Genomic DNA, 143,066 nt, shown 5'->3' with positions numbered 1-143,066 from the left:
GAAGCCATGCATTGCTAATTATTACATTAAAAATAACTTTATGAAAAAAAATCTGATTTATACAAATAATATTTTTTAAGGAATAAAATAACATTATTTGTATAGATTAATTTTTCTAATTGGTTTGAATAATAGAAGTGCCGTTATTATTATTATTTTCTCTAATTATGTGTGTGTGTGTGTGTGTGTGTGTGTGTGTGTGAGATGTTTGTTTTTCTTTGCCAACATCATGAGTTAGCAAATAACCATATGTTAATTTTTATTAATTAATTAATATTGATTAATTATTAGGACTATATAATTTTACTATAAAAATTTTTATTTTAATTAGATTTAAAGGTTTATGCATGTTTTGCTTGCTAAGCATAGGACTAATATAAAGTTGCTTATAAAACTAAGTGGTTAATAAAAAATTATCATAGGCCCTAAACTTTGTTGACTAAAACTAAGTCATAATAAATGAAATGATCATGAAAACAAAGAATATTACTTAAATATAAGATTATACAAGAACATTTATTTGCAAGAAAACCGTAAAAAAATGTCTACTTCAAATTAGATAATTGCGAGTGAAATAAAAATAAAAATAAAAAAATAGCCGAAAAATTCTACCAATCAAATGTAATCATAAATCAAATTACCTGAACTGGAACCTTATATTCTATAGCAAAATACTAAATATAAGATATTAGTTACTTTTTATTAATTAAATAAACTATCTTCAATATCATAATTTTGTTCTATACATGTATATCTCTACCGCATTATTTAGGGATGTATTTAGATTTTAAATTTAAAGACGTCCTATAGTACTGGTTATATGATACAAATCTAACAGTCACTATTCATTTATACACAATATCAAATAATACCTAACACATAATATTTAATAGTAACTTAATTTGCATATCACCATTATAAATAGCAATCGTTAAATCATGATCTAAAAGTTGCTATCAAACATCTTTAGATTTTCAATGTTAAAGACATCTTTAAGAAAAATATATGACTCATACACACAAACACCTCCAGGCACTTACACTCCCATTGATCAAAACTAGATCATCATCAATGCAAGGATCGGCAAAATACAAAACTAATAATATCACTCATTATATAAAACATCCTAAATTATAAAAATTTTAAACAGAAACAAATCATATAGAAATAAATATTCTGATATATCCTCCCAACCTAGCATGAGCATAAGTAAAAATACCCCTTGATTAATTAAACCCATTTTATATTCTATACCACTATACTAAAATTTCAATTATAATCCTTTATTAACTAAATAAATTATCTCTAATCTCATATTATAAGATCATTCAAGAACACACATATATAAGTGATCACAAATGAAATGAAATAAAATGATATGGAAAGCAAAGAAAAGGGAAAAAAATAGAAAGAAAAAAAAAAAAGAGTAAGTGGTGGACCCAAACTTTGGAGTCAGTGGTCTGGTCTGGTGTGCTTTTCCAAGTTGGCAGTGGAATCCAAACAAAAGTTCACAAGCAGAACAAGAAAAGTCCTATCATCACTTAATTGCAACCAAAACTTTTGGAATTGCATGCAAAGTCCTTACACCTTTGCTTTCATGAAAATGAACCCCTTCCAATCTTTTCCCCACTTTCTTCTTTCCACACACACACACACAAACATAGAGATGTGCATATATATATATATATATATATATATATATATATATATAATCCCTTCACACATGAAAAAAAAAACAGATTCAAGTTAAAAGTTCAATATGTGTGTATATATATATTTCATATTATTCCTTCCCATTAAAAAAAATATCAAGTTCAAAGTTATATATATTTATATACTACTTTTATAATATAGTAGTTAGTATTTCATTCGCTTTCTACTTAAAAGTTCAGGATTCAAATTTTACTGGTACCTTATTCATAATTCTTTTAATATATATATATATATATATTGATAGCTTGTTCAAATTCTCTTATATAAGTATGTATGTTTACATACATGTGTGTATATATTGAATTCTACGCGCGCGTATATATATATACGATTGATCATGCATGGACGTCCCATAGATACAAGAAATGCATGGATCGTCGATTATCACTTTCGTCAGATCTCATCCAATGTACGCGTCGCCTGACAGCAGGAATCTCTTATAGCATGTACCTGACAAGATATTCTCGCTCATCAAACGCTGACCCTCGTCAGACTGGACAACGATCATTCGGTCGATAATCCACGTCCATGGAGCATACTCATACACGCGTCTATATCGTAGATGATAAATTATATTTATATATATATATATATATATATATATAATAATTCCTTCACATTATGAAAAGGGTTCAAGTTCAAAGTGGCAAGAGACTAGGGTTGTTGTCTTTTTGCTTCTTTTATACTTTATTATAGGGGCTCAAGGAGTAAATATATTTATGAGGTTCTGTTTTATTTTATTTATTTATTTTAAAAAATAATCATATTGTCCTTAGTGATCATTGTAAAAAATAATAATAAAAAAAAAAATAAAGCTATGCTTGAGTATGTAAAAAGTTTCAATTATTAGTTTTGGAATATATCTAAGACTTTTTGATATTTTTATTCTATTATTTATTTATTAAGAAATATGAAATATTCTCTTTAACTTAAATATTTCTTAAACTTTCCCTTACATTTAAAAAGATCTCTTAATAATCATCATAAATTTTGACATGAATTAAGCAAAAATCTTATTACTTTAATAATTTAAATTTAAAAATCAATAAAATAATTACTTAAATTATGACCAATTGTTACTAAGAGATTGATTCAAATGGTAAAAATCAGGTTCATTTAAATAAATATTTTTTATTTTAAATTTTTATATATAAAAACACATACTGAAAGATGTTTATTGCCTGTAAACTCCCCACTACATCTCCTAAAAACTGATCAAATTATATATATATATATAAAAACTATATTATTTATTGTTATTTTTTTTAAAGATGCATCATCCATACAAGATAAACACCAATATGATATATATATATATATATATATTTAAATATGGACCAATAGGGGTATCCTAGACTCTACAGAAGCTAGCCTTTTAATCACTTTGTATAGTGCATGGCATGAGCTAGCCTAAAAAGATGAGAAAAAAGTTCTAGTACTATTTCAACAAAGAACCATTGCTTTGTTTGTAGATCCAAAAGACACATACATGCAAGTCCCAATCATATGAATATATATCATAAATATAGAGAGTACCTTGAAAAAGCCTTTTGGGTGCTGAAAACTTTAGGAAAAGAGTTCCCTTTTAAGCTTTAATTTTTGTGCTAAGACTTTGATCTCTTTTTCATAGTTCACATTTATTGTAACAGTGTCAATAAGGATGTTGTTGAGGATATGCATGCAATTATCTCAAAGGAGACAAGCTTGCCGATGATTATACAAGACCTAAAAGAAAAAGTACAAGATGGGACTCAACAAGGGTAAGAGTTTGATTAGCTCAATTGACATAAGTTAAAAATTCGATATCAATTGATTTTTTTGTCAATGAATCATTTATATCTATTTGTATCAAGATTCTCATTGACGTGATTGTGAAAATAGAACTAAAAACTATTGATATATTATTTTAATATTACGTGATATCTATCAAAGGATTTTTTGACATGTTGCGTTGTATATATATATATATATATATATAACCCATCATCTAGGGACGTCCCTAGATTTCTAGGGATGTCCATAGTAGCCATTGGATGAAAATCTGACGGCTCTTATTATTATGAACAGTAGAAACCGCGTTCTACAGTGTTATACAGTGATCATAAACAGTAAAAAGGTGTACAATATTTATATAATCAATCAACCATCGGATGATGATCCAACGGTTTAGATTTAAAAACATCCCTAGATTTGAAATCTAGGGACGTCCCTAGATGATGTTTTCCCATATATATATATATATATATGAGAATTTTTATTCAACGAAACTAAAAATTATTAATATATTATTTCAATACTATGTGATATATATCAAAAAGTTTTTGATGCTTTAGACCTTGTAATACATGAAAAAATTTGTGTATGGGGGACCAACACTCCCACCAAAAAAATATTGGAATCAGCTTAATTAAATTGAAACTTTACTACAACAAAGTGAATAATATGTTTGTTAGATCTAATAATAGAGTCTGACTTTTGGTTATTTAAGTTTATTATATAATGATGCTCATAATTATCAAAGTTGAAAGATGTTAGTTAGGATTTGAACTCAACTAAGTTTGGAAGTGATTATTATTGAGAAACATTTCGAATTAGTGAGCCGTAGCTTAAGTTGAAACTCCTTTGATCAATTTAGGTAGAAGGGACAACATAGTGAAAATCAATCTTTTTTTATTTTTTTTCAATCTATGTAACTTTTTTTTTAAAAAAAATTCATTGATTGAGTTTGATAGGTTTATATATATATATATATATATATATATATATATATATATATATTAATTTTTTTAGTGTTTTATAAATGAGTTTATCTTGGATTTGATTATTGCACGTTTTCATGTGAAAGTTAAAAATTATTTATACAATTTCTATTTTAAGAATGAAAAACATTATCTTAATCAGTTAAGTACTTATATCCGTATCTACTGCATTAAATAATTTATTTTTAATTTTATTTAAATTATGAATCGATTTATAAACTATTATTACAATAACAATTGGGAAAACAATTCCCTTCTCAAAGAAATGTGGAATCTCGACATAAAATCAATTAATAGTCTAGTAAGTAGCACCTCTCAACAGAAACATGCTATTATATATTTCAAATCTTAGAATATCTTTAGATGAGAATAGGCAGCACAAGCTATATATGAAAGTATAAGTAATTGAGTTCTAATATAAGTGTTTGTATTTTATTATGCATGAAGCTCAATTGATAGTACAAAATTTTTTGTGATATTCTTTATTTGATTTTTACATATACAATGAATAAAAAATTACAAAAATTACTATAATATCTTTTAACCATTTTATATTTGCTTTGCAATACAGAAACTCATAAGACAGTATTTTATGAGTTATTAACTTATAATTATATTTTTTAAAATTTTAAATTATATTAATTAAGAACTAATTACTAAAAATATTAAAAATAAAAATTATATTTTTATAAATAATTCTTCTCATTTGTTTATTCATCACCTAAAACAACAAATATTAGTTTTTAATTAATTAAATAATAAGCTTATTAGTCAAACCACATACAGAAGAATTGTGGGAAACTTTTAACCCTCTACTAGAGACATTATTATAAATTTCATTTTAATTAAAGTATTATATCTTTTGGTTGCATTGTACCTTAATAAAAATTTTTGTATTATGGTTTCAGAGGTATAAAAAATTTCTGAAACTGTCCTAGATTTAATGGCTACTTTGTGCTACACACTTACCATATTTGCAAATCAATCTAATAAAAAGGGTTGCGCTTTATTGGCCCGGGCCAGGCTGACCCGGCCTAGAAAATTAAAGTTTTGACTTAGCCGAAGCCCAGATCTAATGGGCCTCATGAATAGTTTGGGTCTAATTAGGACGGCTCAAGTTGAAAATATGAAACCCATGATCTGGCTTATGAGCTTGGCTCTTTTGATCAATCATTGATCGAGCTACGATTGGTCCGTTGGACTTTGCTCGAATCGATTCGTTATTATTTTCTTTTTAAACTTTACTTTATTAACATTTGTAATGGTTTAAAAATAAAAACAAATAATTTTATTAATTAATTAGTATTATTATATTTTTATGTGAGAAAAACATTGCATCACTACAATATAAGTACATCCAAACTATATTACTAGCACCTACTCATTTGTCAATTATATGCACTTGGTTGGCATGATATGACTCATGAGCTTGGCCCATGACATTTAGCCACTTAGATAGTTAGCTCCTTGTATGATAGGCTTATTTCAATCCATCAATCATTTATAATATTTTTAAATTTTTATTATTAATATTTAGTAATAAATACAATGGGTCAGATCATGTATCACCTTGTTGGACCAGTCCAAAAAAAGTCCAAAAGGGCGAGCTTGTGGGTTGGGTTATCACTTAAAAATGATATCATATCCAATCCAATGTTTGCTTAGATCAGGCTTGGATTGACATGTCAAACATTAACTTTGGATCTAGTTTGGATTAAGTTTGGCCCAAGCTTAGGCCGGTCTATAGGCCTTGAAGCAAATGATGAGAGTGAGTTGCACTGCATGAGGGCATCTCCAACCATGATCCCAAATCTCAAATTTCGGGTCATGGTTAGCTCCAATCCATCCCTAAATATTACCCCAAATTTGGGGTTTGGAGATGGATGCCCACAAATTTGGGGTTAATTATTTATGACCTCAAATTTGAGGTCTCACACATTTATTAATTTATTAATTTATATTTTTTATTTTTATTATTGTAATTAAAATTATAAAATTATTAATTCATGAATATAATTATAAGTTGTTAATTTATACTTACAATATTAATTTTGTGTACAATTAATTAATTATTAATTAAATTAATTTATGATAAATTTATTAAATTAATTATTATTATAAATAATTAATTACAATTAATTTTTAAATAGTAATAATAATAATATAAAAATAGGATGTGTAAAGAATATTTTGAAAAATAGTTTCTTTGTGTAAAATTTGTGATTTGTGATTGGAGTATATTTAGTATAGGAGAACTAAATTTAGGGTTTGGGATAAAATTTTTGGGTTGTGAGTTGGAGGTGACATTATATTTCAAATTTCATATATCAAACCGATCGACCTTCTAACATTATTAAAGATAATGGTCATTATTTATTTATGTTGATTTGTTACTGTGAAGAATATATTTTTTTTTTAAGTAATTGGACCAAACTTAAGGGCATTTGATTCACATGGGCTTTGAAGGATTCCTTGGAATTTGTAAACAATTTGTTACGTTTCCACGTTTGGTTCATGTAAAACAGTAAACTGAAGTGGAAAATAATGGGCCCATGGGTGTTGAATTCTGATAAACTATAGTTAAGAAATGCAAGACTACCATTATCTGAAGAAATTTACACAAAACTATTTCTGTACTTACTCTTGTGTAATTATAGCTTGTATTATGATCAAAAACGAAATCAAGAATAATACTTATTAAGAAGGAATTAAAAAATGTTAAAATTAAAAAAATATATAAGAAGGTTAGGGTACTTTGATAATGTAGTATTGAATTTTTTTATTTTTTATTTTGACAAATATATAAGACTATCTTATTTAAAAAAAATCTAAACATGCATAAATATAGAGTAAGTTTAAAAAACATATGTGCCCCTCATTTTGTATAGACTTTGAAGTTCAATTTTGGGTTTTTTTTTTAAAAAAACATCTTGCACAAAAGACACAGTGATAATAAGCCAAGCGGTAGTTAGCATATATCCAAAATTTTAAATTTTATTTTGGTTTAAAGTGTATATATGATTATTATCAACATTGTTTATTTATAGTATTTATAATATATTTTTTATATAATACTTAAAAATCATAATTTTATCATATATATATATATATATATATATATATAAAAGATGCATCGTCTGCCCACGTTCACAGATTCGTAATCTGTGAACATTGATATGGGTCGTTGGATTTCAATCCAACGGCTGCACACCGTTTTATAAACAGTAACACTGCACACTATTTATAAGCACAATAAAAAGTGGGATACACAGTATTTTAATCTGAACTATCCAATCAATCGCAGTCGTCCAAATCTATTAAAATGACTCTACATCTGCGGACGTTCTACGAACGTCCGCAGATGATGTTTGGCCATATATATATAGGGAAAACATCATCTAGGGACGTCCCTAGATTTCAAATCTAGGGATGTTTTTAAATCTAAGCCGTTGGATCATCATCCGATGGTTGATTGATTATATAAACATCTGTATACCTTTTTCATTGTTCATGATCATCGTATAACACCGTAGAACGCGGTTTCTACTCGTTTCATAATGATAAAGAGCCGTCGATTTTCATCCGATGGCTACTATGGACATCCCTAGATTTGAAATCTAGGGACATCCCTAGATGATGGGTTCTCATATATATATATATATATATATATATATATATATATATATATATATATATATATATATATATAATTGCCATAAATAAAAACTATATCTCAATTTTTAATTTTATTTAATTGGACAAAATGTTAGCATAGTTTATCAAAGTTTGTGATCTATTCAAATTAATTTTCCATCAATTTTGTTGTTTAATTATATTACTTATTATTAAAAAAGAATTCACATACTCTACCTATAAAATAGATAAATTACATATATAGACTTATAAAGTTTTCTATAAAATTATTAGGTGTTGTAGACCATAGTAAAAAAAAAATATATTATTAACTTAGAGATATCTAAATTGAATAATATAAAAAAATTTAAATACAAAATAATAACATCAAAGTTATTTTGATAATTTAATCTCCCAAGTGTGTGTGTGTATATATATTCATAAAAAAAAAATTATTTAACCATAAATAACAATGCTTCATTCTTTGTAATTTTTATACATAAACAAGACATATCATTTCAAGTCTTTTTTTAGTAAACATATCATTGGTCATCTTAAACATTTGCTTGCCAAGTTCCACAACAAGACTAGACCCAAATCACGGGTTAATTAGTAACACTTTTATTAGTACTAGTGATAGATTTGAACTCTTTTCTTTTAATCAAATTAATTAAAATTAGAGTGTTTCTAAGTTGGTACATATATTTATTGATATCAATATAGATTATGACATCTTTCTATCTTTATCAATAAATAAATAAAAAAAAAGAACATAAATATATGGTATCAAAATCTTTGGACTCATTATAATTTCATCTTGTAACTGTTAGGGCCTTGATTAATTTTGGCATGAGTTCTAAAGGTTGAGAGTCTTGAGACCAATTGGGTCTTAGCAGATACTTAAAAGTCCAAGTGATCAAATGGAACAAGTAAGATCAATAATTTTATTTAGTTAGAGGTAAATACTCAAGGATCGACGTGCAAATAGTTTGGCTATTTGATTCTTTGTGCCAAGCTGAAATTTTCCAGTTTTCTTACTTAATTTCAAAAATTTTCGGTTAAATTATTAATTTAACATTTTATATTCCAAAATTTACATATTATAGTATGAAAATAATTTCTAACATGTGCGATTTTGAAGGTAAATTATTAAATGGCTTTTTTTTTTTTTAAAAAAAAAGAAAATGTTCTCAACCTCACTTCGAAGTTAAGTAAATATTTGTAAAATAGAGAAATATTAGAATAGTGGGTTATTCTAAATAAACAATAAAGTATATGAGATTTGACTCAAATAGTAGGAACCCCATATTCATGTATTAGCAATTTGTAGAGAGCAACTTAGACCATCATAGCGTCTAATATGTACAGGGTTGAATATTATCAAAATAATTATCGATCACTATTAAATCATATTCTAGATATACAATATTAGCTCCATTCAATTAGATTACCAATAACATTAGTTAACTTAGACGATCATAATGTTCAATATGTATAAAGTTGAATATTATCAAAATAATTATCGATTACTTTTGTATCATATTCTATATTTACAAAATTAGCCTCATTCAATCAGATTATCAATAAAGTCTTTTCTAATAAAAAGATCGGTAGGCAATTTATAATCACCTATATATATCCATAACGATGTAGATAGCGAAAGATAAAGTCTAAATAAATGCATTAAATGCAAACAACCTGGCCATTATAGAAGTGGATGCAAGCAAAATGTGATAAAATAAATTTTATAAATCATAATTTTAGGACAAGTAATTTTCACTGGCTTTAAATATATCACAATTAATAGTGTATTTTGAGAATAAATTTCCTTAGATGATCATTATTCATTCACTTAAAACTTAGATTAGCTAGATTAGCTTATTTTTTAAAATTAAAGTCATATAAAAATAGTTTATATTAGTTAAAGTTTTGTTTATATGCATTGCGTTGTTTTAGAGTGAAAATATTTGATACAAATGTGATTATATTTTTCAATAATATTAAGTTAATTTCTTTTTATTTAAGGTTTTGATGATCAAATTTTGAAACTTCATATGAAAATTTTAAAAATCAAAATATTTTGAATTTTAAGTCATTGTTAAATCTCATTGGAATTTATAAAAATCTATATTAGATTTAGGTTTATAGTACATGCTTTAATTAAATATAGAAAAAAATTAAAATAATTAACATTTGTGAATGTAATGAAAAGTGAGTATAAGACATAAAGATAAAAATAACATTATTAAAAATGATTTTAAACACAAATATAGAAAAGAAAATTGGAATCACATAGGTCCGTTAATGTACACTAAATAAAAATAACTAATGAATAATATGGAAATCATGATTATATATATATATATATATATATATATATATATATATATATTTTTTTGAAAAGGTGGATAAACCACATATATTAGAACCCGAATAAAAGATACATAGAGATCCACAAGAAGTGGTACAAAAGGCAAAGAACAAACTGAAACAAAACAAAAGCAGTGAGGGCCGAAATGCCCTCACAGACCAACATAGCTAGTAATAGCCTACTACTCCGTCAGAAGATCAACTCCCACTCCCGAAGACGTAGCATCACCAACCTCGTCAACACCGGGTCCTAACCCACCCAAACTCTGGCGGATCACAGCAATGGAATCTTCCAGCTTTGCCTGCACACCCTCAGAAGCTGAAGAGAACCAGGACAGTAACAACCGATCAATATTCAATATGAGGACATGCACAGGCAAGAATTTGGCATTAAAAATGCAATCGTTCCTAGCCAACCAAATATTCCAAATAATAGCTTTCACTACTAAGGCCCCAACATCCCTACAGGACGATCGCACAGCTGATCGCCAGCTACTCCAAAGATCCTATAAGGACGAAGGCGGAAGAGCAAGATGAAGAAGTCGCACGAAGTACTCCCACACCTGCTTCGCATATGCGCACGTCAAAAAAAGATGGTCAACAGATTCGATCGCACTATGACATAAGACACAGGTACTAGTTGGAAGCCGGTTACAACCACGGCTAGCGAGTCTATCAAGAGTGAGAATCCTATCCTTCCAAACTAGCCAATTGAGCAAATTCACTTTCTTTGGACACGGTTTTCGCCAGAAGAATCTCGCAATTGGGCAGCGCAGACCCCCATCATTAAGGAAATTACAGAAGGACTTAACCGAGAAAGCACCCTTTCCGGTAAGCTTCCACCTTTTGTTATCAAGTCGCACGTCCACCAACATTTGAAGCCGTTCCCCGAGGGTCCGGCACTCCCTATCCTCTGAGAATGGATGCTGATGAAGAAGGGCCAGGAAATCACGAATAGTACCATTGGGATTAGGGGTTGTTAGAAATTCCTCCGGCCAAATGTACATTGGCGCACTCCCAGCTAACCAACGATCTTTCCAGAACAACGTTTCCGTTCCAGAGTTAACTTCATGCTGAACGCACCCTCTAAATGCCGGAAGGCAGCTAAGAACCCCTTTCCAAAAGAAGGAAATCCTACCCGATTGCCTAGGAAACATATTCCACCGTGAGATTCCATAATTAAATAAAATGATATCAACCCCACACCAGGATGGGTCCATCATAAATTTCCACCACCACTTGCCCAGTAGGGCTTGATTGAAGTTAGCCAGCGCTAGAATACCCCACCCACCTTGGTCACGTGCACGACATAAGTTATTCCAACCAACCAGTCTCCAACTTGGATGATCAATATCAGGACCAGACCACAGAAAATCTCTTCTAACACGGTCAGTCGCTTTGATGACCCAACAAGGTAATTTGAACAGTGACATCCAGTAAGTTGGTATAGCAGATAAGACCGAGTTCACCAACGTAAGTCTCCCACCTAACGATAAATGTTTCACTTTCCAGGATGACAACCGCCTATGAATTTTAGTGATGAGACCTTCCCAATCTTGTTTTCTTGGTCTTCTACCCGAAATAGGAATCCCCAGGTAAATGACAGGAAGTAAACCTCTCTCGCAGCTTAACGTCTCAGCTGCATCTCTGTCTGGGAGCACACCTAGGGAGGTAGAATATAAGCATGTTTTTGAGAAATTCGCAGCTAATCCCGACATCCCTTCGAAGATATAAAGGATAAGCTTAACAATTCTCAAATCTTCAAGTCCCCCCGTGGTCAAAATCAACAAGTCATCTGCATAATGCAGGTTACATCTGCTGCCCAAGTCCCCAAGAGGCACACCAATCAAAATCCTAGATCGTAATGCATGAGAAAACATCGTGCTTAAAACATCGGTAACTAGCACGAACAGCAAAGGGGATAACGGGTCCCCTTGTCGAAGACCGCTATGGTAGTGCACATACCCGTTGGGAGAGCCGTTAACTAGAATAGATGCCTTAGAGGAACAAAGAATGCAGTTAATCCATCCAATCCAGCGGTCTCCAAAGCCCCTAGCTTTCAACAGATCTAAGAGGAAATCCCAATCCACCCGATCAAACGCTTTGGCAAAATCAACTTTCAGAATGTGGCCCGGGATCCGCCGCTTGTGGATACTAAAGATAAGTTCCTCCGCGGTTGCAATATTATCCATGATGCAACGGCCTTTTAGGAACGCAGACTGTTCGTTATCCACCAGGGAATTAATGACTTGGCTCAAATGTGACGCCAACAGCTTGGAAATAATTTTCAAGGATGAATTAATCAAGCTAATCGGTCTATAATCACCCGGCAGCTCCGGCGTGTCCTTTTTAGGAATAAGAAGAATGTTGGCCCAGTTGATCTTTTCTAAGTTGGCCCTATTCCAGTAAAAGTCCTTGCATAGTTTGAAGATATCAAACTGAATAGTGTCCCAGAACTGTTTAAAAAAATGCAAAGGGAATCCATCCGGCCTCGGGGCTTTATCTGCCCCCAAATCAAAACAGCTTTTTTAATTTCCTCCCTCGAAAATGGTCTTTCCAACATAGCTAGATCAACTTGGGTCTTGGCTTGGAACAGTTTCTGGAAATCAATCTTAAAATTGGTGGCGCGTCTGTTGCCAAACAGCTGATTAAAATGGTCAGTGAAAGCTTTGCCGATGTCACGGGCCTCCCTAATCATGGATCCCTCCAGGTTAAGGCATGGGATGAAATTTCGGTTCTTGCGACCATTAGCTACCGCATGAAAAAATCTCGTATTTTCATCCCCCTCTTGAAGCCACTGCAACCTAGATCTTTGTTTCCAGTATATCTCTTCTTGTTTCTGAATGTCTTTAAGCTTAGTAAGTAACTCTTGCTCCTCCCGAGCCTCACCGGCCGATAGAATTCGCGATTCTTTCACTATGTCCAAGTTCTCCACCTCCTGAAGCAGGGCTAGTTTCTTCAGTTTGATAGACCCGAAGCTAAACTTAGCCCACCTACGTAAGTGTGCACGCACCCCAGCAAGCTTTTTGGAGAGAATAAAAGCACCACATCCCTCATGTGAAGTATTTATCCACCACTGGTGGACAAGCTCATGAAACCCCTCAGCAGAGTGCCAAACTAACTCGTAACGGAAAGGTCTAGGGTTCGAAAAATGTCTTCCAACTTCCAACCTAATCGGGACGTGGTCAGATCCGAGCCTTGGGAGACTGGTCTGCATTACTCTAGGAAAGTGTTCAAACCAAACAGCATTGACAAGGAAGCGATCCAGCTTGACCCAGATCGGATTCTCCTGCCCATTAGTCCAAGTAAATTTCCTACCAACTGAGGGTGGCTCCTGTACACCCAAACTCCTCATCACAGCATTGGCACAGCGAATGTCCTCCAAATTAGGGTTACCAGATGATTTATTACTAACATCAAAGATCGCATTAAAGTCCCCACAAATTACCCAAGGCCCCTCATTAACCCCCTTGCTATTTAACAATTCTTCCCAGAAAGCCTGCTTACGAGCACGCACATTGGGCCCATACACCACAGTACATCGCCATCTAAGGTTGTCACGCTTAGAGGTAAAATCAATCGATAAACTGAAATATCCCTCCTGTGCTACCGTCCGATGAAGCAACAAACTATTCCACCCTACCGCGATCCCACTGCCGAGCCCTTCGCGCCACAAAGGCAAAGTGATCCAAACGAGTTCCTCCATTTCCCTCCAAAGTGACGCGAAATCTCTTCAAGCTTCGTTTCTTGAAGGCGACACATCGACAAAAATGAATGTTCAAGAAATCTTTAACTAAAAACCTCTTAGTCGGCCTACCTAGACCCCGCACATTCCAATTGATAATATTCATAAACAACAGTTTAGTTCCTACGGTCCTCAGAGGAGGACTCCTCCTGCACTAGATGTGTGCCCGATCTATCTAATTCCATGTATCGGATATGATTAATACAATCATGCATAGAGTCAGTAAAAGAAATGCCACATGCATCACAATAACTAGCAATTTGCTTAGTAGTCCAATCAGAAATCAACAGAGGTTTAGAGCTCGTACCTCTAACACCCCTCGACCCGGCTCCTTTCTTTTTGGTTAACTTGGGCGGTTCCGCAGAGCACCCTGTATCCTCATTGAAGCGCAAGGGTGGCTTCTTCTGTCGTTCACTTTTTACCGTACCACAGGTGCCTGCCTGCGGCACTCGAGCTACGAGCTTCCGGTAGATCCGTAGCAGTTCTCTAAGATTCCTTTCAAATTCTGACACCGAATCATCCGAATCCTTGTCTACCTCAGGAGATACCACATTTGCATTTCCGGTCTCAGATCCTTCTTTCTCTGATAAAACAGCTGAGTCGTTGTAGATGGCAACCTCAGTATGAGCAATGACTGGTGCAAGGACCCAACCTCTTTCTAAAAATTGCCACCGAAAAACCCTCGGGGGTGCCACTCCCGGCGCAGCATCACGATTCCGAAAGTTCAAACCAACCAAGCTGGTAAAAGAAGGAAAAGAATCTCTCTAAACGGCCCACGGATCGACTAGGATCAGAGTCCGTAAGAGCAGAATTCAACAATGCCAAAGAGCCATCCCGGCCCGGTCCCCGACATCTCCGACAAGCATGCAGGTCCACCTGCATTCAACTCCTCTCGGCCCACTTGCGCCCACGTCACACATTAGAAGTGGGTCCCCCAAATTCAAATCAACACGGTATTGATCCAGTCCCAGGTTAAGGTTTAGACCAGCCTCCCGGGCTATTGGATCCTCCAAATCAAGATCCAGTGCACAGTTCGGAGCCTCCCCCTTGGCCATAACGTGCACCAGCGGCACAAGAGGACAACCCTCAGCAACGTCCTTCGAATCCCTTGCCTCGGAAACATCAGAAACCTTAACGTGATCCTGCGTAACCTTAAGCTTCACCGCACAAACCTCGGACGCCCCCTGCAAGCCACCTGTCCCTTCCTTATCCTGAACCAGCGGCTTCGGGGATTTCGCACGCCAACGTTCGACACGTCGAACGTTCGTACTCTGCATCTCTACTCTCCCTGCACGGTCAGACCCTCTTCGCTCGGGAGACCGAGCCAAGCCCCTACCCTCTGGTCGTCCCCAAGCTCCATGAGAACCAACGGTCCGCCCAACAAGAACCGGATTCGGGATTGCCCTCCGACGACCTCACCGTGGGAGCTACGCTCGACCACCATCTTTGGCCACACATCCGAGCGTTCTCGAGTGCCTAGACCCCCTTGGTGTCCGCTAATATGTCTAGAGCCGGCGTGGGAGCTACGCTCCACCATAGCCATCCCTTTGGACCCCGAAGCCACGTCTGGTCCATGCACCGGCATCGTTTGCTCAAGCTGCACCCCCGTCCCCGGGCCTGCATCGACGACATCCTCCTTCCTAAAAGTAACAAAGCGACCCAAGTCCCTACGATACACTGGAAGATCCCCTCGTTCCCCTATGATTAATACTTGGTACCTTCGCATTCCCAGGTTGAAATCAATCTCCACCGGTAGCTTGACTCCGCCACGCCGCCTGACCAGAACAGTGATGAATTGTTTATGTGGCAACTTCGCCTGTGACAGAGCGACAAGCTCACCCACCGGCCGAATGACTTCCAAAATAGTGGACCAGCACCAAGCGTGCAATGGAAGGTTCCATATGTGCACCCACGTACCCTCCCCTGAAGCGCGACCCATCGCTCCGAGTTCCGTCGACTAGGCCAAAATACGCAACTTGCACGGGGCAACCTTAGTATTGGCTGTGAAGGCTCCCAACTTACATATCTCCTTAACCTCTTCCCTGCAGCTCATTGGTAAGAGAAAGTTGCAGTCGTTCAGAGGAGTTATTGGCCCAGCAAGATCTATGTTGATGATTGAGGGAATGACGACAAGCAGATCAACATCATTGATATATCCATCTTCCAGAGATAAGACGGCCACATTAGCGAGCTCCTCGCGAAGTTTCTCCGATTCCGGGGAAAGCGATAATGACAGCGAGAATTTGTTAGTCTTAGATTCCACAACAATCGGATGATCTGCACCAATCTCCTTAGGAACCGAGGTCTCTGGCGATCTCGAAAAGGATTTCTCATGACCAGGCCCAGCCTCTTTCCCGTGTTTGGAGCGAACGTGCAACATGCGTCGACGGGGACTTCGCCTCGCAGCAACCGGACATCGAGAAGCCATATGGCCGACACAGGCGCAGCGCAAACAAACGATTTGATGTCTACAATCAGCCGTTTTGTGAGTGGTTCTGAAGCAACGCCCACAGGAGTTATCCTTCGGGGATCGCGACCTCTTAGCACCCGTGAGCTGAGTAAGTCTCGGAGAAACCTGATCACCAATGCCACTTCTTCTGGCCACCGTCTTCGACTGAAGTGCCTCGCCAGAGGAGGAAGAACTAGCCGCCTGGGCATAGGTAATCACCATCTTCTTCTTTTGTGTCGTGTCCTCAGTTGCAGCAGACCCTGAGTGATGAGAGGAGGACCCTTTGCTGCCACCGCCTCCAACATCGCCGGGATCCTCCCACAGGCTGCGCAAGAGACTCATCCTCTGATCTACACCTTTTCCATCGTCTTCTTTTCTTCTTTCCAAATTTAATCATGATTATATTGGTTATTGGAGTAGTGGTATAACATCAGTTTAATAAATATATTTTTGGATGATCATTATTTTAATGATAATTTATTTTCAGTAATGTTACTTTTCAAATTTCTCTATCTAATATATTAATATATTGAAAGAGCCAAATAAAAATAAACAAAATTATATAATTTTTAAAATTCATGCAGTTCTATTGACAGTAATTTTACTTAATTTATGTTATTGAAAAACAAATAAAATTTAGATTATTTTAATTATATAACCGAATTACTCAATTGAAGAAACATTATTTCCAATCAGATGACCATTATCAAGTTATCTATCCAATAAATTAAATTATGATGGGGTAATTTACATAAACGTTCTTAAAAACAGTACATATTATTTCTTATCATTATGAAAATCATATGTACTTATATTCCTCTTAAAAGTATATTTGGATAAATGTTTTAGGAGAATATTTGTATACATTACCAATGGTTACTTGACATATTGGTATCGGGTTCCTTGCATAAGATTCTTATTTCGGAGGGGTTTTGAAATCGAAACTTGCGCAAGGTGAGGGCAAACTGTTGTTGAGCTTGCAAGTACCCTCCACATCTGTACCCGACCCTGACTTAAACCTTAAATGAAGGTGTTTGTCGTCTTATATCAATATATAAATATAAATATATATATATATATATATATATATTTGCATACATTTTATTTCACCGGGACTCATAAGACAATATGTACTTGATATATGTGTAAGCATGCCTTTGTTTAAATTAAAAAAATATTGTATTAATTATTAAATACTTGAATTATTTAATTTTTAAAATAATATTATCTAGTATAATGGTTTTTCAATCGTATCAATAATTACATAAAAGTAGTAAATAACCAAATTTATTGTAAAGCTCAATTAATTTGAATTTAAAATAGGATTATAATTTAAATATAATTATTTGTAATTTGAGTATGATTATTTAATCCGATTGTAATTATATATATTGTGACTATAAATTATGAGCGTAACAATTTGGAGGTGTGATTGTGTGTTTCATAACCTATTTGGGAAGTTTTTTTCAACTATGTGTTTATTTTTTTAATATATTACTGTGTTTTTTTTAATAAAATTATGAATATATATATATTTTTAATAAGTGGTATCAGAGCCTAGCCTACATGCCATAAGTTTTTTGTTTCCTAACAATAAATGACTATAACGTTAATTGGTTATTTAAAATAAAAAAAGCCATCATTCTTGTAGGTCAAAGTGAAAAGTTCTATGAGCAAACGTGCTTGCATTACAGAATTTTACATTTGTGAAATCTCTGTTAGCGCATACAATGCATAATCTTTTTCACTCGACCTCAATCCGCCTCTTGGATTTTTCACCTTTTTGTACATCCTATTTGATACATCCTTGCACATTCTATATCATTTGACACATGTACCTCAATTGTTGGTTTGAATATCGTTAACTATTGCGTGCTCATCTTGTATCATTGGTTGAATCATGTCATTATTGGATATAACCTATGAGTTAAGCATAAAATTGTTTGAAAATGATGAAACTCTTTAGCTTGGGATTAGGCGTTCAAAACTTAGTTAGCCTCTTTCATGCATGTTCAACGGCTTCACTCCAAATGCTAGGGTACATTAACCCAAGAAAGATGACTCCTTGCTTAGAACGTTAGGCAAAAAGTTGCATTGAAGTATCCCCTAAGAAAAAAAGGAAGTGAAGATGTGAAGATGAATGGATGTTGAACTAGAATTTTTCTTTAGGAAGAAGGTTGAACGACTATATCTTTAGCTCCAACAACCATTAGTTGTAGATTGATGCACTATGTCATTTGAATTATAGGAAGCCTAAAACCTTCAACTATCCACCTATTTATAGACTACACAATATTAGCTATCAAATAGCTATACCGTGTTACCTCAAAATAAGCTATTGCCTAAAGATGAGGAAGGTTGTGTTTGATCCAAATTAAAAGCAGCTTCCTAGGATATCTCTTCAATTTATAATATCTAAGCTTCAAACTCGATAACTTGAGAGCATGAGCTGCCTTTGAAAAGAGGTTGACGAGAATATTATTGCTTAACTCTTTGTAGAAACTATCACTAAGATGGTGCATAGAAAAAACATAAAAGGTTGTTGGGAAGTTGAAATCTACTCATTTCACAATAAATTTTTTTGTGTCGAACAATATAGCCAGTCTTTGCATATTTTGTGTTAGCCTCAGATAACTCATTTTACCCAAGAACCATATCCAATTCTCGTCATTTTGATTCTTTATAGGGTTGTTTGGTTATCAGTAAGTAAAATTACATGTAAATAAAGTTAACAATGTAAATGAAAATATTTTATTTCAATTTATTTCACTATTGTTTGGTTTGTTGTAATTGTAAATGTTGCATTTAATTTTTTGTTTGTTTGGTTCACATATAAGTTGGATAATGAGATTACCTCCGTTATCTATTATTATTATTATTATTATTATTATTATTATTATTATTATTATTTAATACTTCTCATAAAAATTAATTTAACTAAAATTAATTAATTAATTACAAAAATTAATATTTATTAAATTTTATTACTTCACAAATATTTTTGTAATTTAATTTAAATATACTATAATATTTTTAACTATAAAAATATTTAATCATATAAATATTAAATTATAAAATATATTTAATATTTTTTAATTTTATTACTTAAAAATATTTTTATAATAAAATTTTTAAAAAGATTTTATTAAATATTTTTATAATTAAATATGGGATAAACATGGTGGTGAGTGGATAACACTTCACTATATTACAATTTATAGCCAACTTCTAATGTAAGTTGAATTGTTGTAAATGTGAGTGTCCACTTATATATAAGTTGAGTTTTTATATTACAGTTATTTATAATTGTTTACAATTACTCATAGATAACCAAACATACTTTACGAAAAACACCAAATGCCAAAGTAAATAATGCTCAGTCTTAATTAATCCTATAGCAAAATGCAATGTTCCAAGGTTTTTTGCTTTTCAATAGTGTTTTGCCAAGCCTAATGAGCGGATAATATGCATTCACTAAACTATAAGTTGAAGCATAGAATGAGATGAACACAAGTTCATTGGGCTACACTACTTAGTAAGATGAGATGAACACATGCTCATGTTATATAGTTTTAAAAAAAAATAATTTGAGTTAAGATAAAATTATAATTTAAGTACAGCTATTTGTTTTAAATTTGATAAAGATTAGTTTATTTGAATTTTAATTTGATGATCTGTGACTCTAAAATATCATGAATGTATTAAGTGATTAGATCTAATGCATCTTGGGTGCGGTGATGTGTTCACTAATCTACCAGGGTGTGGAAAGTTTGTCTATTGAATGTTTATTCTTTTTTTATTATATAGTGTGCGATTAATAAAATTATCGTTTCTCTCTTATTTTTTTTTCTCTAAATAGTATCAGAGTTGATAAGTATCAATCATACCAACAGCCTTTGTGTCAATTGGTATCGGGTCCTTTGCGTAGGGCGTTCATTTCGGGGAGGACCCGGGATCGAACCTCATGTCCTACACAAGGTGAGGGCATGTGGGTCAGCGTTGAGTCTTGCTCCCCACACGTGCATGCCCCTGGATTCTGGTGTTTGTCTCCTTTCTCAAAAAAAAAAAAAGTATCAATCATGTTCACTTTGTAGTATCAGAGATGATAAGTACCAATCATGTGCCACTTTTCTTAATAACAATAATGAATATCAAATAAAAATTAAATTAATTAATAGCTATCACTTACAATAAGCTGAAGAGATATGATTATTTATAATAGTAGCTTGTGTGTGATTATTAAAAAAATAAAATAATCATATATATGGCCAATAATTTTGTTTAATCAAAATATTATTTTAGATATAATGTTATTAGATTAAAAGATATAATGTATATGATAGTAAAACAATTCATGAGAAAATTTATTTTAGAATGATTAATTTTTCTGATGAAATATGACAAAATCCGGTTTTTAGTTTCATTCCACTTACATAAAATTCGTTATAGGAATAATTACTTTGCTAGTTTGCTTTGTTCCCATTTATCCCTACTTGAAATGCCCCATTTAAGTTTGAGTACATACAGAGATTAAGAATCAAAATAAGCAAAAATAAACAATGAACAAAAATTTAAAAAATTTACCTAAAAAAGCCATCTCTCTGTTGTTGGTTTTTTTTAATAATAACAAAATGATATTTCTCATATAATTATTTTTCACTGTTCATTTTTAAAACTTTAAATTACAAAAGTTTGTTTTTTTTTTTTTTAAAAAATAAAAATATCTTTTTGAAACCCTATTTTTAGTCAAATTAAAAAGTTATTTTAGATCAGCAAATTTGTCTCACATGTGAAGATGGGATAAAAATTGCTTTAATTTTGTCTAATCAGACATGACAGAATGCTAAGTTTAGTTCTTTTTGTTTTGTTTGTATCTATCCCTGTTTCAAATGTAGCTTTAAAGTTTATGTCATTATTTTTTTACCTCAAAAATTTTAAAAAATAAATTTTCACAATCGTTATTATGTTGTATAAATAGATCAAAATGCCAAAGGCTATTATAATAATAGCATTAGTTTTGCTGAAAAAAATGTGTTGTAGAATATTTAAATATCTTAAGTTGAAGTTTTATTTAATACATAAAAATAATAAATTTTTAATATAGATATAAATTTATAGCCTAAAACTTATGTTATTAGGTAATGAGTGAGAACATATGAATTTGATGATTAATTCCCAGTTTATGTGTGCGGTCACGCCCCACCTAACTTACTATGTTTATCGTATATATTAAAAAAAAAATCAAAATAAACATATTTGCATAATATATTAATATAGCTGTAGAAGTGAATAAATTTATGTAATTCAAAAGAATTACAAAAGGACAAAAAATAGACAATTAACAATATGTAAAAGTTTAATATACATGAAGCAAACTTCCAAATGTTGGTTTCATTATCTTTTTTAAATAAAATGATAATTTTCACGTAATTATCTTTTTACTGTTTATTTTTAAATTTTAAATAATGAAAGTTTTCAAAATATCTTCTGGAATCACGCAACTAAAATTAATAAAATATTACTTGTTTTTAAATAATATTATCCAATTGTCGTCTTAATCAGCTCAACATTTGAATAAAATAAAAGGAATGAATATCTAATACATATTAAATTCATAGCCATTAGCTGCTATAAAAAAAAAATATGATTATCTATGATTAAAAAAAAATCACATTGCTAACATATTAGTTTAAATCATAATATTATTTTTGATATAATGCTATTAAATTAAAAATAAATAGTATATATTGGGTAAAAAACTCATTAAAAAGTTTCTAAACTGTCAAACTTATTTTAAAAGTGAGATATAAATAGCTTTTAATTTTGTCTTATTATTTTGTTTTGACCATAAAAATAAAATAAAAGACTAAATATCAAATAATAAAAGTGTTTAATCGGGTCAATTTGATTCACATGTGGTACAACACAAAAAAATGATAACTGAATGAAGTAAATTACAAATGCTTATATTGTTTCATATTTGATGTTCAATAAACAACATAAGGTAGGCAGTGATCGAACAAACGATAATAATAGTTGAATGATATTAGTAGGTGACCTATAGTGATTGATGATGGATATTGATTCGTCGGCCAAAGTGGTTAAACAACACTGGTAGCTGATTGATAATTAGTGGCTTATCGATTGCAATTACTGGTGGCCAATTGACAGCTATAAATAGTGTTTAACCATCCTTAGACACCACATTTTGTAAAAAGAAGTCAAAAAAACAAATAAATTTGCATAAAATAGCGCTAAAACAATATTTAAAAATTTAAAATATGAAGCAATCATCAATTTTTTAATAAAAAAATATTTTTTATATATTTGTTTTATCCTTATTTTTTAAAATATTAAAATATTAATAAGCTACCATCACTCACACATTCAAATATTCAATAAATAATCAATTGATTTTTTTTAAAAATAAATCCACTATTATTATGTGCATTTTATGAGAAATAAACTCACTATTTTGGCTCGGGATATAATTTTTTTTTAATAAGAGTCATCCTATTAAAAAATACTGGAAATTGCTAAAACCACCCTCAAAATTTGCAATATGCACAGATTCTCTCCTTAAATTTGGCTATCCATAGAAACCCCTTCCTTTTGAATACAATGATTTTTTAAACCCCCCAAACATCTAACAGTGATTGATAGAGTTAATTTGGAATTTTTTGGACGAAATTGTTCCTCGCGTGGGAAGTTGTGGCAAGTGTGACAGGGTTTGACTATAATGCCCTTGGGTGCAATGAGTTTCTATTTAAAAGTGAGGCTTTTATTTAAAATATGAGGTATGAGGTTCTGTTTAAAAAATGAGTTTCCTGTTTAAAAAATGAGTTTTCTATTTAAAAAAAATGAGTTTTTTGTTTAAAAAAAAATGAGTTTTCTGTTTAAGAAATGAGTTTTTTGTTAAAAAAATGAGTTTTCTATTTAAGAAATGAGGTTTCTGTTTAAAAAAAATAAGGTCTCTGTTTAAGAAATGAGTTTTCTGCTTAAGAAATGAGGTTTTTGTTTAAAAAAATGAAGTCTCTGTTTAAGAAATGAGTTTTTTGGGGTGTATTTATCACCCCCAAAATCTCTTTATTGCAGTTGGGCTGGGCCAGTGAGACAAAGCATGCGGCTCATAATCACAGTCACGTTGCATGAAAAATGGGATTTCGAACCCTAGAATTTTGATCTCCACCTCGATCTAGATCTTGATCTTGCAGAGAAAAAGGTGCAACCTTTCGATGCCTTCGCTCGACGACGAGGAGCGTGCGGTCTTCCCTGAGGTCGACGACGAAGAAGATGAAAGAGATGAGGTCGACGACAGGGAAGATGATGAAGACGAAGACGAAGACGGCGAGATCGAACTCTCATCGGCGTCGCTTCTTCCCTTCGTTCCCTTCACCGACTTAGGCACCATGGATCCAAACCCCGGAATGATCCATGTTGCGGTCTCCGCAGTCGAGAATGGTTCCGTTCAAGTTCAGCCCGTCTTATCCGACGTCGCCACCGAAGACCTCACCACTCCGACCGCCGAGGAACGTCGCCAACCGGATCGCCAACGCCGACAAAGATTTCTCTTTTAAGACCCCACACGAGCAGACCACCTTTGAGATCGCTCGCCAGATCTGGAGCTAAGCACTCAAGCGTTCGCGCGAGATCAACGACGATGAGATACTCAATGTCCATACTCAATGAGGTTTCTGTTTAAAAAAATGAGGTCTCTGTTTAAAAAATAAGCTCTCTGTTTAAGAAATGAGTTCTCTGTTTATATGCTTGTTTGTCTTTGTTTAACTATCGATGTTTCTGTTTAATATATTGCGTTTACGTTTAAAAAAGTGATTAAATATCGTTGTTTCTATTTAAATATGTACGAGTGGCCAAGATTAATTGGTTTTTATATCCAAGATTAATTTATCACGTAAATATTTGTTTTTCTGTTTAAATATTAATGTTTTTGTTTAAAAAATGAGTTTTATGTTTTAAAAAAATGAGGTTTCTGTTTAAGAAATGAGTTTTTTGTGTAAGAAATGAGGTTTATGTTTAAAGAAATGAGCTCTCTGTTTAAGAAATGAACTCTCTGTTTAAGAAATGAGTTCTCTGTTTAAAAAATGAGATCTCTGTTTAAGAAATGAGTACATGCAAAAAGGAATGCAAAAAAGAATAAAAAAAATGTATGCAAAAAGGTTTAAGGGCAATGATGGAATTTCATAATGCAGGGGGTAAAAAAGAAGTGAAACAATAAAGGAAGGGCTGTCTGAGGTATGCAAAACTCATAGGGGCTGTTTGGGAAGTTTTGAAATTATCGAGGGGTAAACAGTAATTTTGCCTAAAAAATATATATATATATTTTAAATATCTTGTGAAATTAAGGAATAAAATTGAAAAAAAAAATTAATAAAATAAAAAAATCTCTTATCGTACACGTGTCCAACAGTCCAGAAGCACCGTCACGTGCATTCTCATCTCCCCGGAAAATATTGAATACTCCCTCGCCTTCTTCTCTTCAATGCGCGCTCTTTTTCCGATGTCTCTTCCAAAGATCACCAAGAAAAACCATCTCCATTGAGCTCCATTGATCTCCTTCATGGATTCCCTTCGTCTCCGATTCCCACGCCTCTTCAGTCCCCCTTCAGTGCCTCGCTTAAACTCTCCTCTAACTGCACCCGCTCCATTGAGCTCCTCCATCCGGTCAGCGTTTATTCACTTCAGTTCTTCTTTGTTGTTCTTGAGATCTTGCAGTTTGATCTTCACGTCATCTTGATGGATTTTTGTTATGCTTCTTGAAGATGGAGTTGTTGTTGAGATCTTGGAATTGAATGTTCTTGAATTGAGTGTTGTGTTTATTGAATTTGTTATTGTTTTTGGAAGCTGGAGTTGTTTGTATCTTCTTTGTTGTTCTTGAGATCTTGGAATTGTTCTTGAATGTCCTTGAGTTGGTTCTGGTGTTTATTGAATTTTTTATGATTTATTTTTTTCAAGCTGAAGTTAATTGGGTTCTCTTTAGTGTTTTTGATATTTTGGAGTTGTGGTCGACTGTTCTTGAATTGAGTGTTGTGTTTCTTGAATTTTTCATGCTTTTGATGGTGGAGTTGTTTGGGTTTTCTTTATTGTTCTTGAATTTGTTATGTTTGGGGTTCTCTTATTGTTTTTGAGATCTTGGATTTGTTTGTTAGTTAAATTTTGTTTCTTGGATTTGCCATGCATTTCTCTACAATTTTTCCTTCTGTGTTTATGTTAATGTTTGGTTTTCACAGATATGAACTGGAAAATTACTTTATATATTGTGGTTTACTTAATTTGACTAAATATGCAGACTAAGATTAAGTAAGATTGAGGTTGCTTCCAGGCTTCAAAGATTTTTCAGTAAGGCAAGTGCTTAATTTAGGAAATAGTCCATGCTCTATACCAGTTGGCTTTTGTTTCTTTGCTCTCTGATTGTTGGGGAAAATGGAACTTTTTGGCGTAGGTCAGGCGCAATCATCTTTTTATTAGAGGTGGAATACCAAATGTTCACAACCAAAGTGCTGAGCATACTGTACTGGAGGTATATTGAATTTATATGGTTATATGCAGAAGTTTATCTCTTCTTGTTGTTCTTTTGAAATCTTTTATATTGTCTTTGTGGCCTTACAATTACTTGAATTGCATCATGTAATTGAAATAGATTTAAAATATGAGGACTTGGGTACTCTATATGAACTTTCATGAGTCAATTCCACAATCCATCACCACACCAAAATGTTATCCTTGATTAGTCTTGTGATTAGTAAAATTAAAATGGATAAATAAGATTACTAGAAGTTAGCTTTCTTGACCTCAATGGTCAATTGTCAAATGTTAATTAAGGAATTTCTTCATCTGTTTGCCTCTCCTAATGCACCATGCCCGGATGCAATTATGGATTTTTTTTTTTTTTTGCCTTCCATAGACATGTAAGTCTCTTTACTTTTTCAGGCTGATAAATTTTTAAAGATGGAGTCCCTTGTTGTAAGACTCATATGTGCCATTTATCAAATTCAAACCTTGAAGACATGTTTGGTTGGATGGAATCCAAATAATCATCACCTCAGATGGAAACTTTGTCATGCTTCTACACTAAGGTTATGCCATCCATAATAAAGCTGATTTTTAGCTATTGGAATAGAAATCATATCTTTTTTGTTTTTGTTTTTACTATGTTGGTTAAGAATATTATGCAAGAAGAAACTCCACCATGCTCGGGGGCTTATGGTTAATATAGCTTTGGTACTCAATTATCTGAATGAATTAATGAAAAAAAGTTAACCTTTTATTAACTTGTCTGAAAGTCACTGATGTGTTATGGTAATTGGGAGCTGTTTCACAAGAATTCTAGACTAGATGGCAAATCTGGAACTTGCATCTCAATTTATATAAAGAAGGATGTATACGGCAACAGCATCCAATATGAGATGAAACCAAACCCTCCTGTATGTCGCTGATTTATTGCTGTCCTCCAGCCTCATGGCATGTGCGGATCATTCTCTTATTCTATAATAAATTACAAATTGACTGAAGCAGAAGAGAATTCTAAAATATAGTTTAGAATTAGTTTTCTTACTTCTGAAAATGATTGTTGCTCTTGTTTGATGTTTGTCTTTGCCACCAATGCGAATTATGTTCAATAGTTTTGGAAGATGATGTCTACTAGTTTGCCCCTGTGTGTAGCTAAAGCATTCAAAATTGTATTGGATTAAAGACTATCTCTGATTATATTCTTAAGGTTTACTAATTTTTAACTTATATTAAATGAGTGGAAAGCCATGGTGAAGACTATGGAAAATCAACTTTTATTAAGTGTTCAGAGTTTGAACATTCTGAGTAGTACATATGAAAGTGGTGAGGGGAATGTGTAAGTATGATATTTTGAGCATGGTACATTATAATATAAGTACTTTTGGTTAGTGTTTAGAGTTTGAGTTCAGGTATCCATCGCTCTTCTATCATAAGAACTTATATTTGTCTACAATATTTAATTTTAAGATTCACACTTTTAGTTTTAAAAAACTTGCGTATGCCATTTAAGGGTCTTGATGATATCGTTCCCTGTTGTTGTGTCATCTTAGGAAAACATTGCTCCGATGCTTGAGATTGATCCTCCATTCAAGAGTTCTCCTGGTAAAGCTTTTCCTCTTGGAGCATCTGTTGTTGAACATGGCGTTAATTTTGCTATATTTTCTCAACATGCTACTTCAGTGACACTTTGCTTGTCAGTTCATGGGAGGTAATCCTTATACAAGTTATGTATGTTTTCTGGTTATGATTTTTGTATGGAAGTTAGAAATTGATGCAGATAAGTTTTAATAATTACTAAAGGATGAGATTAAATTTGATTATGTGCAACAAAGGTAGCATTAAGTGTGTTAGATGGGTTGATTTTGCAATATTTTCTCAAAATGCTACTTTAGTGACAGTTTGCTTGTTATTCTCTGAGAGTCTATCCTTATATGTGTTACAATAGCATTTTGTTTATAATTTTGATGTGCAAGTTAAAAATTGATGCAAATAAGTTCAGATAATTGCAAAAGGAAGAAATTATAATTGATTATATGCAACATAGGTAGTATTAGATGCATTACAAGAAGAAATGAAGAACAAATTCAGTTTGCTACACATGATGGTTAATGTCAATGCAATTTTGTGCTTATAACACACATATCACTAGGGTGGCCTTGGCCATTTGATTTAGGTAGAACCTTCAATCCTTGAGGTGAAAAAGTCATGAAAGAAGTTCTAATCAATTGTAGATATACACTAGATTAGAATATTAAGCCGAAGATTTGTGAACAATGGGTCAGTTAGGCGATTGTGTCGTAGAATGTTTAGGTGACACTCAAAGAGGCTTAGAAAGAAGTTTAAATTAAGATTGTGCATATACTTAAGGAAGTCATCTTTGTCGAGTTTCTTTGTGAAAAACCACAACTGCATGAAAGGGATTCATCATGTGAGTACTTGGGCCCTATTCTGCTAAAGAACAAAAGAAAGTCTACAAATGCATTGCTCTGAAAAAGCTTCAATGGGAGTTTATTTCATACCCCTTTCTTGATTTTGCTGTTGTTAAAGTGCTGTTGTATCAAAGATGCTCAAATATTAGTCTTGAGATGAAAATGTGCTTTTATCATCATGTGTATAAGCAAAGCTTTATGTGGTTCCAATCATGAGAGTTTATGCTACTCAACTTACTGTATCATTGGATGACTCATTGGCATGATGATGGGTTATGTGCAAGGAATTTGGTAGAGTGCTTCAAATGAGTAAATTAAAACTAACAATAAACTAATAAAAATATTGAATTATTATGCATTGATATTTGAGTCATCAACATAAACATATGCCCGTCATTTTTTTGGCTTTATGAAATATGATAGATGGATAGTTGGTCTTTATGATTAATTACTGTTGGAGTGAGTGCGATTTGGGCACTGCAACTAGTGTTGCAAAAATATAATTTGCGCAATCAACTATGGCATGTAAATAATGAGTAAATTTGCTTATAGAGAGCAAGCCTCAATGAGATGTGCTAAGCACTGCCTTGAGACTGATTTTTGCAATGCTTTTTTAGCTGTAGGGTACAACAAAGCCAACTATGTTCCTCCAATTTGCGGCACTATCACTTGGAGTGAGACCTCAAAGGAATGCCCATAAAAACCAGTGAAAACCATAGAGGAACAGCCAAAATTATAGGCCATTCAACTTAGCAGAGGATGAGCTACTTAGGTGCCCCATTCTCATATATATATAGGGAGAAAGGAAGTAGAGGACCCATGGGTATGCCAATGATCATAATCATGACTGCAAGGGTTTGTTGTATTGAAAAACAAAATAAATAATCAAAATTCATTTAATAATGAGTGTGCTTCCAACAAACTCCCATTATGTTTAGTCATTGAATGCTTGCATGAAAATGAATTAAAACAACGCAAGACAACCTTGGATACTGATATCTTATTATAGCAAAGGTGTCTGTAAGACTTGAACCTTAACTTTACACTGTTGTATTTCTTTGATGAAGTCATAGTAAATCAAGTCCTCAACTATGTAGGTAAAAGCAGACTCAGAACTTCTTACGACCTGAATGCCTTCATCAGAAGGTATTTTTAGATATAGCACCATCATAGTTACTACAGAGTTTTTCTGACAGTTCAATTTTGTTATCGTGTACTATTATAATGTAAGCAAATTTTTATCCACTTGGTATTGATAAATTTGCTATATTTCTATTTCTGTTTTATATATTAAATTGGTTATTAGATTTTGTTCATTCTATGATGATTATTGTTTCTTTTGAAGTACTAGTGAGATGCAAAATACTGGATCGTTACATGACTTTAGCAGCTATTAATTGTTTGCATTCATTTTGTGTGCCCATTGCCTGTGGATGTATGATGCCTCACACTTTCTGATTCTTGGTACCTGTGAAAATTGTTTTCCAGGGTACATAATGAAGAAGTACATAATGGCATGATTGAGGTCAAATTGGATGCTCAAGTGAACAAGACAGGGGATATTTGGCATATTTGTGTTGAGGTTGTGTCGCCTATTTTTTCCAATCTTTGTTCATATGAATTATTTATATGTGTTTACTTTTCCTGCTAATGGACCAATTTATTCTCTTTTTAAGTATAGGTTTCACAGATTCAATATAATGAATTTAGTCTGTGACTTTTCCTGCCAATGGACCAATTTATTCTCTTTTTAAGTATAGGTTTCACAGATTCAATATAATGAATTTAGTCCGTGACGTTTCAAAAGTGTTGCTGTTCGTTTAGTCTAACATCTTAAGAGCATTTTCCATGAGTAATGAATTTGTAGCCACAGATGTTGGTTGCATCATGGTCTGATGGGACACTGTGATCTTTCTTTAGTTCATTTGGCATGATGTGCTAGTATGTGGACAATACTAAATGTATTTAGTTTGGCTATTGTGGCTCTAAGCTCATATATGTTATTTGGATGGTTCTGTTGTGGATAAATGGATTTTACTAAAATTTGTTTCAACTGTAGGAAAATTACATCTTGAAATGTTGCAAATAGAAGCATAGATTTCTGATTTTAAACAGTCGTGATATCTTTTCTTCCAATTTGTTATATTAAAAATTGGGAATGTGTTGTTTTAACTTTTTTTTTACATGCACATTAAATATATGTACTTTTGGCTGTCTTCTTTTTCTTCTGAACTTGTCACCTTTTGCCTGATAACTTCATTTTCCCTTTTGAGTTTAGGGTTTACCTGATTCTGGTGTTCTTTATGGTTACCGTGTTGATGGTCCACGAGAATGGGATAAAGGACATCGATTTGACAGCAGTGTTGTCCTTCTTGATCCTTATGCAAAGCTAGTTGTTGGTCGGAAATTTTTTGGGGATGCCACAGACAAGGTGTCTCAATTCTTGGGGACTTTTGACTTTTGTAATTTGCCTTTTGACTGGGGGCCTGACTACAAACTTCCAAATATTCCTGAGGTATATTTTGCTAGTTATGCAGTGTTTTTAACTTGAAAAAATATGTACCTTTTTTTTCCCCTAAAAAAAATGAGATTTATGCTGATTATGCAGACAGATCTTGTCATATATGAAATGAGTCTCCGCTCATTCACAGCTGATGAATCAAGTGGATTGGACTCGAGCATTCGTGGTAGCTATCTTGGTGTTATTGAAAAGGTGTGAGAGCCTTGTTTCTTGCATGCCAGTCATTATTATCTTTACCACTTCATGTTTGGATTTATTGTGCTGCATACAGCTGATTTAGATAATAATACAAGCTCATGCGTGCATGCAAAGTTTTGATCCTTGATAATAAGTCAAATTATCTTGGACATTATTTTTGGGCTTTTTACTTTTTAAGTATGAGATTTGTAAAACAAAAAATCAACCCTTAAGGATGCATGAGGTTTCTGGAAGTAGTGCTCTTGAGTATGATGTGTGATATTATTTATGCAATTTGTTCATGTCTGCCCGCTTTCTTTTTCACACATTTAGTCTAAAATTGGCAGCATTTTTTTGAAAATACCAGAAACTACACTGGCATGCATTGCACATTCTATGAAACGCTAAATGCTTGTTTTCACAGAAACAGCTGCATTTGGTACCTATGGAGGCCAAGTGACCAAGGTCATGCATGGGTTTAATGTAATTCTCTTTATAGTAATTAATATGCTGAACATGATGAGGTATAATGATGGTTCTTTCAGATCCCACATCTAGTGGAACTTGGGATTAATGCCGTGGAGCTCTTGCCAGTTTTTGAGTTTGATGAGTTGGAATTCAAGAGGTTTCCAAATCCTAGAGATCACATGGTATGTTTTACTTCCACCATTTTGGAATGCTTTGGTTCTGAGAAGTCATATTGGATAATATTGTCATACATGTGTGCGTTTAAGTGCTGAAATATGTTCCCATGTTTGAGTGGATTTTCTTTTTATCATGATTTTTCAATGGCTTGTGGATATTTTTTATGGTCTTGTAACTTTCTGGCCATGTTACCTGCTAGATTAACACATGGGGATATTCCACAATGAATTTTTTTGCGCCTATGAGTCGGTATGCTAGTGCTGGTAGTGGAGCTCTGGGTGCTTCTCAGGAGTTCAAGCAGATGGTGAAAGCTTTGCATAATGCTGGAATTGAGGTCTTAATTTTCTGGAATGAGAATGGGACAAAAATTTATCTGATTTTTCTTGTTTTACTCAAGTTTGAGCTAAATACAGGTAATTTTGGATGTTGTTTATAACCATACAAATGAAGCTGATGATGAGCACCCCTATACCACTTCTTTTCGTGGCATTGACAATAAGGTAACAAATTTATTTTCATATTTCTCTCTGAAACTTAATGATCCAATGCTATCTCATTCATCTTCTTTACTAAAAGTTCTTTCTTTGAGAGTTAAAGAGTTTTCCCTTCTTTTTCATTTTTGCACTTTAAGATACTTTTGTAACAATAGTCTCAATCTTCCTTTGGTTCATTAGCATAAATTTGTGTCCTTTTCTTTTTATACGACATTGATGGGTATTGGGTATGCGTAATTCTTCATAGTACAAAATTGGTATGGTCACTTAAAATAATAGGAGTGTTTTATAGCCTAACATTTATGCATGGCACTTTCTGATTAGTGAACCACATGCCATAGTAGATTTGTTTCAGAAGAGAAAACTGGCTGCAAAGAACCATCACTTGGTATAAATATGTTTTTTGGTCAAGGAAGAGTTTTCTGGCAATATGATACCAAATACACCCATCACATGATTGTTTTGGGAATAATTCAATACTTGGGGTTAATTTATACTTTTTTTACTTTTTCCATTTATTTTATTGGAAATCTGTTATGCAAACCACTGCCATTGCAGTTTAATTGGGTTTGTGCATGAAAAACAATAAATGTATATTCTCTATTGAGATTGAAGATTCATATGGCCTGTATTAAGAGTTTGATCCTGACATTAGTAGCTGCATCTTGCAAACATAGGCTGAAATATTTTGTATCCAATATGATCACAAGGCCTTGTCTGTCTGTAATTGTCCTAGCCATATATTGACATTTTATACTGTGCCTTAGCTGTCTTTAAAGAGGGCCATGGCTGTTGGACCAATACTCTTAGTTTGCTCTTCATGGTTCCTCCCTCCCTTCTGGTTCTCTTTCCTTATGTACAACTATTCTTGCCTGCGCGTTTCTTTTCCTTAAACATGTTTTGTTTTAAAAGTAGTTTATGTTCAGCTGTTTAGATATGTTATTTTGGTTTACCCTGATTCCTCTTATTGTTTCTACAGGTTTACTACATGATGAATTTTGATAACAAAGCGGAATTGCTTAATTTTGCTGGCTGTGGTAATTCCATGTTGCTTGCGAACTTTGACTCCCTTCACTGTAGTTGCTTAGACATACTTCCAACATAGACCTGCTCTACCTAGTGGCTATGTTTTGAACATCAAATACTTTTTTCTTTTTAATTTTTGTTAATCCCATGAATTATTATTCCATGCATATCAGCAGGTGATTTAATATGAAACCTAATATTCATTTTAATAGATAAACGTACTTCCCATTGATTAACTAAACATGTATAAATCATAGTATGAGCAGGAAGCATGGTATGGTCACGTTTTGGCTTCCTAAATAGTTTATTTTAGCAGTTAACTAACCATTCTTTTAATTTTAGCTTCCTTTCTTTCATGTGGTTTTCGAGCCATTATTATGAATTTTTGTTGATTTTAATGCTTTCATTTGGTGGTTATGCAGGGAACACATTAAACTGCAACCATCCCGTTGTCATGGAACTTGTACTTGACAGTTTGCGGCATTGGTATTATCTTATCCTATAAGATTATTTTTGTTTCAAGTTCATGACATATGCTTTCCCAAGTGTTATCTTAAGTGAAATTTATCTTTTTTCTATTGTTTATGGTTTCCTCTGTTTTGATGTCTTATTTTCTTGTTATGGTATGATTTTTATTTTGTTGCCTATTTAAGGGTTAAGGAATACCATGTGGATGGTTTCCGCTTTGATCTTGCCAGTGTTCTTTGTCGAGGAACTGATGGGACACCGCTAAATGCGCCCCCACTTATTAAGGTATCTTCTACTAGCGTTACATGCTGCAATTGTGTTACGTCATCATCTGTTTGAGTGAAAATCACTTCAATTATTTATCTGGTCTAACTGTTTTGATCAGTTGATTTTATGTTTTTCCCCAATTTTTTTAGAAATTGAAGTTGCAATGAACTAGTTTTCATTCTGAAAAAATGGAATATATACGTATATTTTTATTTGATAAACAGGCAATTGCTAAGGATCCTGCATTGTCAAGATGTAAAATAATTGCTGAACCATGGGATTGTGCTGGACTTTATCTAGTGGGAAGTTTTCCAAATTGGGACAGGTATGCCCTGCAGAAGTTGATTTGTCTTATGAGGCATAGAAGTTTAGCAGGTTTAGCAGGTTTTCTTTCCATCTCAAGCTTTAGTGCTTACTACTTTCTCCTTATGCATGATGCGTTTGTGTTGTTCAGATTGGATCTTGTAAACATGGGAATGAAATCCATCAATCTTTCTGTTGATTATCATCTACATAACATTTTTCTTTTTCTTTTCCCACTTTGAGATATGTTTGAAAGCGTGGAGGAATCTTTCATACTAGTTTTCTAGATTACCTCTTCAAACTTCTTCTGGCTGTTCAACTGTTTATATTCTACCTATTGAGCTTCCTTTAAATCTTCCATGGTGACCTTGAACTTGGGAAAATTTGGTCATAATGTAACCTTTTATCTCTATTATTCTTGGTTCAAAGCATGGACACTCGGGGGAGCTTGGCGTACCCGTGCCGGACACATGGATACCCAGACACACCGTGGATACCGCCAGACACTTATATGCTTTGTAAATGATTTTTTTAAATTACTCATGTATATTTCCTAATTACTTCCCAATACATAAGATCACCAAATTAATCTATAAGTAAATATATGGCATATATTACATGAAAACTATATAGATTTATATTTATAATAAATATTTTATATAAATATATAATATTTTATGTCCTTAACTTTTAGAAGTTACCATGTCGCCATGTCCGTGTTGTGTCATATCGTGTCACCGTGTCCGTGTCCATGCTTCTAGTATATTGATATTATTCGTCTGTTCCATAAATGAATCAGAAAGATTAATTGTAGCGCTTTTCACAGGTTCATCGATGAAGACAGTTGGACCACATAAACATAACTAAACTTACTTTTAGGCTTAACTCAAACCTAAACAAATTTCAACTTCCAGGCTTCTAGCAGATAACTTTGACTTGATTTGCCACCTAGTGTATGCGTGAGGGTTTAATTGATGAAAATTTCTCTCAACTATAGCAAAGCTTTTGTTGATGATTTAGATAATGTAGTCCTTTATGTTATATCGAGACTTTAAAAGTCCTTTGTTGAAGGGTAATATTTGGCTCACCTTTCTCGTTGCTTTTCATTCTGCAGAAGATGTAGGGTGGCTATTTTTGCTTGAACCTTTTGCTATATTTCAGGTGGGCTGAATGGAATGGAAAATATCGTGATGATATCCGTCGGTTTATAAAGGTGGTTCTTTCCGTTTGTTTGGTTGCTCTTCCTTCTCATTCTAGAAAACCTGTCTTCTTATTTGGTTTGTATATGTCATGTGATCAGAAACCTTTTTGACATTTGTTTGGTTATTCTGTTTAACATTATCAGTTTGTTCTAAATATTGGCTGTTGTAAATTAAAATGTTGGTATTTACAAGCTTTCTAGCTGATTTCATTTTTACAGTATAAACGGAATTCTAAATGGTTTTTATATTTGTAGGGTGACCCTGGTATGAAAGGCACCTTTGCCACTAGGACCTCTGGATCAGCTGATCTGTATCAGGTAAGAATGATCACATGATTGGATATTCGTTTTTGTAGTATTTTTGTTTCTTCTGCTACCATTGTACAATATAAATTTTAAGACAAGTTGCCCATGATGTAAAAGATTTTCAATCGCTTGGATTGTTCAATTCATTTGATCAAGAGCATGTTTTGGAGCCTAAGTAGCTAAAAATATTTATCTTGCCTATCTATTATAAATGATAGTTTCAACCATGTTAATATTTATGCACTTGCATTTTGAATCATTCAATTCATTTGATCAAGAGCATGTTTTGAGCCTAAGTAGCTAAAAATATTTATCTTGCCTATCTATTATAAATGATAGTTTCAACCATGTTAATATTTGTTAGAATTAGGCTATATGGAATATAGAGAGAATGAAGAGAGGAAGAATGAGATGAAGAATGATATGAAGAGTTCTTTTCATGTAGTGATGTATACAAGTATATATAGAGAAAATGGGCTATATAGTAATGGGCTCTTTAACACCCCCCTTCAAACTCAAGGTGGATTAGGATGATCTGAGACACAGAGTTTGAGAAGATGGAATCGATGTTGTTCTCGAGTTTGGGCCTTGGTGAAGAAATCAGCAACTTGAGACTCAGACGGCACATACTGAAGAGCAATGGTCGATTGCTGACAATGTGAACGTGTGAAAAATGCATCAACACCAATATGTTTGGTTAATTCATGCTTCACGGGGTCATTGGCAATCTGTATAGCACCAGTGTTGTCACAAAGAAGAGGAGTGGGAGTATTACATGAGACACCAAATTCAGCCAGCAACCAACGAAGCCATACAATTTCAGATGTGGTAGTAGCAAGTGCCCGAAGTTCTGCCTCAGTACTAGAACGTGACACTGCAGTCTGTTTCTTGGACTTCCATGCAAGAAGAGAAGTGCCAAGAAATATGCAATAACCAGTGATGGACCGACGATCAACAGGGTCACTCGCCCAAGTGGAATCCGAGTAAGCGTGAAGCTGAAGCGGGCTAGAATGAGCATAAAACAGACGTCGTGATGCTGTCCCCCTTAGATAACGCAACACGCGAAGTAAATGACCATAGTGGACGGAAGTAGGAGTACTAACGAACTGGCTCAGCACATGAACAACATGAGCAATATCCGGCCTGGTAACGGTAAGATAGACAAGGCTGCCCACAATATGACGATAACGAGAAGGATCCTCTAGTGGTGTGCCATCCGTAGGTCGAAGCTGAACATGAAGCTCCATAGGTGTGGCGGTCAACCGTGAATCGATGAAGGCCGGAGCGTATAATGAGGTCCTGAATATATCGATGTTGAGAAAGATAGTAACCATCATCTGTAGAAGTCACCTCAATCCCCAGAAAATAGCTGAGAGGTCCTAAATCAGACATCATAAACTCGTTGGTCGAGACGTTGCTTTCACAAAAACAATATACTCCATATCATCACCAAGAATCAACATATCATCAACATAAAGCAAAAAGCAAAGTGCGACCACGACCGAGAGGTATGGATGAATAATGCAGGGATCATGATCATCGGGCAAGAAACCAACTGCACGCACTCACGTAACTAAATCGCTCAAACCAAGCACGTGGAGCTTGCTCGAGACCATAGAGAGCTCGACGAAGGCGACAAACATAACCTTTAGATGTCTCAATGCCAGGGGGTGGGTGCATGTATACCTCCTCGTGAAATCACCGTGAAGAAAAAGCATTCTTCACATCCATCCGAGAGATAGTCCAAGAGCGAACAAAGCAGCCCACAAGAATCGTGAGGCGAATCGTAGTCGGATGAGCCACGGGAGCAAAAAGTCTCATCATAATCACGACCATGTGCTCGCCGAAAACCACGAGCCACGAGGCGAGCCTTTATAGCTGCTCCATCGAACCATCGGACTTTTGTCTCGACCTTAGACACCCACTTGCATGTAATTGGAGTGGGCGTGAGCGGTAGAGGAACAAGATCCCAAGCGCCCGGTCTTTTTCCGAAAGTCGAAAGCTCCTCAGACATAGCCAACTGCCACTCATGGATACTAGCTGCCTCCTGATAAGTGTTGGGCTCATATACCGCACCAGCAATAGGAAAACCATATCTGTCAGGTGAAGAAATAGTACTACGATCACGAAGGTCATACCGAGACGTGAGGCGGTAAAAAGACCATCGACGACTGCATCAGATGGGTACTCGGCCGGAGTATCGGAAGGAATAGGAATAGGGGAGTCGAGGATCTTGGGGGAACTTTAGGCCCTACGACGATAGTGAAAAAGGAAAGGTGTCGGGAGTCGAGGATGACGGTATAGCGGAAGATGGATCCGAGCTGGAACAAGAGATGAAGAAGGAACAACAGGGAGACTCTATAGTAGGAACTAAGTCCAAAGGAGAAAGTCGAAGAAACGAAATAGTCTCGGGAAAGGAGAGGAAAAGGGAGGTCGAGTAGCTAAAAGAGTAGAAATAAGGACGACTCGTCAGAAAGCTGACATCACGAGATATGCGAATCGCGACGAGCGTAAGGGTCATAGCAACGATAACCCTTATGTTCAAGACTATACCCAAGAAAGACACACTCAATCGATTGAGATCGTTAACTTAGTACGCTCACGAGGTGCAAGTAAGACATAACAAACACAACCAAAGACCAAGATGATTATAACGAGGAGGAGAGCTAAACAAGATTTCTCCGAGACATTTACCCCAAGAGAAGATGATGGTTGCATGTTAATGAGATAAACCGATGTGGAAACCGCCTCACCTTTAAAACGAAAGCGAGGAACAAAAGACGAAATTAGGGAGAGTCCGGGCAGGGTCTCAATCATGCTGACGATGTTTTACGCTCGATGAATCCCATTCTCGCGATGAGCACCGTGACAAGAAAGTTGAGGAAGAAAGTACTCGGATGAGAGAAATCGACGAAAAACAGAGACGGATACTCTCCCCGTAATCGAACGAAAAATACGAATGGCGAGAAAACGAGTGTGAACCATGCTAGCAAATGATCGATAGATGGATAACAATTGAGATCGATGTTTCATGAAGTAGACCCGTGTATATCTAGAGTAATCATCAATGAAAATGACATAATACTTGTGACCACCTTTGGAAGTAAAAGGCGCAGGACCCCAAACATCAGAATGAACTAAATCAAAAAGACGACTAGACTTAGAGATGCTTGCAGAATATGGCGGGATGTACTTGCTCGCCAAGCTTACAACCCGAACAATGAAAACCAACATCAATAGACACAGGACCTAGGACACCTTGATGAACTAAGGAGGACAAACGTGAGCCACATAGATGACCTAGGCGATGATGCCACTGTGGAAAGGTAGCGAGCGGGAAAAGCGGATCCCCGAACATGGATCGTAGAAGCGTGATCCGCATGGTAGAAGGAAGAGGAAGAGAAAGACGATCTAGAACGTGAGTCCGCGAGAACCACTACGGGCGACTGGCCGAGACTCAATCATGCCTTTTGGTCCGACGGTCCCTGCACATAGCAAGAAGAATCATCAAACCCAACAAAACAGATGAAGGTCGGTAGTCGACCAATGACATAAGATTCATAGGCATACCGAGGAACGAGGGACACATCGAGAAGCAAGAAATCGAGAAGTAGAAAGAATCCCTCGATGTGAAAATGTAACAAGAAGTTCCATCGTCGATCCGAATATACGCTACCATCGTGAGCGAGTTTTGCAGGATGAAAGCAGAGAATCATCGGAGGTCATGTGAAAAGAAGCCCCTGAGTCTAAAACCCAAGAGGAAGTAGTAGTACCGAGGTCGACATCGAGGCGCGATGATCCAGATGCATCGGACGGGAGGATCGAAGAAGCCCCGTGAGCAACTCCGCGACGAGATCCGGAGGAGCGCTCGATCCAGAACTTCGCAAGTCGCTCGAGATGCAACTTGAAGCGATCACGAGCACGACGACCGCCTTCTTGCAATGGGTGCGCAGTGATAGAGTCAGCGTAAGGACCCTTAATCACCGCAGCCGATGAGAAGTCGCCAAAACATGCATGTGAGATCACTCGGAGTAGTAGCAAGAGCACGAAGACGTGTCTCCTCAAAGAATCAAGTGCAAGTGCTTCGAAAGGCTCGAAGAGGATTACGTCCCAAGAAGTCGAACGCGACTGGGCTCAAACTCAGAGCGGAGGCACATCACAAACTGAAACATGAGGTTCTGTTGCTCATGTTTTTCTTTTTCGAAAGACAATTCTGCAACCGGAGCATCCCTTCGCACCATAGCATCCAATCGACCGGATACACGAGTGAATACCGTGTAGAATTCCTCCACTGATAAATCCTGTTGTTGAAGACTATGCAGGTTTTGTAGTAGGGAGAACCGGAGTGCCTCACTGGTGTGTAGATAACGTTGTTGAAGATAGTCCCAAATTTCTTTTGCTGATAAATGATCAATAAAGCTCATCCTGATGGAAACGCCGAGACTCATGCACAAGATAGCCATGACACGATCATCGGCAACCCGCCAAGCTCGACACTCACCGCAGTAGTCGCCGCCTCATCGGGAGGATCGCTCAAGTAGATGAGAGGCTAGACCAATCGATCGCAAGAGCATGCGCATCGAAAATGCCCACTCACGATAATTTTGACCGTTAAGTCTAATGTCGATGTGAGGGAAGAGCACCACCGCCAATAATCGGGTCGAGGACCGAACCGGATCGACATTTTAAACACCGCGCACCATTATCGCTTTATGTTATCGCGCGCCGTCATCGGTGTTTGCATCGGCATATCATCGCGCGTTGTCACCGTGTGTTTGCAGATCGCGGCATCATCATCGTGAATCGCCATCGTGTGCTTTGCATCGCGCATATCATCGCGAGTCGTCATCAGGTGTCGGGTATCGCGACATCATCATCGCGCGCAATCATCGTAGGTCTGCGATCGTGCATATCATCGCGCGCAGCCATCGTGTGTCGGTGCTGACGAGGGTAAGAGGACCGCGGCGCAACTCGAGGAAGGAGAAGACCGCGGCGACTTGAGCAAGAAGGTCGGGCGCCTCGAGGGAGGCCGACAACTTTAGGGATGGGAAAGTACCGACGACTTGACGGAGGCCGCGGAGACGACCGGAGAAGATGACGATGATGACCGGTGAGAAAGAGAAAGGTCGGCGTCTTGAGGGAGGCCAACAACTTGACGGAGGACGGCGGAGATGACCGGAGAAGATGACGATGATGACCGGTGAGAAAGAGAAGGGTCGGCTTCTTGAGGGAGGCCAACAAGTTGACGGAGGAGGCCGGCGGAGATGACCGGAGAAGATGACGATGATGACCGGCGAAGATGACCGGAGTTAAATTTCTAAACCCTCTCTGATACCATGTTAGAATTAGGCTATATGGAATATAGAGAGAATGAAGAGAGGAAGAATGAGATGAAGAATGATATGAAGAGTTCTTTTCATGTAGTGATGTATACAAGTATATATAGAGAAAATGGGCTATATAGTAATGGGCTCTTTAACAATATTTATGCACATGCATTTTGAATCGTTAAATCTGAGAAGGAATATAAAACTTTAATAAGCAATCTAGATTTTGTTGTTGTATCCAGGATAACAATTTCCCTGCCAAAACAAATTTAAGTTTCAAAATCACGCACAAATGCACATTAGTAGGTCTATGGATGGTGAATAAATAAATTCTTTTCTTTTTAATGAACTTAGATATGATGACATTACCATCTATCTTTCATTCAACTGTTTTGATAAATTAAGTAGTTTCTAGACCTATCTTTGTTCTTTTCAAAAAATAGTTTTCATTCCTATTACTTAGGTTCATGGAGATGAAAAAGAATTTCCTTTTTACTTGCTAAACAACTGTTATCCTTTATTCAACTTTTTTATGTTAAATGCAAACCAAACATGTTACTTGGACTCTTGATTCATCCCAAAAGGTTAAGCTGATTGGATGAGAGATTTGGGCTTATATATTCGAATCCATATTTAAATTAACTAATATGAGACTATTAGTTAATTTGATATGCCCTCTTTATATGCTCTAGTTTATTTTAACTGGCCATGTTGCAAACAACCAAATTAACTAAGCTATGATACAGTGTTAAATGTACACCAAACTCAATTCAACTCAAAAGCTTTAGGCTGATAGGATGAAAGACCTAGACTCAAGCTGTTAGGCAGGGGTAGTGCGGTTGTTGTCTAATTATGCCACATCCTTGTTCTAGGGTTTTTATTTTTGTTTCAATTTCCTACAAGAATCCTTTAAAATATCTGGAAAAAAATCCTCAAAATTTCGTCAAAGCCAGATTAAATCCTTCATTTTTTTGTATCTTTTTTTTTCGTAGATTTATCTAGTTTTGGTTCCTGAACTATGATTTTTGGGTTTATTCTAAGAAAAAGAAAGAAAAAAAATTAAGGATGTTGGAGATTGAGGTGATGACCCAAGTGTAGGTTCCACAGTTGCAGGCTACGTTGGCAGTGGGTGTTGAAGTGGTGGTGAACTAGTTTCGGACAATGTCATATTTTAGGTATGTGAAGGGGAACGTGATGGCCGCACAACTATTTGATATGTTTAGTCAAGCAGGGCATGTAGTGTTCAACTGCATTTGTTGTGATATTAGCATTAGGAGGTCATTGGGCTATGCTAATGTCAAATATGACAATCCAATTCATGCAACCAGGGTCTTGGAAGGAACTTTACTCTTTTCATGATGAGAAAGTTAATTAGGAGATTATGATCTGTGAAAGGAAAGAAGAAAATTACGTTAGATATACCTAATATTTACGGTACGCCACGCCTCATACAACACTTAATCTCTAAATTATATAGACTTGTATGTTACTAAATATGGAATATTACTTTAATAAGAATATTTTATCTTTAAAATGTCATAAATAATAATAATAATAATATTAAGAAAGCATTTTGATTATAAAATAGACTTTCTTAGTATGTATGAAGGTGCCAATTATATTTTGATGGTATTCCTTCAACTCATGGTGAATGGAAGATAAATCATGATTTTGATGGGTTTTCAAGAGTGGCTGTAAAAATGGATGATGCCAATATGGGCAACAGATTATCGTGACTGATAAAAAGACAAAAAAGAAACTCACATGGCAACAAATTGAAATTGGCATAAATAAATCATCTCATTTTTTTAAAGGAGGACGAGGAGAACCTAATAGAACGTTGTGCTGGAGTAGTTGGATGTTGCTATGTGAATATTTACAAAGTTGATGAGTCTTGATTTTGATGCAGCCAAAAGTAAAATAATATCTTAATCATAACAGGATCAAACCCGACCCAATACCATGTTGAGAAATAAAGGAGATCACATGGTTCATTAGATGATGGAGCCGTGAGTTGGAGACAATGAGATAAAAAAGAGAGGGCAATATATTAGATAAGTCCAATTATTCTAGCACCACATCATTGTACAACACTTGGACTCTTGATTATATAGACTTGTTCGTTAATAATAATATTAATAATAACAGGCTTTCCTAATATATCAATATATCAAATACTGCGGAGATTTATTGTATGTTTATATATTTTCAGTTTTTTCAGGGGCCTATAGGCAAATAGGTGATTATGAAATAGTCCAGGGTTGTTTTTTATAAGAGTGAGGTGTAAGGCTCTATATAAGCTTAAAAAATTTATCAATGAGAATGAACAAAATTAAAAACAATATGGTATCAGAGAGAAATCTAGCAAAACCCTAACGAAGTTCCGCAGCTGCTACAGTACCACCGCCTCTACAGTGCCGCCGCCCATCTCTTTTCTACTCGGCCACCATTTTTCTCCTTTTCCGTCAATTGAAGTTTGCCTAGGTGGGGGGGCCGATACTCCACCGATCCCGAAGAAGGGGTTGAGATGGGTTTGATCTAGATCTTGATGACTTGAAGGACCAAGATTGTGTCAAGAAACGAAAGAAAGGTTGAATGAAGGGATCTTGATCTTGTGTGTAAAGAAGATCGAGACTGGGTCAAGTTAAGAAGAGGAAGTCACGTGAGATCTGTGCGATCTAGACTTTGATACTTGAGACTGATCGATGGAGGATATTATGAAAAAACTGAATGAAACAGAGCTTAAAACCTTGCTTTTGGTGTTTGGTCGGCAAGGGGAGGGATCGACACCGGTATATCCACAGCCTATGAGGCTAGATCTCCCTCATGTAGATTTGAAGCTTGATGAACCAGCCACGTATCTGAGTTGGTCGCATCGGATTGAGGCTGCTCTAGTGGGAAAGAGGCTAGATGGATACCTGACAGGAGTCAAGGCTGAGCCAACAAGTGGAAGCGCCGAGGAGGATGAGTGGAGGACCACACACGCCTTGCTTTACATTTGGCTATTGAACTCAATGGTTCCAAAGATTGCTTCAACAGTGGATGGTATTCGAAAGGTAGATGATATTTGGGTGAAGCTGAATAGGACTTATGTTGGGGTTGAGAACCACATGAGGGTGTTCCAGATCCAGCGCGACATAGAGGCGGTGGTGCAGTGTGATAGATCTATTCAGGAGTACTCCATGGAGCTGGAACAACTGTGGCAAGATCTTGATCATTTTTCATCTAAATCGAGCTGCAGTGATTTAGGGTGCAAGAGCAAAGAGTTCAATGCACAGATGAGGATTATGTAGTTCTTGGCTCATCTAAACCTGCCTTTTGATCAAAGGAGATCAGTCCTTCTAGCCCAAACAAAGATCCCTTCATTGGATGAGGCTGTCTCTGCTATGATACAGGAGCAGAGTCGTATGAGGCTACACTCTGAGTCGAGTGGACTTCCAGGTGTTCGATCAGCTTTGGCTATCTTGAGCTCATGTATGACAGGTACGCAGGGGGAGACCCGCAAGTGCTACAACTGTGGAGAAGGGGCCACTTGAGTAAAGCTTGTCCAAAGCCACCTAAGGAAAGAGAGACAGGTAGGCGAGAACAATCTGGAGGTCGTGGTCGTGGACGTAGGGGCCATAAAGGAGGCATAGGTGGAGGTTACCAAGCACATCAGATGATAGATCCACAAGTAGAGGAGAAGTCGGTTCTTACTGAGGAGGAGAATGAGCTCTTTGAGATGCTAAAGAGGAAGCAAGGAATGATAGGACATGGGGGAAAGAAGAGCATGACAGATGAGATATCCACATCTGACTCCAAGGGTAATCTTTCTACTTTTGCTCATTTTGCCACAGGTACTGCACATGCTTTTGCCTCTATACCTCTCACTAGACCACTATAATGGATCATAGATTCTGGTGCATCTCGACATGTGATAGGGGTGTCTAGTGAGATCACTTCTTTCACTCACTTGACCCCTCCAGAAAGCATCCAAACAGCGGATGGCACATCCCAGCCTATGGTTGGTAAGGGTATGGTTAAATGTACCGATTTAGTGACATTGTCCAATATATTGTATGCTCCCTCATTTCCAGTAAATCTATTGTCTATCAGTGCTATTATCTGCCAACTAAATTGTGGTGTTTCTTTTGATATTCCCAAGGTGAACTTTACAGAGAAGGGGACAAGTCGGAGACTTGGGACTGGCACGTGGCATAGAGGATTGTGGTACATGGACAGAGAAGGGATGGATTTAGCATTGACATCTTTGGTAGAGGGGGCAGGAGTAGGAATGTCTGGGATGACTGTAGAGGAGGTGTTTCTACTGCATCATCGGCGTATGGGACACATTTCATTGCCTGTTTTGAGTCGGTTGAACCCTTCATTGTATGAAAGGGCAAATAAAGAAAAGTTAGTTTGTCATGCTTGTGAGTTAGGAAAACATACCAGAAGCTCTTATCATAGCTCTGGGAATAAGAGTTCTGGGGTTTTTGATCTTATTCACTCTGATGTGTGGGGGCCTTATCTGGCAAATACAATCAATGGTTTTAAATATTTCGTGACTTTTATTGTTGTTTTTCTCGTGTTACTTGGTTGTATTTGATGAAAAATAAGAATGATGTACTTGCTTGTTTCAAAGATTTTCACAAGGCAATATAAACTCAATATGGCACCGTGGTTAAGGCATTGAGATCCGATAATGAGACAGAGTACACTAACAAGGCATTTGGGGAGTACTTGTCTACACAAGCGATACATCATCAGACTACTTGCCCATATACACCGGCATAGAATGGGGTAGCAGAACGGAAGAACAGACACCTTCTAGAGGTAGCCGGGTGTATGATGATATTGATGAATGTCCCAAATTATCTATAGGGGCAAGCGGTCTTGACAGCTGCTCAGCTGATCAACAGGATGCCCTCGAGAATATTGGATTGGAAGTCTCCCTGTGAGATGCTGAAGGGTGATAATGGAGGAGTTCTTCCCTTGAAAGTGTTTGGATGTGTGTGCTTTGTGAGAGACAACAGACCAACAGTGGGGAAGCTAGATCCTAGAGCAATCAAATGTGTTTTCGTAGGCTACTCAGCCACTCAGAAAGGGTATGTGTGTTGGAGCCCAAGAGAAAGGCGATTGTTTGTAAGTATAGATGTGACTTTTCGCAAGTCTGAGCCATACTACCTCTTGAGAGTAACCTCACCCTTTGGTGACTCGCCAAATAGTGGAGAAATAAGCGAGAGGGGGAGAAAAGTGAGGAAGAAAAGGTGATTCAGTTAGAGATGGGATTGAGTCCTGTTTTGAGGGAAGATTCGACTGAGGTTGAGCTGGAAGAAGAGGCTGAAATAGAGGTGGCAGGAGAAGAAAGAAGAGAAAAACAGGCTCATGTGGAGATGAGAGTGTACCAAAGTAGGGAAAAGGTGAATGTACCTATGCCTACAGTACCACTAGTGCCAAGTTCCTTGTCTCGGCCTTCTCCAACTCCTGAGACACCTACATCATCCACGACAAACCTAGGTGATATGATTCCTCTCTCTTCTTCTCCCGTGACATTAAGGAGGACTTCTCGCAGCAATGCGGGAAATCCTCTTGATCGTTTTGGGTTTCCATATGATATTGACTAGTTTATTCAATACTCTAATATATCATCCACATATGGAGCATTCATTGCATCTTTGGATATTGTCTCTATACCCAAGTGTTGGCAAGTAGCAAAGGAGGACCCAAAGTGGAAGGCAGTCATGCAGGAAGAACTAAAGGCTCTTGAAGAAAATCGCACATAGGAGTTAGTATCACTACCATCTGGGAAAATGGCAGTTGGATGCAAGTGGGTCTTTACTGTGAAGCAGAATCCAGACGGGCAGGTTGAGCGCTACAAAGCACGCTTGGTAGTAAAAGGGTACAACCAGACCTATGGCATCGATTATGATGAAACCTTTGCACCTGTAGCGAAGATGAACACCGTCCGGACGTTGGTCTCGTTAGCAGTGAATGGTGGGTGAAAGCTACACCAGCTAGATGTGAAGAATGCATTTCTTCATGGGGATTTAGTGGAGGAGGTGTACATGGATATACCACGAGGATTTGGCACAGACCAAACAATGGGCAAGGTTTGCAGATTGAAGAAATCTTTTTATGGGCTAAAGCAATCCCCTCGAGCTTGGTTTGATAGGTTCAGGAGAGCTATGATAGGTATGAGATACCAACAGATCAACGCTGACCACAGTGTGTTTTTTCGACGAAATGGGGGTTGCGTTACTATACTTGCAGTATATGTGGATGACATGATCATCACAGGGGATGATGAGAAGGAGATTGCCCAACTCAAGGTGAGACTAGGCAAAGAATTTGAGATGAAGGATTTTGGTTTGCTTTGATATTTCCTTGGGATTGAGATAGCTCGAGGAGCGGAGGGAATGATTCTCTCTCAAAGAAAGTATGCAATTGATCTTCTCACGGAGACAGGTATGTTGAGGTGTAAACCTGCAGTTACACCGATCGACCAAGGATTCAAGATGAGCGCAGAGGCCGGAGAACCAGTTGATCGCGAGAGATAGCAGAGATTGGTAGGCAAGTTGATCTATCTGAGTCACACGCGTCCTGATATCTCTTTTGCAGTGAGCGTGGTGAGTCGCTACATGCATGACCTGAGGAAGGGTCATATGGATGCAGTGTACCAGATCCTGAGGTATTTGAAAAATGCGCCTAGAAAAGGACTGATATTCAGGAAGAATGGTCATGTGAGCATTAAGGGGTACTGTGACTCTGATTGGGCTAGCTGTTCCGATGATAGGAGATCCACCTCGGGTTACTGCATTTTTGTAGGAGGTAACTTGGTCTTTTGGAAGAGTAAGAAGCAGTCTTTGGTGGCAAGATCGACAGCGGAAACAGAGTACAGAGCTATAGCTTTGGGAGTTGTAGAGTTATGGCTAAAATGTATGTTGGTGGAGTTGAAGCTAGATCAAGGAGTTAGAATGAAGTTATGGTGTGACAACAAGTCAGCCATAAGCATTGCCAACAACCTAGTGCAACATGATAGGACCAAGCATATCGAGATCGATAGGTTTTTCATCAAAGAGAAGTTGAATAGTGGACAACTGGAGCTAGGCCATGTTTCAACCAAAGACTAGGCAGCAGATTGTCTAACGAAAGGGCTCAATTCGTCAGACTTAGCTAGAGGATGTGATAAGATGGGCTTAGTGGATATCTTTCGCCCATCTTGAGGGGGAGTGTGGAGATTTATTGTATGTTTATATATTTTCAGGTTTTTTAGGGGCCTATGGGCAAATAGGTAACTATGAAATAGTCCGGGGTTGTTTTTTATAAGAGTGAGGTGTAAGGTTCTATATAAGCCTAAAAAATTTATCAATGAGAATGAACAAAATTAAAAACAATAAATACATTTCAACATTTTATAGCTTAGAGGAATTTTTTAGATCATGAAAGTAATGATCAATTTCTTTGTTATGTATGATCATTGTGAATATTCTTCATGGTTTATATTCTTATTGTTATTTGGCTTTTCTTGTTTATATGTTGCGATGGAATAATGATGGCATAAACTTTACTCCTGGTATTGAATGATTTCATCATCATAGGTTTTTCTTTGAAGTTAATTGACTCGAACTAAAACCCAATATGGCAAAAACTTTGTGAATTCTTACGAAAGTATTGACATGTATTTCCATTGTCTTACTTGGTGTTGGAAGTTGTATCTTGGATTCTTTGTGGGGAGCAAGCTATAATGTGGATCTAATTAGTGTCTCAAACCCATACAAGGTTAGCACCTCAAATTGGAACTCAATATAGAGATTGAACACATGTCAAAAATGTTGGCTAAGCAAAATTGTTTCAATGTAATTTTTCTTTTTCTTTTTTTGAACTTTGACCCACAAGTCCTTTAGGCACCGTCAGTTTTAAACCATTTTAGGGTGAGGTACTAAGTTCCTTATAAGCTGGTATCTCTCCCATTGGGTGCTTTTTGCATATATAAAAATTCAAACTCGAAACCACTTGCTTAAGCTATCTAAGCTTGTACCGCTTGGACCAACCAATGTAATTTTCCTTCATGAATAGGTGAATAATAGATATCTATTAGAGTTTGACAAGATAATGTAGAGCAAATCAATAATGTTAAAGGATTCGTTCCCTCTTGTGACTCAAAGAACTTCCTTACCTTGAAGATGTTGGATTATGATGCATGTCAACTGCAACGAGAACACTAGGGCTTTTTTTCTTGATCCTTGTTATATAATTTCCATGTAATAATATGTAATCCTGGTGTGATTGTCACAAATATTGTTGCTTCAGTGAGTTGACTAGTGTTTCTTTGTGTTGCCTGCCTACTTGGGGTGAAGCTGGAATTGTTTCATGGTCAGTAACAATTGTAGAGATGATTAGTATGTTAGTATTGTTGTGTTATGAAAACAACTTTTAGCTTTGTACAGTAAGGTGAGAGCCATCTCACATTTGAGATCATAAACTATACTTTGAAGAACATAAGTGAGTTAAGAATGACAACTTCTAGCTTAAGGGTCCTTGAAAGAGACATAACCTAGATGCATGCAGAGGCTATGATTGGTTGAGATCCCATTGGAGTTGGCTAGGGGGCCGGTAGGACTTCTTCTACACTGCATTAGTAAAGGCAAAGAGCTCAAATTTGATAGAGGCCTGTGATTTCCAGCTCCTCATATTTTTGTTGTCCTACTACGATAAAACAATATATTTGGTATCTTCATTTTGTACCAAGTGATATGCCATTGAGGTTATTTCTTTTACTAGCATATGATAATTGCATTGTGGCTGTAATTAAATATCTTTGCTGCATGTCCATGGTTATTTCTTGACATTAGAAATTATTCAACAGGTGAATAAGAGGAAGCCTTATCATAGTGTCAACTTTGTCATTGCACATGATGGTTTTTCCTTGTTTGACCTTGTTTCCTACAATAACAAGGTACCTAAACCATATGAAGTTCATGCTCATCTAAGTACTTGATAACTAAATGAGATAATCTCTTTGTGGTTTGTCATTCAGCATAATGAGGCAAATGGAGAGAAAGGCAGGGATGGATGCAATGACAATTTTAGCTGGAATTGTGGTTTTGAAGGTAATTCTTCTATTTGGGTCTTATCTAGTTTTTTCACCGCCAAACTCTCTCATGACAGAGCAAATTGCATAGGATTCCATTTCTTCCTTCAGATTGAGACCAAGTTCTTCTTTAAAGTGCAGATTCAACTTTTCTGAAAATTAATCTGATTATGGTGGAGGGGCAAGTAATTGGATCGTGAAAATTTTTATAATAATACTTGAATAATGTATGTATATGTGTAACCTCTCTATAGCCATTTGATATGGTATTCAGTATCATTGATTTTGTCCAATATTTTTTTCCCCTGTTACCATTAGGTGTAACACATTCCCATCTAGATGATTTTAGATGCCAATAAGATTTTAGTTTTATTTTTGTTTGACTATTGAAGTCTTGCAAGTGAAATTTTCTTGATTTCAACTAGGATAGCGTCTGAATGTCAATATGCTTTTGCATGTTTCACCCGTAGATGAGTAGAGATAGAAATGCTAGATGATTTTATTGTTTTGACAAATTCATCTGTAATAATTCAATTTTTGTTCCAGATATTAGACAATTTAAGCAAATCATGATTCAAAAAAATGAAACTTGGAAGAATTGTCTTTCTTGATTAGAATAGAGATGGAGGCTCTCTAATATAAGAGAAGGATTAGTCCGCAAGACATTATCATTCAAGTGATGTAAAATAGAGTAAAATCCAAATAGGTAACATGACATAAATATCCTAGATTGATTAACATATAATGCTACTCTACCACTGAAAACCTCTGAACCTTGTGTGTATTTTTTTCTTAAGTTTTATAATTTTGATTTTTGCCTATTCGAAAATGTGTAGAAAAGCTTGTAGCTTATGTGCATGCTATGTAGTTTAAATGTTGTGGAAGTGCTTGAAACATTATTAGTCCTAACCCTGCTCTTGTAAAGGCCCAACCCTTAACTATGCTTTTGGTTATGAAGAGTTATCAATAGATGGTATTTTCTTTCTGGTTTTCACGTACCTAATCTATCTTCATATGCTATGAAATCTCAAGTTTCCTATCTTTTCTTATATGCAGGAGAGATAGATGATGTTAATATCAACTCATTACGCGCACGACAAATGAAGAACTTTCACATGGCACTAATGATTTCGCAGGTAGCTCAATTCCTATATTGTTACAAGTGATTATGCCTTATTTTTTGTTCTATTTATATTTTTTAGTGAAATTGGGTCCTCGGAAGTGATCTAGTCATAAATATGAGCTATCTTAACCTAAATTGATGTTTTTGTTATAGAATTGTTTTTTAAGAATTAACTCCAGTTCTGTGTCATATATAGGCATATACAAATTATGATTTTTGAGGGGCAAATCATCTTACTGGCATGTAAGAGGCAGTAGTTGTTTTTTAGTCTCTAATTAGATTTATTTATTTCAGGAAACCTAAAGGGAAAAATTGGAAATCATCAATTAGGAATAAGTTGAGGGTTAGAGGGGGCCACGGGCTGACTTTTGTCTTGGCCCGCCCAAACCCGTCGGTTCAGCTGAACTGGCGGGCCGGGCTGGTAACCCGTAACTGGCCTGCATTGTAGCGGGCCCGGTTACAGGCCAAAGCATTCTAAACCTGTGACCCTGCAACTTGTCGGGTCCATCGGGTCAGTCAACCCCCGGGCTGACCCTGTCAACTCAGCTGGTTGACTTAGTTTTTAAAATTTCAAAACTTTTTATTTGAAAATGGCTGTTGCTCCATGGGATTTGAACCCATGACCTCATGTTGGAGGTGCAAAAACACTAACTTGAGCTATAATTCAACTTGGTACAGTGTTAGGCAAAAGTATACGTACATATATATTTATGTACACACACATAGTTGTAGACTGTCGATTTTATTTTCACACTTCCTTCCAATTGTTTGAGAACATCAATATAGACATCAATTTCAATGTTTTTAATAGTAGCTAAGTAATAAAACTCACACTATATTATTTTGATTAATAATAAAAAATATTATGGTGTTTAATGTTGGAAAGGCTTGAAGCTAATAATTTCTTATTTGATGACAACATTGTTAGATTTAATATTTTGGTACTAGTGGGCCCTATATGGGCTCTATATCTATACCTATATATAAACCCATTACACTTTTATCACACAACCGATGTGGCTTGTTGCACTACTCGCTCATTAAACCTTATAGAAACTCAAGTTTGATGTTTAAGGGACTAGTTTAGTTGCTCTTTGTTTTTAGTTTCTTCGAAAATAAAAGTTGAATGAATGAAAAAAAAAAAAGAAAAAAGAATAGTTATGTTTGTTTGTTCATTGGGGTGGAAAGAGCTACCACCCATCAAGTATGAAGCTACTCTCATAAGTCGGATACTAGTTATGCCCTAATGAGCCGTGTGTGCTCCACAACCCATTGGAACTTAACACTCAATGAATATAGCTCCATCAAACGTACCATTAGGAGTTCAGGGAAGTATTGTTTCAATTGCCCACTTTCACATATGTTTTTGATTGTGCTTGCATGCGTACATTGAGTGCAATGTACATCTTATGTGTGGGGAGGGGGGAAGTTCACTTTACACATGTTCTATACGTATTCTTTTATGGTATATACTTATGTACTACCCTCCTTCAAGTTCAACTCGGTTGAACTTGCTCAGACTTGTACACCAGAGGTATGTTTATCAGGACTTGTACACTACTTTGTGTCTCAGAGGTTCTACACACATGGACTTGTACGCTACTTGTGTCTCAGAGGTCTTACTCACATGGACTTGTAGACCACTTGCCTCGGAGTCCTCTTTTTTTTTTTAATATATATATTGGGCTCCACTATATTTCTCTGATACCATGTTAGATTTTATATTTTGGTATTAATGGGCCCTATATGGGCTCTATATGGGCTTAGGGGTCTTGCACCAAAAAGTCTCAAGACTTAGTGGCTCAACCCCTATACCTATTTATAAACCCATTACAATTCTATCACACAACCGATGTGGTACTATATTTCCAACAAACATGATGAGTACAATGATAACAAACCTTAAAGTTCGAAACTAAATTTAAGGGTAGGAGTCCATCTCGATTGTAACGAATATATAAGTAGATAACAACTTTGATTTAAATAAAGAGAACTATATGAGTTTTAATTTATCTCTCACTTAGGAATGTATATTAATAACTTAATACGACAGGTAAAATAATTAAATGTAGGTCTTTCACTTTTTTTAAAATTATTTTGACTGTGGCTATATAAATTGCTCTTTCATTATGTATGACCAAGTTTTTCTAAAAATAATTGTAGCCACACTAGCTCCTTGGTAGCTTCAGTAACTGCCACATACTTAACTTTTGTGGTAGAAGGAGCTACCAGCTTCGGAGGCATACTCTGTTGTACCTAATTTTGTCAAGGGCACAAGACACATCTTAGGCGGCAAGACCCTTATATTGCTTAAGGCACTATGCACAAAAAAAGCCACTCGTTTAAGCAAAGTAAGGCGCGCACACACACACAATATGTATTTGATAGAGTTCTCCAAAAAAAGAATAATAGTATGTTTTGATTAACCATGTATACATGTATATATAAAGGACAAATATAATATATATATATGTATCCATATATAGCTTACATAGGAATACTAATATGTATATTCATATAACACCACCACCACCACCCTCCCCTTCCCCCCAAAACTCAAGTCGGATTATAGGTTTTGAGTTTGGATAACATAAACAAATGCTGAACCTCTTTAGGAGTGCAGTGAAGTGACACTGTCTGGACATGCACATAACATCGGGTGAAGTGAGCATCCACACCAATGTGTTTGGTCAGCTCATGCTTGACAGGATCTGCAACAATTTGAAGAGCTCCAGTACTATAACAATGAAGAGGAGTGGAAGACGGAAGTGGTACACCAAAATCCTGTAGAAGTGAACGAAGCCAGAGTACCTCCTGGACGATGGAAGCCAAGGCACAAACCTCAGCCTCTGCACTAACTTGGCAACGGTGGTTTGTTTCTTGGTCTTCCAAACAACAAGAGAAGATCAAAAAAAGATATAATAACCAATTACAGAGATTTGATCATCAGGAGAATTGGCCCAGGTAGCATTTGAATAGGCCTGCAACTGAAGAGTGGATTGGCAAGGGTAGAATAGACCACGAGATGCAGTGCCACAAAAATAGTGCAGAACTCAGAGAAGATGGCCATAATGAATAGAAGTGGAAGTCGCAACGAACTGACTAAGAATGTGGACGGCATGAGAAATGCCAGGACGTGTGACAGCCAAGTAAGCCAGACTACCTACAAGGTGTTGATAGCGCGAGGGATTAGATAAAGGAATCCCATTAGAAGCATGAAGCTGCAAATGTAGCTCAATCGGTGTAGTAGCAGTACGCGTATTTGTCAAACCAAAACGATCAAGTAGATCAAGAGTGAGCGCTGTTGGGAGAGGCGATAGCCTGTTGGTAGTGATTGAAGATAGTTGAATGGCAGAGGATGAAGTGAAGAAGCAGGGAGATTGATGCAGTAAGTGTCCTGGTGGAAATAGATTTTGATCAAAGGGTAAGAGTGATATTTCAAGTGTTTCAATGTTGGTTATTTCCGTTGAAGTTTGAGAGGGGAAGAACGAACGACAGAGATTAACTTCATCAAGATGATTGGGTTAAGTTCGAGGCAGCCTCAAGATTGGTTTTCCAGTGAACGACCAAGATTCAATCATTAAAGGGGTGCGTGTTATTTCGAGGCAAGAGAGTTAGTCGGTTTGGTTAACCAGGTTGCACCACATTGTAGATGACTTAGCACACCGGTTTCATTTTATTCACTGAAGTTTTTGTAAAGTTATAAGAGCATAGTTCTCTTTGTTAACTTAGTCTGATTTTTCTGTTTTGGTTTTTGAAGATCTTGTTTTGCCTGAATTATCCTATTTTGTAGAAATGTTTTCAGAGATTGAGTTCAATACAAAAGTTCTTCCTCATGATCTCTAGTATCTATGTAGTTATTATCAGTGGTATCAGAGCTACACGGTGAGTTTTTAGGGCTATAGTTGGTGATTTGTTGTTTTTTGCTCTTGTGTAAGGTGTTGGAGTGGTTTGTGATCAACAAGGAGGTGTTTATGACTGAGTTTTGTTTGATTTAAAGCCTTGTTCTTGTGGGGTTTCTTTTGAGGCTGAGGTGTTTTTGAGAAAAGTGGTCTGGGATTTGTGTATGATTGTGTATGAGTAAGGAGGAGTTGAAATTTACCAAAGAAATGGCTTCAAGTTCATATTCTGCACCGACACCAGATATTTCACATTCCCTGTTACCTGTTTTCAAAGGAGATGGTTATGAACACTGAAGTTACAAAATGAGAACTTTCTTTAGGTCTTAGTGTGGAAAATAGTTGAAGAAGGTATTAGTAAAGATGCACCAACTGACAAGGAGATTGAAGATGATGCAAAGGCTTTGTTTTTGTTACAGCAGGCTGTGGATGAGACAATCTTTCACAGAATTGTCAGATTTGATTCAGCAAAACAAGCCTGGGATCATTTGAAGAATGAGAACCAAGGCACATCTCGTATGGTTTCAGTGAGGCAACAGACACTAAGAAAAAGGTTTGATTTACTTCAGATGAGAGAAGAAGATACTATACAACAATATATTACAAGGGTCTTAGTTGTGGTAAATCAGATCAAAGGTATGGGAAGTGAAATAAAGGATGCTGATGTGGTTTTGAAGGTGATGAGGAGTTTGTCATCTAGATCTGTGCATGCTGTGACATTAATTGAAGAGGCTAGGGACATGTCCAAAGTGTCTCTCGATTAGTTAAGTGGGTTTTTACAAGCTCTTGAGGCCAGGTTTAATGCAAGGAGATTCAAGAGGTGGAATAATGAGAGGAAGGGGAAGGAATTTCAGTGGTAGAGGAAGGTTAGGAGATAATCCTGAAGGTGATGAGCAAAGACAAGAGCAAAGGCAGCAGTGTATGAATGAAATAATCAGAGGTGGTCCAAGACCTTTTGGGAGATTTAGTAGAGGTTAAAGGCAATCTGGGTAGCAATATGATAGAGGACGTTTGCAAAATGTATAGTGTTTTAAATGTAAAAAATTTGGGCCTCTCAAAGCAGGAATTCAGATGAGGGTTCTAGTTCAACTTCTACTCTTAAGTGTTAGTTATTATGGAAGCTTTTTTATGGTACACAATGGAGAGGAAATTCATGGCTCTTCTGTTTGGTTGTTGGACAGTGGGACTTCTTGTTGCATAACTGGTAGAAGAGAATTGTTTCATAGCTTGGATGAAACAATGAGGTAAAAAGTCAGGTTGGGAGATGATAAAGAGGTTGATGTGCTTGGCAATGGTTCTGTTGCAATTCATGTTTGCGGAGGAGGAATTAAGTTGATTGATGGAGTTCAATGTGTGCCTTCTTTAGCACATAATTTACTCAGTGTTAGCCAGCTTATTGAAGGGGGATATGATGTGATTTTTGGAAAGGATGGTTGTGTAATTCAAGCCTCAGACACCGGAAGGATTTTATTGAAAGTTCAGAAAAATTGTAATAATCTGTATCCAATTGAGTTCTCAAGTGAAGTGTAGAGGAATTTAGCTAGGAAGGAGGATTTGGCAGTTCTGTGACATAAGAGGTATGCACATCTGAATTTTCAAGGCTTGGAAGTACTAGCACAACAGAATATGGTAGTAGGCTTACCGGAGGTTGAGAAAATAAATTATTGTGAAGAGTGTGTATTTGGCAAGCTTACAAGGTTTCTATTTAATTCTGGGAGGTCTTGGAGATCAAGACAGAAGCTCCAATTGGTGCATGCTGATGTGTGTGGCCCTATGCAGACTGATTTACTTGGAGGTGGTAGGTATTTTTTGTTATTTATAGATGACTGCTTGAGGATGTGCTGGATATATATACTGAGGTTTAGGCATCAAGTTTTCAGTTGTTTTCAAAATTTGTATCACTGGTGGAGAGGCAATCAGGAAATCAATTGAAAATTATCAGGACTAATAGGGGTGGAGAGTTTCTGTCTAAAGATTTTCAGGATTTTTGTGTAAGAAAAAGGATGAAGCATGAACTAACTGTTTCTTATACTCAGCAGAATGGAGTTGCAGAGAGGAAAATTAGGACACTAGTAAAGAAGGCCAGGAATATGCTTATGTCTTGTGAGCTGCCAAAGAATTTTTGGGCATATGCAATTGTAACAGCTGCTTATGTGTCCAATATGTCTCTAACTTATGCAGTTTGGAAGAAGACACCTCATGAAGTTTGGTTTGGAGTGAAGCCTAAAGTTACTGATTTAAGGGTGTTTGGTTGTGTCGCCTTGGTGCATATACCTGTACAGAAATTGCAAAAATTAGATGATAGAACTGTGAAGAGAATTTTCATTGGCTATTGTGCAGATGCAAATGCATAAAGGGTGTATTTACTTGATTCTGGAAAAGTTCTAATCAGTAGGGATGTGATTTTTGTAGAATCAAAGAATTGGCAGTGGACATTGGTGGATGATCATGCATCTAAAACAGTTGTACTGCAAGAAAGAAAAGCAGATTCAAGTGTTGAAAATCAGGGAATTGAATAAGTGAGTGGATTAGGCTCAGGAGCTGGCAGTAGTAATGGAAGTACCTCCCTTATGGCTTAGGAGAATTCAGGAATTGGTTCTAGCATTGATGAGTCACCAATACTAAAGGTCAGGACTCTAAAGGATTTATATGAGAGTTGCTCCTTTGCTCTAAATGTGACTGATCCATGCTGTTATGAAGGCATTGGAGGCAAGCAATGGTAGATGAAATTGAAGCAATTCAGAAGAACAATACTTGGAGATCATGTGAATTGCCAGCATGAAAAAAAGAAATAGGATTCAATTGGGTGTATAAAACCAAATTGAAGCCAAATGGTGAAGTTGAGAGGTATAAGACTAGACTTGTTGCAAAAGGCTATTCTCAAGAATATGGGATTGATTATGAAGAGGTCTTTACTCTTGTGGCAAGAATGGATGCAATAAGGATGGTGTTAGCTCTTGGAGCTCAAAAGAATTGGCCCAAGGATGGTGTTAGATGTAAAATCTGCATTTTTGAATAAAATCCTTGAAGATGAAGTGTATGTTTCTCAGCCAAGAGGATTTGAATTACAAGGGAAAGAAGATCATGTGTACAATTGTATGGATTAAAACAAGCTCCAAGGACATAGTATGCTAGATTGGATGCTTGGTTTAACTCACAGGGGTTTTGGAGAAGTGAGACAGAATATACTTCATACAAAAAGACAAGCAATTAGGCTGATGTGTTGCTAGTGTGTGTATGTTGATGATCTAATTTGTTTAGGATCATCAATGATGCTTGTGAATGAATTTGAAGAAGCTATGAAGAAGGAATATGCAATGACAGATCTGGGATTTATTAAATATTTTTTGTGCCTGGAAATACATCAAAGCAAATATGGAGTGCATGTATCTCAGGAAAGGTATGCAAAGGATCTGTTAAAGCAATTTAACATGCAAAGTTGCAATGCAGTGAATGTTTTAATGAGTCAAAGTACTAAATTGCAGCTAACTCAAGAAGTAGAGGAGGCTGATGCAACCTTTTATAGGAAACTAGTGGGTAAATTGTTGTATTTGACTCACATCAGACCTGATCTTATGTATGCAGTAAATTAGTTGTCTAGATACATGCATCATCCCACCAAAATTCATTCAGGAGCTGCTAAGCAAGTGCTGAGGATAGAAGGAGTACTTCAGGTTTTGTGTTCAATCTAGGCTCAAGTGCTATCTGTTGGGCATCTAAGAAACAGGATATAGTGGCCTTATCTTCTACTGAGGTTGAGTACATTTCTCTGAGTTTTGCTTGTTGTCAAAGCATGTGGATGGAGAGAATTTTAGTTGATTGTGGCATTGATTGTGAAACAGCAGTCCAGATTTGGTGTGATAATAAATCCTGTATTGTCATTGCCAAGAACCCTGCTCTTCATGGCAGAATCAAGCATATGGATGTCAAATTTCATCACATTAGAGAGCTAGTGGCAAAAAAGTTGGTTTAATTAAATTTTTGTACTATTGATATGTAGGTTACTGATATTTTCACTAACAGTTTAAGTGTTCAGAAGCACAAGTAATTCAGAGGTGAGATGGGAGTCTGTCAACTTCAATCAAAAGGGGGATTTTGTTGGTAGTGATTGAAGATAGTTGGATGGTAGAGAGGATAGAGTAAGGAAGCAGGGAGATTGATGCAATAAGTGTCCTGGTGGGTAAGAGTGCCATTTCAAGTGTTTGAATGCTGGTTATTTCCGTTGAGGTTTGAGAGGGGAAGAATGAACGGCAGAGATTAACTTTACCAAGATGATTGGTTTAAGTTCGAGGCAGCCTCAAGATTGGTTTTCCAGTGAACGTTCAAGATTCGATCATCAAAGGGGTGCGTGGTAGTTCAAGGCAATAGAGTTAGTCAGTTTGGTTAACCAGGTTGCACCACGTTGCAGATGACTCAACACATTGGTTTCATTTTAGTTACTGAAGTTTCTGTAAAGTTATAAGAGCATAGTTCTTTTTGTTAACTTAGTCTGATTTTTCTGTTTTGGTTTTTGAAGATCTTCTTTTGCTTGAATTATCCTGTCTTGTAGAAATGGTTTTTGAGATTGAATTCAATACAAAAGTTCTTCATGATCTTTAGTATCTATGTAATGATTATAATAGCCGTCATGATTGGAAGTGATCTCAATACCGAGGAAGTAATGAAGTGGACCCAGATTAGACATCAAGGTCTCACACAGTTTCTGCTTTACAAAGGTAATGTTAACAGAGTCATCCCCAGTAAGAATCTTGGCATCCATATACAAAAGAAATAGTGTAGCCTCGAGAGGAGGAATGAACAAATACTATCGAATCATGTATGCTCGGAGTGAAACCAGCCGTCTCAACAACTGTGTTGAATCTCTTAAACCAGGCCAGTGGAGCCTGTTTGAGACCATAAAGAGCACTACGGAGATGACAAACAATCCCTGGAGGCACCCGAAGACTATTTGGAGTCATGTAGACCTCCTCCTTCAAGTTCACATAAACTGATGAAGGGTCCACTCACGAGCAGCCGTAATTGTAATCAATGTGTGCATAGTATGCATGTGGGCCACTGGGGCAAAGGTCTCCTTATAGTCATGACCATACTCCTGTTGGAAACTGTAGTTTTTGAGAAAAGGATTATGCCCTTCTTGATTTCATTGATAGACCAAATAGGTCTTATATAGGAGAAAAAGATTACATACAAAAAATCAGATCCTACAAAATAGGATCTGATTACTAATAATTAGATCCTAGAAAATAGGATCTGATTGCTAAAAATAAGGAAACTAATTCCTAATTACAGCTATACAATCGTGACTAATTATTTACATATCTTTGACTTTTCTACACTTCCCCTCAAGTTGGTGCATATATATCATACATGCCCAACTTGCTTACAAGCAAGTCAAATGAGGACTTGAACAACCCCTTGGTTAGAATGTCTGCAGTTTGGTCTTCAGATGCAACAAAGGGAATACAAATAACTCCTGCTTCCAAGTTTTCTTTCACGAAATGCCGATCTATTTCAATGTGTTTTGTTCAATCATGCTGAACTGGATTCTGCGCAATGCTTATTGCTGCTTTGTTGTCATAGTATAACTTCATAGGTAGTTCCAATTCAAGTCTAAGATCTTCAAAAATCCTCTTAATCCATAGAAGTTCGCATATGCCGTTTGCCATAGCTCGGTACTCGGCTTCAGCACTGCTACGAGCTACGACAGTTTGTTTCTTGCTTCTCCATGTCACGAGATTCCCCCACACAAAGGTACAATAACCAGAAGTAGATTTCTATCGGTGATCGATCCCCGCCCAATCCGCGATCCGTGAAAGCTTCAATTGTTCGTTTTCCCTCTTTTTTGAAGATTAATCCTTTGCCAGGACAACCTTTCAAGTATCTGAGGATTCTGTAGACAACGTCAAGATGTGCTTCATATGGACAGTGCATGAACTGACTTACTATACTCACAAACGAAATGCTATGTCGGTCTAGTATGAGATAAATAAATCAATCTCCCAACGAGTCACTGATATTGTTGAACATCTACTTCTTTACCTTCTTTAATATCTCCAAGCTTTTTATTTGGATCAAATCAGTGTCTCGGAAGGCTTGCACGCACTCATTCCAAAGATCTTGTAACAAATCTAGAATGTATTTCCTCCGCGACACAACAATCCCACGCTTAGATCTAGCTATTTCCATAGCCAAGAAGTATTTCATCTCTCCAAGATCTTTGACTTCAAATTCTTTAGAAAGTCGAACCTTCATCTTCTCAATCTCCTCATAATCATCACCGTGATAAGAATATCATCCACGTAAACTATCAAAAGTCGTGATCTTACCATACTTGGAGAAGCGAGTAAACAAGGTATGATCCGATTGTGCTTGATTGTAGCCTTGATTCTTTACAACTACAGTAAATTTCTCAAACCACGCCCTAGGAGATTGCTTCAGCCCATACAAAGCTTTCTCTAGGCGGCAGACCTTGGAACCAAACTTGTGTTCAAATCCAGGTGGAGGTAGCATGTAGACTTCCTCTTCCAACTTGCCATTTAGAAAGGCATTTTTTATATCAAACTGGCGTAGAGGCCAATCTAGATTTGCTGCCACAGAGAGTAGAATTCGAACTGTGTTTAATTTAGCAACAGGAGCAAATGTTTCTGTATAATCTATACCGTAGGTTTGGGTAAACCCCTTGGCCACTAGACGAGCTTTGTATCGTTCCAGAGATCCATCACTGTTGAACTTTGGAGTAAACACCCATTTACACCCAACTGTAGGAATTCCCTTTGGAGGCTCCTCAACTTTCCATGTCTGATTTTTCTCAAGAGCATCCATCTCCTCTAAAACAGCCATTCTCCACTCAGGACTTTTAAGAGCTTCCTGTATATTATTAGGAACTTGAACAACAGATACATTAGTGGTAAAGGCAGAATATTGGGATGAGAGATGTTTATTAGACACATAATTAGATAAGGGGTATTTGACACATGAGCGTTTTTCTTTCCTAAGAGCAATTGGAAGATCTAGAGTTGGATCACATGACTTACTAGAAGGTGGCGCCGGTTCCGGTTCAGATGTCGGATAGTTTGTGAGTTTGTCCGGTTGATCGCTTGAATGGTGGATTCTCCGAGAATAAACTTTCCCAAATCTATTTTCCATTTGAACATTGTTTTTATTTTGAAAAGATTGATGAGATGCTTGTGGCAACACAAGATCAGAGTTCAAGTTAGGTTGTCCATTACTTTGAGGGATTAAATTTTCAGGAATTAAAGTTTGATTAGACAACCAGTTTAATTTTTCGTGAATCAATATTTGATTAGAATTCGAGTCTTCTATTTTATTCTTCCCCTGAAGATGAGAATGGAAAAAAGGAATGTTTTCAAAGAAATTGACATCCATTGAAATAAATAATTTCTTTGAATTCGGGTGATAACATTTAAAACCTTTTTGATGAGAGGCAAGACCAACAAACACACATTTTATAGCCTTCGGATCAAGTTTGCTACTCTTTTTATTTGGATTTTTTAAAAAAACAGTGCAGCCAAACATTTTTAAAGGCATGGAATGGAATAGGCGTGATTGAGGAAAAAAAGATTGTAGCATATCAATTGGCTTCTTTAATTTGAGAATCCTAGATGGCATTCTATTTATCAAAGAAGTAGCATGCAAAATGGCATCTCCCCATAAGTATTTAGGAACATTTGCAGAAAACATTAAAGCCCTACCAACTTCAAGGAGATGTCGATTTTTTCTCTCAGAAACACCATTTTGAGCAGGTGTGTCATTGCATGAACTTTGTTGCACAATTCCCTTTTCCGAAAAAAACTTTCCCAAACATTGTGCAAAATACTCCCGACCATTGTCACTTCGAAAAATTTGAATTTTAGCACCAAATTGAGTAAAAATCATGTTATAAAAGTTCTTGAAAATAGAGGGTACCTTACTTTTTTCTTTAAGAAGAAAGGTCCAACACACACGTGTATGATCATCAATAAAAGTTATAAACCATTGATATCTTTTACAAGTAGTGACACGAATCCATCAGCCAAGAAATACAATCCTTCAGCCCCCAAGCTTGTCCAATCATCTTCCCCGAGGCCGACTCCTGAAAGACACAGGTAGAAGGTGAAAAAACAGCCTTACAACCAAGATCAGTTGTGAGTTTGCTAATGGATATTAAGTGACACGATAAACTCGGAACATGAAGGACATTAAAAAGGGTTAGGATGGGAGAAATTTTAATATCCCCAATACCAGCAATAATAGAGAAAGAACCATTAGCAATACGAACTCGTTTATTTCCTGCATACGGTTTATAAGAGGAAAACTGACGCGAACAACCAGTCATGTGATCAGAGGCACCTGAATCAATAATCCAAGTGCAGTTTTGTGTGGAACAATGAAAGGAAGAGATTAAAGAATTATTACCGGCTGATTTTGCAATGGAACAGGAAGGATCTTGAGATTGAGAGGAATTAATTTCAGCAATTGCTCAACTTGTTCCCGAGTGAAGGAGGGTTGTTCAATTGGAGAAGGATGGTCACGAGAAGCGTCGTTCATAGCGTGAAGAGCCCTTTCATGGCGAGGTTTCCCAGCAGTCGGCTTGCCATGGAGTTTCCAACATGTCTCACGAGTGTGCCACATCCGCTTGCAATAATCACAATATAGTCTCTTCTTTTTGTCATTGTCAGTACTTCGACTAATTAGGGCAGAGGCAGAAGAATCAGGACCGGTTGTAGTGGAATCAATGTCAACATACATTGTCTTCTTGCGAAGTTCTTCAAGTCGAATTTCCGAGAAGACTTCTCGGATCGAGGGAAGAGGTTTACGGCCAAGGATCCTCCCTTTGACCTCATCAAGGTTGCGATGAATACCAGCCAAGAACATAAACACACGATCATTCTCCTCTTTCTTCTTCTGGCGCACGCAATCGGAAGGGCTCTCCCACTGGTCATCATAACAGTGATCAAGCTCTTGCCATAATGAAACCATCTCGTTGTAATAGGTCGTAACATCTCGAGACCCTTGTTTGGATTGCCATAAACGAGTCTTCAATTCAAAGATCTGAGAAGAGTTCTCAAGATCGGAATAGGTGGCTTTAACTGACTCCCAGACCTCCTTGGCAGATTTCATAAAAAGATGCGGCTTAGCAATGGAAATCTCCATTGAATTAAGAAGCCACGCGAAAACTAAGGAGTTCTCTGAACGCCAAGCCCGATAAGAGGGATCATTGGAATCAGGTTTAGCAATTTCTCCTGTCAAATAGCCAAGTTTTCCACGGCCATCAATGGCCAGCTTAACAGACTGAGACCACTCAAGATAATTTCGTCCATTCAAGTGATGAACAGTAACTTGCATGAACGAGTGAGAAGAATCCATATTAGAGGAAACTAAAGGAACAAAAGTAGTGGTCGAATGTGGTGTTGCGGAGTCGGTGATAGAGGAGGCCATTTAAAAAGAGAGGAAAAAGGTTACGGCAAAAGAACCTGTCTCTGATACCATGTAGTTTTCTTGATTTCATTGATAGACCAAATAGGTCTTATATAGGAGAAAAAGATTACATACAAAAAATCAGATCCTAGAAAATAGGATCTGATTGCTAAAAATTAGATCCTAGAAAATAGGATCTGATTGCTAAAAATAAGGAAACTAATTCCTAATTACAGCTATACAATCGTGACTAATTATTTACATATCTTTGACTTTTCTACAGAAACCATGAGCAATAAGACGTATTTTATAGTGCTCGAGAGACCCATTAGAGCAAGTCTTTACTCGGTAGATCCAGCGATAGATGATGGGAGTAACATGGGAAGGAAAAGGAACTAGATCCTATGTGTGAGTCCGAGACAAGGTAGTAAGCTCCTCAGCCATGGCAGTCCGCCACTCAGATGACTTAACCGTCTCCCTGTTAGTACATGGTTCAATGACATTCGAGACACTGGTGCTAGTAGTAGCATAGCTGTCAGGAGGATGTAAAGTGGAGCGATGACGTAAAGAGTAAGTGTGAAAGGGTACCTCAATGGCGGGATTAGTAGTAGGAGAGATGTCAGAGAGGACCGGCCGAGGTGGAGATGCTGTAGATTCCCAATTGTGGTAAGTGTAACGAATAGACGGGTGAGGAAGATGAAGCGAGGAAGAATCTGCAGATAAAGAAGGAGACGAAACAGGAGAGGAATGAAAGAATCTTTGGAGAAAGATCACATGATGGGAGAGAAGAAGGCATTGGGGAGTATCCGCTTTAGAGGGGATAGGAAAAAGGAAATAGAGGAACTGTGGTAGAGGTAGACTCAGTGGAAGGAGGTGAGGCATAGAAATTGGTGGACTCATCAAACGTGACATAGCGAGATATGCGAATGTGATGAGTGACAGGATCATAGCGACGATAGTCTTTATGTTCTAGGCTGTACCCTAGAAAAACGTAGGAAACTAACTGTGTAGTGAGTTTGGTAACAAAACATCGACAACCAAAAGCACGAAGATGATCATAATGAGGGGTGTGCTATGTAGACACTCACCTGAGCTACGACCTTAAAGATGAAAGGGGGGTTGTAGGTTAATAAAATAAATTGCAGAGTTAACTGCATTAGCCCAGAAATGAGGGAAGAAAAGCGCCAAGAAGTAGAGCATGGGTCGTCTCTAAGATGTGACAATGCTTGTGCTTAGCGACCCCATTCTGGGGATGAACCCCATGACAAGATAACTGAGGTAAGGTGCTCTCAGAAGACAAAAATGCACGAAAGGCTTGAAAGGTGTATTCACCGCCAAAGTCTGACCGAAAGGTCTTGATAGAGGCAGAGAACTGGGTGTGCACCATAGCATTAAAAGATCGATAGATGGCTAATGACTGACTACGATGATCCATAAGATAAAGGCAAGTAAAACGAGTGTAGTCATAAATAAAAATAACATAATATCGATTACTATCTTTAGAGACAAAAGGAGCAGGGCCCCAAAGATTAGAATGAATAAGTTCAAAAGGAGCAGTAGTTTGAGACACACTTATAGGATAAGGTCGTTGTAACTGTTTACCAAGTTTACAGCTAAAACTAACAACATCAAAGGAAGGAGAGACAACTCCTAAGACACCATGATGAAGAAGAGATGACATACGAGGACACAAATGACCAAGACGGTGATGAGACAGAACGGAATGACAATGATTGACAAATCTGACTGAGGAGGAAGGCGAAGGGAATCCAACGCATAAACTCCATTATGGCGGCAGCCAGCTCCAATCACCGTTCCAGTGTGATCCTACACATGGCACAAGGTACGGTAAAAAATAACCTAACAGTCATAATCAGTAATCTGGTTAACAGATATAAGGTTCATGGATTGGTGAGAAACGTGAGACAAGGTACAGAAAAAACACTGGATGAGGGATGAGTAGTAGAGGAGACAGGAAGATGTGTCATTAGCAATACGAACACGTGGAGTAAGGGATGGTGGACGGAGATGATGAAGATAGGTGGCATCATGAGTCATGTGGAAAGAAGCTAAAGAGGGTAGAGACTACCTGGAGTAGATGAAGCAACCTGAGGCGAACGCGTATGACCAGTAGTGGAGTCTGATAGATGTGACTACTGAAACTGACGGAACATTGCCAAGAGCTGCTGATTTACAGAAGATAAAGGAGCAAGAGAAACCTGCACTGAGTGCGCCTGTGGAGAGGGAGGTGTGGAAATAGCGGTGGAGTAGGTGAAGCACTTGGAGGAGTCATGCGCGGGAGTCCATGCTGCTTCTTCCGGCAGTCACGCTCAAGGTGACCCATTCTGCCATAGTAGTAACATGTCACGCTCCTCTTCGTCCATAGGGAAGGCCGAGAGGAAACAGGAGGAGGAGGCAAAGGAAAAGGCGAAGATGTCGGACATGCAGCACTAAAACGAGAGGCAATCAGAGCATTGCTCCTCCCTGTGAAATAAGTCCGGAGGCGAATCTCCTCAGCACAGACAAATGCGAAGGCCTCATCCAAAGAGTATGCAGATGGCGCAAGAAGCAGCTGTGCCCCAATCGACTCAAGAACTCGTACATTCGACGTGTCTCATCATGACGGTGGTGGCGAGCACAAGACTCAAAACATGCAAGATGTTGAGCAGCATGAGCAGTACAGTAAAGAGGTGTGAGAGTGTCAATCTGACGCCATAGTGCACAGTATTGATTGTAGAACCGATCAACAGTATCCTCCCCTTGCTGAAGATTACTAAGAGCATGATACAATGTGTAGAGTTGCGCCTGACTGGAACTGCAATAGTGACGTTCCAAGTATTCCCACATCTCGCGAGCAGTCGGAAGGTCCGTAATTTGGGTGCGTATCTCAAGAGTGACAGTCTGACAGATGATCATCTTGGCCGTGGAGTCATTAGCGGTCCACTTCTCCAGCTTCTGCTTAAAGGTCGTGAGTAGTGTAGAAGTCTCCATGGAGAGGATAGCAGTGTCAGACAGTGTAGGAGCAATCGGGACAGTAGAAGTACCATCAACATGGGGAAGAACACGGATGTCGTCGAGGATCCGTTTGACAGTGAGCCGCCAGGGAATATAGTTGGTGCCATCAAGTATTACATCAGACTGTTGAAGATTTCGATGACAAATCTCTAGGAGCACTCCACTAAAGCCATACACGTCCATGTTTTTTTAAAATGAAAGAAACCGTAAAAAAAAATTATGGTTTCACAAAATAAAAGGGGAGTTTGGGTCGGTTTCTCAAAGATGATGGTTGAGGCTGGCGGCACAAAGGATATTGCTCGGATGGAGGAGCGTTTAGGGCATGCCATTGTGTTTGAAGCTGAGGTTACAATCGGAGCCTTGGCCGGAGGTGTGGACTTCGCCGCTGTAGAGGGCGAGTTGGTGAGGGAAATGGGGAGGGTTGGGGGGAGAAGAGGTCGGATTTGGCTGGATTTGTTGAGAGGAGAAGAAAGAGGCCGGATCTGGCCGGATGTGTTGGGAGGAGGAGGAGGGCAAGATCTGTCGGATCTGTTGAGAGGAGAAGGAGAAGGTTCGTATCTAGCCGGATGTGTTGAGAGAAGGAAGTGGAGGGCCAGATCTGTTGAGAGGAGAAGGAGGAGGTCCAAATCTAGCCGGATGTGTTGAGAACAGGAGGAGCATATCGGAGAAGGGATAGCCGAAGGGGAAGAGAAAAGAGAGACTCGGCGAAGGTGATGGCAGCGACGACGATGGCCGGAGAATCAACCTTTTGATACCATGATAGAGTTCTCCAAAAAGAGAATAATAGTATGTATTAATTAACCATGTATACATGTATATAAAAAGGGCAAATGCAATATACATTTATGTATCCATATATAGCTAACATAGGAATACTAACATGTATATACATATAACTGTATCTATCTATATATATATATATATATAATGAGATTTTCCTTTAATATAAGATAATAATGAGGAAACATCAAAAGATTGTTTCTAGAGTTATGGCTTTTAAGCTTGACCCATTCTTTCCAAAATCTATACCAAATATAATTAATTAAAAATCATCATCAGATTCAAATCTTAAATCTATGTTTCATTTTCACTTCCATTTTTTCCATAATTATAGCCATCTAGATCTTGCTTTTATTCATTGACAACTTCCACTTCAACAACAGAAACTCTTGATGTAGATTTCGATTGCGATCTAGTTACTTTTGATGGTTCTCCAACCACTACGGTACTTGCTATTGCACCTCATGTCCACTCATCATCATCAAATACCAATTCATCTTCTACTTCATCTAAAGCGACACCTATCTTTCCTATCAATCATCACTTTCATCAATGTCTGCTAATGAAATCGGATCAGTAACATCGTTTCTACTACATCTTTCTTTCAACTTTTGGTTGTTCTTCACAAGCTAGACCAGCTTACCATTTTTTGTTCTAGTTTATTCCACCTCGTTGTCTGTATGTATCTACATTATTCATTATTTAATTAATTTAATATTTATTACAACTTCCAAATTATTTAATAAATAATTAAGAAAGAACAAGTCAGAAACTTTCTTGCTGAAATACACTCCAATTACGTTCACAATCGGAAGCACTGCAAGTCAAGCTCAAAATCTTGATTGCTAACTCTTGCAAGTTAGGAGTTGAGCCCCCGTACAAGTTCCACCATTCAATTATGAATCATTTGAAAATGAGAATAACAATCATTATAAATTATTTCATTTCCATAAATATTACTCATTGGCCGGCTGCCGGCTGCTGGCTGCTGATCACTTGATCTTCAAAGTGAAAGGAAGATTGATTTGGCATGCTTTATTTTTATACTTAATAACTAGGTAGCTTTTAAAATTACCTAGGAAATAGTAATGGTCTCTATTTTTAAGAGAATGACTACTTTTTAAGTCATTTATGATGTTTTAAATAACGTTTGACTTTTAAAGCGTAATAAATTAATTAAAAAAAATGAAAAACCCAACAGACTCTTCAATGAGGCGAGGCTTTTTTGCTATGTCCACTTGGGAGTATTTAGTCTCATTCTCCAAACAGTTACACTGAGAGATAATAAACGGTTGTGCCACTTTTTCTCATTCAGCACTAAGAAAGAGAATGATCCAGCAGCTTGTCAATCAAAGATTTTGATTCAGACAATTTAGCCATTACAATGTGAACTTCCAAATGAGACTCTAACTTCCATCTTATGGACAAAGTAGGTTTCCAGGAAGGGAGTAATGATAGGCATCCAATTCAGTTTACTTACTTTAGGAAACCTAGTGGGAAGTGAAAATCACCGGCAAGGAATAATCTTAGGAGGAGGCCTTGTCAAATATGGATAGTAGACTTAGAAAAGAAGTTTTAATTTCCCTTTTTCTGTTTAGTGTCCCTTTTGTTATTCAATCACATTTCTCCTAATAAGGAAATGATTGAATTAGGAGAAATAAAAGTGCTGCAGGCCAAGGGTTGGGGCAGCAATCGGAGTAACATAAACTCCTCATTCTCTTGCAGCAAGATATTGTTTGGTTGCACCTTATATCACATGGGATTTTTACAGATATTTTTATTTCCCTTTCTTTTCTAAAGAAGCTATAATTTCCAGATTTTGTCACTGCTCATGTTAAAAAAAGGAGTCAGTTTCTAGGAGAATAAATTATGCTATTCATAAATTGTTCTTTAGTTAAAATTCTTAGAATGCTTTACGTGATTTATAGCAATGCCCTATATCCAACTTCGATATGATTTTTTGTCATCTTTAAGAAAATAGTTTTCATAGAACGAATTGAATTTGGATCGACTCTCAAGTTTTGCTCAACAATATAGATGGTATTTTCTTGTTGTTACGTTAATGTGCATATTTTTACTTTGAACTATTAATAGGGCACACCAATGATGTTGATGGGAGATGAATATGGCCACACCCGTTATGGGAATAATAATAGCTATGGGCATGATACTTCCTTAAATCATTTTCAGTGGAAACAGGTAAGATAGATTCTGTTCTATTTTTATTCTTACAACCTAACATGCGGGAAATTAATTTGTTATCTTTTAAAACAGTTGGAAGCTAAAAAGGGGACCCATTTCGGATTTTTCTCAGAGATGATAAAGTTTCGCCACAACCATCCTATACTGAGGCGTGGCAGATTTCTTGACAAAGTAAACCCCCATTTTTATTGAGATCCTTTTGCATTGGTTGGCTTTCCCTTTTGCTTTTGTTTACTTCACTGTTTTATGGTCAATGAACTTCGTAATAATGAATTCAGTCTTTTTAGGTTCAAGATTTGGAATTGATACCCTAGTTCCGGAATGTGTTTAGGCAGTGAAAGTGAAACATTTCAAAAAAATTCATTGATCGGTGGGCTCGTCTTGAAATCTAAATAATATTTGTTATGTTACTTGAAGTAGTTTTTGATTATTCATCAAAAGAAAAGGGGAAAAATGAAGATGAAATTGGTTCAAATTTGCCCAATGGAAATATTTGGAAATACTATTTTCTTTTATCATTTTTTTCATACGAACCCAAAAGGAGTTTTATTCTATTTTTCTATTCTGTATAGATCCACGAATTCAACACAAAATGAGAATAGATCCATAGGCTCGATACCTTGTTATATAACTAGTCTAGTTCTTTAGAATTGCATTGACTATCAAACGTTTGTTATGAAACTAATAAATCCAATTTCTCATTGTATTAGTTGAGCAACACTGAAAAAATGCATTAATAACAAAAATTACTTTGTATATGCAATGCTAGACCCTCAATTGCTGATTGTATTACAATAAAATTGATAAGAGATCGTCAACCTCCTAAGACTAAATCCACATTATCCAATGAGAGATTACTAACTAGCCAGCTGTTATAATATGCTATACAAATCATGGACACTACATAGAAGGAATAGGTTTCCACCAATTTATCTAGAATTTGATCTAATGACTTTATAGGGGTATGACTTTAGTGCAAATTAATGGAAAGATAGTTGATTTCATTTTGTCTTTGTTATTAATTGTGAACTAGTAGTTGATTGCTTGCTTTTTTTGCACTGTGGATTTGTGATTTTCCTTTCCTTGTTAATTTGTGAAATGCAACTTTTTCTGCAGAATGATGTTACATGGCATGAAGACAACTGGGGTAACCCTGAGAGCAAATTCCTTGCATTCACGTAAGAACAGTAAGCCAATGTGTTTTTTGTGCTTCATGATAAGTGTTACTCATAAGAGATTTTTCTGTAGGCTCCATGATGATAAATTTGGAAATGACATCTACCTGGCGTTCAACGCGCATGACTACTTTGTCAAGGCTGCAATACCTGCGCCACCGCATAAAAAGCAATGGCACCGTGTGGTATGATGTCTTTTATGTTCTTTATTCATGCACTTAAAATTTAATTCTTTTATTCACAATGAACTTCTTCATGATGATTATATCTTGAAAAAACATTTGATGGAAATTGCCAGATTCAGATCAGTATGAAATGAATATCGTTAATTGCAATATGGAAATTAAATTGCTTAGTGATATAACTACATCAAGGTTCAACACTAAGATTTTTTTTCTTACAGTAATAAATGAGTGTATCAAAACCATACAGGATGGCATTCTTTCCTTCATGATTTTTACATGTGGTGATTCATTTAATTAAATCAGGTTAGAACTTATGGAGTTTAATTTTAGATAATTAGAAACATGGTTGAATAAAGAGAAACACATTGAACTTCAAAGTGTATTACCAGGAAAAATGTTTAATTGGAACTTCATTGTAGTTAAAATTGAAAGAAAATCTCTCCACAAGCCTTGTTAAGGCCTATCATGAAGTACAATGAGTACTCAGGATGTGAACTCATCTAATCAACAAATATTCTGCGGAGGACCTACTCTTGTTCTCCGTGGTTATGCTTACTGTTATTTTTTATTTTAGTGTTTTTTTTTTTTTTTGTGCCTTCTGTGACTTATGCTCCCTCTTATTCTGATTAAACATTATGCCAGCATGTCGGATGTCTTCAATTTGTGGCTCTATCCTTTATTTAGCCTTTCACTTGCTATTCTATTTTCCGACTACTATGCTCTGATTATTGTTAGTCATTTAATATGACTCCATAGCCTGCAGCATAACTTGCCTGTATGGGTTGTGATGAAAAAATGGGAGGGTAATTGGTGTGGCTATGATGCTTTATGAATTAGCTTCTTGTGTTCAAGGCTTCCCATGGGCTACAATAGTCTTCTGTCATTATTTTCAAATACTTCCTGTTCTGTGTAGGAATATTTTTTTGTGTAAGGTTTTCCCCTAGGAAATTATACCAATCATTCTGTTTACTAAACCAATCTTGTTTACGTACAAGCTGGTAGCAATTCCTAGTGTAACTTTATGGTTCACCTCCTAATTTACTACCTGTAATCACTAACAAAAATATTAGCCTAATTTCTAATTTTAGTGTCAGTTAAAAATTAGTAATTAGATGGTAGCATTCACAGCAAAAGTCATGCAATCTTAAATTCATCTTGTTTTTCCTTCTTTACAATTTGATTCATAACATTGCAGGTCGATACAAATCTCAAGTCTCCTGATGATTTTGTTAGGGAAGGTGTACCATTCTCTAAAGATACGTATAGTCTTGCTCCATATTCTTCTGTTCTTATGGAAGCAAAACCATAAACCCGGATCTCGACGCTTCCGAGATCCCTGCTCTGGAAATCAAGTTCAGAATAAATTCTAACTTATAAAGTTAAGGAGATGTCAGTGGAACTCCTCCAGAGAACCAGTTCCAGAATCAGCTGCAAAAGTGAGAGACCTTTACTTATTTAATTTCTTGTATTCCATGTGTTAAATAAATAAATAAATAATGACTTAACAGAATATGCAAGTCACTGTGGTCCTCAACAAACTTGAACTCTGTTAGTTTATATAAATTTTATTTATCTGTGACTCTGCAAAATCTCTCACTTTTCTCTTCTCATGAAGCCACATCTTTAACTTTTGCCACCAAATTCAAGGCTGCAATTATTCTATCAATGATTGGATTTGGAGGTACTGTTTCTTCTAATCTCAATTCACTGCCACCAAAGATTTATTTTATCTTTAAAGGGTTATGTCAGGTTGTGGACACCAACTTCTTGGGCATATCTTTTGTTTGTGTGGTCCTTTTGTTTTGTTCCATTATTGAACTCTTATGTTTTTGTCTTTATGTTTCTCTTTTTCCTTTGATTTTTTTCACCCTAAATATGCAATGTTGCCTTCTGTTTGGACAAATATGCCCATACTTTTTTTTCTTTTTCTTCATATGTTCCAGATTAGGAATTCTATAATTTTGAGTTTATGTTGCAATTAGCACCTTGATTGAACTACTGTTAATTATTGATGTTTTTTATTTTTATGCTCAAAATATTATTCCATAGAGATTAACCCACTAGTGTTTATTGAAGAAAAAACTCCTGTTTGTGTTTATACCCCTAAGATTTGTGGTATTTGCATTTATCCATAAGAAGTTCCATTCATAGACAAGCATGAACTAACTTTTTAGGGTTGGATTTGAAAAGAAGCCCTCAAGTATTGTGTGGGTGAAAGATACCTCCAACTTGGTACGGTTGTAGGTCCTTGCTGGCTAAAGAGTTGGCAATTGAATTTAGTGCAAAGCCACTTTCTGTAAGTATGTTATTTGAGAAATTATTTAAAAATTCAAATAATTAAGTAGGGTTTTATGGTGTTTGCCCGTTTTAAAAATGACTAATTTTCTAGACTTGTTTTGTTCACTAGGTTCTCTCAGTTTTGTTTCTTCTCACTACTGTTGATGTCTAGTCTTTAAGTTTGGCTATATTGCTAGTAGACTCTGGATATAAGCGTTTTTTTTATAAATATAAAAAAAAATATTAAACAGTATGAGGAATAAGATCACTGTACAAGATATTTTTTTAATTGAAGTGATTTATTATTTAAAAAATAAATAAATAAATAATTGTGGACCACTGAAATGATGACTGGAGATGAGTTTATCTACTCTTTCGGTCTTTGATACAATTAAAAGTAACAATTTGTCAGTGTTGTATAATATAATAAATATATATAAATAATAAAAAAATATTTAAATGAATGAGTATTTGTATTTAGGCTCGTATTATAAAAGCAGTTTAGAGAATGGTAGCTTTTCTTTCATTTTTCTTTTTTCCCAAAGGCATACATAATAATAATAATAATAATAATAATAATAATAATAATAATAATAATATTTGTTTTAAGTTGTTAACAGTGACCAAGCTTGACTCAAAAAAAAAAAAATAAAAAATAAAAATCCACATTGGTCCCCTAACTATAGAACAAATTAGGGTGTCACCCACTGCCGCCCTTTCATTAACCTACTTCCAACTATGTTGCATGTTAACTTTGATAGCCAATCTTTAGATTCTTTTTCTTCTATTTATATTTTTTTTAAAAAATCATGTAAAAAAATACACAGAGACACATTAGCAACATCTACAATAAATCTCTGGAAACATCTACAATATTTCAATAATTTTTTAGAACCAATGATTTTTTTATCACCATTATTGGAATATGAGAATTAGTAATTTTTTCCAATGAAAAAATTGTGGATTTGATCGGTTTTATTCACCATTTTTTTTAAAAAAAAAATTAGGGTATATTCACATTTTTTTTAAAAAAAATTATTATTATTATTATTTTTATAAAATTATTTGTATAATCTCTGTTCTATACTAGATTATGGTTACTAGATTTTTCTCACAATAGCTTCTTTGAGTCTTGTGCCCATCCATTACAGAGCACTGGGGTGGTTTACTATATATATATATATATATATATATATATTCTTTTTGGAAACATATTTAGTTTTTTAAAAATTTAGAGATGATCGATAGCAACTGTTAGATCATAATTTAAAAGTTACTATTTATAGAGTGATGTGCAAAGTTTACTAGTAATTATTCAGATACTATTAAACATTGTGATATATTGTTAAATGTTGTTAGATATATGTATATAAATGAATAATGATGATTAAATACAAATTTAATAACTTTTATGGGACTATATATATATATATATATATATTTGTCTTTATATATTTATATATATTTTGTGAAGACTCTTAGAAGTAATGCGAAATTACTGAAAAGCCTTTGAGCCTTGTTAGTTATAAAAATATTTATAAACTATATTATAGTCATTAAAAACTAGTAAACCAAATAACAATTGTAACCACTCCTGCAATGAGCGAGTTGATGTTTCCGTCCATTGCCAACTCAAAGCTCATGGTTTGAATGCATCCCTTGGCTTGGTCACATTTTGTTATATATATATATATATATATATATATATATATATATATATATATATATATATATATATAAATTTGAGAAAACGTTATCTGTGGACGTTTGTAGAACATCTACAGTGAGCACAGTAACTATTAAACAGCTACAATGAGAGTTAATTATAGGTTAGATTAGATTAATTAATTTTGGGTTAAGTCCCTGGGTATATTTTTTATTTCTCTTAAAAATAGAGATGGGATGAAAAATAAATAATATTTATATTAAATTTTGTGTATGATTTTCTGGTTTCCATCAATGACTTTGCTTTTTTTGTGTTTGTTTACTAACGGTGACCGAATTGAAGGCTATATAGTGGATTTTTTTAAGTAAAAATTATCTGAAGGCATGAATTAATATCAATTAGCATTTGTTTGGAAAGTCATAATAATTAGTATTTAGAAGTCTTCTCTCTTTCTAATTTATTTTAAGCATCCAACATTTTATTTTAAAACTATATGTATTGTAAGAAAAAATATACATATAAATAAAAGCCAACCCTTTCTAAAATTGATTTTAATAATCTATTATAAATTAATTCTACACTAAAATTCATCCCTTTTTTCTATTCCATATATATATAATAATGATTATTATGAATTGGAACAAAATAACAATGGTTTGAGAATTTCATCTGATTATATGTCTATATCATCATAATTTAGACAAATTTAATTTTATTTTGGCATACAAGCAATTACTAATTTTACTTGTGGATATAGGTCTATATAATAATTATGCAAACAAATATATACTCAGTAATTCGTATTTATTTATTAATAATATATTATAATAAATTTACATTACACTTATTAGATCAATCAAATGTATAAAGCAAATCATATAAATATCTTACCAACCTTAACTATAAAAAGATGGCCCATAAAATAATTAAATGCAAATAACCACTTAATCAAACAAATAAAATTATGACCGACTTAGTCAAAGTGCACAAACTTTATTCCTTTAACTAAGTGCTCTTAATCTCACTAATAAAACCAATCAATCCTCCATCACATCCTCCAAAACACATACATTAAACAATTTAAAAATAAATTTAATTTTTCCCTTAAATTCACTGGTTAATTTCCCCCTTCATAATTCTTTCAACTCTACTAAATTATGTATCAATTTACCCATATATATATATATATATATATATATATATATATATATATATATATATTATATATCATTTAACAACTGTCGGTTCCCGGCACTGTAACAATTGAAAATTCAAAAAAAATATACTATTCATAGTAATATAGAATGGTACTATAGCATTATTTCTGTTTATATATATGGTTTGTATATAGACACATATTTGTTTGCACCTTGTTGTCAATCCTATGCGGGCTCACAATAGCCCGCACGCTCTTTTGGTGATGTTATACCATCATATACTCGATGTATGTAGTCTTTTATGTGGATGTATAAACAGTATTAAATAATATTAAATATTATAAAATAGTAATATAAACAATAAATAATAATATATTTATATAGCTTTTTTTTACAAATAATAGCTGTTATATAATGATTTAACGGTTATCATTAAATATTTTAAAATAACACTGATTTTTTTAATCCTGTATATATATTCTAAATTTAAGAAATAAAAATATCAGGATATATGTATATATTTTTATTTATTTACTTATTTCGAGAAGCTAGTTGGTCACCACTACAACAACCCACTCATTAACCCAAACCCGGACACATGGCAATCATCCACACCATTAAACCTATAAAAATCACGTCACATATCACCCGTTAACCCAGTTCCACCGAGTTGCTCACCACTTCCCAATCATTCTCCACCCACTAACCTAAACCCTACACGTGTCAACCATCCACCCAATCCAGCACTCCACCCGTCCCCACCACCGAACAAATAAAACCCCGCCACGTATCAACTCCATCCCAAACTCACCTCCCTCTCGTTTCAACATATTTCTCCACCGCTCTATATAAACCCCCTCAAAACCACTCTCTCACCACCAAACCCTTCAAACCTTTCTCCTTCTCGAAGCTTCCAATGGCGATCGCCGGCCCAATCCTCGCCGTCGCTCTTGCGATCCTCTCCGTCACCGCCCTCGCTCAAGCCCCCGGCCCAGCTCCGACGTCTTCCCCAACTCCTGCGCCCACTGTCTCGCCGCCATCGACGACTCCTCCATCATCCACTCCTTCTCCGGCTTCTACTCCTCCTCCATCCCCTTCTCCACCTGCTCCTCCTCCGGGCTCTCCGATCCCCAACTCCCCCATCTCCCCACCCACTCCTTCTCCTCCTAACGCCGCTGCTGCTCTCTTCTCCGCCTCTTTCTTCTCCGCCGCCGCCGTGGTCGCTGCCGTCGCCGGCTTCGTTTTCTAGATGACCAGATCTGTTTCTCTGATATTTATTGTTGTTTTTTTTTAAGTTTATTTATTTCTTTTTTTTTAATTTATTTTGAATTTTTGAATTTTTCATGGAGTTTTTTTTGTGTTTTTTTGGTAGTCTTTTGTGTGTGTTTGGTGTTCCTTCGAACATTTTAATGTAATATTATTACCCTCATTTTTTCCCATTTTACCCCTGGTTTGGGTGCTTTTGTTTCTTGGAGTGGAAGGGTAAAATGGAGAAGAAATTTGTTTCACGTGATAGACATGCAGTTGGGAGTGATCTGGGTCGTCCGTTACGTACACGTGGCAAACAGTCAGGAGTTTTTGGTAAAGATGTAGGCTTGTCTGCTTTATTTTATTTTTATTTATTTTTGGGAATTTGAGCCATAAATTAAAATTTTATTTATAATTTAATTTGTTGACCCATTAAATCGAATAATAGTATTTAACTATATAATTATTATTTAATATTATGTTAATTTAAAATTAGTTGGACGGACATCAATTGAGTTGAAGTTTCTGATATTGTTTTTACAATCAAATATTTGTTTATAGGTTTTGGTTTTTTAATATAACATTTTAGTTTTATAAACAAAGAAAAAAAAACATTCTTTTCTTTTTCAAAAAAAAAAGAAAAAAGAAAAAGAAAAAACCATTCTAATTTTCTCTTCTCATAGAAATTTTAAAAGTTATTATATATATATATTTTTAATAATCCCTATATATCCCTAAATATTCTTAAATGAATGTTATCAATGGCCAATAAACAAGGTAATGGCCAATAGACAAGGTGAGGGCACGATTCAGTGGTGAGCGCGGTTTCCTGGGTGCTTGCCTTTCTTAAAAAAATGTTATCAATGTTATTATGGAGGTAATTAACTTGATCATTTTAACTTGATCCACTTAAAATAACCATAGATGAATAAACCAAATGTATAGTTAAACAGGCATTGTCAAACAAGATGCAATGAGGTAAATAAAAAAACTACAAATCCTTTGTATATAGTCCATGGTTTATGATGATGGTGGTGTGTAGCAAGCAAAACTCTTCTTGAGATTTTTTTTTTTGGAAATTATATAAAAAATCACATTTAATATCTTTTAATAAATGTATTTTTGTATATTTTTAACATGAAAGACAAGTTTTTACATAGAGAATTTATTGGTCACCATTTCTCTCCATAACATAATTTTTTTCTCGAGACACAGATTATTGATTTGTACATATTAAAAAATAAATCAATCATCATTACATTATCCATATAATAAAATAAATAAATAAATCTAGGTTAAAATTAAAATATCAACCTATTTATCATTAAAAAAACAAACTTATATATATATATATGCTAATACATCATCTTGAGTCGTTCACAAGAATATCTCCAGATTTTTAAAAATTAGAGGAAATCTGAATGAGAGAGATAGGAAGAAAGATTAGATGAAAAGTGACTCAAACAATAACCGAAGCATGGTATTAGTCATTTTGTTCATATGACCATTAGCAAATTAACGGCAATTTGAGCGAATCTTTGTTGAGATTATTGGTCAATTTGTTCATATACAAATAATTTGTTCATATGACCACTAGCAAATTAATAACAATTTGAGCTGTTTTTGTTGAGATTATTGGTCAATTTGTCCATATCACTCAAGTAAACAAGATACGAGCATGATCTATAAATATATATATATAAATATTAACAAATTAATGACAACTTGGGCTAGTCTCTGTTGAGATTACTAATCAATTTGTTCATATGGCCACTAGCTCAAGTAAACAAATTATAAAAAGTTAAAAACACAACTTGTGAAAGGAACACATCATTGCATCACAAAAAGAGTCAAAGTGATGAGCATTTGATGTAGACCAAAATAACATAATTTGGAGGATAACAACAAATGAACCATGACAAGTATATATGGTCTTCAAATTTTCTCCTTTAATTCATTAATAAAGTGTTTTACATGTGACTTGGCCAACGTTAATTAATTTCCTCATTTTAATATATATGTATATATAGACATCAAAGTAAATCAAAGAATAAGTCCTGAAAACTATAATCTTAATTTGTTATTACTTTGTTAAGTTGTTAAACACTTTATTATGTGTTTGTTATGTTGTTTGTTTCATGTTGTCTTGTATATATGTTAAACTTGTTCTATCATGTATTTATATTCAAATCACAATATATATATATCCTTTGAATTCCTATCAAGATTCTGAGTTGGTATGGGTTATTCTCCATTCCCTCTTGGTTCTCACATCTTATTCTATGCACTCTAATGGCAGTGAGTGTTTCTTTATCCAAATATCAAAGTACAATTTTTGACTTCTGATGAGATCACCACATATAGACAGATTTGTGGCAGTTTACATTATGTCACACTCACATGACCGGATATATCTTATTTGGTTAACAAGCTACGTCAATTCATGCATCAAACCCACCACTATACATCTCCAAGCATGAAAAGGCTCTTGAAATATTTATGGGGAACAATTAATTTCTATACGTTTCTAGCTCAGCAAATGTTTATTTTTTTCCCCAAAGATGAATGGCTCTAGAAATATTTATAGGGAACAATTTCTATACGTTTCTAGCTCAGCAAATGTTTTTGGTCAAGATCAACGGCTAGGTAGTTAAGAAAAGCAAAGGTGTGTATAAGTCTCGACGGAGTAAGTGTGGACAGGGCGAACTACCCATACACTACCATTACTCACATTCCTAAAATTATGTCCTAACCCATAATTCGAACTCTCACTATCCTGATCAATGATTCGAACTCTCACCCCTTGTGAAGAGTTTAATGAGGATCCGATTATTAATAGAGCATTTGATTGTCGGTCTAGCTCAATAAATGTTCTCTTCATCAATTAATTGCCTTTTAGTGATGCGGATTGGGTTTTTTATTTTTCTTGGCAACAATTTTTACTTGCCTTGAAGTCAAGCAAACAAAAGACTATTGCCAGGCCAGCTACTGCATCTAAATTCAAAGCCATTTTAAATGTTGATGAGTTGGGTGTAAAATTTCTCAAACCACCACATATTTGGTGTGATAATGTTGGGGTTGTTTTTCTTTCCTTTAATCTTTAATCTTGTTTTTCAAACAAAAACTCCGTATGTGTGTGGAAATTAATTTTCATTTTGTCTGTGATTTGACTGCAAGCAAACAACTAACTGTTGACATTGTCTTCATTGGATTGATTTTCTTAATAAAGCCTTACCAAAATAGCAGCTTAATTTGAACAATTTATCCTTTATATTCTTATCAAGATTCTGAGTAAAATTAATAGTGACTCATTTAGAATGAGTGGACTAATAGTTTAATCTTTTTATATATATCTAAATTTATATTTTTAGTTATGAACATAATTGTAATAAAATAAAGAAAAAATTTAGCCAATATAATCTTAATAGCAAATTAGACATAAACAAGTTTATGCTATAATGTTGTGCCCAAATAGTTTCATTTATTTGGCTTCTACTATCAGTTGTTGATTTAATCTTTTTTTAGTTTATCATATGTTTTACAGAGGAAACGAATGATGAGGTATGACTTATGATTTAAAAAAATTGATATATAATTTTTTTGACATAAATGAAACTAGCTTGGATCATTGTATATATATGATTGTTGTTTATGATATTTTTGATGCATTAATTCGAGATGTGATTGAAGGAAAAGACATGAAATGTATGGGAAAATGTCTCCATACATTTTCTTGTTTTTATTTTTGTATTTTTATCTATTGTCTCTCCAAGTAAATAAACATTTAATATTGAATTAATGTTGTCAAAGTTGATGAATTTTAATAGATGTTGGCTTTCGAAGTTGACCTAGTATTTCTATTTGTAAGTTTTTTTTTATGTTTAAAAAAAAAATCATACTCATGAAAGCATATGAGTAAATGTTTTTATTTTGTTTAAAAAGAAATGTTTAGTATCTAAATTTAACAAATTAAGCTAGTCTTTTCATAAAGACCGATGAGAAAATACCAAAAAATCTTGGTATAAACACAAATATTTATTTATTTATAATTTTTTATTTTTGCTATTTTAAAACATCAAAATATGAGGTTATCTTGATAGTTAGATAAAAATAAAAACAAAATAAATTAAAAACGGCATTTAGACTTAGAGTATATATAAATCAAAAGATTTCCCATCTTGTTTATTTATCTTGTGTGTGCTTTCATCTTTGTTTGAATAACACCACAAAAACAAATGAAAAGGCCATGCTAAACTAGGCCCATACTTAAATATTTTTATAATTTTTAAAAATTTTCTGATTCATTGTACCCAACCATGGGGAAAGAACCATGTGGGAAAAATACAAATTTAACATTAATCTAGTTATTTAAATCTAGATAAAATAAACAAGTAATAAGATAAATTCAAGAGAAGGACCACAATATTTCACAACAAACAAAGTTAAATATACCATCTCATTGATTTTGATTTATGAATGAAACTCTTTCATTTCATTCCTTACAATTGCCTAACCAAGTTGACATAATCATAATCAATATTTAATGTTATCTTTGATTATTTTATCAGGGCTCATGATAAATTTCCCAACAATATTTAATGTACAATTTGTAATTTTAATTTTCATGTTAATGTTAAAAAAAATTGCATACCCTCTAAAAAGTGATTAATTGCTAACATAATCATATTTGCTTATGTGCTCTTTCAAAGGGTTTTAATTTGATTATATACATTTTAATTAAAATCAACATTCAAATTTTATGAAAAATAAATGGCTTTTATTTCTAAATGAATGAAATGAAAAAACAAAAAATAATTTAATATTGTCATAAAATTTTAAAATTGATTTTTAGCAATAATATATATATATATATATATATATATATATATATATATATATATATATATATATATATATATATATATGTATGTATTTGGTTTTACCATATCGATCTTGGGTGAGTTACTGGAAACTCTTAATTTAAATGGCTCAAACTTTATGAATGAAACTCGCCTAACCAAGTTGACATATATAATCACTATTTAATGTTATCTTTAATTATTTTATCAGGTCTCATGATAAATTTTCCAACAATATTTAATGTGCAATTTGTAATTTTAATTTTCATGTTAATGTTAAAAAAAAAATTGCATACCCTCTGAAAAGTGATTAATTGCTAACATATATACCTTGATCAAATCATATTTGCTTATGTGCTCTTGCAAAGGGTTTTAATTTGATTATGTACATTTTAATTAAAATCAACATTAAAATTTTATGAAAAATAAATGGCTTTTATTTCTAAAATGAATGAAATGAAAAAACAAAAAAATAATTTAATATTGTCACAAAATTTTAAAATTGATTTTTAGCCATAAAGATATATAAGAATATATATATATATGAAAAATAAATGGCTTTTATTTCTAAAATGAATGAAATGAAAAAACAAAAAAATAATTTAATATTGTCACAAAATTTTAAAATTGATTTTTAGCCATAGAGATATATAAGAATATATATATATATATATATATATATATATATATATATATATATATATATATATATATATATATGTATGTATATAAATGTATGTATTTGGTCTTACTACATCGGTCTTGGGTGAGGTACTGGAAACTCTTAACTTAAATGGCTCAAACTTTATTATTTGGATCAACTCTGATTAATAATAAAAATAAATTATAAATATGTATAAAATTTATTAATTATTTTCAATGGTATTGTTATCCCTTATAATAATTATTCAACTCTTCATATCATTGTACATTATGTCCTGATCACCAAATCTCTAATTAGGTAAAAAGCCAAATTGATTGTGAAGACTTATTTGAGAGCTAAAAGTAAGCTTCTCTAATTGCCATTATTTACTTTTTATATGTTTTTTTTTTACTAAACTCTTTATAAACCACAAAGGTGAGTGAGATACATCCTCTTACCTTTTTTTTTCTCTTTTCTTTTCAAATTTTTTTTTAATCATCCGTGTAACTTTAGAAATAAGGATTCATTTCAACACAATAATAAATATCACTTTGCTAACACAAAAGTCTACAGACTCAGAGAGATAATAATAATAATAATAATAATAACAACATAGAAATACACAGATCATGCAAGATATAGATAAACATTTGGTATATAAAAACATGTAAATCCAAATAAAGAAATATAAATCTCCAATAGAAACAAAGATCATAACCTTAATTGGCTTATATATGAGCAATCTAACTTAAGTATTAGAGAGTCCCCTTCAATGCTTGCTCTAAAAAACATGTAAAAACAGAAACCCCATAATTAAAATTATATATTCAATTAGTTTAATAAATAGACCGAAATCAATAAAAAAAATTTAAAATTAATTTCAAAATCATGGAATAATTAGTCCACTGTATCTCAACTTTTAATTTATTCTCCATAAAAACAAAAATTACTAATCAAATAGCAATTAAGTTTAAGAACAATTGCTTGAAGTTTGTTATGATAATAAAGAGATATTGATGATAGCCCTCATTGTGAGCAAGCAACATTGTCTAACATCTTGGTATTAAAATTTACAAAGTGGATAAATCATTCAAGAGTTGTAAGAGGGAGTTCATGATGCCCCTCTATTCAAAAGAAAATTTTCTAATATTATCAAATCAGAATTTGGCTTTATGAATTGGCAAACCAAGAGATATTATTTAATCCTTTATTCTCTGTGAAACATTAGAGAAACAACCATATTATCAACACTTCATTGAAGTGTCATTACACACACCAACAACAACAACAACAACAACAACAACAACAACAACAACAAACTAAAACACACCATCATAAGAACTTAAAGAAAGAGTGATAATATAACAACAATTAAACATTATCTTCCTCTTTGAGTCCAAGACAATATTTGAAACCATAAAGCTCAAAAGACATGAGCAAGAAGCTTGATGAGAGACCAGCTGGCAAAGGCTACAAAGAAGAAGTGATGAAGGGCAGCCGGAGGAAGAACTCCGGCAGGTGAGTAACTGTTCCAAGTGGAAGGGGTGTTAGTGGCATCTTCGACGGAGACGGCAAGTTTCATGCCTTGATTGCAGTAGCCGGGGACGCCGCAGATGAAGTGGTGCCTGCCGGAAGAACTGAGAAAAACTCTGGTGTGGCCACTGCTGTCGGAGTTTATCACGTTGTTTGTCGAGCAGCTCTGATAGTCACTTGAGCTCACCTCGTCCACATTGTGCAAGCCAGAAGCATAGTTGAACTCTATATATATATGTATACACATAGGATAACTATGAAACAGTGAAACAATGGAACAGTAATACATGCATGTTTGATTGATAAATATATATAGAGACCAAGAGTTGTTATATATATATATATTAAGTAGATGGATAGATAGTTATAGTGTTGATATCTCTCTCTTGTTCTCTTATATATATATATATATATATGAAAGATGAGCACTTCTAGTGAGCAGACAGTTAATAATATATTAGGGTTTTGGGAAAGATGCAACGTTATCTGAGAGATGGAAGTTGAGTTATTGAGTAAAAGTTCCTTGATAATATAGGTAAATTTTGGATGCACTTATTTGTATATATATATATAAATTAGTGATTATAGTTTATGTTTTCTGAAGAGAAACTCAAAATTTCTAGTTTATAAATATAGTATTAAAATTATTTATTTTAACAATGATCTTTTGATCTATTTTGTATTTAGAGTAAGCACAAATTTATGTGTTGAGATAATAACTCCATATCTATGCACGTCCTGATGTGGCTTATCGATTTTGTCAAATATAACATCGATACGGTTAAAAAAAAAAAAACTTATCTTGTAAATCAAACATTTTTGAAATAAAGAAATTGAATCCAAACCTACCTATACATGCAGGGGTTACAAGGAATTAAGAAGAGGAAAGAGAGATTGGTCATAGATAATTGAAGTGTAAAAACTTCTGGAAAAGTAAAAGAACAATATATAGAACCAGAGGAAAGAAGAACTATGAAGGTTAATTAAGAACATAAATTTATGTATGCATATGATCATGAATCAAGATAATAGATAGAGAAAGAGAAAAGAAAGAGAGAAATAGAGAAACAAACCAAGGGTATCACCAACAACAAAGGTCTGACCATTAGCCCATAAAGAATAATCAACTCCTGTGTTCCATCCATTTGAATCACCAACAGTGTAAACTGTTGCTGATCCCCATGTCACACAACACCACATGATCAACACAATTGTTGCCAAGTTTTTACAAGTAGCACTCACCATTTTTTATCACTAGAATTGAGAGAGAAATAGAAAGAGATATGCATAGTAGAAGAAGGAAATAAGGGTTGCATTTATAGAGATACAAAAGAGAAGCAGAAGAAGAAGATGGATATTGGAGAGTAAGCAAAATTAGTTACACTTCATTAATATCCATTTAAGTGCTTTAATTTTGTTTTGTTTGTGAAGAAGAAATGTCTTTGATAATACTTGTCCTCTGTTGCTTTTAGGTTTCTTTTATACTTGTCCTTTGAAGCTTTAGCTTTAAGGTCTAGGGTTTCTTTAATGTTTTCAGGAGGCAGTGAGATAAAGTTTTGGATGAAGGAGCTTATTCTATGGTAATTAAAGTTGTTATCATGGCCAATCTTATCAACATGCAAAAGAGACTTTTTTGATATATATATATATATATCTATATTATTGAGTGTGGTGGAGTATTAAAAAAAAACCGAACCCTACCTATACACTAGCTCAACTCTCTCCTGCATATAGAATAACTTTTTTGGGTAAATTTTTTAGTAAGTCATTAAACTTTGGCTCATTTTCACTCTGATTACTGAACTTCAATTTGTATTAATTTGGTCACTAAACTTTAATTTCATTTCACTTGATAGTAAATCAAGAGATTTCAACCTCCAAATGAATGTTGTGGCTCTTTTTCGATGACGTGAACACCTCTAATAGACTTAATAATGTGTCAATGAGAGGACTGACTTAGATTTTTAGACAGCCATGTAATCAATTAGGGGTTGAAATCCTTGATTTATTACCAGTTGAAATCAAATTAAAATTAAGTGACCAAATTAATACAAATTGAAGTTCGGTGATCAAAGTGGAAATGAACGAAAGTTTAGTGTTATACTAAAAAAATTTACCCATGGAAAAAATCTTAAACATATATAGAAAATGATAACCCTAACATATCCTTAAAAAAAGCAAAAAAAATAAAAAAACATAAATAGTTAAGCCTAAAATAATCTTTACAAAAATAGTTTGGATAATGTACTTGAGTTATGTGGGCCCCTTGAAACTCAAGACATATAATTTAGTTAAAAAAAAAAAGTTATATTTATCTTTTTATCCATTAACTCTTCAATACTTTTATTTATCAATGATCAATTCCCTATTTACTACTCTGTATTTGATAGTTTTTGAGATTACCTTGTATCCATGATTAGCAACTGTTTCTTTAACGATATAGCAATTGGTTCCTCTAAAAAATTATATATTCAAATGGATGTCAATAGTGTTTTGGCCATTCTATATATGTAACGGCGTTTACAACATACACTCGTTGACTATATGATATCCTATGGAAAACCATTAACAAACTAAATAACTTTACAATGCACATCTATATATATATATATATATATATATATAATCCAACATACACATGATAATATGAGATTTCTATCTATGTAATTATAATTTTTTATTGTCTTGGCTTAGAGATTACAAGGTGTAACCAAACATTTTTTGAACCAAACCTCTCTCCAAGGTACCATGTGTTTTGTCCGAGAGTCACGTAATACTAAACTCAAATATAAATTTGATAACGCAAGATGATTATTTGAAAAATAAAAATACAAAGATTAAAGTAGAAAACATCAAAATTGGGGGAACCTGTTAATGAAAGAAGAGAAGATGCCATAAAAATTTTAAAAATATTACAAATAGGAGAAAATTCAATAATTGCCTCTTAGCACTCAACAGTCTTTTTATCATACAAAATAGGAGATGCCACATATATAACATCTAACTAAAACTCCAACCTTAATCTTACTATCATATCATACTTAGACGATCGCCCAATTGATTTCAAATGCTTTTCTAATTCAAACTTAAACAATATCCCTACTAGTGCTAAAATTACATTGGGATTTTCAATATATTTTTAGGTTGTAATGCTTAGAGTCTATAAGTTGGGGTGACGACTATATTCTAAGCCCAGTATGATACAAGTGAAAGAAAATTACTATTGAATAGTTATTATTTTCATATAATTGATTATCATGCCAATCACCCAGCTATCCAAAATTATGATTATTTAAATTTATTAATTGTAATGGTCAAATATAATAACGTCTCATATACCTTCCTATTTTACATTCACTTTCCATCTTCATTCTTTCCGGTCATCATTTAAGGAATTAGGTCTCATGGTTGCGAAAGTAGGATGGGGACATTTGCATAATAGAGGCACAACTTTAGTCGCTGGTAAAAGACATAATTTCTCATTTTAATTTTCCTTTTTTTATACCTTTGGAGTCACATTTTGGACAACAAGTTTTGATATTTTACGAGTTGAAGGAGGCTATTATGATAACATCGATCACTGGCAAATAAGGCATAGATTTTTTCTTTCTAATTTTTCTTTTCTTGTATTTATTCATTTGAGTCATGATTTTGGTTTTTAGTACTTAAGATTGATAGATTAGATAATTCTATTATAGTTGTTATTTGAGTTTTGAAATTTATATCTGTTTTCTAGTATTGACATACTATTATTCATATTTATGGATTTATTTTTTTTCTTTAATATTTCATATAATTAGCCTTTGTCTTGGGAATTAGGTCTTAGGTTGCCAGATCCAAAAAAAAAAACAAGTTTAATTGTTCTTGGTGACCTAATTTTTTCCTTCTGCCTTGATGTTCTTAATCACACTCATTATGGTTATGATTTTTCAAACATTGGATTTGCTAGTATTTTGTTTATGATATTTAAATGCTTAGGGTTTATCTTTGAATTGATTATGTTTCTTCTTTTCATGTTTTTAACTTTAGCAATTTTCTATTCTTTATTCTTACGCTGATTATTTCATAGTTGCATCATTACTAGTTAGTTATTATATTTCTTTGTTAGATAAAAAAAAAAAAAATGGGGGATTGATTTTATTTAAGGAACTTTCAATGAATCAAGAAACTTGCAATGTTTAAATTGATAAATAAAACTTTGCTATTTTTCTTTTGCGATTTTACTTTTGTTTTCCTTTCCATGAGTAATCATTTTAGATAGCAAGCCTTGGGGTCTTGGAAGTTGAAGGAAGCCATCAAGGTGATACAATTACGTGATTGCGAATTTAAAAGGTATGAAATTTTCCTTTATGAATTTATTATTTTATTTTATTCTTTCATTTGACTAATGACTTGGATATTTGGATGTAGGGTTGCTAGAGTGGGGAAATACATTCTAATTGTTTTTGAAGCCCTAATGATTTTTGATTGGTTGTGTTTATGATTTTTCCTGATTTTAGTTTAATTACTCTAATTGATGTTTTGTATGTTTTATTTGCTAATATTTCATTTGTGATTTATAATTGTTTATATTTTATTGATGAATTTATCAATTTTTTTTCTTTCATGTTTCCATCTTTGGTAAGTTTGATCCTTAAACCAATTATTTCATCATTTTATAATTATTGATTAGTTATCATTTCTCTTAAATTAAAATTCGAGAAATGATTTTATTTAAGGAGCTCGAGATATATTGGTCGATAAAAAAGAGGCTGTAATTTTTCTTTTATAGTTTAATTTTTCTATTTTTCTTCCCTTTGAGTCATTGTTTTGGTATATTTGTTGGGATCTTGAGAGTTAGAGAAGGTCATGAGGGTTCAACAATGATGTTGATCACTTGAAAAAAAAAAAGTATCAATTTCTCCTTTATGATTTTTTGTTTCTTTTATTTTTTTCATTTGAGTTATTGCTTTGAGTATTAGGGGTTACGGTTGTCTAGTATTTTTTTCTTTGTGTATTGAGATTATTGCTTGTTTTAATTTGCTTGTGCATGGTTTACAATTTTTCTGAGTTTTACTTTAATTGCTCTATTTAATAGTTATGAACATTGGGTCTATTAGTATTTTCTTTGTCGATTTTTATGTTCAGATTTTATTGTTAAATTGATGGATTTGTTTCTTTTTATATTTAGAAATTTGGCATTGTTGATTCTTATACTAGTTATTCTATAGTTGTTGTGCATGTCTCTTGCTTAGATTGAAAATTGTGAAATGATTTCACCTAATAAGCTGTGATTTATTTCTCGTGGTTTTATTTTTGTTTTTCCCCCTTTTGAGTCATTATTTTGAGTACCAAATCATAGGATCTTGGGAATTGGAGATAATACTCCGAGTGATTCAAAGATGTTGATTGTTGAGAAAAATATTATATCTATTTCTTCTTTATAATATTTTTTTAATTCTTTTTTATGTTCGTCGTTTTGGGTATTAGGTTTTAGGGTTGCCTGATTCAACCAATTCCATTTTAATTATTCTTGGAACCATGATATTTTTTCCTTGGTATTAAGATTATTATTAGTTCTATTTGTTTATGATTTGTAAGTTTGTTTTAGTTCAATTGCTTCATGTAATAGTTATGAACAGTGGAGTTGCTTTTTTCAATTAGATTTTTTCTTCTTATGTTTTAGGGTTTATTATTACATCATTTTGATTTCTAATTTTTATGTTTGGGACTTTGTTATTTTATTTTATTTTATTTTTTTGAATTTTAGAGTGATTATTTCATAACTATATCATTGTTGGTTAGTTATGCCTTCTTTTTCTTAGATTGGAAATTGAAAATTGATCTTATTTAAAAAGCTTAAAACAGTTAGATTTATAAATAGACGCCTAGAATTATCTTTTTTGGCAATACTTTTTATAATTTTCTTCCCTTTGAGTCATCATTTTAGTTTCAAATCCTAATATGTTGGAAGAAGCCATTTGGGTGATATAATGATATTAGTCACTAACAAAACAAGTATTGATTTCTCATTTATGATTTAAATTTTTTTTTTTTTACTCTTTCATGTGAGTGGTAGTTTTGGATATTAATAATTAGGCTTGCCAGATTGAAGTATCGATTTCAATTGTTTTCAGAGACGTCATTTTTTTCCTTGTATACTGGGATGATTACTCATTTTACTTATTTATGGTTTGTAATTTTTCTTATTTTTAGTTTAACTTCTCTATTTCTTGGTTATAAATATTTTGTTTACTCATATTTCATTTGTGATTTTTAATTAATTATTAGGATGTATTATCTAATTAATTAATAAGATATGTTTCTTTCTTATCAATTACTCTAGTATTATTAATCATTGGTCTGATAATTTTGTCGTTATGTTATTACTAGTGTTAGTTATCATGCCTCCAGCTTAGGTTGAAAACTAGGAAATAATTTTATTTAAGGAGCTTGGAATATTTAGATTGCCAGATAAAAAATCTCTATTTCTCTTTTATGCTTTTATTGTCCTATTTTTTATTTCCTATGAGTCTTTTTCCCTTTTAACAATATATGATGTCAGGAGTTGGAGGAAGGCATTGAGGTGATGCAAAGATGATTTTATTATTATTATTATTATTATTATTTTTTTTTTTGCATTGAAATTAATACTTCTGCTTGTTTATGGTTTATAATTTTTTTTAGTTTAAGTGTGTATGCTCCCTCTCTCTTTATGAACATTGGATATGTTAGTTTTTCATTTTTTTTATTTTTTATTTTTTGGAGTTTATTGTAGAATTGTTTCAATTTCATACTTTCAAATTTCTTAGTTTAATTAATTGCTTTATTTAATAGTTATGAACATTACATCTGCTAGTAATTCTTTTTTCTTTTTCTTTTTTCTTTTTGGGTGATGTTTTAGGGTTTATTGTTAAATTGATTTCTTAATTTCATGTTTGAACTTTTTTTTTATATTCTTAGATTAACTATTTCATAGTTGTATCATGACTGGTTAGTTATCGTGTTCCTTGATTTGATTGAAAATTAGAGAATGATTTTGTTTAACATGTCTGCAATTATTTAGATCAATATATAGAATGTCGGAATTATCTTTTATGGTTGTATTTTTTTTTTTTCCTAATTTTCCTCATTTGAGTCATCGTTTTAATTAGTATAACATCTAGATATCTAGGGAGTTGGAGGAAGCCATCTAAGTGATATATGATGCTGATCATTAACCAGAAAGATAAAAACTTCTCATTTATGATTTTAATTCCTTTTCCTTTAATTTGAGTCATGGTTTTGGGACTGAAACAGGGGATTCAGTTTAATTTTTTTCAGAGACATAATGTTTATTTCTTTCCTTGTGCATCGAGAATACTATTCATTTACTTATTTTTGGCTTGCAATTATTCTTAGTTTTCCTTTAGCTACTCTATCTAATAGTTATGAATATTTTATTTGCTAGTATTTCACTGTATTTAATTTATGCTTTTTAATTATTGGGATATATTGTCAATAAGATTTGTTGTTTTCTCGTTTAGAACCCTTATTACTCATCCTTAGGCTGATTATTTTATAATGTTATTACTAGTTAGTTATCAACTCATGCTTAGATTAAAAATGGGGGAATGATTTTATTCAACGCGCTTCTAATGGTAAGATTAATAAAAATAAAATAACCACAATTTACTAATAATGCATTAAATAAAAAAGTGATTGAACATCCTATGAATTGCTAGAGTTTTTGTTGCAAGTCATCTTTTTTTACTTGAATCCTTGCTTCATGATGCTATAACATGAGTGGTAGTGTTGTAATTGGAAAATTTTGCATCAAGATTTGTTGATTTTTGAACCAAAAATAATTGTGGTGATGATCATAATGACGATGCTCATAATAATAACAAAGATGGATTTGTTTATATAATTAAGTAATTATTTAAGCGAGGTGATGCTTAGTAATTGCTATTATTGAAATATTTGGTATGTTAATAAGAGGGAATGATGGTATAAAATAGATATTAACCCCAAGTAGGTTTCTATTGTAATATATATATATATATATATATATATATATATATATATATATATATATGCATTTTCCATTGAGGACAACACACTTGTTACCCTGTACCATTGTCTAGAATATTATAAATGAAGGATATTTTTTTTGAAAACTATCATTACTTCAATATAATTGTCATTTATTTTCTTGTTCAATAGCTTTAAGAGCATATTTCATTTCACTTATTAACTTTTAACTTTACACAAGTCTTTGAATTTGCATCTTAATATATTTTTAAAAGCTTAAATCCAAACTTAACTCTTTTAATTTTGAGTTTTCATGTTTTCGCAGTATTTTAGTTTTTAGTTTTCTAAATCCTTCAAATCTTTGACTTCTTTATGGCTTAAGATCTAAAGTTGCTTTGATCATGTCTTTAAATTCTTCATATCTTAATTCTACTATGTTTTGAGTTTGACTTGATATTTAAACTATCAAGTTATGATCTCCTCGTGTCATTAATAAACAAACTAGACTACTTTACTTTATTTATTACGTAGGTGTTTGATTTAATGTTTTCAAGTTTTCTTGTTTTCTTCTTTTTATCAACATAGAAGTTTATATTATAGTATTTTAAAAGGCTTTCGGCTTTAAATAGAAGCTATCTTTTTATCAAATTACTCAAATATATAATTGCATAAAAAATTCAATAAATGTAATAATAATTCTTCAAAATCTTTAGTTTAAGCCAATTAATTACTAAAAATGTTACAAAATAAACTGAGCGTGCTTCTTTTTCATTTTTATATTTATTTTGACATGTATTATTTTCTTATATCACTAATTACGGTGACTTAAAATTTTTTCTTAAGTTATTTTTTTCACTTTTCTTTCGTTTCAGTCATTGCTTTTCCTCCTATTATTTCTTGGAGTCATGGAAGTTGGAGGAGATCATTGGCATGATGCAATGTTGACATTGATCTACAACTTAAAAGGTATCAATTTGTTTTTTATGATTATATTATTCCATGGTTTTATCCATTTTAAGTGAGTTGTTGGAATCCATTAATATGATAGTTTAAATAATTATTTAAAGATGAGTGCATGTTCTTTTTGTTTGTATTTGATAAGTTTTCTAGTTTTAGTTGGGACTTTTTTCTAATGTTTTTTTTTAATTATTAAAATAACTTTGGGGTTATTTTATTTGTCAAAATAACTCAATACCATTAATATCCAATCAACATTCATGTGCTAATCAAGTTTTAAAATGCAAAATAGTAAATTTTTTTTGTTATTTTACATTTTAACTTTTCCTTTAAAAATTATTAAAGTATCATGTTTTTTGCTTTTTATTTTTTTTAATTTTTAAAAATTGTTTAAAAAATACTAATTTTTTATATTATCAATAAAATAGAAAGTAAGTATTTTTTTTACATTTTTTTTAATTTATTTGTGTTTTATTTTTTAAAACTTTATTTTTTAAAATTATTAAACTTATTTAAATAGTATAAGTAAAATGGCCATAAGAATATTTTGATATTAGAAAAAATAGCCTTCTTTGGGAAAAAGCCTTTTTAGTTTATTGCTTTGCTTGATAGTCATAATCATTAGATATGTAAGGATTTTATTTCAAATTTTTAATTATTTTTTCATGGATTCCTCCTTTCATTTGTGAAACTTTAGTAAATTTAAACTTTGCTTTTTCACATTAGAGAAAAAGAAAAATGTGCATGGCTATTAGTATTTATAAGATTACAACACATAAATGTTTGTAAAATCACAATTTCCTTTTTTTTTTCTTGATAGGTTATCATTTCTAGTTTTAATTTGATAGCATAATATATTTTCTATTTAAAATTTTTTTTTATATAGAACATTTAAAACAGTTAGCCAAGTTAAGATATTTAATTTTTTTAGTAGAGATTGAGCTTTAACTCTCTCCAAATATACGGTTATAATGTGAATAATACAAATGTGTAGTGGATTATCCACATTGTAAAAAAAAAAATAGTGATTTACTATTTAGATAATTTATTTGTCTGTTAAGATATATTTTGTTTTTATTTTTGTTTAGTAGATAATTCATAATAATGTTCTTATGGTGATATACAATTTTTTTTTTAAAAAAATAGATGATATAAATTTGATTAATTAATTAATTAATTAATGTCTTGGTGTTTGATCTACCACTTGGACTAACATGTGGGTAAATTTGAGTTATTTAATTTTTTATAAAAAAGTTTTTTGATATATTTATAGTTATTAAAAATATTTTTTTATTCATACATAAAAAAAAATTAATGAAAACATTTATAAAAGAATATTTACACATGCACTTTTAGGATGATACATACATGCCTAGGTTTCTGTGAGATTGTAAATATGATTAGAATTAATTAGAAAATAATCTAAAAATTTAAAGCTACATTATAAAAAAAAAAATTCAATTCAGACCATATTTCATTTGTGATTAATTTCTTAATTTTTATTTCCCAAATAAAACCAAATAATTATCTCACCGCCCACCAAACTCTTTCTTAAAAACCCCATCAACTCTACCACACACTACTCTATGCGTTTCCACTCAATCAACCGTCCAAACACTCTTGAGATCCGTTTTTTGCACAAATCTCAATGCAAGTAATATAAAACACCCTCGAGATATGCAATTGTTGCGAATCTCGAGGCAGATGAGGCAGGTGCGACACGTGCCTCATCGTCTTCTTGATTCCTTCGAAAAAGGCTTCTCTTTTTTCTCACTCTCGTTCCCAATTCTTGTTCTCTCTCTCGCGCGCAAGCTTTGAAGCTGTTTGTTCTCTCTTGCTAGGGTTTTCCGATGCCATGAGAGGTGCTCGGCAAAGCCCTAGCCAGTGGAAGCCGAGGCAACGAGGGGAGTGGAGGGGCTTCACGATTCGCCTCATCTCTGATGGGCGCTCAGGGAGACCGCTCACCCATGGCGCCATCTGGAATCTCGTTGCTTCCCTGCCCTCGAAGCCGGATGATTTTTGCATCAACTCCACTGGCTCCGTCGTCTGTGAGCTCTTCTTCTACCATTGGTGTGGCACCCTCGATGCTGTTGCTCACCTTTGGTCTCTTCGTCTTGCTGATGCCCACCGCCTTCTCCCTGTTCTTGAGTCATCGCTTTCTCTCCCTTCTGATAAATTTGATGTGGAAGCGCGCCTCAAGTCTGTTTTCGCTGCCCATGCTCGGAAGCTTCTTGAATCCGATGCTGTGCTGAAGTGTGAGAAGAAAATCTTGGATTTGAAGGCGGATATTGCTAAGCTGGTTTCGAGGTTGAAAAGGCGTAATACTGTCAGGATTTATAATGAATTGAGGATGGAGCAGAAGGATCTTGAAGAGGAGTTGGCGCAGATGAAGTGTCGGGTTGAGGAATTTCGTGCGGCGGTGGAATGTGTTCTGGTTTATCTTGGAGAGTCTGAGAATGCATTGGTTGAGAGGGAGGAGATGGATGGTTTGGTTGGATTGTTTAAGTTTGGTAAGGAGTTTGATTGGCGCCGGATTCATTGTGTTTTGGAGAGGGAGTGCCGAAGGCTGCAGGATGGGCTGCCAATATATGCATGGCGGACTGCAATTCTGAGAACCATCAAATTGAATCAGGTAATTGTTACTTGTATTTAATGTTCAGTCCTTTCAATTCTGTTCTCTTATTAATGGGGTTTTGTTTTTATCTTTATATATATATATATACATATATGTGACATTCATTGGCTAATGCTTGTCAAATGAACTTGCGTTTAGTTTCTTTTCTTCACTCTGGCTAGGATACTTATGTTGGTAAATTATAAAATGGAGAATTTTGATGGATCATGTTCTTCGGATGACTGCGGCTGCGAAAAATGGTGTTTTGTAATATTCCTTGGGGGGGATAAACAAACAATTAGATGGTTTGTGTTGGGAAGTGTTGCTGATGTCTTGCTCAATAACTTTATCCAGTGAATTCCCGTTGAGAAGGACAATAAGAAAGGTGTGGAGTGGACTTATGGATGTCAAAATGGGGATGTAGTCAGGGATGAATTTAAATATCTGTTAGTTGTAGACAGGAGTAGAGTTATTAGTTGAATGGTGTCCGTGGTTAGGAAAAGACTACTGGATGCAATTGTCCTGGCAATGAGTGATTCTTCTATCTATCAGTCCATCTACTTCTTCCATCTCGTTTTACTTGTGAAATCCATATCTTCATATCTTTTCATGACTGATAATTCAATTGCAATTCACATTAGGCCCTGCATGGCTTTGATAGTTCTTTAGAGTTGCTATTGCTTTTTGCTTTTTGTTGATCTTCATGATGATCTCTTTCTTGAATTAGATTTCCTGTGTCTTGATTTTCCCATTTCTGGATGGGCTATCTGTTGCTTCTTTCCCTGCTGTTCCCATTTCTTTTGAGTCATATTTTTTTGTATCTCTGTTGATGAGACTATGTTCTGTTGGACTATATTTCATCATTATTATCCATTTATGTGATGCAATTGTGGGTAATATAGAGAAATTGTAATTTAAGGGACAGAAGAATGAAAGAGCATCATGCTTCCACATTTTTCCTTTGTCAGATTCAATTTTATGTAAACTTTGGATTTGCTCAAGGAGGTAAGATCTAACACTTGAAGCTTCCTTGAATGTATCACCACCTCTTGAGTCAGGAATGAATACTCAGTCTGCATGACATGTGTTTTTTAATTTCATTTTTTACTTATTTTTTTTTGTGTTTATTTTACATGTTTCCTTTTTTTTTTTTTAAATTTTTTATTGAGGTTTACATTGGACTTGAACCATTAATATTGGATTTGATCTTTGTGGAAGAATTTGTGGTGCTATCATTTATCTGCTTACAATATAGCTTCAATTATTTCTGAGAAAGTTTTGTGTTGATTTCTTCAGGTTTACTGAGTCCTGTTTGCATTTGACCTGAATATGCTTGAGATTTTTGTAAAGATCATGCTTTTGAAGCCCTGCAAGTTTATTATTTTATTTTAGATTGTGGATAACCATCCATACCTTCTTTTTCTTAGAAGTCTAGACAAGCCATTTTGTGTTTCTTTAGCGCCAGCACTTTTGATCTGACCTCTACTTGAAAAGGCAGTGTCTCACCAACTCTAGGATGAGTTGGTTGATGATAACCATCCATATCATGCACCTTCTTCCTGGTGTCGTTTGTTATGAATGATTGTCATTCTTGTAGGATAAACCCATGTACTTCACATGTTTGTCGCTTTCTTCTGGGCTGGCCTATTATCTGTCCTTCTAGCTTATAGTAGTCGCTTGCCTGTTCTTGTTTGTATTTGATCTCGATTCATTGAGAGATTTTGAAAACTTTATTGTGCTTTGCTCACAAAATGGACATGCTGCATTTTCTTACCGTGAAATAAGTATTCAAATATACATCTTTGTAGGTTACCGTATTGATTGGGGAGACTGGGTCTGGAAAGAGTACACAGTTGGTTCAGTTTCTTGCTGATGCAGGATTAGCTGCCGATGGCTCAGTGGCATGTACACAGCCACGAAGAATTGCTGCCTTGTCTCTAGGCCGTCGGGTTAGAGATGAGAGCCATGGGTGTTATGTGGATAACTTTGTGACAACTTATCCCACATATGTATCTTCTCAAGTATTTGGCTCAAAGGTAATTTATATGACAGATTATTGTCTCCTGCAGCATTGTATGGGTAATATGAGCTTGTCAGGCATATCATGTATCATTGTTGATGAAGCGCATGAAAGAAGCTTGAACACTGATCTTCTTTTAGCTTTGGTTAAGAAACAGCTGTTTGATAGGTCTGATTTAAGGCTTGTCATTATGTCTGCTACAGCTGATGCAAATAAGCTTGCAGAGTACTTTTATGGTTGTTCTGTCGTTAATGTGAAAGGCAGAAGCTTCCCTGTTGAAATCAAATATATTCCTGATGTGAGTTCCGCAACTTCTACTGCCGCTCCTATCAATCATAAGTCTGGTGGATTTGCTTCGTATGTTTCTGATGTTGTTAGGATGGCTAGATTTGTTCATAAAACTGAGGGAGATGGGGCTATTCTAGCTTTTTTGACTTCTCAAATGGAGGTTGAATGGGCTTGTGAAAATTTTGTTGAGCCTATGGTAGTTGTACTGCCATTGCATGGTAAACTTTCATTTGAAGAACAAAATCGTGTTTTTGAAAGCTACCCAGGAAGAAGAAAGATAATTTTTTCGACAAATGTAGCTGAGACTTCCCTTACTATTCATGATGTTAAATATGTAATTGACTGTGGTATGGAAAAAGAGAGCAGATTTGAACCTAGTTCTGGTATGAATGTACTTAAAGTTTGCTGGATCAGCCAAAGTTCTGCTAATCAGAGAGCTGGCCGTGCTGGTCGAACTGGAGCTGGCAAATGCTACAGACTTTACTCAGAGAGTGATTTCCAGTCAATTCGAATCCATCAGGAGCCAGAAATCTGTAAGGTTCATCTTGGCAGTGCTGTTTTGAGGATTCTTGCTCTGGGAATTCAGAAAGTGCAGGACTTTGACTTTGTTGATGCACCAAGCACTATGGCTATTGATAAAGCTGTGCAGAATCTTGTTCATTTAGATGCTATTACCTGTAGGAATGGTAAATATGAACTTACTGATGTCGGCCGATATCTTCTTAAATTGGGCATTGCACCACGACTGGGGAAGATTATTCTTGATTGCTTTACGTGTGGATTGAGGAAAGAGGGTCTGGTTCTTGCTGCTGTATTAACACATTCAAGTAATATGTTCTGCAGGGTAGGTAATGAAGAGGAAAAATATAGAGCTGACCGTCGGAAGCTGCCATTCTGCCACCATTATGGTGATCTATTCACATTACTTTCTGTTTACAAGAAATGGGAAGATGAACATGAAAGTAAAAATAAGTGGTGTTGGGAGAACAGCATTAATGCAAAATCCATGAGAAGATGCCAAGATACAGTGCAGGAACTTGAGCGCAGTCTTCGGCATGAGCTCAATGTCATCATTCCAAGTTACTGGTTGTGGAATCCAGGTAGAACTTCTATGTATGACAAGTCATTAAAGTGGGTTATACTTTCATCGCTTGCAGAAAATGCAGCCATGTATTCTGGATATGATCGACTTGGGTATGAAGTGGCTTTAACAGGAGAGCATTTGCAACTTCATCCATCATGTTCATTGTTAGCCTTTGGCCAGAAGCCAGATTGGGTAGTATTTCATGAAATTTTATCATTGCCAAATCAATATTTGGTATGTGTAACTGCTGTTGATCATGAATGCTTCCATAAGATTCAGCCTCCTTTGTTTGATATCTCGCAACTGCGTAACAGAAAAATGCAGATGAATCTAGTCTCTGGAATCAGTAATAATGTTCTGAGAAGATTATGTGGTAAACAGACTCTTGATCTGCAACACATTGTTTCTCGCCTTCGAAATCTTTGCATGGATAATCGGATTAGCATCGATGTTGATTTTGATAAAGGAGAGCTTCAGTTGTTTGCATCAGCTAAAGATATGGAAAAAGTTTCTTCCACTGTAGGAGCTGCTCTTCTTTTTGAAAAGAAACGGTTAATGGATGAGTGCATAGAGAAATGTTTATATCATACTGTAACTGGTAATTCTCCCTCTTTGGCTCTATTTGGTTCAGGTGCTGAAATTAAGCATCTGGAGCTTGAAAACCGATATTTAGCAGTTGAAATATCACATGCAAATGCTCATGATTTAGATGATAAGGAGCTACTTATGTTGGCTGACCAATTAGCTCCTGGAATAGCTAATGTTTATAAGCACATTGGAAGTGGCCCTGATAATGAAGACTTGAGCAAGTGGGGCAAGATTGTTTTCCTTACTCCTGAAGCTGCTGAAAATGCTGTAGCAAAGCTCAATGAGTTAGAATTTTTGGGGTCCATGTTAAAAGTTGTACCTGCTAGCACAGGTGAACATTTGATATTACCGTTTCCAGCAGTAAAAGTCAGGCTCTATTGGCCACGCCGGCCAAGTAAGGGTGTTGCACTTGTTAGTTGTTCACAGGAGAATGCTGACTTCATTATCAATGACTGTTCTGGATTGGAGATTGGTGGAAAGTTTATCAATTGTCAGCTCAGCACGAAGCATAGGAATTGCATTTTTGTTACAGGAATTTCTAAAGATGTTTCAGAATCAGAATTAAGTAATGCTCTCCAAAGTGCAACAAAAAGGACAATTATTGATGTTCACCTGTTGAGAGGAGCATCAGTCTGTGATTTACCAAATTCTACTTCTGCAAAAGCTCTGACCAAGGAAATTGCTTCTTTTATGCCTAATAAGCAATTTCATGCTGATAGTTTCCGAGTTGAAGTTTTCAACCCTGAAGCAAAGGATTATATGACGAAGGCCTTGATCACTTTTAACGGAAGTCTACATTTGGAGGCAGCAAAGGCATTGGATCACATTCAAGGGAAGGTACTTCCAGGTTTTCTCTCTTGGCAGAAGATAGAGTGCCAGCAGATGTTTTACAGCACTCTTTCTTGTCCTGGTCGGGTCTATCATGCTATTAAAACAGAACTTGATTCTTTACTTCTAAACTTCAAGCGTCATAAAGGTATGCTTAAATTTGCCTTGTATGTTAATTTGACTTTTAATTACGAAGTTTTTGTCAACTTTCTTTCATATATTGTATTTTTACAATAATCATGTTACAGATAGTGTTACTATATGTTAGAACACTATGTTTTCTAACTGAAGTTTTGTCACCAGTGATTTGAAATATTTCATTCTGAATAAAGTTTGAGTTTATTTGTGCTACTGAGCGCATATTTCATCTAGAAAAATTTGGTTGTATTATAAATTTAAGATTTTGCTATTTGTATTCTGCTTTACTGTCTCTTGGAATGATGATTTTACTCCTAACCAATGGAATCATAATGTTGAAGGGATGTTATCCATTATAAGAAGCTATGTCTGAATTGTTGCTCTATAATAGGAGTTCTTGTTTGTTGGCTTGTAAATGATCTACTAATTCAAGTCCAACCTAGTTATTAAATGGGACAAATTTATCAACACAATAGTTACCAGCATTGTTTTCCTTTATGTGGATTTGGAGATTGGCAACCATTTGATTTGCTTACTCGTACATCTATGATTAACTCTTCAACTCACTATTCTCACCTAATGTTGTTTTTATTTGATTAGATTAAATCCTAAACTTTTTATGTGTTTTGAATTTCTGATGTTAACAGACTCTCTTCCCTTTCTGATATAATGGACTCATCCAAGAAGGTCTCTTACCGAATGTTCACATGAGTTTTCAAAATGATAACTTTCAGAAGTCTCAAAATTGCCCATTCCACTTCTAATAGATCATGTGAAAGTCAGTTAAGGGCCTTGTCCACCTTTTGGAATGCTTATTGGTGTAGGTTGTAATTATATAGTTTCTTCTGTTTTAGGGCGTTGGAGGCATCAGAGGTGCCAGACAGTGATATTTCTTGTTTAATGAGACTGGAGGCTTGTGGACCATTTAGCTAATTCTAAATTGTTAGCCTATCATGACCGTGTAGCTCCGGTCTTTACTGAATTACTTAACCCATTGATCTTAATATATTATACTGATAACTTTTATAAATAATCACTACAAATATATTGCATATCATAACATAACCATCATAAAATAGATTAAGTAGGTGATTGTCTTATTAAAAAGGTAGTAATATAATACTATGAATTAATTGGGGTTAGCTGAATAAATCTAGAAGGTTTTAATGGGTTGACGATCAACAGGTTAAAAGGTTATCATCAGAGTATGCTGGTCAGCTTGTTATTGCCTAGTTGATAGTTGGTTAAATGAGTTTGCTTGATTGTTGCTGGAACTAATTTATGGAAAATATGTTAACATCAGTTCATTCATATGTTGGCAAATTTAAACAAGATAACATATTTTCTCTTCCAATCTCATAGTACATCTTTGGAAGCTTCACTTATTTAATTTACAATACCCTATATTTTCTTGGGCCAATGCACACTTTATTATTTTGAGAGTCATGTCGATGTCTATGACTGCTGATACCCATCTTGGATTTTCTTGGATCATTTGTCATGCATCTTTTGTTTGTAAATGAGAGTGAAATCCAAGTATTTGAAATGAATTAGACGTTTAACAAAACAAAATTAGTATTTTCTTTGGATTGCTTCAGTCAAATAGTTGAAATGAACTTATTTTGAAAGTTTTATGTTCTGACATTAATATGAATGAAATTAAAATTTCATACTTACACTAAGTTCAAGCGTATCTACAATTGGCCGTTGCTGCTGAAATTTTTCTTCTGCATGATTTGTCTAGGTTCCATTAGTTGCTAGAAATTATAGAACCTAAAACAATGCAAATTTTGTCCACGCTTGGACACGCTCTTCTTATATGCCATTTTTCATATGTACATAGGTGGAGAACTAATGTTTTTTTATGACAATGCGAGAATCAGGAATGCAATTAATTGGTTTATTCTGCATGTATCCACCCACCTAAATATGAGATCTTATTGTGTGCATTCCTAATATATTTGTGGTTTTACTTTGATGTTGACAACGCATGGAATCAACTCTGCATTAATTTGGATTTTGGGATAACATTGTTTCGACATACAGGGGTTTAGTTTGGTTTCTGGTTTTGGCAATATTGGATGCTGTCAGCTATAGAAACTGAACATGTTACTGTCTAATAAGGTCACTGGTATTGATACAATGGGCTGCTTTCTTCACTTCGAATGCAGGTGTGTCATTTAAGATGGACCGAACTGAGAGTGGTGCATTTCGACTAAAAGTTCATGCTAAGGCCACGAAAGTTGTTGCTGATTTGAGGAAGCCTCTGGAGCAATTGATGAGAGGCAGGACTATCCATCATCCAGGTTTAACTCCGAGCCTAATGCAGGTACACCTTATCTAGGCTGGTGTCTCACTTATGGAAGGCAATTAATGAAAAGAAAAATTATCCATCATTTAACTCCAAGTCTAATGCAGGTGCTTCTCACACGGGATGGTATGGGGCTAATGAAAGCTGTGGAGCGAGAAACTGGGACTTGCATTCTGTATGACAGGCAAAATTTGACTGTGAAGGTGTTTGGTTCTCCAGAACCAGTAATTGAAGCCGAGGAAAAACTGATGAACTCACTGCTTTCCTTCAATGAAAACAAACAACTTGAGATCCGTCTTCGTGGTGTCAACCTCCCACCTGGATTAATGAAAGAGGTGGTTCAAAGGTTTGGAACAGATCTTCAGGGGCTGAAGGAAAAGATACCTGGCGTTGATTTGGTTCTCAACACCCGGCATCACGCCCTCTCAGTCAGAGGAAGCAAAGAACTGAAAAAGAAAGTAGAAGATGTAATTTCTGAAGTGATTCAGCATCTGGATACTGAAGGCCTAATGATTGGGCAGCTTTCAGAAGAATCAGCATGCCCGATATGCTTGTGTGAACTGGAGGAACCATACAAACTCGAATCCTGTGGTCATGTGTTTTGTGAGGCATGCTTGATAGACCAGTTCGAGTCTGTGATAAAGTCCCATGATGGTTTCCCAATTTGCTGCACAAAGGAGGGCTGCAAGGCGCCCATATTGCTTGCAGACCTGAGGCATCTTCTATCAACCGACAAACTGGAACAGCTGTTCAGAGCTTCTCTGGGTGCATATGTCACTGCAAGTCTGGGAACCTATCGGTTTTGCCCAACTCCAGACTGCCCATCTGTTTACAGGGTTGCACCCGAGGGGGCTGCTACAGGGTCATTTGAGTGCCCTGTCTGCTCAATGGAGACCTGCACCAAGTGCCATCTTGAGTACCATCCCTTCATATCCTGTGAGACGTATATGGAGTTCAAAGAGAACCCTGACCTATCCTTAGAAGTGTGGCGAAAGGGGAAGGTGGAAGTGAAGGACTGCCCCTCCTGCCATCACACTATTGAAAAGATCGACGGTTGCAACCACATTGAATGCCGGTGTGGAAAGCACCTCTGCTGGGTGTGCTTGAAGTGGTTCAGGAGCAGTGGAGGGTGCTATGACCATATCAATTCTGAACATCCAACCATTGTATGAGCCAGTTATGAGCATAGCTTCTAATGAAGTTATCTGTATATATGTGATATATATATATAGATATTTAATACCAGTTTATAGTTAGTGTAGTCAAAGAAAGCCTTGTTTGTAACTTCTGAGGAGGCATGAATTGACATTATAACCTGATCATCATCTATACAGATTTATATATTCTCAAAAATAATTCAAACTTGCATCTTCTTTCTAACATAATCTTTCATTTCTGTACAAAGGTATGAATCAAAACAGGCAGCAGCCAAATGCGAAGCCAACTCCAGCAATGCCGATGCACAGGGCTAAAGTCAAGCACCAAGCTGTCAGAGGTATGTCTGCTTCCACTGGAATTTCATTACTTGTATGTGACCTCTTGTTTAGCATTGAGATCTCAATGTCAAGCAACTTCACCCACTGTCTATGAGCATAGAGCTTCATGGACTCCTTGAAGATCATGTCTGTCATCTCTTTGTTTCTCGTGCTTTCCGTTGATGCTTTTTTCTCTGCTTCTCTTGCTCGTGTTTGTGATAATTGCAGAGCTCGTAGCAAGCCCGTGTTTTCGTTCTCCTCAGACTGATTGTCCTTGCAGCTGCAATTAGAAAAGGTGATAAATAATTAGCCACCAGACATGCTTCCTGATGTGAGATTGAACGCTTACTTCTTATCAGGCATCTTGTCGGGCAGGGTTCTTTCCTTCAACTGCTTATCCGCAAACTCAGTCGGCGAGAAGTACTTGACTGGCGGCGGAAGATCACAATTCTGCAGGAGACTCGCCTGCTGCTGCTTCTTCGGTATCACTGCACCTACCAGGTACTCTTTATCATAATTTTCAAACTGCCAATCAAGAAACCATTTCTTCGTCGGCGTAGCTGAGAAATTCATCGTCTTATTGTTTGCAGCAGAAGAGAATTCTGATCAAGGAGTAAACAAGGATTTAGATCGGAAGAGAGAAATGGAAAGAATTGGTCTGATTTCGGGGGTTGGTGTGGATAGTTGGAGATAGCGTGTAGTGCAAGAGGTAATGAATTTCTTTCCTTCTTGGCATCTTCTTCTTCTTCTTCTTCTTTCCTAAATGTTTTTTTTTAAGGATGCTTCAATCAATAGCTTTGCGTGCATCACCTACTTAGAATATTGCTTGTTCCTTTCCTATGTGTGTGCGTCTGTGTGTGTTTTTACGTATTGCCCCCTGAGAATTGTTTTAATTAGTTATTAGAACCTCACCAGCCTAACATCCAGTAATTATACTACCAAAATTGATCTGATACTTAATTTATAAAAAATGTTAATATTTAGTATGTATTTATTATTAATTAGGAAAATAAAAATTTGATCTTATGTTTGTTTCAGATGTTACTTGATTACGAGGAGGGCATATGATATATGTGGGACCACTTATTTAAGTATAATGTTTTATGTACATAATGATATTAAAAATGTTTTGTAAATAAAAAAACAATATTTTATACATCAATGCCAATTATTATTATTATTATTATTATTATTATTATTATTATTATTATTAAGTTAATTTGATTACATTTCTCTTTTTATATCTTGCAGGTGTCAAAATATTTTTTAGTTATTTATTTATTGCTATTTACTCTTATTTTCCGCTTTATGAAGAGTTTCTTAATAAATACCAATTTTTATTAGATGCTTTTCACACATTCATTTCCTAGGTTAGAAACAGAATGTTACAATTGATGTTACAGTTAAAGTTTAACTTATTAATTAATTAACAATGTTAAATCTAAATGACATTCCACATCACAATCATATATTTTCATTGCAATTAACCAATGTCTATGTCTTTGGCTTAAGCATGAAATCTAGTTGAAAATTTATTATTATTATTATTATTATTATTATTATTATTATTATTATTGTTATTGTTATTGTTATTGTTATTATTATTTTTTTTTATTTAATTAAAAATTTCATGTATCTATGATTCTATGATCATTCATCTTTTGTTCATTTTTTTTTTTTTTATCACACAATTTTCAGTTAGCGCCACAAAATTAGCACCACATTTGACGAAGTACTTGTAAACCCCAAAAATGTGACATGTGAATTATATAATTCTTTTTACTCTTTTTTCCAACTCATTTTACATCGCTATTTTATGTATTATGTAATTTTTCATATACGGATATCGTGGTGATAACTTAGCGATTAAAAAAACAATGTGTGTTTGGGGTAATTTTTTCATTTATTTTAAAAAAAATCATATAAATATTTAAAATATAACAATAATTGAGATGTTGGAGTAAACATAAAACACTTGAGGTTTGTGTGGTTTGTATGATAAAAAAATATCGTAAAAAAGTCGAAGATGGAAAACATTTGAAGTCTGTTTGATTTGTAGGATGAAGAAATAAAACGATGAAGTGCTCGTTTTGTTGATGTCATTCAAAACGTGAAGGGCTTCCGGTGGTGGATTCATCCATCTTTCTCTTCGCATTGTTTCAACTTAGGCCCTTACATGTCTATTTAATGGAATAATTAAAATATTTTTATTTAATAATCAAACTAGTTTTTTATATATTTTTAAAATTAAGTAAAATAAAAGATGTTTATTTTGATTATTTGGTATCTATCTATAAAATGTAATGTAGACGTGTGATAGTAAAAAAAATAATATTTAAACTGATGAAATAAAGACTGAAGTAAGAAGTAACTGTATATTTTGACTCTATCTTGTTGAAATATAAAATATGTAGGAACACTTGTTTAATTTAAATATTTAATGTATATAATGATACTAAAAATGTTTTGTAAATAAAATTATTTATCGTATAACTTCATATTTTATACATCAATGCCAATTATTATTATTATTATTAAGATCATAAAATTAATTTTATCGCATTTCTTCTTTTGATTTTTTTTCATTATCAATTTTATATCTTTACAGGTGGGCCTATAGTTTGATAATAATTGTTTAAAATTATTTTATAATTATAAAAATATCTTGTAGGTGTCAAAATATTTTTAGTTATTTATTTATTGCTATTTACTCTTAGTTTCTTAATAAATACCAATTTTTATACATTCATTTCCTAGGTTAGAAACAGAATGTTACAATTGATATACCACTTAAAATTTTAACTTATTTATTAATTAATTAACAATCTTATATCTAAATGACATTGCACATCACAATCATATATTTTCATTGCAATTTACTAACGTCTATGTCTTTAGCTTAAGCATGAAATCTAGTTGAAAAATTATTATTATTATTATTATTATTTAATTAAAAAATTCATGTATCTATGATCATTCATCTTTTTGTTCATTTTTGTTTTTTTGTCTTTATCACACAATTTTCAGGTAGCACCACATTTGATGAAGTACTTGTAAACTCCAAAAATGTGACATGTGAATTATATAATGCTTTTTACTCCTTTTTACAACTTATTCTGCATCGCTATTTTATTTAATTTTTAATATACAGATCATAATGACTTAGCAATTAAAAAAACAATGTATGTTTGGGATGATTTTTTAATATTGTTTAAAAAAAAAACATATATTGTTAAATATTTTATAGAGAAAATTACTCTGCAGTCCTTGAAATTTTTTATTCTTTCCAATAAATCTTTATGATAGCCCCTCTTTTTTTACAATTAGTTCTATTACATTATTTTTGTCACTTTTGAAAATTCAAATTCTGTTTAACAACACATAAATTTGAATAAATTCATCAAATAGTAAGCGTATACACCAAAAATCAAAGAGCAAAATTAAAAACTAAGAGTGATGTAAGAATAGTAAATACGAATTACTAAAACCAAAAAACAAAACTAAAATTTGAATGTGATGTAAGATTAGTAAATCCAAGGTTATCTAGCCGTTAGATTTAAAAGTAAGTTTGGAAAAAAAAGAGAGACTTTTAAGAGATTTAAAAAAATTAAGGTTGTGTTAAGGGATTTAAAAAAAATTAAGGTTGTGTTTGATTGGCAACATGGAAAATGGTTGGAATTTTTCCATGGAATATTTTTTCATGGAAAAATTTTACATAGAAAATGAAGAAATAGCAGTTTAATTGGCATTATTTTCTAGCTAAAAAATCAAAAAATTTATATAGAAAATTCAGATTTTGTTGTTTGATTGCTCCTTTTTTCCACGGAAATTAAAATATTTTCCATGGAAAAAACCTCATTTGTTGTTTGATTGCATCAATTTTCCTTGAAAAAAGTCACATTTTTCATGGGATTTTTTTAAAAAATTATTAAAATTATAACAGCGCTATCTATCTGTTCATTGATATGAAAAAATTTAGTTAAAATATTATCAAGTTATATAATTTATTTTAAAAAAAATAAAAAAAAGAAAAACTTTTCTTTTAAATTTTTAAAAGAAAAGTTATTTTAAATATTTCAATTGCACGTTATTTTTTCACATAACCCTTATGTTTTTCTTGAAAAATTTTTCCCAATGTGGAGGCAGGAAAAATTTTTCACTGATTTGAGAGAAAAAGGGTCACGTGATAGAGTTTGTGGAAAAATTTTGGCAAACAAACAACCTATTTAACTAAAAAATGACCTATAAAAAATTTTTCCAAGGAAAACAAAAAACATTCAAACACAACCTAAAAATTTTCCACTGATTTGAGGGAAAATAGGGTCACGTGATAGAGTCTGTGGAAAAATTTTTCACGAAAAATTTTGACAAACAAACAACTTATTTAGCTGGAAAATAACATGTTGAAAATTTTTCCAGGGAAAAAAAGGGCAATCAAACACAGCCTTAAGGTCTATGTGGTTTGTATGATAAAAAAAATATCGGGAAAAAGCCGAAGATGGAAAACATTTGAGTCTGTGATTTGTAAGATTAAATAAAAAGATAAGAGTGTTTGCACTGTTTTAACTTAGGGCCTTACATGTCTATTTAATAGAATGATTAAAATAATTTATTTATTTTTATTTATAATAACCACCAAAAATGGAATCAAGGACGTAATGGTAGGAGGGGTTGAAGTCTAAAGATAAAACATAAAAAATAAAAAAACAACCTAACAAAATAATTATTTTAAATGAAAAATAATGTGCTAATATAATAAAAATTTGAATACACATATAAAAGAATAAAGTATAATTTAAATTTTTGTTATTAGCTATGACAATTTCAATAATTCAACAAATAAGAATACATCTCAAGTTTGAATTTTTAAAAATATACTTGTATATATATGTTATAATATATTTGCCGAGTCTCATAATCAATTTAATTTATTTAAAATTACTAAAATTTTAAATATTTATAATAACCACCTTTATTTTTATTACTAAAATGATCAAACTACTCTTCTATATATTTTTTAAAATTGAGTAAAAAAATATTTAAACTGATAAATAAGTACTAAGGTGAATGTATATTTAAAAAATAATAATATTTAAACTGATGAAATAAAGACTAAAGTGTATATTATGACTCTATCTTGTTGTAACATATTTTTTTCATGGGGGTAGGTAACAATATGGGTAAGAAGAAAAAAAAATTTTAAAACTTCATATTTCTAAATGAGTGATCTCAACAGCAAGACAAGTATGTTCTTGAGAGGGGAATTCAATTTCTTTTCTTTTTTTTCTCAAAATTATTGTCTGACAATGGCCCCATTGTTATGGTCATTTTTTAGTTTTTTTCTTCTTTTGTTGTTGTATCTACTTCTACAGATTTGTTACTTCTCTTTTGTTGGTTCTATTTTAGTTTGAATTTTTTTTTATCTATTGTTATATTTGTTATTATGTTTATGTTTATTAATATTATTTTTAATGTGTTCGGTTATTATTCATTTTATTAAAAAAATTATGGTTTGAGTCTTAATAAGACAAATATTATGTGTCACGTGATTATGAAAGTAGTATTATTGTTACGGTTTTTATAATAATTTTATCATTCATGATTTTTTTTCCTCTTTCAATTTTTTCACATAAAAACATAGGATTTTAACTTGTGTTTGCTTGCTAAGGGCATCTCCAACCGGGCATTTGATTTGGTGCAAAAGATTAGATTTGACGCATGAACGCTCCAACCGGACACAATTCCCTACGCCAAATCAAAATTCTGCTACAGTGGTGGGCAGGATATTGTGCGCCACTGTACCAGCGTTATTTTAATTTTAATTTAATTTTTTATTTCTGTTTTCAATTTCAGTTTGGATTTTCTGTTTTTAATTTTTTTTTTTAATTCTGTTTTTATTTTTGTTTTAATTTATATTTTATATTTTATATTTTATTTCTGTTTTGATTTTCAATTTTTTTAATTCTTTTTTAATTTTATTTTTAAAATTTTTATTTATAAATTTATATTTTGATTAAATTAATAAATTATAATTTAAGTTTATATTTTTAATTAATAAGAAATATTAAATTAAAGAAAATGATTTACGAAATATAAATTCATTAAATTAACAAAAATTACATAAACGATAAAATAAAAACATAGAAAATAATCTTAAAACATACACTACCACAACACCCAAAATAGAGACAGTGGTTGGATTTATTAAGTAATTAATGTAATATTTGTTTTTGTATTTGTATTTTTTGATCAATTAGGTTTTATTTTATATTTAATAAATATTTATAATAATTATAAAAATTATAATTATATTTTAAATAGTATAATATTTAAATTTAATGGTTAAAAGTGAAAAGATTTAAAATTGATTAAATTTGTTGATAGTATGAATATATAAATTGTGAAATAAGAAGAATATTTTTAGAATATTCTATTTTAGAGTTAAAAATAAAGATGGTGGTTGGAGAAACTTTCACTGTAAAATCTATATTTTTAAGTATTAAAACGCAAAATATAGAGTTTTAGGTTGGAGATGGCGTTAATGTTCCAATTATTTCCAATTATCAAAGGGACATACATATACAGAGGTGCACTAATTATTGTGGCTTACGAACCTCATATGAAAATCTCCTATCCTATAATCTTAGAGGGGTGAAACCATTGTTTCTCCGACAGAGGACCCACAACTATGCCGTAAACAGTATTGATAAACAGTACATAAACAGTATTATCGGGGTAAAAATTTGAAGTTTTGCTTTCTTCTTTAGCTTTTTTGTGCCATATTATTAGACTATCCAATTGTTGACAAAACCAATATTATTTATCAAATAGCCCAATTAATTGCTCATCAAATTATAAAAAAAAAATCAATTATTATTATATTCCCAAATAAAATGCCAAAAGATTGTCCAAAAGATATATTACTATTTTCCGACTTTTATTAGCATATACAAGCAATTAATGAAAGTAAATTAACACTTCTAATGTGAAGGAATTTTGATTTAGTTACATATATGACAACACAAGTGTGAACCATGAGCATTGATCACATATATTTTGCTCATCAATTTTTTGTCACACAAATTATATATATTGCTAATCTCTTTATTAACTTTCATCCTAAAAACGTTGCATATGATTTTATTAATTTCTCAGCGTTTATGAACACAATACTCTCATATGGCACTAGCTTCTATAAACTAATCCTCAACAATTTTAAAATTTTATTAGTTTTTATAAGCTTGATAGAAATAAAATATAATTATATGATTTCCATCTTCTTCCATTGGTTTTCTAATTTTTGAGATATTGAAGTACATTGAAGTAAACTAAGTATTTCTTTAATGTCTGTTTAATGCTTTGGTTTGGGCATGTTAGCAAATGATTAATTTTAAATTGGGTATATGTTACATTGAAGAGTGGCGATGAAATCAATATTAAAAGATGTAATAATCATTTTGCAGGCTTATTAACAAGAGAATTTGTTGCAAAAATGGAAGATCAAATGAAACTTGTTATTGGAAATAAAAATCCAATTTAAAATTTTTTTACAGTTAAATTAAATGTTTAAGAACAACATATTTTCATTAGACACTAGCTTCTGTACTAATCCTCAATAATTTTAAAATTTTATGAGTTTTTATAAACTCGATAAAAATAAAATATAATAATATGATTTCATTTTCTTCTCTTGGGGTTTTTTTTAAACTATTGAAGTAAATTGAAGTAAATTAAGTTTTTTTTTTAGTTTCTTTTTAATGCTTTAGTTTGGACATCTTATTAGATGATTAATTTTAAATTGGGTTTGGGCAAAATAAATATTAAAAGATGTAATAATCATTTTAAGGCTTATTAACACAAAAATTTGGGCAAAATCAATATTAAAAGATATAATAATTATTTTACAGGCTTATTAACATGAGAATTTGCTGAAAGAAAATAACAAATATGTCTGAAAATAAAAATCATATTAAAAACTTTTTAAAGCATTTACTTATCTTAGTACTATAAAAATATTACACTATTTTTTTAAAAAAAATATTTTATTACCTACATATGTAAATTATTAAATCATTTCATTTAGGAAGGAAATGCAGCTAAGTTTAAATAGAGAAATTAATGGCATGCAATTTTAGAGAATATATAGATATAGATACATATGTTTTTAACAAAAAGAAATGATTAAAAATCCAAAACTGTGCCAAAACCACTTGGTTCAAGAAGTTAGTGACATTAAAATAAGTCTCTCGTGTGGCGTATAAAGTGGTGAGAGTTTGAATCTTTATTGGAAAAATTAACTCACAAGTAATTTCTCAACCAACTCGCATTCCATAGAGACGAGCGTTTTCCACTCTTTTCAAAAAAAAATATTCAAACCTGACACAAATTACTTCATCCACTGAATTTTATAAAAGAAAAAAAATACAACAAAAATGGTAGAAGAAAATTTTGTGAATTTATACACACAACACAACAAGATGATGATGATGATGTATATTTCTTTTAATTCGACAATTCTAAGCTGACATTATTCTCTTCAACTAATTTTTGTTGCTCAATTTGATTTTCCTCCGGAGAATCACGAAGAACCAAATTGATTTGCCTTCCCATCAATTTCTGCAGAAAAAGAACTTCGATTATTAGTAATAACAAGAACACAGTATTTCGATTGAAGACGAAGAATACCTTTGCATTGAAAGAAGCTACTGCAGCCTCGGCTTCTTCTTTCGAAGCAAAGGCTACAAATCCATAGCCTGCCGGTCTCCTCGGTTTGCTGTGAAAGATAACTTCAGCAGAGATAACATTGTAACTCGGCTCGAAAAGCTCCCGCAAATCTTTAGACCTCACTCTCCAAGCTAAGTTCCCGACAAACACTGTGTGCTTCTCTACTGGTGTGTTTTCTGTCGGAATTTTCTTTAATGATCTTGAAAATTCGACTTTTATCACCCGACCGTCTAAATTCTAGATCATTCAATGGTTACCCCGAAAAAAAATATAAACATTAGAACAGCTTCACCCAAAAAAAAAAACAATAGTAAATTTGAGTTCGACATTGAAGTACTACTAACATATGTATTTAGACTATTTAGTGCTGTGATAGCCTCTTCTTCAGAAGCCATTGTGATGAATGCCAATCCCCTGTTCCTCTCTCTATTGTACATCGATAACTGTAAAACCAAATGAAACAATGTATGAGAATGTAATCTAAACAATGCCATTCTTCGAAGATATATCCGATTTCAATTAATTCAGGAAATTTATTTATACATTGTTTACAACACAGCTCGTCTTCGTTGGCATTTGATCACTGACTTTGATATTTTTACCAAATGATCAATTTAAATCCCACTGGTAAAACTATTTCACCAACTTGTGCCCCAATAAATACATACACATACAAATCCTTACTATGAGTGAACATTTTGACTGAATAATGTCGATAGCATCTCTTCCGGAATTTGTAAGATTTAATAATCAAGGGTAACTCTGCAATTACCGGGCCCAAGTGTGGATAAGAAAAAAGGAGTCAACAGTTAAATTTTTCCCGGAACACAATGAACATGAATCTTTACTTAAGAACAAAGGGTCTTTACTTGTTTTATTAGGATCTATATAATATTCTTATCCATCAAACCCTAAACTGAAGGCATGTGAATCATCACAGATACCATTCTTTCTTCCTACAGTCAATTTAATTCATCTTGAATTTAAAAACTTTGCAAACTTTTCTTTGTGACAATACTCAGGATGTTTTGCGATATCGACAATAATATCTTTAACTTGCTTGTATGATACAAGGTTGAAGATTCTAGTGACAAATCATCTCAAAAATAAGAGTTGCAGAATTTGGAAATTGATGTAAAAGAATTCCATGTCGGCATTGAGAAATCCTTTCCAATAGTTATCAAGATACAATTAATCTTGAGCATGAAAGATATTCACAGTAGTACAACAATATTCACTCAGTATGATCACAGGCATTCTTCTATGAGTTCTAGATTGGTAACTACTTCAGGTCGAAAGGATTTTCATGGCACAACAGCAATAGTGTCAAGCAAAATCTTCACTTAAACTTGCCTCATTGGCACGACAATGCCAAACTACATAAGAACTTCAAGAAAGACCTAAAGAGAACCTAGAGGAACAGACTAGACTATTCTGATTAGTGTTTCACCCTTTGGAAAATAGACATTAATTTCTTGCATTTTGAGTATCATTTCTACAAATTGAAATGCCAGAATTCCAGATGACATATGAACAAATTTCCATCAAAGACTAATCTAAACTTCATTTAGTGCTTGTTCCATTGAAAGGGAATGAAAAGGAACATTGTTTAGAGTAATTTTGGACAGTGAATATGCTCAGTAAGATTGGAAGCATTTGTGGGAAGCCAATGTACTGTGACAAATGTACAGTGTCTAAAATGAAGTTGGGCTATGCTAGAATTTTAGTGGAAATGGATTCTGATGGTGATTTCCCTGAAATGATTGAAATGATTGATGAGAAGGGTGTTGTTTTTCAACAGAATTTCCCTGAAATGATTGAAATGATTGATGAGAAGGGTGTTGTTTTTCAACAGAAAGTTGTATATGAATGGAAGCCTTCAGTTTGTTCTGTTTGTAGAAGTTTTGGTCATATGCAACAAGATTGTAGAAATACTAAACCAAAGAAACTAGTGTGGAGAATGAAGAACATAGCTGAAAATCAAAAAGTAATGGAGACACATGAGAAGAAGAATTTGAATGCCAATACTTTATTAGCTATGCAGCCAGATTTATCTGATAGTTTACCTCAAGGCATTTATGCAGAACAATGGAAGAATATTGTCAAAGGGAAGGAAGTGATTTCAAATGAATCAGTCACTAGTCCAAATTATCAAAAGGAAGATCAAATGATGGTGAATACAAATACTAATAGTGGGGAGGGTGCTTTTGCTAGGATTCAAGCTAATCCTACAATTATTACACAATCACAATGGAAAACTAGTGAGAAAAGGCATAGTAGTTCAGAATCATATAGGCCAAGCTGTAGTAACAGTTTTGGTATTTTGGAAGAGGGTGGTGACAAGAATTGTTCTCAAGAACAATTTGGAATAAAATGTTTAGAAGATGGTAGGAAGAGCAGGAATGCTAACCTACCAAACTTTTTGAAGAATGATTTTGTCATGGAATATTAGAGGGCTTAATAGCCCTCTAAAGCAATCAGAGTTGAAAACAATGATTGCAAAATACAAAATTGATGTTATGGGAGTTCTGGAAACAAGAATTAGAGAGGAGAATATGTCTGAGGTATGGGGTAAACTTAATTTGAGTAATTGGAATTTGGTACACAACTATGGGATGAATGATCAAGGAAGAATTTGGGTCTTATATGATACCAGTCTGATATGTTTAAGGGTTCTGGAGGTTCATGTTCAGTTTATTCATTGCATGATTACTAAAGGGAATCATAGTTTTTATTGGACATGCGTGTATGGGTCTTACAATTCTCTGGCTAGGAAGGAGCTATGGAGAGAATTAACAAGAATTGGTAACCAGTTGGCAGAACCTTGGTTGATTCAAGGAGATTTTAATGCAGTATGTAGTAATGAAGACAGGATTGGTGGTAATCCTATTAATGAAGTTGCTGCAAATGAGTTTCAAAGCTGGATTTTGAATCTAGAGCTTGTGGAGGTACAGTATAGTGGTCCTAAATTCACTTGGACTAATTATCAAGAGGGCAATAAAAGAATCTTTAGAAAGTTGGATTGGTGTTTTGCAAATCAGATATAGTATTCAAGTTTGAAGGAGCCTATATGTTTTGTGACTGATTCTAGTATATCAGATCACTGTGGTTTATTAGTTGACACTTACAAATCAAAGAAGAATATAAAGGTACCCTTTAAATTCTTTAATATTTGGTGTGATCATCCAGATTTTCTCAATACACTTCAAAGAATATGGAATACACCTATCAGAGGGTGTAGTATGTATGTAGTGTATCAAAAACTCAAACTCCTTCAAACTGAGTTGAGAAGAATTAATCGGAAGGATTTGGAAAATATAACTAGGAGAATTTCAGAATGTAGGAATGATCTGGAGAAAGTCAGAGGGAGATTGCTATTACATCCTTTTAATGTGGCAATTCATCATGAGGAGAAAAGGAGAATTATTCAGTTGCAAGAATTGCTTAAATGGGAAGAGAGTTTACTTAAACAAAAATCAAGATGTAATTGGATTCAGGCTGGTGACCAGAACTCTAAATTTTTCTTCAGGATGCTACAACAAAGGAAAGCTAGGAATTCTATTACGCAACTTATTCTTGCCAATGGGGAAGTTTGTACTAATCAGGATATTATCAGATCTGAAATTATGGATTATTACAAAAATTTCTTGGGTACTGGTCAAAATAGAAATGGGATCATCGATATATCTGAATTTCAAGACATGGTTGTACCTTCTAAAGCTAAAGATTCTTTATGCAGTATGGTGACAGAGACTGAAATAAGGGAAGCTTTGTGGAATATTAAAGATGACAAGAGCCCTGGTCCTGATGGCTATAATAGCTATTTTTTTAAGAAAACTTGGACCATAGTGGGCAAGGAAATTTGTAATGCTAGTCAAGATTTTTTTCTTAAGAGGGAAGATGCTAAAACAAGCAAATTCAACAACCATTATACTTATACCAAAAGTGGTTAGTCCGAAGATGATCACTGATTATAGACCTATTGCTTGTTGTAATGTCATCTACAAATTGATTTCTAAAATTCTAGCTGGAAGACTGAGGGGAATACTGAATGACATTATTCATCCAAATCAATCTGCATTTATCCCGGGAAGAATGATTTCAGACAATATTATGCTGGCTCATGATCTCCTCAGAGGATATCACAAGAATAAACTGAATTGTTGTGCCATGAAAATTGATTTGCAAAAGGCATATGACTCAGTCTCTTATGATTTTTTGGAAGAGGTCCTATTGGCTTTCAGGTTCCCTGAACACTTTGTTAAGTTGATCATGAGTTCTGTTAGGTCAACTATGTTTTCTATCATGATTAATGGCCAGTTGGAAGGGTATTTCCCTGGGAAAATTGGATTGAGTACTTTACTAGATCTTTTAATAAGATGGTCAAGAATGGTTTTATCTTTCACAAGGACTGTGAGAGACTCAAATTATGTCACTTATGCTTTGCAGATGACCTTTTTGTTTTTGCAAATGGGAATATAAACTCAATCAAGATGATCAAACAGACTCTGGTGCATTTTACAGAGTATCTGGACTTATGCCAAACCTACAGAAGAGTGAAGTTTTTTTTCTGGTGTGGAACAAGAGATCAGAACACAAATTCTGCTGGAACTAGGTTTCAAAGAAGGATCTTTGCCAGTCAAATACCTGGGTCTACCTTTAATTTCAACAAAATTAAATAAAGATCATTGCATGGAGTTGATATCAAAAATCACAGCAAGAATTTCAAATTGGGCTGCAAAATCCCTTTCTTATGCTGGAAGAACACAATTAGTGAATTCAGTTTTATCTAGTTTACATGTATACTGGTGCTCAGTTTTTATACTGCCTAAGATTGTTGTAAACGAAGTAGAGAAATTATGCAGAAACTTCTTAGGGCATGGATCAAACAGCTCTTCAAATGGAGGTTTGGTGGCATGGACTACGGTTTCATGCACGTAAATCAAAAAGGTGGATTGGGAATTAAAGATGTATCTCTATGGAATAAGGCAATACAAGTCAAACATATTTGGGAACCGATAACCCGACAAGAAAAACTTTGTGGGCAATCTGGGTCACCAAAAATTAAGTTGAAGAAGTTGAGTTTTTTTGGGGAATTACAAAAAGTCGATGATAGTTGGAATTGGAGGAACTTAGTCAAAATTGAGGAAGATTACCAAGAAGATGGTTACTTATCAGCTAGGTGATGGAAAGAAGTTTTTCTTTTGGTTTGATCCTTGGTGCAATGGTTCATCAATAGTAGATTTATTCCCAAGGATTGACTTCAGAGAACCATATATATCCAAGGAGGTCGTTGTCGCTGACTTTTGGCGTAATGGCATGTGGAGGTTACCGTGAAGATGGAATAGCACTATGGTTAAAATCATGATATTTCTTAATCGTCATATTGCAATAGCTGAAGGTATACCAGACTGTATATGCTGGAATTTGGAACAACAAGGTAGATTTAGTGTGAAGAAGGTGTATGAGTTCCTATTACAACCACAGGAGAATATTAGTTGGGGAAAACTTGTCTGGTCTGCTAGTAACATCCCAAGGCACTCTTTTATATTCTGGTTAGCTTTACATAAAAGGCTCTTAACAAGAGATAAACTTCATCATTGGAAGATTATAGAGACAGACATATGTGTGCTATGTAATGAAGCTCGAGAAGAGATAGATCACTTATTTTTTGACTGCAGAATTTCAAGGTCAATATGGACCAAAGTTCTTTGGGCATGTAATGTGGATAGAAGACCTTTTTCTTGGACAAGGGAAATTAGTTGGTTTACAAGGAAGGCAGGTGGGAAATCGTTGTTAGTAAAGATGAGACGAACTGCACTAGCTGCGAGTGTTTACATAATATGGAAGGTAAGAAATTATGTTATTTTTCAAAATCAAATGGTTAATGTGGAGCATATATTTGAGCAAATCAAGAAGATGGTAATAATGAAACATCTAGGCCAGGTCACAAAAGGAGAGGATAAGAATTCACCTCTAATGAGGTGGTTTACTGGTTGTAATACAGGAGAGCAAAGGAGTTTGAGATGATGTGATACTGTTTAGGTTTTGGGAAATGGAAAATTGAGCACTCGCATACTATGATGACTATTTCTGACAGCGTGGAATGGAGAAGATTTAGCCTTAAAAGGAATTGAGCTGGAGATGGAGTTTCAATGGAGGCAGTTATAACGGCTGGTTGTTTTGATCATTGGTTGAGAAGTTTCAATTTGATTGGGGAGAAGTCGGTGGAAGACAGGTGTAATACTATGAAAAAGCTATTTTCCTTCTGTTACTTAAGGCTTAATGACTTGGTAGTTATAACGTCTTGTTGAAGGTCATTGGGTGCAAAGATTTAAGTCTGATTTGAGGAAAAGCTTTAGTGGAAGACAAGCTGCCAGGAATAATATTTTGTTTGGCTTTCTCTCTTTTTACTTTCCATGTGTAGTAGATGTGTTGAGTTGTTTTGGAGTTCTTTGATTGGTGTTTTGGATCTTAAGGTGGTATTGAAGTGGAGGTGTAATAATGATGGTTAGGCCTTGTTATTAGTGTTTCTTTTAATAGGTTTGGGTTGTCAGTCAGTTGTTGTCTGGATTAGCTTGGATAAGCTTGTTTTTGTGTAATTGTTTGAGCTATATTAATATACTTTGGTTGATTTGACCAAAAAAAAAAAAAAAAAAAAAAAAATCCAACACAAAGAAGAGGAGCAAGAAGATATTACAACATCAACAACATAGAATGCTTTCAACACAGCTTGTAAACCTTGAACCCTAATAGCCATTGAACACTAATTTAAACTCGATTTAGTACTCAACCAATTTAGAGGAAAAAAAAAGTAGTGATAACAGCTTAGATAAAATTTTTTATTTTTTGAACCAAATCCAACACAAAGAAGAGAAACAACAGAAAAGCAAGAATGGGAGCAAGAGTTAAACTTCAACATCGACAACATTGTCCCGCTTTTGGCAGAGATTTTAACCCTGAACCTTATTTGCCACCAGAATCTAGTTTAGTGCCTAATTCATTGAAACTGAAACCAAAAGGGACAAATTTTTTTGAAATAATCACAACAGGAAACACCCCAATTGCCATCAAACACCAACCAAAGCTCCATTAAATATTCAATTCAAAGTGATAATCTAGAATTAAATTTATCAACTTTTATTAACCAAATCCAACAGAAAGTAGAGAAACAGCAGAAAATACACTGCCATGCTGTTGGCATGGGCTGTCACCTTAAATTCCAATTGGCATCGAACACCAATCTAAGCTCAAATTAATACTCAATTCATTGAAAAGGAAACAAAAAAGTCACAATCTAGAGATAAATTTATCAACTATTATTAATTAAATCCAAGAGAAAACAGAGAAGCATCAGGACATTAAAAAAAAAAGGTGAGCAAGAGTAAAACCTTCATATCAACAACACTGCCATACTTTTAAAAGAGAACTTAACTCTAAATCCCAATTGCCATCAAACACTAATCTAACCTCAAATTCATACTCCATTCATTGGAAAAAGAAACAAAATGTGATAACCTAGAGATAAATTTATCAATTTATATAATTTTATTAAGAAAAATCCAAGGGAAAGCAGAGAAGCAGCAGAAAAAAAAAAACCAAGGTGAGCAAGAGTGGAACCTCAACATTAACAACAGTGCCATACTTTTGGAAGAGATTGGCAATGTCCTCAACAGTGGAGGTCCAAGGAATATTCTGGGCAATCAATCTCTTCCGAGGTTGCAGTGAGGTCTCCAAAGTCCCCTCTGATGCCACTCCTGGTGCTGCAGCTGAGCTGGACGATAAAGCAACAATGGAGAAGAAAGGTCGGTGCTTTCGAGCAATGGACAGAAGGATGGGAAGGTAGGGTTTAGGTTGAGAGGTTAATGGGAGGAAAGGAGAAGGCTTTGGCTGTAAACAAGGGGGACAAGAGAGGTTGAAGAGAGGAAACGCCATTGCTGAGGTTGAAGCTTGCTCATGTGCTAAGATTATTTATTTATTTATTTATTTTTATTTAATAGGAATGGATAGAAATTTTATCCACTAGATTTTTTATTTAGACTTTTTCTAAATACCCCCTCAAAATATACTGAAATTAATTTTATACAATTCTCTGCCATAAATAAATAAACAAGAAGAAATATATCAATAATTAATTCATGTTTTAATTAATAAGTATGTTACCTTATTACAGAATATTTCAAAGCATGAACTTATTCCACATAAATTGATTAAAATAATAATAATAATAATAATAATCATTATTTCAGTTAATTTTCTTATAACATGTGTACCACAAATTTAATTTTCATTGTAATTGTTCTCATGATCCATAATATCTTGTTTCTCTTTCTCCCTTTGTTCTTCTTTTTCATTCAAAGGCTCCATCATTTCTTCCACCTCTTCCTTAATTTTATCAACCTATCAGACAAAAATAAATCAAAATATTTGAACATTTTTATCTTAAAATATATTCAACTTGCTTGCTTTATCTTCAAAACTAAACACTTACAAACTAAGAAGAACATATTACAATTCAAATCAAGAGAAAGATTAATTGTAAACTAATTAATTAGTTTTCTTAATCATCAAGTATTTTTACTTTCATTCCATCAACTTTCAAACTAAGCTATTGCAATGTGATATACATATATATATATATATATATATATATATATACATCTTACCTTGTGTAGGAATACTTCAACATTTTTTGCATCCTTTTCAACTTCTTCAGCAAACTTCTTCACTTCCAAAGCCTCTTGTTTTAAGTTTCCTTCCGGCAAAGCTCCGGCGATATCTGAGGCTACTTTCTTTGTCTCTTCGGTCACCTTCTCAACTATTTCCACCGTCGTCTCCACCGTCTTCTCCATTCTATCTAAACTTATTAACAAACACAAATGAAAACACATTGAATGATTAATCAATAGAAAACTTCATTCATGCATGCATGCATGCATCCAAGACAAAGAACATTTATAAATCTTATATGTCTGTAAGGAGAAAAACCCTAACTGTTTAAATAATTACAAAAAAAATTATATTAAACCTTAATAGCATAATAATAAATTTTCGCTCAAAGGAAACCCTTGATCTTTTTTATTATTATTATTATTATTTGCATAATCTGTGAATGAATGGACGTACCTCCAACTTTTAGAATTCTCTTGTAGAATGGCACAGTGAGAAGTATGGATCCCAACAACACCAATCTCGTCCTAATTGATATGAGAGTTATATTACACACTCTAGAATGAAGGATATATAATTAACACACTAATGTTCCCATGAATTAAAACATACATGCATATATATATATACACACACACACACACATACCAAATAGAGAGTTTGGGTGGAGAGAACTTTGCACTGGTTTGTGCTGCAGCTGCCATTCTGTTTCATGCCAACACAACAATCTCTATTTTGTTAGAAAAACCACTACAAATAAAAACTAAGATTATATATATATATATATATGCACACACAAGAAAGGAGATATATATATATATATATATATATATATATATATATATATATATATATATATATATATACTTGAATTTATTGGAGTTCATATGAACATTAATGGAGCTGGAGGGATTCATCACTGAATTGTTTTTTAGATTTGGATTTAGAGTAGAAAGACGAGGGAGAGGAAAGTGATGAGAAGAAGTGAAAGGAGACGAGAGATGGATCTTCAAGTTGTTGAGAGAAAAGAAAGAGAGAGACATACTTAATTAGGCTCATGTACATGTATCCAACTACTTTAATATATATATATATATATATATATATATATATATATATATGTAATGGGTAAGGCTTGTTAAACTAGTTACATTATAAAATTTAATTTACTCAATATTATTTTACCAACTTTACAATATATACTTGTATACCATGCTCACATTGTTTGAAGGAACCTATAAACAAATAGTCATAATTTTTTTATGTGAATAAAAATGTCTTCATTGCTAACTCAGCTGTTGGACATAATTCTTTTAAATTTATTACATTTATGATCTGTTGCATATGATGAAAATCAATATACTAAAAGTTGTTTTGTTTTTTGTTTTATCTAATTTTTTCTTTTATCTTCTTAATGAATATGCATGAGTCTAATGAGAGTTGTATACTTTGTTAATCAAATTGCTTAATTATAGTGACATATATCTTCAAGTTATAATAATGATAATTATCTTCACATGGCTTTTACTTGACTTATCTTCTTGCTACTAATTAATTGTCATTCGGTGCTTGTGTTTCTTCTTCCTTCTTTGTTCATTTACTAGTTTTCCAATTCTTTTAAAGTGACCACTGCATTGTTGAACCATATGGTTCAAGAAGTCACATGTTTTCAAGCTGTTTACCATTTTGTTTTAGTTGGTTGATAATGACTCTAGAATAAATGAAACATATATGGTCCCCTCTATTTTCCTCTTTTGATTGCAATACCTTTGAATTCTCCTTCATGTATTTTCAAGTATTTCGCACACTCATTTCTCTCCCAAATTTTTCAAAGAATTTCTTTGACTTTCTTATTAGAATTTACTAAAGCAATATTTTCAAATATCGTGTCAATAATGTTTGGGTATAAAATAGGAGGTTCAATTTTTTGTTATTTTATTTTGTTTTTAATGCTTTTTTTTAACCAATAAAAAAAAAATATTGCCATGTTCTTCTTCCATGAATTCATAATATTATGACTAGTCGTTTCTCATATATATATATATATATATATATATATATATATATATATATATATATATATAAAGAGTACTAATTCTCATAGTTATGCCATTTTGAGAATTTGGAAAATACTACTAAATACCATTTTTGAAATATAATTCTTCCTTACATATAAAACTCAATTATTTAAAAATCTCATATATAACAGTGGTGACAATAAAAATTTACTTTATTTACATGATTGATTGATGGATAAATAAATTTAAAAAATAGTGTAATATTATTCCATTAATTTATTATAAAATAGTATTTTTGTAAAAAAAAGGAGCAAAAGTAAAATTTATAAGTCTTATGCTTTAACTAAACATCACTACATCTCAATAGACAAATGGTAGTATAATTAACTTTCATGTTAAAATATAATTGAGGATTTAAGGAATGTATTTGTCGGATGATAAATCTATATTGTCAAAAATAAAAAAATAAAAAATAAGCATATATAAATAAACAATAGATATTGATTGGTTATTGGATTAAGCTAAGATTTTTAAATGTAAATTCCTCACTGTCATCTTTCAATAATTGTATGACTTCAAATTTTATCATGTAAAAGTGGGCGCAAGTGGACGGAAGATCCAGAACTTAACAGAAGTTTCACAAAATCAAGTAAATTCTTGGAAGTTGGCATTCAAGACTCTAGTGCCCCCGGAAGAAGGCTTACAGCCATGAAGTTTCCAAGTGGGGCCCGTTTTGTAATTGTTATGTAATTTTTCTAGTGAATATTAAAAAGGGAAAAACTGTGTTAACCAAACCTAACAAAAATATTCCCACCAGTTGATAGAGCCTAATTCTTCATGAGAGCTCCCTCATTAGGGCACATAACTAACATTAACTTGTCCATTTTATATATTATTAAACCAGATAATTCATAAAAGTTTAAACTATTTTGTTTGGTTTTATACTTAATAGAAAAAACTACAAATTAAGTACAATAATTGCTCTAAAGATTAGCATGTTTTCTTCTCAAATTTATTTATCTATATTACGTACCAATATAAGTTCTCAAAATACCTACATGGCCATCCACAAGATAAGGTGTAAACAATTTATTCATTGTTAATAAATAATAATACAAAATTATGTGGGTTTACAGAGATAATACCTTTTATATAAACAACCCCAAATAAATGAAATTTCAAACCTTATATAACATCTAATCCTGTTTTTTTTTCAAGTTAAAGACACTAAAAGTCTATATATATATATTCATTTATTTTATTATTATTATTATTATTTGCAAGTTGAAGAGACTAGAAGTCTCTAAAACCAGAAGCTTATTAATTGGTCTTGTTCAACATCATATATACATTCCTAATTTTATTGTGCAACTATAACATTAAGCTTCTGGTTTAGTTGTATACTTTATTAAATATTAAATTGCTTAACTAGTGACATGATCCTCTTCTCATAAAGTTATAGTAATTATCTTCACAAGGGTTTCACTTGAGCTACATCCTCTTGCTACTAATTGTCCTTTGGTGCTTGCATTTCTTCTCATCTAGTTTCAGTTTCAACATCAAGACTTGCTCCATTAGTTCTTCTTCAATTCTTTTTTCTCATTTAGTTGGTCAACTAATAGCAATTAATTAAGATGATTTTTTTTTTCCAATTCTTTTATATATAGTGACCACCGTATAGTTAAACCTATAAGAAAATTAATTAGGAAAATTTTTTTACAACAAGTCGACTATTTTTAAGTTGTTTCCTACTTTGATTTGATTTAATTGATGATGATGACTCTAAAATAGTGAAATATGCATTGTCCCCTCTATTTTCCATCTCTTTTGATTGCAATACCTTTAAATTCTCCTTGAAGTATTTGTAAGTATTTTCACACGTGTGCTCATTTTCTTTGGAAATTTTTTGAAGAATGTCTTCAACTTTCTTACTAGAATTTGCTTATAAAATATTTCATCATGTCAATAATGTTTTGGTAAAAAGTAGGCTGCTCAATTTTTTGTCATTTTATTTTGTTTTTCATGTATTTTTCTTTTAATTGATAAAAAAAATTTCTACATTCTTCTTTGACATGTTCATAATATTATTTACCAGTCATTTTTGTGTGTGTGTATATATATACCTATACCTATATATATATATATATATATATATATATATATATATATATATATTAAAAATATTAATTCTCATTGGTTTTTATGCCAATTTGAGAATTTGGAAAATACTACTTAATGTCATTCTTGAAAAAAACCAAGCCACAATTTATTATAACTCAATTAATGAAAGAAACCAAGTCACAATTTATTATAAATTTCAGAACACTTGGTGACAATATATAAAAATTTGCTTTATTTACATTGTTGAATGATGGATAAATAAATAGAATAAAAATGGCGTAATATATCCACTATTCTATTGTGGAATAGTTTTTAGATGATAAGAGAAGTGAAAATTAACTTTATAATGTTAATTTAAATTTAATTCAGTTTTAAATTACCTTCGTGGTAATTTAAAATTAAACATATTTAAATTAGTATAGTGGTATATATATATATATATATATGACATTATCATTTGAATCTTAAATATTTAAAATAATGATATACTTTTAAAATGGAGTTGATCCTTGGATTGAAAAAATTACATGTAGACCAGCACTATAGCTCCTAATATAATATTCTCGAAAATACATAACCCTAGGAGATACAGGACTAGATTGGAAATTTGGAAGAATTTTTTAATTTTTTCATGTACAAATCTTAGTCTTTTAGTTTGTCTAGTTTAATTTAATATGATATAAGATAAGTGATACTGTTTCCGCTATTGATTAATTGTTTAACTAATGTGATATATTAAATGTTATATGTTGATTTTATGATATGACATATTTAAGTGTGTCGTTGTATTCTAATTAATTTTTAATATATAAGTCTTATGGTTTAATTACTTGTTTGAATTGAACAAATGATAACTACCGTTGTAATAAGTGAGTGGTAGTGTTATTAATGTCATACTTGAAGATTTGATCTATTGCTTTTCAAAACATTGTAAAAAATTAAATTAAATTAAATTAAATTAAAAATTGAAAGAAAATTAAAAAAGAATATAAATAAAACAACAGATAGTGATCCCTCAAGCTAAGAATGCTGAATGCAGCCAAACCCACTTGATTCAAATGGTTAACCATATTAAAAATAAATCTTTCTTATGGCATGTGGAGTGATGAGGGTTTGAATCTTCATTAGAGGAATTAACTCACTAGTGATGTCTCAGCCCACACTCAGGCGATATAAAAACAAGTGCTTATCATCTTTTAAAAAAATAAATATCAAAATGGTGCCTCTATTTTTCTTTTGGTCCTTGTATTTACACATTTTTGTCTTTTAGTTGTAAAATCCTCCTTTTGGTCCTCGTATTTACACATTTTAATCTTTTTTGGTCCCTCTAATTCATCAACTGGAAGGACCAAAAGGACAGATCCGTCAATTAGAGAGACCAAAAAGACAAAAATGTGAAAATACGAGGACTAAATAAACAGATTTTATATTAGAGGGACTAAAAAGACGGAAAACACAAAATAGAGAGACTATTTTGATATTTTGACAAAAAAAAAATTAGTGAATGCAAATTCTTGTGTCACCATCTTTTAATTAATTGTATGACTTTTAATTTTCTATGGAAAAAAAGTGGGCTTACAAAACCTACAGAACTTCCAGAAAATCAGGTAAGTTCGTGGAAGTCGACATTCAAGACTAAAGTGCCCCGAAGAAGGCTTACATAATTACATCCATCATCATCCATGAGGTTTTCTCACTGGCTATGTATTTGTTATGTAATTTTTCAAGTGAATATTTCCTAAATCCAACACACACACACACATACAAAATGCTTAATGGAATTTATTTTTAAAAAAAATATATAAAAATAAAAATATAAAAATAATGAAAGATCTAGCAACCAAGAGTATCTTCATTAGTTGGTAAAATCTGGCTCCTTATCAGAGATTTTCTGGTCACACACTTTTGCTGATAGTGGCTTATCTACCTTATAAAAAAAATCTCCATTACATAAATTTAATTTATTTATTTTATATATTAAATTAAATAATTCAAAAAATTTTAAATTACTTCGTTAGTTTCTAAACTTAAAAGAAAATAAAAATAAAAAGTAAGTACAATTAATTTTCTAAATATTAGTTGATTCCCTTCTCAAATTTATTTATCTATATTGCCAATATAAGTTCTCATAATAATAGTATAATACTTACATGACCATCCAGAAAGACTAGGTACAAATAATTTATTTATTATTAATAATAATAAACTATGAGGTTTTACGGAGATAATAATACCTTTTATATGAGCAAACTCAAATAAATGGAATTTAAACCCTTATTATAGATTTTTTTTCTTAGACACGGGAAGTTTTTAATAATTATTTATTTATTTATTTATTTTACAAAAGCAATAAGTGTTGTTGGGGCGGGGTGGGGAATGGGATCCCCGTCCCCAATCCCGCTCTCCACGGGGCGGGGATTCCCCGGTTAAAATTCCCCGAGGGGAAAAATCCGCGGGGCACGGAGATTCCCCACGAGGTTCCCCACGGGGAGCGGGGTGGGGATCCCCGTGGGGCGGGGAGTGTTGGGTATTGGGCTCTCGTCCTATGTGGAGAAAAGCCCAAATGGTCCAAGCCCATTAGGGTTCACTTTATTAAGTGTTTTCCATCATATTAGGGTTAAGAGAGTGAAAAAAATCCGGGGAGATAGCCACGCAAAGATAAAAACGGCAGATTTTCGCAGGGTTCGGATTTGACAGAGCTAGCAAATTCAAGCTGGTGTTTGGAGGGTCAAACGATGTCCGATTGAGCTGAAATTTGGTGGGCATGTTCGGGACTTGCGAGAGCTTGATTTCCACCCAGTACGGTTTTGTGATTTGGCTTCTCCTAGCTCAAGATATGTGGGTCGAACAGTAAGCTACGAATATTATTTTTGTTTCCAATATAGCTTGTTTTTAGCTATTGTTTTGGTCAAGTTGTATTTTTTTATTTATGCTCATTCTTGAGACTCTCTTGTACCCTGAATTTGATCATAGTGGAGCTTGGATTGGTCAAGATTGACCCGTGGTTTTTCACCCTTGATTTAAGGGTTTTTCACGTAAAATTTGGTGTATTGTGTGATTGCAATTTTGGTCTTGTTAGGTTGCTCTCCTTCATCTAGCAAGCTTGGGGATTGTTTATTTGTTTATAATCTATTGAGATTATTGCTTAATTCCCATCAGAGTGGTATCAGAGCCAGGTTCTCAATCTTTGTGATCATAGTGGTTTTCTTGCTTGAATGATGGAGGCAAATACAAACAGGATGATTAGTTTGAATGGAAGCAATTATCATCTTTGGAAAGGGAAAATGAAAGATTTGTTGTTTGTCAAAAATATGCACTTACCGTGTTTGTCATGCAAGAAGCCGGATTCAAAAATCGATGAAGAATGGGCATTTTGCACATCAACAAGTTTAGTGGGTTTATTCGGCAATATGTTGATGATAATGTTTACAATCATATTGCTAATGAGACCGAAGCCAAAAATTGTGGGAGAAGATTGAGTCTTTGTATGCTTCAAAGTCGGAAACAACAAGTCGTATTTGTTGAATTCCATGATGAATTTGAGATATAAAGAGGGAACTCCATATCGGATCACTTGAATGTTTTTTTCGGGGGCTTCTGATCGGGTTGTCGGGGATGAGTATTAAATTTGAGGATGAAATTCTTGGACTTTGGTCATTGAACACACTACCGGGATACATGGGAGACATTTTGGGTCTCAATAATAAATTCTGCTCCAGGTGGTGTGGTGTCTCTAGAGTCAGTTAAGAGTAGTACTCTTAATGAGGAGATGAGAAAGAAGGCTCAAGGTTCTTCTTCTCAACCCGAGAGGTTCACGCTTCATGAAGATCGGGGAGAAATCTTCATAGAAATCGAAAGGTAGAGATAAAAAGCGTAAGCAAGTCCAAGTCCAGATCATAAGGATGTTGAGTGCCATTATTGTCACAAAATGGGGCACATAAAAAGGAATTGTTTCAAATGGAAGCGAGAAAACAAGGGAAAGGGCAAGCAGGAGAAGAAGGATCAAGATGGTGATTACATGATCTGCCGCTACTCGATGATTTGGTCTTTACTACTCGAGGCCCGATATAATCAACATTGTATCCGATGAGTTAAAGCTCGGGTTGTGGATAGTGGTGCTACTTTGCATGTGACGCCAAGGAAGGAATTCTTCACATCTTTCAAATCCGGAGATTTTTGGCTCATTGAAGATGGGTAACGAGTGGCATCAAAGGTGGTCGGTATTTGAGATGTGTCTGCAAACTACCATGGGTATGAAGCTACTTCTAAAAGATGTAAGGTATGCTCCTGATGTTCGCTTGAATCTTATTTCAGTTGGCAGACTTGATGATGACGGATATGACAACTGCTTTGGTGGTGGAAAATGGAAACTTACCAAAGGAAACATGGTTGTAGCCCGTGGAAATAAAGATTCTAAGTTGTATTGGTTGAAAGGTGTTGTTCCTAGTGATGATGTGAATGCAGTAGATATGGAGGCATCTTACTTGTGGCACAGAAGACTTGGTCATATTAGTGAAAAAGGACTGTCTAGCTTGGCTAAAAAGAATGTGCTTCCAGGATTGAAGAATGCAGAGTTAGAGAGATGTTCTCACTGTATGGCAGGAAAACAAAATAGGGTATCCTTTAAGAAGCATCCCTCTTCAAGGAAGTCAGAGTTGCTTGAGTTAGTACATTCAGATGTTTGTGGACCTTTAAAGGTAAAATCTTATGGTGGTGCCTTATACTTTCTGACATTCATTGATGATCATTCCAGGAAACTTTGGGTCTATGCTTTGAAGACCAAAGATCAGGTGCTTGAAAAATTCAGAGAATACCATGCCTTGGTTGAAAGACGATCTGTAAGAAGCTCAAATGTATCGGGGAGTGATAATGGTGGTGAGTATTGTGGATCTTTTGATGAATACTGTAGACAACACGGAATCAGACATGAGAAGACACCTCCCAAAAACTCCTCGACTTTTAATGGTGCGGCAGAGAGAATGAACAGAACATTGATGGAAAGAGTTAGATGCATGCTTTCAGAAGCAAAGTTACCTCAAATGTTTTGGGGTGAGGCATTGTGTGCAGCAGCACATGTGATCAATCTTAGTCCTGTTGTCGCCTTGAAAGGTGATGTGCCAGATAAAGTATGGTTTGGAAAGGATATTTCCTATGACCACTTAAGAGCTTTTGGTTGTAAAGCATTTGTTTATATTCCAAAAGATGAGAGGTCTAAGCTTGATGAGAAGACTAGACAATGTATCTTCGTGGGTTATGGTCATAATGATGAGTTTGGGTATAGACTGTATGATCCAGTGAAGAAGAAGCTGGTTAGAAGCCGTGATGTGGTATTCATGGAAAACCAAATGCTTGATGACATTGATAAGGTGGAGCAGAAAGATCCCTTGAAGACTTATGAGTTAATTAATGCAGAGCCAGTTCATGTTACACCAAATCTAGAGGCAGTTGATATTGATGTTCAGAATGATGATCAGCAGCTTGGAGATGAATTAGATGTTCCAAGAATGGATGTGCAGATACAACCTGAGTAACATGAAGATGAACCTGAAGATCCACCTCAAGTTCCACTTAGAAGGTCTAACAGAGAGAGACATGTGTCCACCAGATATCCATCTGATGAGTATGTGACCTTGACTGATGCGGGAGAACCAGAGAATTATAAAGAGGCCATAGAAAGTGAAGAAAAACAGAAATGGATTCATGCAATGGAAGATGAAATGAAATCCTTAGATGACAATCATACATTTGATATAGTCAAGTTGCCTAAAGGCAAAAGGGTCTTAAAGAATAGATGGATTTACTAGGGGTGAAATATGAAGGAAATTCAAAGCATCTCCTAGATATAAAAGCTAGATTGGTGGTGAAAGGTTTTAGTCAAAGAAAGGGGATCGACTTTGATGAGATTTTTTTTCACCCTGTTGTGAAAATGACATCTATTAGAACTGTGTTGGGTTTAGCTGCAACTCTTGATTTGGAAGTTGAGCAAATGGATGTCAAAACTGCATTTGTCCATGGTAATTTGGAGGAGGAAATTTATATGGAACAACCTGAGGGTTTCAGGGTGCAAGGCAAAGAAAAATCATGTGTCTCGTTGAAAAAAAGAGTTTTGTATGGCTTGAAACAAGCTCCACGACAATGGTATAAGAAGTTTGAATCGGTTATGATTGAGCAAGGCTATAAAAAGACTACTTCTGATCATTGTGTCTTTGTGAGCAAGTTTGCTGATGGTGATTTTATTATCTTGCTATTAGTATGTTGATGACATACTTATTGTTGGGAAAAGATTTTTTTCTAAAATTGACGAGTTAAAGAAGTAACTCAAACGAACTCATTTTGCTATGAAAGATTTGGGATCGACAAAGCGGATATTGGGTATTAGTATTGTGCGTGATAGAAAAGAGAAGAAGCTTTGGATGTCTCAAAAAGAAATATATTGAGAAAGTCTTGGAGAGGTTCAACATGGAAACGCTCTAAGTCTCAGTAAGCACTCCTCTAGTCGCACATTTCAAACCGAGTGTTAGTCGAGTCCTTCAACCGAGACCGAGAAGGTTGACATGGAAAGTGTTCCTTATGCATCTCGCTGTTGGGAGTTTAATGTATGCCATGGTGTGTACTAGACCGACATTGCTTATCTGTTAGCAATGTTAGCGCATTTCTCTCAAATCCGGTAGAGAGCATTGGAATGCGAGTGAAATGGATTATGAGGTATCTTAAGGGAACTTCGGACTTGAATCTTTGTTTTGGTGGTGAGAATCTTGTGCTTGTCGGGTTATCATGATTCGATATGGTCGGAGACGTTGATTCTAGAAAGTCCACTTCAGGGTATTTGATCAAGTTTGCAGGGGGAGTTATGGCCTGGCAGTCTAGATTGCAAAAGTGTGTTGCATTGTCTACAATTGAGGCAGAGTTCATTGCCATCACAGAAGCCTGTAAGGAATTGCTTTGGCTTAAAAAGTTCTTGCTTGAGCTTGGCTGTACACAAGAGAGATACGTCTTATATTGTGATAGTCAAAGTGCAGTTTATCTTGCCAAGAATCAAACCTTTCATTCTCGCTCAAAACACATTGATGTGAGGTATCATTGGATACGAGATGCATTGGATGCGAAGTTGTTGGAGTTGGCTAAAGTTCATACAGATGACAATGGTGCTGACATGTTGACAAAGACTTTGCCAAGAGGGAAGTTTGAGGTTTGCCGTATGATCGCCGGGATGGCGGTCACCTCCACATAGTCGTGAGGGGGAGATATGTTGGGTATTGGGCTCCCGTCCTATGTGGAGAAAAGCCCAAATGGTCCAAGCCCATTAGGGTTCACTTTATTAAGTGTTTTCCATCATATTAGGGTTAAGAGAGTGAAAAATCTGGGGAGATAGCCGCCGCAAAGATAAAAATGGCAGATTTTCGCAGAGTTCAGATTTGACAGGAGCAGCAAATTCAAGCTGGTGTTTGGAGGGTCAAACGATGTCCGATTGAGCTCAAATTTGGTGGGCATGTTCGGGACTTGCAGAGCTTGATTTCCACCAGACGGTTTGTGATTTGGCTTCTCCTAGCTCAAGATATGTGGGTCAGAACAGAAGCTACAGAATATTATTTTTGTTTCCAATATAGCTTGTTTTAGCTACTGTTTTGGTCAAGTTGTATTTTTATTTATGCTCATTCTTGAGACTCTCTTGTATCCTGAATTTGATCATAGTGGAGCTTGGATTGGTCAAGATTGACCCGTGGTTTTTCACCCTTGATTTAAGGGTTTTCCACTTAAAATTTGGTGTCTTGTGTGATTGCAATTTTGGTCTTGTTAGGTTGCTCTCCTTCATCTAGCAAGCTTGGGGATTGTTTATTTGTTTACAATCTATTGAGATTGTTGCTTAATTCCCATCAGGGAGACCATTCCCCGCCCCCGCCCCGCCCCGCCCCGCTAGGCGGGGAGGAATGTTTCCCCGCTCCCCGCCCCGCGAGGGGATGTTTCGGGGAATCCCCGCCGTTTCGGGGAATCCCCGCCCCGTCGGGGTGGGGCCCCGCGGGGAACGGGGATTCCCCACCTCACTGACATTCCTAAAGTGTTGTGAAGAGGGTGTGCATATAGACTGGGATTGAACATTCAACCCATACACTTTCATCTTGTAACGAACGTTCAACTCATATACCTTCATCTTGTAACGCATAATCACGAACATTATATTTAACGGGACTTGAACTCTAGATTTTTTGAATGTCTCACATTAATACTTTTTGTAGTGAGATCAAATACCACTTGTTTATAAACTTTTTTTTTTTTTTGATAGTTTCTAAAATTTTAATCATTGTTGATTTTGGCCTTTTAATAAATAAAATTAGACTAAATAAATTTTGTTTATATTGGCATTAGGTAAATTTATTCATTTTGATTTTCTTTTTTTTATTTAATATGACAGCTAGCTAATACATTGACCCTTTGAATAAAGTTATATACATCATGGTAAAATGAATGTTTTTATATTTTAAAAACCAGAGGACCAAAACGAACAAAAACAAAAATATTTTAAATTATTTTTGGCCATTATGATAATTAAAGTGCTTTTTAATAGAAAAAAAAAATCCAAAAACTTAAAATTTTAAAAATGAATATTTGAAAATTTGAGATATTTTAATTTATTTTTTAATATATAATATACCAAGTGGTTTGCCTACTTTTTTTTTTTAATTTAATTTTGTCAAAAAAGTTTCTTTGATAGGCATGGACGTAGCTCACTTGCATTGACTAATTGAATAAACTTTGCATTTAAGCCCAATAAAGTGTTGTTTTTCATGAACACCCTTATAAAACATAAAATTTGGAAACCATATCTCTAAAGTACGAAATGACATGTTTGCCACCGGAAGAAGCTTCATTGAACGGTTGGTTTTGTAGTGCAAATCAATTGACTGGACTTTAATTTTCTTTATTCCTTTTTATCTTATCTTATCTTATTATAAATAATGCATTTTTAAGTATTGTCTTGTACTTATACAATACAAAGTTCATTATTTTTATTTTCCCACTTCGGAAATTCTTTTTTAATAAAAAATGAATGTAGAGTTATAAATCTAAAATTGTTGTAACTATTACTTCAAAAAAAAATATAATAATATAACTATTAAAATATTCCACATAAAAATATTTTTCTAAAAAAATATATTTTAATAGTAAGAAATTCATTTTGAATTTTCAAAACAAAATTATATTAATATTTTAAATTTAGCCTTAAATTTCTTTTTATTTTCACCATTATTTTTATAAATGTGATAAATACAACAGTCAAAAACTTGCTCATTGGCCAAAAATTTGAACATCTGATGGTCCACTTTTCACTCGATAACACAGGATTAAATTTTAAATCCGTTCTCACAAAAAAAAAAACTTATGTCACCTTGTCACCTTGATTGAACATTTGACGGTCCACCTCTCATTCGGTAACACAATCTTAAATCACAAATCCACTCTCACATTAAGAATTTTATGACACTTTGTGCACAAATGATGTTTCACCACCTGTAAATATTTAGTTGTATTAAATAAAATTTGAATACAAGATATTTTATATGCGAGCGAATACTTTATCCATTGAGTTCGACAATTTCATTTCCAAATAATTAAAAGAAACATGTTATATATATATATATATATATATATATATATATATATATATAAAAAAATTAAATATGGAAATTCACTCTCAACAGTTAAACCAACCAAAAGGGTATTTTTGGAAAACAAAATCATTCCAGGGTCTTTTTCATAAAAAAAAAAAAGGAATAAAATCAAAGACTTCTTCTTTAAGCTTCCCTCCATCTTCCCCAAAAAAACACAAAAAAAAAAAGTCTTCATTCACACTCTTGTTTCCTTTTTTTTTTTCTCCACCTCCTCCCCCATCCATCCACCCACTCCGATGGCTCTCCGCCGTCGGATCCTCCACCCCAACTCCTCCGAAGTTTCTCCACCGTACGATGATATCTACTATTGCTTCCTCTATCACTGTCCTCCTCCGCCGGAACCCCCGCCGGAGTCGATCCCCATCGAAGTCTCCCACCCCAACCACCACCTCACCAACTTCCTCATCGCCGGCTGCTCCCTTCTCGGCGCTGCCTTCCTGATATTCACCGCCATCTTCCTCACTCTCCACCGCCGCCGCCGCCTCCGCCTCACCACACCTTTACCTCCCTCCGATGGCCCACCTTCCCCCGTCGCCGATCCCATCGACCATCACGTCTGGCACATCCGAACCGTTGGCCTTGACGCCGCCACCATCGCCTCCATCTCCATCGTCCAGTTCAAGCCCGCCGATGGCTTGATTGATGGCTCAGACTGTGCCGTCTGCCTCACTGAGTTCCGTGATGGCGAGGATCTCCGCCTTCTCCCTAAGTGCTCCCACGCTTTCCATATCCCTTGCATCGATACCTGGCTCCGATCCCGCGTCTCCTGCCCACTCTGCCGTGCTCCTATCGTCGCCTCTAAGGACGTCCCTGCTTCTGAATCTACGGGGTTGGAATTGAGCCTTGGGGATAGTTCAGAGAGCGTGGATGGTGAAAGGACGGTGGCAATTGGGGAAGAAGATGGAGAAGAGATGATTGAGATCGCAATCGAATCTTGTTCTCAGGGATCGAGCTCTGAAACTAGGGTTCCGGAGGATTGGCAACCGGTTAGGAGGTCTGTTTCCATGGATGCTTCGTCCCTGGGTGCTTTGCTGCTCAGAGGTGAGCCTGAACAGAAGAAAGATGATAACTTTGAGGAAGTGACCAATATCAAGAAGAGGGGAAAGCAGGGGAGTGACTTGAAAATGGAAATTGTGAAGAAGGGGAGGACGAGGATGGCAAGGTCTCTGTCAAGCAGTGGAAGATGGTTCAATCTGTCAAGAGGGAAGTTTACGCCTACCACTGTTCTCCCTTTGTGATTGTGGACATCAACTGCTCTTTGTGTGCGAAGTATAGCTTGGAGGGAAGGTAAAAATGTGATCTTTCCTTTATAAGAGTGATGACTAAACCTTAAAGCATATGATCTTGAAGAAAAGAAAAAAAAAATGCAGTTTTGAGCTTTATTTATATGCATACAGTTTCTGGTACATGGATAACTGATCCTATGTTCTGAACATTTGTATGTATTTTACACTTTGATCAATAAAGAAGTTCATAGCATCTGAAGATATGTGAGTTTACTTCTCTTGCTACTTTTGGTTTCTTGTTTAATATGGTGATTGTTGTTCCTTGCTTGATAAATGGAGAAAAAGTTATCTTCTTGCTTTATTTTTTAGTTTGTATATTTATGGCGCATTTGTTGGTGGATGATTGTTATGAACTGCAGTTGCTTTACAAATTTCATATAATCTGAGCAAACTGGGTTCTGTTTATGAGCAATATTTAAGGCTAGAATGAGTAATGCCGGTGAAAATTGGATTTCTTTAAAGCGGATGGCATCATTTGATGATTACAAGTGTTTTTGGAATAAAAGTGGAACAATAATCCTTGCTGTCACTTTGGAACCATTTTAAGATTTTGGTTTGTTGATGCTCCCTATGCTATTTTCTTGCTATTTACTTATTTGGATGGGGGGTGTAGAATATTCCTTTGCGCAGGTCTTCTAGGGATTAAATCTTCTGAAAATGAATATATGTTTTCTGGAAATCTGGTGCATGTGGTGCAGTTGAGATGATATAGTAAATACTGAAATTCAATTTGAACTTTTGTGTATTGGTTCCTGGTTGATTTAATAAATATTATGAATGGCCACTAAGCACGCTTTGTATACTGTTATTGTTCATACTTCCTCAATTAGCATAATGATATGGGGCAAATACATATAATCTTTTTCTATATAAATGTTTCATATAGTAAATGTTGTTTTTGGATTCAATTTTGGTTTATTTGAGAAATATGTGTTTCTTATTTCTGTGTGCAAGTTCATTTTATTTATAAATGTTTGGTGAAGTATTCATTTTGTTAGAACTGATCAGAATGAATAGATTCTTGTTTATTGGTGATATCTCTTGACCCTGGCTGGAAAAAAAAAACCAATGAAGGTGTGAGTAAATTAATCGATTGGAATTAGTGGTGATTAATATGGTGTTTTATGTCTGATCCATCTAAGAGTTGGTGTTTATAGTCAGCAGTTCATTTTCTTACCCTTATTGCTTTAAAAGTTATAGTTGGCAGTATGAATGATAAATCCATGAAGTGTGTGTGTTGTCTTCGAGAGCGTGTCTGATCTTACTGATGCAAAATAGGTAGTGTTGTCATCCATGCATGTTGTGGACCATCTAATTTGCCTTACCAGTTAGTTGATGCTCATTGTGGTATATTAATTGTCTCTAACTTGCATTGTTGCAGGGTGATTCCTCTAGCTTTCTGTAGGAAATTAAACAAGTGATCTTTTAATGTGTTTTCAAACAATATTGGTTTACGGGTTGCAAGTTGTGATCTCATGTTCACGAAGAATTAGTAGCATAGTGTCTTGTCCTTCATTGAAGCGAATCAGCTTATGGTTTGTAATTTGTCACTATTGGAGCCATTAACGTGACCTTGATACAAACTCTAATATTAACTCCTTTTTTTCCCATGGAAGGTTTACTATCTGTGCAATTGGAACTTGTAATTACTCCCAGACACATTGGCTTCATTAAACCATGTGAATTAAAATGTGAAATTGTTTTTACCTTTGGTGCCAACATAGTTTCCTTTTGCAATAAGCTGGTTGCTTTTGCTATCATGTTCTGCTCTTAAACATGGGTACCATATATATTTACTGCTGCCCGCTCTCTCTACTTTGTTAGCAGCAATGAAGCATCCTATTTACTATTACCCTAGAGAAACATTTCGGATTTTAGAGTTTTCTTTTTTATCTATTGCTTGCTTTAGTTATTGCTTTCTTTTTCCGGATGTGTGACAGGTAATATATGTGTGTGTATATATTGAATTGTTTGGTGGTACATGGGGCCATCTAGTTTACATTGTGAAGGTTCACTTTACTTTCTTATCCACTTACATATATAGAATCAAACTTGTGAAAAAGCCTGCTTTCTTTGAATCTGCAATCATCATGCAATCTCCGTGTATGAATTTGTTATGCCAATAATGTTTGCTGATGCATGAATTGAATGCCTCTGTTGATTACGTATCTGGGTTAAATATATATTTTCTTTAATGCTTAGAATTCAGAATTCATACCTGAGCATCCATCCAAATATACTATTTTTGACAAGTAGAGGGTCTGAAAGAGTGTGACATAAACATCATTGGATGCTCCATATTTGTTTGCAAATGCCATCTTGTATGCATACCAATGTGTAAATTGTATGTTTGGCTTTATCATTAGTTATAAAATGCTAGCATGCATGTCCCTCTTAATGGTTAGAAAATGTGTTCCTTTCCAACCTTGTGATTTACAGAACTTAAGAGAATGAGTTAGGGTTGAGTTTATTCAAGTTGGTTATTTCAAAAGGTTAAATTGAAGACCAAATGTGCAAAAAGAGAACATATACATAGAGGTGATCTCAACTGAAACAACTTTTCCCCATATATATATGTATATATATATATATTTGTGATTGTCATGGATCATAGATTGTGGTATTAATGCTATTTTTGGCTGCCAAACTAGAGACTACATCTTTCGGTATAGCTTAAATCATTTGCACAGTGATAAGTAACAATCATATGGAAAATACATTCAATTATGAACTTCAATCAAGTTAAATGTAATTGTTTTTTATTGCAACTTGTTGGAAGCTCATTGTATGTTTAGTTCTCATGTTTATTAAGGATTAGCCATCAGTTTCTTTTAATTACTTAATGTTATACAGCATATATATTAATTTAGGAAGAAATTGTCATTGTTCTTGTTAAGACATGCATTGAAGCATTCAAACGAATAGCTGTCATGCAATTTTTTTTTTCCCTTTCAAATGTAATTTTAAAATGTCTGTTATTTTCATGTTCAACGATTGATTCTTACATGCTTTAATTTAAATCCACATAAGTGCCATATCACAGCGGGTGTTGTGCAGTTTCTTGACTAAATTGTACATGCACACAACATTAATTTAATCAATTGTTTGATTGACTTTAAAATAATGAAATGATGCTCTTCTTTCCGTAATAGTACCATCCAATTGAGTTAAAAAGCATACATCTTTACTGCAAATGTTGCTTTCTTGGAAATTGCTTCAGCAATTGTAAATGTGAAAAATCTTTGTATCAAACATGAGATTCTTCATCTGATTGCAAGACAACTAGTGCTATTACTCATATGAGCATAAAAGCAGCAGATTCTAAAATTAAATGTTGTAATGTTCTGTTAATGATTGGTTTTTTGGTTTTTTTTTAGTTCACTGAAATAGTGATTGTTTCTGCAGGTTGTCTGAGACTATAACATTGTATAATTTCTAGAATTATTGTTTATCTGAACTTGAAACTAATACAAACATCTACTTATGTATAAGTTAATGCATATGAAAATTATACTGATTCTGTTTCACTTGGTGCAATGAGATGCTAATTAATGCAATGTTTCACTAGAAAATGATCCTATTCCTTACTTTTCGCTTCTTATAATTTCTGTTGAAGAGATTCAGCATAACCAACTTCTTGTTTGAGATATGATTGCTTCTAATGAGTAGAAGTTATAGATGCAAACAGCAAAGACAGAAAATAAGTGAAAATGGAACTGATATAAAATCAGAAAGGTTGCTAACTTTCTCCCCTTACTCATTGTCATTTCCTGAAGCACTAGACTTTTATAATGCACTTTGGTTCTCCTTTTGGTCAGTGGATTCCCCTGTAACACCATCCCAACAGGATCAAAACGAAACCATCCTTTGATTCACCGACTCCATTTATTTCTGCAACCAGTTTGGTCGTTGATTCACCAACTTCATAAATTTAGTGAGTGCTTAATTATTTCTAGTTATTTGCTACTAGATATCTATTACAAGCAACTCACATTAATTGTTAGTCACAGAATCATTCCCTCAGAATGTCGGCAAATTAAGTTAGACAAACAAAAAGGTAGTTGCACAATTAATCAACAAGTTTTAGTTGATCAATCATTATCCAACATTGATTGGAAGAGCATTTTCTTTTCATTCTTTGTCTCAAATATGAACAACCATCTTCTCTCATAACAGTATCTCAAAAATTCTCTGTATATTTTGCTAGTTTTGCTTTTCCCAGGATTATTCGGCGGACCCAAGTGATTGTGCATTCACACATTAAATTACATCAGACATTGCAATCAAGTTTGACTTTTTTTTTCCCTATAGGCAACTTTGTTTTATTAGTTTTGTTTTGTTTATAGGGGACCATGAATTAAGCCTTGAGTTACAATTTATAACAGGCTGTTAAAAGATGCTGTCTCCACTTCAGTCTTGTCTTCTGCTCATCATCCTCTGTTTATTCTCTGAACAGTCTAATATGATTTAACAGGTTGGTTTCTGTCAAAGTTATTATTCACTTTTTCTTTATGTCTTGCAGGTCCACAAGATCAAAGTATTTGCTTTCTGGAAACAATCATGCCAACAAAATCCAAACAATTACTCTCAAATTTGCAGCAAATGTTATTTTACTTTGTTCTTTATTTATTACTGATAAATAATGAGATGGATGAAAGATTCCTTTTAACTTTA

General features: G+C 34.0%; 8 protein-coding genes across 9 annotated transcripts; 5 read left to right on the top strand and 3 right to left on the bottom strand.

Moving 5' to 3' along the window:
- Positions 1–25,162: 25,162 nt before the first annotated feature.
- On the top strand, positions 25,163–73,806 carry LOC120282649 (isoamylase 3, chloroplastic). Its single transcript, XM_039289485.1, has 24 exons — positions 25,163–25,351; positions 25,977–26,031; positions 26,130–26,207; positions 27,748–27,905; positions 30,115–30,208; positions 30,905–31,141; positions 31,235–31,339; positions 31,870–31,974; positions 32,169–32,303; positions 32,383–32,469; positions 33,443–33,500; positions 33,912–33,975; positions 34,143–34,242; positions 34,449–34,549; positions 35,689–35,740; positions 35,984–36,046; positions 50,207–50,296; positions 50,378–50,450; positions 51,488–51,567; positions 70,760–70,864; positions 70,940–71,038; positions 71,984–72,045; positions 72,116–72,227; positions 73,423–73,806. Exons 1-24 carry the CDS (start codon positions 25,248–25,250, stop codon positions 73,534–73,536), a joined length of 2,331 nt encoding a protein of 776 aa, XP_039145419.1. The 5' UTR covers positions 25,163–25,247; the 3' UTR covers positions 73,537–73,806.
- On the top strand, positions 43,542–45,589 carry LOC120282650. 2 transcript variants are annotated; one of them, XM_039289486.1, is made up of 3 exons: positions 43,542–45,164; positions 45,255–45,374; positions 45,506–45,589. In XM_039289486.1, the coding sequence occupies exons 1-3, from the start codon at positions 44,834–44,836 to the stop codon at positions 45,559–45,561; spliced, it is 507 nt and encodes a 168-aa protein (XP_039145420.1). In that variant the 5' UTR covers positions 43,542–44,833; the 3' UTR covers positions 45,562–45,589. The 2 variants fall into 2 exon arrangements, 1 of the variants encoding a protein (XP_039145420.1); XR_005543011.1 differs by lacking the exon at positions 45,255–45,374 and having other exon boundaries at positions 45,506–45,580.
- A 4,393-nt stretch (positions 73,807–78,199) lies between the features above and the next one.
- On the top strand, positions 78,200–78,791 carry LOC120282496 (classical arabinogalactan protein 5-like). The gene has a single exon (XM_039289317.1). The coding sequence runs from the start codon at positions 78,244–78,246 to the stop codon at positions 78,574–78,576; it is 333 nt and encodes a 110-aa protein (XP_039145251.1). The 5' UTR covers positions 78,200–78,243; the 3' UTR covers positions 78,577–78,791.
- A 6,473-nt stretch (positions 78,792–85,264) lies between these two features.
- On the bottom strand, positions 85,265–86,889 carry LOC120282522 (blue copper protein-like). Its single transcript, XM_039289345.1, has 2 exons — positions 86,684–86,889; positions 85,265–85,835 (listed from the first exon to the last, which is right to left on the bottom strand). Exons 1-2 carry the CDS (start codon positions 86,853–86,855, stop codon positions 85,501–85,503), a joined length of 507 nt encoding a protein of 168 aa, XP_039145279.1. The 5' UTR covers positions 86,856–86,889; the 3' UTR covers positions 85,265–85,500.
- A 9,448-nt stretch (positions 86,890–96,337) lies between these two features.
- Positions 96,338–105,925, top strand: LOC120282301 (ATP-dependent RNA helicase DEAH12, chloroplastic-like). The gene is made up of 5 exons (XM_039289080.1): positions 96,338–97,191; positions 98,982–102,129; positions 104,291–104,448; positions 104,538–105,596; positions 105,836–105,925. The coding sequence occupies exons 1-5, from the start codon at positions 96,415–96,417 to the stop codon at positions 105,839–105,841; spliced, it is 5,148 nt and encodes a 1,715-aa protein (XP_039145014.1). The 5' UTR covers positions 96,338–96,414; the 3' UTR covers positions 105,842–105,925.
- Positions 105,712–106,504, bottom strand: LOC120282302. Its single transcript, XM_039289081.1, has 2 exons — positions 106,255–106,504; positions 105,712–106,185 (listed from the first exon to the last, which is right to left on the bottom strand). The coding sequence occupies exons 1-2, from the start codon at positions 106,476–106,478 to the stop codon at positions 105,843–105,845; spliced, it is 567 nt and encodes a 188-aa protein (XP_039145015.1). The 5' UTR covers positions 106,479–106,504; the 3' UTR covers positions 105,712–105,842.
- Positions 106,505–114,213: 7,709 nt separating this feature from the next.
- Positions 114,214–122,605, bottom strand: LOC120282362 (29 kDa ribonucleoprotein B, chloroplastic). The gene is made up of 4 exons (XM_039289168.1): positions 122,250–122,605; positions 114,974–115,072; positions 114,591–114,866; positions 114,214–114,521 (listed from the first exon to the last, which is right to left on the bottom strand). The coding sequence occupies exons 1-4, from the start codon at positions 122,562–122,564 to the stop codon at positions 114,408–114,410; spliced, it is 804 nt and encodes a 267-aa protein (XP_039145102.1). The 5' UTR covers positions 122,565–122,605; the 3' UTR covers positions 114,214–114,407.
- Positions 122,606–137,258: 14,653 nt separating this feature from the next.
- On the top strand, positions 137,259–138,609 carry LOC120281633 (E3 ubiquitin-protein ligase RING1-like). Its single transcript, XM_039288322.1, has one exon. The coding sequence runs from the start codon at positions 137,343–137,345 to the stop codon at positions 138,342–138,344; it is 1,002 nt and encodes a 333-aa protein (XP_039144256.1). The 5' UTR covers positions 137,259–137,342; the 3' UTR covers positions 138,345–138,609.
- Positions 138,610–143,066: the final 4,457 nt, after the last annotated feature.

Source organism: Dioscorea cayenensis, chromosome 18 (genome assembly GCF_009730915.1).
Source record: "Dioscorea cayenensis subsp. rotundata cultivar TDr96_F1 chromosome 18, TDr96_F1_v2_PseudoChromosome.rev07_lg8_w22 25.fasta, whole genome shotgun sequence".
In the NCBI taxonomy this organism is placed as follows: domain Eukaryota; kingdom Viridiplantae; phylum Streptophyta; class Magnoliopsida; order Dioscoreales; family Dioscoreaceae; genus Dioscorea; species Dioscorea cayenensis.
The sequence above is the reverse complement of the archived record's forward strand: the minus strand, read 5'-3'. Positions and strand labels throughout refer to the sequence as shown.

Excerpts from the sequence above, each read along its gene's own strand:
- LOC120282649 (XM_039289485.1), top strand. The coding sequence starts at position 25,248 with ATGGATTCCCTTCGTCTCCGATTCCCACGCCTCTTCAGTCCCCCTTCA. Across the intron at positions 26,032-26,129 it reads TTCAAAGATTTTTCAGTAAG|GTCAGGCGCAATCATCTTTT; the intron begins GCAAGTGCTTAA and ends TTTTTGGCGTAG. Across the intron at positions 72,046-72,115 it reads AGCAAATTCCTTGCATTCAC|GCTCCATGATGATAAATTTG; the intron begins GTAAGAACAGTA and ends ATTTTTCTGTAG.
- LOC120282650 (XM_039289486.1), top strand. The coding sequence starts at position 44,834 with ATGTATGACAGGTACGCAGGGGGAGACCCGCAAGTGCTACAACTGTGG. Across the intron at positions 45,165-45,254 it reads ATCCACATCTGACTCCAAGG|ATTCTGGTGCATCTCGACAT; the intron begins GTAATCTTTCTA and ends AATGGATCATAG. Across the intron at positions 45,375-45,505 it reads CCAGCCTATGGTTGGTAAGG|GTGAACTTTACAGAGAAGGG; the intron begins GTATGGTTAAAT and ends GATATTCCCAAG.
- LOC120282496 (XM_039289317.1), top strand. The coding sequence starts at position 78,244 with ATGGCGATCGCCGGCCCAATCCTCGCCGTCGCTCTTGCGATCCTCTCC.
- LOC120282522 (XM_039289345.1), bottom strand. The coding sequence starts at position 86,855 with ATGGTGAGTGCTACTTGTAAAAACTTGGCAACAATTGTGTTGATCATG. Across the intron at positions 85,836-86,683 it reads TGTTGTTGGTGATACCCTTG|AGTTCAACTATGCTTCTGGC; the intron begins GTTTGTTTCTCT and ends ATATATATATAG.
- LOC120282301 (XM_039289080.1), top strand. The coding sequence starts at position 96,415 with ATGAGAGGTGCTCGGCAAAGCCCTAGCCAGTGGAAGCCGAGGCAACGA. Across the intron at positions 97,192-98,981 it reads GAACCATCAAATTGAATCAG|GTTACCGTATTGATTGGGGA; the intron begins GTAATTGTTACT and ends ACATCTTTGTAG. Across the intron at positions 104,449-104,537 it reads TAACTCCGAGCCTAATGCAG|GTGCTTCTCACACGGGATGG; the intron begins GTACACCTTATC and ends AGTCTAATGCAG.
- LOC120282302 (XM_039289081.1), bottom strand. The coding sequence starts at position 106,478 with ATGAATTTCTCAGCTACGCCGACGAAGAAATGGTTTCTTGATTGGCAG. Across the intron at positions 106,186-106,254 it reads GACAAGATGCCTGATAAGAA|CTGCAAGGACAATCAGTCTG; the intron begins GTAAGCGTTCAA and ends TTCTAATTGCAG.
- LOC120282362 (XM_039289168.1), bottom strand. The coding sequence starts at position 122,564 with ATGGCGTTTCCTCTCTTCAACCTCTCTTGTCCCCCTTGTTTACAGCCA. Across the intron at positions 114,867-114,973 it reads TAAATAGTCTAAATACATAT|AATTTAGACGGTCGGGTGAT; the intron begins GTTAGTAGTACT and ends TGAATGATCTAG. Across the intron at positions 114,522-114,590 it reads TAGCTTCTTTCAATGCAAAG|AAATTGATGGGAAGGCAAAT; the intron begins GTATTCTTCGTC and ends CTTTTTCTGCAG.
- LOC120281633 (XM_039288322.1), top strand. The coding sequence starts at position 137,343 with ATGGCTCTCCGCCGTCGGATCCTCCACCCCAACTCCTCCGAAGTTTCT.